This window comes from Lissotriton vulgaris, chromosome 6, assembly GCF_964263255.1.
Source record: "Lissotriton vulgaris chromosome 6, aLisVul1.2, whole genome shotgun sequence".
Classification (NCBI taxonomy): domain Eukaryota; kingdom Metazoa; phylum Chordata; class Amphibia; order Caudata; family Salamandridae; genus Lissotriton; species Lissotriton vulgaris.
In genome coordinates, this window is record NC_141694.1 from 1,803,659,030 (window position 1) to 1,803,803,208 (window position 144,179).

Here is a 144,179-nt window from a genome sequence, read left to right on the forward strand (position 1 = left end):
TTTGTTCTCTCATCAGCAAATTATACAATCCTTCATAGTCTGTAACCTTGCTTCCCAGCAACCATCCCTCCAGAGTCTTAGTGGCACACTCAACAAATTCAGGCCAGTCCTGAGTCTGTGTCTTCTGGGTATCTCTGAACATTAACCTGTACTGTTCAGTGGTTAAGCCTAACCCATCAATCTGAGCACTCTTCAGGACCAGGTAGTTTCTAGAATCCCCATCACTAACTGTGAGGAGTCTGTCTCGGCCTCTACCTTCAAAGGAGAGCCACAAGATTGCTGCCCACTGCTCCTGAGGGATCTGCTGTACTCTGCAGGCTCTCTCAAGTGCAGTCATCCATTTGTGGATATCATCCCCAGCTTTGTAGGGGGGCACAATCTTACTCAGGTTTCTGTTATCAAAAGACCTGTCTTTGTCCTTGTGGATATTGCTGCCACCAGTGGGTTCTATTACCCCACTCTCTCTAGGCTGTCTTGCTCTAGCAAGTTTCTCTTGGGCCAGGGCAACCTCTAACTCTTGTCTCTAGATCCTCAATTCAGCCTCTCTCATTTTGGCCTCATGTTCCCTTCTCTGAGGGCTAGTCATCTCCCTTTTGGAGTGACCATGAGAGCCTCTAGAAACATGGGAGGTATTGGATTCACCTGAGTGATTCCTCCTCCTCCTATGCCCCTGGTTAAGTCCACTTGGGTGCCTGGGCAACGTCAGCCTTGCTTCAGTCCCAAATACACTTAAGTTAGCCTGGCTGAGCCTGTTGGCTGGCACCTGACTAAGTCTACCATCATCAGAATCACTGCTCCCCCCTTCTGTCTCCTCTTCTTCCTCTTCTTCCTCCTCTGGATCTACCTGAGGAGCTCCAGTGATAGGAACTTCCTCATCTACTAGGATGATAGGGACAGGGGCATCAGTACTGTCATCTTCAGTGGGAGAGCCTCCTTCAGCATTCCCTGTGGGGTCTGCTTTAGAGGTCTTTAGAGTCTCAGACTGATCCAAGATCTCTCTAAGGTGGTCTGTAGTAGGGGATGGCCCTGTCTTCAGACCCCTTAAGACACAAAGCTGTCTTAATTCCTTAAAGGAAAATATAGCAAATGTGGATGGTGCCCTTGGAGGGTCACTCTCAACAGGAGTAAGTCCACTGGACCCCTCTGCTCCAGACATTGCTCTAGTGTGGGTGGATATGTTGCAATCTACCTCCACTGGTGTTTACCTACTAAACCTATCTAGTCGTTGTAGTCAGGGTGTGCTACTCCCTTTCCTCTACAACAATTAAGTTCAGTAGAACTTAAGTATACTAGTCTTGTTTTATATGTACCTAGCAGGTACCTGTGTGATCTTTCAAATGATAATCCCAAAGATTGCAATGGTAAAACAACAGCAAGCTCAGATCCCACCGCTGCTCACCAATGTGAGAAGTTGGCCTGGTATGTAATGCTCACTAATTCTAGTGATCACTCTGTACCATGCCAAACAACCCTTATGATGATTGGTTGTAAGTCAACCTTATAGACCAGTTATCCTAGTAGTAACGTGGACAAAGCAGTCTTAGGCTAAACTCTGAAAGGCATGTGAAGCCAGCTGTATTACCATACACAACCCCCTTGAATACCAAATGAAAGGACACCACACAGATATATATATTGGAAATATATATAGATTTATTAACTAAAAGTATCCCCTGGACTCTTTATGAGCACAGAAGCTCAAGCGTTAAACACAAGACAGTTTAAAATACACAAAAGTTGCACAATATGGATGAGCCCTAGGGGCCACCTAAACCATATACTAAGAAAGTGGTATAAGAGATACCAATCGGAAAGGAAACAGGCCTAGGGCCTTGGGAATCGCTGGAGCTGATCGGGACTAGCAGTGACTAAGTCGGGAAAGGCCCGCGGGACTCGGGTGCAGTGTTTAAAGTGCACGCACTCACCAATACAAAGTCTACGGTGCCTAAAAAGTACAAAGTTAGTTAGTTCGGAACCTTCCGGGTGACCTAGAAAGCTGAAACTTGAGACACAGGCCCTAGGGTTGTGTATCAGTGTAGGAACACCGGCGGAGCTGAGTTACCTCACCCACAGGAAGCGGGTGCACAGGGTCGAAGTAGTGTCGGCTTTCGTCACGCTGGTCGATGGTGCTTGGAGCTGAAGATGCTGCAGGCGGCTCGACGTGAAGAGTTCCGGTGGATCCAAGGGTGGATCTGTAGCTGTGAAGACCTGAAAGCAGAGGGGACAATGTTCAAAGTCACTAGCCAGTGACTACCGTGGAACCAGATTGGAACCAGGCGAAGTCGGGTGCAAACAGGCGTTGAGGTGTAGCTTCTCTCTGCAGCCACGTGGACACCGGGGGTTGAGGACATTCAGGAGTCGTTCACGAGCTGTCCCACGCAAGTTTCTCGCTGTTGGCGGTGTCGGCAACTTGATCGGAGAAAACAGGCCTTGGCTAATGCAAGCCACGCAGGAATCAAAAAATGCTTATCACTCGGACCAGCAAGGTCAGAGTGGGTGCTCCTTTTTACAGGAGCAAGGGCAAGTCTGGAGCAACCAGACCCGCAGTGTAGTTTGTCGGTTTCGTTGCCAAGATGGCCGCTGACCACGTGGCTAGTGGCCGGGACGGCGTGTCGAGTGGCGCAATGCAAAAGGGCCCCACGCAGATCGTGGAGATGCTGGGGGGCTGATCTTTGGTGCAAGGGCTGCTTTGTGGTGGGGGCTCTCAGTCCCCAAAGCACAACATCGAGGGTGCCTCGGTTGCTGCGCTGTCAGCTTTTCGGGTGTCTTCCAAGGGGTCCAGTCCCACGTCTCTCGGTGCCTCCACGGGTCCCTTCTTTGCAAGGACTGTGGATCGGGCTGTGAAAAGTCTGGGAGTTTGGGTCTTGTCAGGCTCTGGGCTCAGGCTCCGGCGGGAGGCGGCGGCAAAGCAGACGTCGAGTTGCTGGTTGGTGCCTGCTTTCACAGGGTGGCCACTCCTAGGCCACAAGGGAGATTCTCTTCAGTCTTCTGAGCAGCAGAATGTCGAAGTCCAGTCTTCTTCTTTGTTTCAAGTTGATTCAGGATGATCTGCTGTGCAATGGCACTACTCCCACTCTTATTCCCAATCTGAGGGGTGGATCACCTACTAGGTCCCTCCTCTGGGAGGAGCGAGGAAGGGGGGCGGTTACACCCCCTTTCCTTTGTCCAGCTCCTCGCCAGGCCTGGGTCTGGAAAGTCCCAGGACCGGTTTGGACTGGCTTATGCACGGGGACACCTTGTGTGCCCCGGGCATGTCTCAATCTATTCAGCCCTGTCCTACCCAATACACAAAACCCTGTCTGGGGTGGTGCTCGCACCTCCCAAGGCAGGAAACCCTTTGTCCAGACCTTCCTCGCTGGAAGGACTCCCAGCAGCAGGAGGCCAGACTCATGTCTGTGGTGGCAGCATCCATTTTGTGATGCTGAGGATCTGGTTAACTTTAACCGGGGTTAAGGCTACACACATGTCGTGTCCCTCTAGAAGGGTGGAATGCTATCCCCGTCGACAGAACTGTTGAGGGGATAGTATTCCAATTCGTATGACACCTTACTCGGCATGTTTTGATAAAGCCAAACCAAAGATAGCATATAACCGCGAGGATTATAATGCACTTAAGAGTATATGGTATGGCAATATCCCAGAACAGCTAAGGCAGTGGTTCCCGACAGCTGCAGGCAGGCTCAGCTCATGCTAGAGCACCATCTCACATGTAACCACGCACTCTGCCCCCAGGATTGCAGGGGCCTTCCATAGGAATGGCTTACAGGTTAACATGTGTCCAGTTTAGTGTTAGATATAGGGATACTATATCTAAGTAAGAGGGGATTACACCAACTTACCCCAGCTGAGTGATCAGCCAGTTGTGTCAAATATGGAGGCCAGGCCAGGGGTGGCACAATACATGCTGCAGCCCCTGGTAGGCCTTGGATGCACCTATGCCCTGGGTACCTATGGTACACTATTACAGGGGCCTATAAGGTGAACCAGTATCCAATTCGTAATGCACCTAGAGTGCATTGTCAGTAATTTAGAGAGAGAACAGCAGGCTGTGGGTCTGATTAGAAGGCCCACAGCCACATTAAGTCATAAAAAAGTGAAGCAAAAAGCAAAAAATTTGGGGTGACCATAGAATAGCAGACCCTACTCTCCTACACATATGGCTGTTTGTTTCGACTCAATTTCAATATTTTTTAGATTTTAGCTGTTACTTTCGATAGGAAAACCTTGAAGGATCTACACAAATGACCCCGTGCTGAATTCCACTTTCCAGAAATGTATAGCTTTCCAGGAGCGAATATTGGTTTAACACCCATTTCTACCACTAACCGGAAGGAGGCTAAAGCACAAAAATAGGAATAATGGTCAAAGTCCCAGTAAAATGCCAGAAATGTGTAGAAAATGTTTATTTTCTGACAAACGTCTACCCCTATTAGCCAAAAAAGGGTGTGGCACTGAGTAGGGTCTGGCAGCGAAAGAGTTACTCTCTAAGTATGTTAACTAGTGCTTTAGTAAAACTATTCTTCATGGTCTTAAAGGACTTTTTGAATTAGGTCTCTAGTTTTTAATAAAATAACATGATGATAATTACCATTTTACTTGCTACATAATTTATCTACTCTTGCTTCACAGTTTACACCTGGACTGTGCTAATTCTATGCTTTTTCTATTGGTTCATTTTGTTTCTTTTCACCTCATGAACTCGTGTGTCTGATATTCTTTTTTTCCTTTTTTAAGGACTTCCCACTCTGACTCCATCCTTATATTTGCTTAGCCTTATTTTCCCTGTCAGCTATATTTCTACCTGGTCCGCAGCAAACAGCTGTTTCTTTTGAGACTGTTTGCTCACAGGAACATTGTTTAGGTATTTAATTCATCAATGACTAATTGACAGGCCAAATCAAATATTGTATGTCAATGAGTCAGGCTAAACGAAGTTCCTCTAGTCAAATTATTTCCAAAGAAAGTACTCATTAATGCTTTACCTGTATTAACAGATAACAGATGGTACAATGGCAATGCAAATATAGCATCGCTCTGTGTAAGACATCACAGACTATATAAATGAGTGCTTCATGTGTTAGGATCTAAGGCAGAACAGAAACCAAAGACTTCTGCAGAAGATCCGTCGATCCCATCAATACAGGTAAAGACTCAATGTGTGTATTCGTTTATGGAGCTGAGGTAGCCATAAAAGCTAAGGAACATTGACATAGTTTTATCAGATATCCTGTAACCATCAGTATATGTGGGGGGTTCTAAGAGCAGAAATCTCTAGTATAAAAGCTAAATTGGTGTCACTAATGGAAAGAGAGTAACTCAGAATGAGAAATGACAATGTTTATTCAGAACAAGCCTGGTGCCCATGGACCCCTGAACTGCATTTACATTTAGGGTGGTAAAATGAAAATATAAACCTGGGTTGTATTATGGAAAAGGGCACTCTATCCATGTGTGGGTCATATCCATCTACTCTTTTCTACAGCCACTGCAGGCAGGAGCAGTGTGCCAAAGTGCATCAAAAATGGGCCATGCCCAGAGCAGGGGCAACTCCGCCTCCGCTGGGTCAAGCGCAGCATTGAAAGAGGGTTGAGACTGCCACTCTGACTTTCAATGCCGAGGGACTGGGAGCACGTTGAGGATGAGGCGGGGACCCTCTGCAAGGCAGTGCAGTGCGTCACTGGACCCAGCGCAAGGGTGACTGGGAAGATCCCTGGGACCCCATGAGGTCCTGCTAAGGGGCATCCTCAGTGGGATGCATGGACTGGGCACCACTTCATTTGTGGTACAAAATTGGTGAGCCACCAGATGGACTCTTGCTCTTGTGCCTGCATCTGTAATACCACTCATGGGGAGAGGTGTTCCCTCCTTGTCATGGGTCCATGCCCCCGTGCCCTTCAGGAGACACCTGCCTGGGATCCATGACACAGATGGTGGAGTCTGCAATCCCTTCAGTAAAAAACAGCACGAATACCAACTATGCCCCAGGGCATCTTCTGTAATATAACCCCCTGGATTTCTCAGTTTGCCAAACAATTACCACCACCCTATTGCTGGGAGTGATGGGAAATGTTTCCTTCACTACTTTCTGGTCTGTGATCGCACCATGTAGGCAGGAGCCTTGCTTTGACTTTTTTGATTCATCTGGGGCTAGGACTTGCTCAGCTGATTGGAGGGGAAATGTGTTTGTTGTAACCTGTATCTCAAGGTCCCAGAGTCAAGGCATGGCACCTATAAACCAGGGCAGACTCTAGATCCAGTGGACCCCCCTCAGGATTCCCTCTAGATTTCGGAGGCAAGTTTACTCTTACGCATTTGCTACTGCAGATTGTTTGCAGTGTGAATTGTCTGCAGGAGGTAGTATTGCAGAAACGTGCATGTGCACGCATTTTTCTCTTCACATGTAAAAACTATATCTAACACCTCAGAAAATACAGGGGTGTGTTGGTCTTTGTCACACCCTATTCACCCTCTAGGGCCTGTTGAGTAACATCATGGTTGCAAAGAAGTAGGTGCCGATTGGACGTCAGATAATGTGCCTTCCTTCCATCACCTTGTTTTGTGTGCAGTAGACCCCCAAAAGTAATTTACATATGTCAGGTCTTTCTGTCTAGAGTGGCACAGTGAGCGAAAAACAATGGACTGGAATGTGGCTCAACCGATCGTAATGTGTTGAGATTAACACAAGCCTTACGTTCATCACCCTTTTTTTTTATTTGTAAGCAGAGTTGCATTTTGCAAAGTCGCTAATGGACTAAATACATCATAAAATCAACATTTACAAAACTTCACAAAAGCACCTGCTGGAGGTATAATAAAATGACCTGACTGAAAATACATGGATGGAGGTCTGCTAAAAATGTTTTTTAAAGGAGCCTTTTTAAAGGATCCTTTAGAAGGATAGGTGCTGCATTTAAAGTAGAAATGTTAGGGCATTAGGAGACATCAGGGGGGCCATGCAATAGTCCACTGAAACACTGTCTGCTCCCCCAAAGCCACCCACAGTGTTTCCGTGTGCATGGTTTTGCAGCCACCTTTGAGTAGTTTTAAATCCCATTTAAATAGGGGTCATTGTTGCAGTTAATTTCAGGTATGTGGCATACTGCAAGCACCAGTAAGGACCTGGTAGCACTGTTTGGGGTGCCATGGCATCACATAATTATATATGAAACCCACAAAAAAATAAAAAGTATATATAATTATACTTTTTTTTAAACAAAGTGACCCATTGACTGACCAGTCCGTGGCACTTAACATGACTACTTTCTGTGTGTGTGTGGAGGGAGGGGGAGGACACTGTTCTTGTGCAGAACTCAAACATGAGGAAAGCAATAGCAGAAGTGGTCCATGCACTGACCCTAGCTATGTCCAATGGTGGGCAGCAGAAATGTTATTGGCAGTACAACTGAACAATGGATGAAAAGGGCTGCCTGAAGAAACCCCGTACATAACTATTTGAAGGTTTACATATTTCTATTACAATGAAAAGGTTGTGGATCACATCAGATCCAATGTTTTCTCTTACACCCAACACTGTTACCACTACATAACTTTACTATGGAAACTCTCTTGACTAAAGGCCAGGAGTGCAGGATATCAACCCAGACAATGAAGTCACATTAAAACATTCATGGCAAAAAAGATCTTGACAAAGTACTGCAAACTCTGGTGATCTCTCTTATTGACTGTAGACTTGTCCTCCTTCTGGCCTCCAAGAGTATTCTTTACTCCCTGAAGTTTGCATACACTGTGCAGCACACCTCATTTTAAACACAAACAAGCATTCGAAACGCCTCTGGTCTGGCACTGGAGGAAATCTTTTTTGGCTTTGTCAATGTATTTTTTTGTTTTGTCAGTTTCCGTAAAATATGATCTCTGTGAGAGCTGCTGGCCACTCACCAATATTTTTGAACCATTGTCTAAAAGCAAACATAGCTTTGGTTCTCCAACATTATACATTGTCAGAGGAGGCCCTGGCACTGAAGGGAACTACTTTTAAGGTGGATGTGCTTCATGTGAAAGAACCGAGGGCTTGTCACTCACAATGACGTAAGCCAGTGGAAATTATTCTAGTAAAATAAAAAGGTCTTTGCTAAACCAGAAGTCTGTCTTATGTAAAGGGCATACATCAGCAGGAAGTGCACCCTACATGAGCCTTCTATAAAGCACCCTTCAAGGACTACTTGATGACAAAGCATTGAGATACATAGTTAACATAGAAGCACCTTCCTTTACAAACTATGGGGGACTCCTACCTCTCTACCAATGACGATTTACAGGTAGAATTCTGCCATAGTTCATTTACATTAAATGTAAATAGTTTGTTGTTCTTATATGTCTGTGATATCTTGCAATAAGCTGTTCCTCAAACTCTGCAAAGCGTTCTGACTCCTGTGAGGCTTAAAAGTTGAAAACCGATATAGGAGAAAGTAAGTTTCAGTCAACTGTGGTTGTCATATTGTATGGTGCGCTAATCAAATGAGTCTCCTGTCTTCCCATTCCACCCTTTCTTCTGTTTCGCTAGCCTCGCCCATGATTATGGTAGACCTCTGTTTCCTATCCAATTTCAATCAAATCTAAATTGTTAAAACATTTGTTTTTCTATTCGCAGAATGAAAGCTGCACTTACAGCTGCGTTTGTCTGCACGCTGCTGCTTGTCGTGAATTCAGCACCGCGAGGTAATGTGAATATCCATGATCAGTCGTAATTGTGTTTCTTTGCAATGTACAAAGCGACATTTTCATTATCTTCACATTATATTTGCATTATCTTGAGCCCATTTTTTAAGCCATCGAGCACTGGCATATCTTGGAATATCCCTCCACAGTGCTCTCCTGGTAAGCACCTGGTTCTTCTCCTAGACACTGGAAAACCAGATGTATGTTGCTCTTCTGAAGGTGTTATATTATGGAACATTTAGGCTAGGAATATAAAGAAGCACTAATATCCCGGACAGCATGTTGAGGGAAAACATTAGGTAAGTGGTTATAGAGGAAGTGTAGAGTTACTAACTCCACTTCTATGGACCTTGAAGATATATCACCGAGGTACGAGTTAGATCTGTCAGCCTTACGGTGGTCTTCCCCAAAATGTTTTCCTGGCTTACCTCCTCTTTTTGCTGATTTTTCTTTTGGCCTAAGGACTCTGAGCACTTTACCACTGCTGACCAGTGATGGTGTGCATGTTCTTCTCCCTTAAACATGTTAACATTGGTGTATACAAAATTTTAATTTATTTTTAAGTCCCTTGTAAAGTGGTATACCATATACCCAGGGCATAGAAAATAAATACTACTAGTGGGCCTGTAGCACTGATTGTGTCACCTACACAAGTAGCCCTTTAAACCTGTCTCAGGCCTGCCCCTGCAGAGCCTGTGTTCACAGTTTTACTGCCACTTCGGCTTGGCATTTAAAACCCTGTGCCAAGCCTTAAATTCCCCTTAGACAAATGTCACCCCTAAGGTAGGCCCTAGGAACCCAATTTTAAGCTGAAATTCCTGATTAGAGAAGGTGTAGCCATGTCCTGTTTTATATCTTTGGAATGGTAATAATGAATGCACTTTGCTGATGAAATTGGATTTGACATTACAATGTGTTAAATGCCACTTTAAGAAGGTGGACATTTATCTGCTCTTACAGCACTGTGTGCCTGCAGTCTGTCTTAAATACAAGTCTGGGGAGGGCGACAGTTACTTATGCATTCCCTCTAGACAGCCCCAAACATAGGAAGATTAGGTGTGTCTGAGTACTGCACTGCATTCTGATGTCTCTTGCTTGCCAGGGAGGGCCTGACTCTTACAACTGAAGAGGCAGTGCCATGTCCCCACACAAAGGGCTGATTGCCCCCTTCTGATAGTCTGGAGCTAGGGATGGGAAGAAAGGACCTCTGTGCACTTCAAAGATCCTTCTTTGAATGCACACCCCCTTCAATTTCAGTACTACGTCTCCGACACCCACCCAACTGAGACACTTTTAGACCTACAACTGGACTCTTTACGAAGAACTTCTGTGCTGCATCAAGGACTGACACTCTGCTGGACTGCCGACCTAAAAGGTCTGCTTTTCTGCTGTGCCGCCCTGCTGCTGTCTGACCCTGCTGAGGGAGAGCTGGACTTTGCCTTGCACCCCAAAGTGTTCTTCATGGGCTTGTTGGCTTGCCTCCTGCTGTTGAGACTCCGGGAAATCAAAGTCTCTGCCCCTGCTCTTGTGCCTGGTTCACTGGAGTGGACCCAGATACGTGCTTCAGAGGCACTGATGCATCCGCTGACTGTGTGAGCAAGAATCAATGAATTGTCCCTGTGGCAGGAGCAGAACCTGGCACATTGCATCTGAACCGCCGCAGCGCCTGCCGAAACAGATCCACAGAACCACGCATCGACGCCACAGCAGTCTACAGAAATGGGCACATCCTTTGAATAGCACTCGGAACCAGCGCATCTCGGCCTCGGTGCTTCTTCAACGGAACTGCTGCAACGCCACCACAGCAAGTCTGACATCGACTCATTGATCGACTGCACCCCACCTGTTGCAACCAGGATAAGGTACTTTGCTCACTGGGGCCTGCGTCGGTCAGGTAGCTGGCCTGCTCTCCATGATGGTAGGTCCAAGCTCTTGACTTTTCCCTGGTCCAGTATGACCAGATAACCCCCATTAGCGCTTATTGCTTCTCAGCGCTAGAACTCTTTTTATTTTTTTTAAATTCATTACTCGACTTCTGCTCATTGGATTCTTATCATTTTGGGTTTAATTTATTTATAAAACCATTGCCTAATTTTCTAAACCAGTGTGGAGTCTTTTTGTGGTGATTTCATTGTTTTATTGTGTGTGTGTGTGTGTGTGTGTGTTGCACACATACTTTACACATTGCCTCTTTAGATAATTCTGGCTGCTCTGTGCCAAGCTACCAGAGGTTGGGCACAAGTTATCTATTAGTGTGTATCTGTATGCTCCCTGTGTGTTTCCTCTGTGTGTGTGTTCCCTGTGCATGTGTTTGTGTCTGTGTGTTTGTGTGTTTTTTCTGTACAGTGTGTACCCTGTATGAGCTGCCTACACCTGCTGATTGACATGTAGATAGAGTACCCACCAGGGAGGAGTTCTGTAGAGCAGATAGGGAGTGTCCACTCCTTGAAGGAGTAAGGCACAATGCCAAAGCACAAGCAGCATTTACAGTGAGCTTAAGGCTCCTTTGCATGGGATATCAAGGGTCCTGGTGGTCCCCCAATGCTAGAGAGTCTTCCTACTGGAGCTGGCTCACGAGAACAGGACACCTGGGCCAAGACAAGACCATTACAAGACTTGCCCCACATTGCTACTAACCCATGATCCAGGACATCCTCAGATATGTTCTGTAGGACCTGTGTGACCTGCAAGGCTAGTGGGACGGCAGAGTAAAAATTTAAAGCTCATCTGGAACCACTGGCTGCTGTTAGCACCCCCTTTGAAAGGATGGGCGTCAACATTGTAGGGCCTATGGACTGCTTCAGGTAACGGGTTCATCCTCTTCCTTGTGGATCATGCAATCCGGTACAGACAGACAATCCCTCTGAGGACCACTACCGCACCTGCGGTGGCAAAGGCTCTGATCGGGATTTTTATCCAAGTAGGTTTTCCCATGGAAATTGCATCTGACAGGGGCACAAACTTAATGTCTGCATATATGCAGTCACTGTGGAAAGAGTGTGGGGTTACTTACAAGTTTTTCATACCTTTGTACCAGCAAACCAATGAGCTTGTTGAGAGATTCCACAGGACCCCGAAAGTTATGATCAGAGGTCTGCCTGAGGAAACAGTGGGATATACTCTTGCTCTGCTGATGTTTTTCCTACAGGGAGGTACCACAGAAGGGAGTGGGCTTCAGCACCTTTGAGCTTCTGTATGGTCACCCTGTCAGAAGACCTCTCAGGTTGGTAAAGGAAGGGTGGGAGCAAGTTCCCAGGAAATTTCCCCAGGATGTAGTAAGCTACATGCTTGCCTTTCGTAGCCAAATGGCTACATTTTGGAAGCAAGATTCTGACAACGTGGAAGACAGCCAGGCTGTAATGAAGGAGTGGAATGACTAAAATTCTACTGCTGTGGAATTGCAGCCTGGGCAGAAAGTGAGGGTTGTCAAACCTGCGGAGCCGAGTGCTCTTCAGGACTGTTGGACTGGGCCTTATGAGGTAATTGTGAAGAAGGGTAAGGCCACTCATGTGGTGGACCTTAAGACCCCAGTGCAACCCCATAGGGTGTTTCACATCAATTGTCTCAAAACACAATTGGAGAAGTCTGAGCTCACCATGGTGACGGATGGAGCTGAGAAAAAAGAGAGGGAACCCTTCCCTGACCGCTTGGCTTCCAAGGAGAAGGATGGGTCTGTAGAAAGAGTAATTTTTCCCCCACTTTGACTTTTAAACAGCAGATGAACTGTCACAATGTGTTGGAACAGTACTCCTCTCTTTATTCCCTTACTCCTGGGATTACCCAGCTGTGTTCCCATGATGTTTTTATTGCTAAAAAGTTGAATAGTGTACCAGATGTTGCTGGAAATCCCATTTGGTTCTTCATAATGAGCTTGCTTATCTCCACCAATTGCTACAGGTCCTTCAGCAGTAGACTGGCAATTCATTTTGCTTTGTTGTCCAGAAGCGCAGTCTATATTTACTGGGATCTGATTTAGGGTCCCCTTTGTAAATGGGTGTTATGATATCCCCACACCATGGCTAAAGGATTGCCGAGCTCCTCGCACAGTGACCAAAAAGCAACGAGAGCTTGCCGGCCCAGAAAGAGATGTCCTGCTTGAAAAGGCCCTGAGGGCGGCCGTTAGGCCCAGGGTCTCCGTCTGACCTGGCCTTTGACACAACCTGTTGCAGCCAACTGAAATAAGATGGTGAATCCGTGTGGGCAAGGGACAGGCAGTCTTGGTTTTGGGGCATAGCTGAGGTGGTGGGTATATTTGGGCTAGGGAACCTCCCGCCCATTTAGGGATCTAAGTCACCCCTTGATGTGAAATGCCTGTGGAGGAAAGATGAACGTCTGATTCAGTGATGTTCGCACAGCCGGTCCTGCCAGACCCATCCACTTGCCTACTCACCAAGGCTCATAAGTTCCTTGAGTTGTACTTCTTGCTCATACATAGGAGAATCCCCAGGAAGTGGTTTGAGGGACTAGACATCTTTGCATGAACAGCATGCTTATATTTTTTCTGCACCAGCTTAAATACTTTGATTTGCTCTTCATTCTTGTTTTTTTTATTACCTCCTCTCGTGGCAGTGTTGTGAGCTTTCTTTAGGCGTTGAAAGGTTGTCAGAGGGGAAAATGAATTGGTGTGATTGTATGAATGAACAAATGTTGTAGCCGATAGTGGAAATTTTATGAGAACTTGGTTAATACAATGTGTCCATTCAACAATCGGCGAGATGTCACGTAAGTCTGACCCTGGGGGATCTTATACATTCAGCCATGATTTTACCGCTGATTGTCATCTCTCCATTTGAGGAGCGTGAGGTTGTTGGTGTAAATAACCTTGCTTGTGTCACAGGTTGAGGTGTGGTGGTACAGAAAGAATGTATTCTTGTGTACTGGAGGCCGTGGTCCCTCTGAGTGACCACGGCCTCCACGTAATTTTGCAGTAGCTATCCACTATGGTGTAGTTGAGATAGGAACAAGTTTTCCATCGGTTCTTGACCAAGTGGGGAGATGTCCTTTGACAACCGGCTATTTAGTACTTTAAAGTCCATGTTGCTGAGCTGCAGGATGAGGAATTCCCCTAGCGAGCTTCGTGAGCAGCCCTTCGGCCTGATTTGTTCAACAATGTTCCGGAAGCCCTCAGAGAGATCTCATCATTGACCTTGTGGGCATCTTGGAAGACATTCATGTTAAACTCACCTGTTATCATGCAATAAGCTGGTTAACAGAAGTTCCCTGGCCAGGTCACACAGGACCAATATTAGCCGGTTATGTTTTGACCTTTTCTCCCTTGTACTTAGATTGATTTAGAAGTTAATCAGCACAAGCGAGCGCTGTGGTTTCCAGTTGCAAATTTTTATTCTTGTAACCAATGTGTGGCTGATTTGCTAGGACGGCCGACTTTGAAGCTGGGGAATCCTGTTTGAGTTTGGCAGGAACCTCAAACATCCTGTAAATCTGGCAAATCACTTAATCTCCCCATGCCTAAAAATGTTTGTGCCCGTCTGTAATGCAACTGGTAACGCCTACCTGAGGCCACGCCCACTCCCCTCAGCATATATACGCGATTTACAGCGTTGAAACTGACAGAACCTGAAAACTCCTGAGGCGGAAGCCGGGAGAACGCCGAAATTCTTTTAAAAAACTAGCACCATTGTATTTTTGTGTCACCTTACTAAAATTGTATTTTAAAAAGCGCACTCACCCGGCAAACAGTCAGAGCGGGCTAGAGTCACGCTGAAACAGCGAATCCCTCGCTGCAACGAGCAAACCCTGGAATAACTATTTCCCGCCGCCATTTACGGCGAGCAAGCAAGGCCACGCCTACCTGAGGCCACGCCCACTCCCCTCAGCATATATACGCGATTTACAGCGTTGAAACTGACAGAACATGAAAACTCCTGAGGCGGAAGCCGGGAGAACGCCGAAATTCTTTTAAAAAACTAGCACCATTGTATTTTTGTGTCACCTTACTAAAATTGTATTTTAAAAAGCGCACTCACCCGGCAAACAGTCAGAGCGGGCTAGAGTCACGCTGAAACAGCGAATCCCTCGCTGCAACGAGCAAACCCTGGAATAACTATTTCCCGCCGCCATTTACGGCGAGCAAGCAAGGCCACGCCTACCTGAGGCCACGCCCACTCCCCTCCTTAACCCCATAAATTAATGTGCAATCACCGGACGCGCAGCGGACGGGCGCAGCGGGCGCGCCGTCAGCGCGCCGAAGGCGCGCCAAAGGCAAGCCCGTCTGGGCCCGTCCGGACCCGGACGGCCCTTGGCCCCGTTACTCTGCCAGGTGACCCTCAGGAGCAAGTGAGGTATTCAGCTGATACATTACGCGCCCTACGTCCGAAAACCACCCCGACCTGCCACTACACGGTTACGGAAGGTAAGGTCTTTTCGACCTGCTCATACTGCAATCCGACTCCCCCCCCTAAAATCAACAGACCGGCTCTGAAAGCTGGACTCCTCAACTGCCGCTCCCTCCCGAAACACGCCACCGAAGTAAATCTCCTAATCCAAAATCAGGATCTCGACCTATTGTTCCTAACAGAGACATGGCTTTCTGACTGCACCAATCCAGATATCGTCACAGCCCTCCCCACAGGTTATCTCTGCCAAACGCTAAATAGACCTAAAGGGAGAGGAGGCGGGGTAGCCATAATCCACAGGGAACGATACGTCTGTAGGATGACTAACGCCGATATCGAGGATTGTGAGTGCGGCCAGTTCTCCATCCAAATCTCTCCAGCCTTCACTGTGGCGGGGCTTCTGACCTATCGTCCTCCCGGGGCCCCAGGCAATTTTTCCAACTCCATAGTTGAATCCACTTCCCAACTAGCCTCCTCCACCTCCAACTTCCTGCTATTAGGTGATCTCAATCTCCACTTCCTTGACCCAACGGATCGTGTCGCCTCGGACATCAGACACGACCTTACAGCCCTAGAGGTATGTCTGGTGAACAACGAGCCCACCCACGAGAAGGGCCATCTATTGGATCCCATCTTTACCAATATTCCAACAACGACCACTAACCCTCCGGTGACCCTTCCATGGACTGACCATTTCCTGGTTCCGTTCTTCTGGGAAACTCCCATATCTAATCACCTAACTCCTAAAACCCAGGTCACCGACCGCCAATGGCATAAATTATCATCTGATATATGGGCCCGTTCTCTTACAGACTCCACTCCCGAGCTTTCCTCGGACCCGAATGTGGCCGATAAACAATTCAATGACTGGATTACGTCGTCTCTCGACGCTTTGCTTCCAAAAATCACTACTTTTAAACAGCTAAAAAAGATATCCCCTGCTCCATGGTATACTCCAGAGCTTAAAGCCCTACGGCAAGAATGTAAAAAAACTGAACGCTCATGGAGACGTGATAAAACAGGAGCAAATAAAAATATCTACTCCATCTCTCTTCTCAATTACAAATCTGCTATTCGGAAAACCAAAAGCCGTTTTTTTCAGGAGAGAATAGAGAGAGCGGGTGGCTCCGGGAAAGAAGCATTTGCTATCCTCAAAGAACTCTCAAAACCACCAGATCAAGGACGGGGATCCCCTTCCGATCCTAAAGCCGACCAGGAGAAATGCCAACAGTTGGCTAACTTTTTCCAGGACAAAATCCGATTAATTCTGGATTCAATTCCACCCCTGAGCCCGAGGGAAGAAATCGCTCTCCCATATCCGACTTCTTCTACTGGCCTGTCCACATGGGGCCAGGTCACTCTAGACGAAGTACGGACGACGCTCAACTCCATGAAGAGCGGCTCCCCCAGAGATCCTGCTCCTCTGCGGATCCTTAAGGAGGTAGCCCCTTCTATTATCCCCTCCCTCACTCAGTTGATTAATACGTCACTTCATCAGGGAGTTGTGCCCCTGAGCTGGAAGAAGGCGGTGGTAAAGGCCTTACTGAAGAAACCCACTCTTGACCCTGAAAACCTGGCGAATTACCGGCCCATTTCATTACTCCCAGGAGTAAGTAAAATCGCCGAAAAACTCATCAACAAAAAACTCTCGCAATACCTAGAGGCCAACAACAAACTGAAAAATTCCCAGACGGGCTTCCGACCAGGACAGGACACGGACATCGCCCTCCTGGCGGCGGTAGAGGAAGCCAGAACGCTGCTGGATGGAGGAGGATCAGTGGCAGTGATCCTCCTCGACCTTAGCGCAGCGTTCGATACCGTTGACCATCAACTCCTCATCGAAAGGCTGGCAAGAGTTGGCCTGGAAGGCACAGCCTTATCCTGGCTCGTATCCTTCCTGACACAACGATCTTATCAGATATGGGAGAAGAACGCCCGCTCCTCCGAAATGCCCCTCCAATGTGGCGTGCCTCAGGGCTCCTCCCTGAGCCCCACACTTTTTAATATCTATATGTCCACATTGGAGGAGGTTATCACCCCCTTCGGAGTGAGTGTCATCAGCTACGCTGATGACACACAATTAGTGGTGTCTCTGTCCCACCCTAAACAACAGAAAACTGATCTCCTCAACTGCCTCACGCAGGTCCATCACTGGATGAATAGATCAGCGCTAAAATTAAACGGGACAAAAACCGAGGTCCTTGTACTCGGCTCAAAAGAAACTTCACTTCCTCTGAACATGTGGCCAACATGTCTAGGTCCTCCCCCAGACCCAAAGTCAGAGGTGAAAAGTCTGGGTGTCTGGATTGACTCGGAACTTTCATTCGCCCCGCAAGCAAAGAAGGTCGTAGGGACCTGTTTCGGTCTTCTAAAATCTTTGAGGAAAGTCCTGCCCCTTCTTCCTCCGAAATCGCAAAAACTATTAGTCCAGGGTCTTATTATATCAAGACTGGACTATAGTAATGCGATTTATCTGGGTGCACCGGAAGCAACACTGAATAAACTGCAAAGGATTCAGAATACTGCTGCCCGGATCATTACCAACACCCCGGCCAGATCATCGGCCAAACCTGCCCTCAAACTTCTGCACTGGCTCCCTATAAGGGAGAGAATTAAATTTAAAGCCTTGTGTTTGGTGCATAAAACATTGAACAACCAAGGCCCCCCAGTTCTCCGCAATTTCATCACCCCTTACATAGCCACGAGATCCCTCCGCTCCAACGCTGAAAATCTCATCAACGCCCCAAGGTTTAGGAAAGCACGTTCAGGAGGAAGACGGTTCTCGGTCCATGCGGCCCGTCTTTGGAACTCCCTTCCTCTGGATCTTCGCCTGGAACCCCAATACCTTCGTTTTAGGAAACTACTAAAGACACATCTTTTCCCCTAGCTCCCTTGTCCCCCCTCGTGAACTCAGCCTCGGTCCTCAGTTTTTATTGTTTTAGGGTTCTTCAGCGCTGGGATACCTCCGGGTGACTATGCGCTTTATAAAAATAAATAATAATAATAATAATAATAACTGGTGCTCATGTAATGTGCTCTGATACATTTGGGCTGACTTCGCACTATATAAAACTGCAAAAAAAAATCTTTTGAAATACTATTGTTTCAATTTTCACCTGCAGTTTCAAAAAAATGTATAATGACAGACCACCCTCTGATCTACCATACTTGTGCTCTCTGGAAGCTGATTTACTGAGCTCGATAAAGCCAGTGATAGTATGCCTCCACACAGACCATGTTTAGTGTACAGAATTGATATCAAAGCCACTCAGAAAGGTGTGAGATTGGGGGATTGCTGCTAACACTTCCTGGTTTGGAGTGTTGGCAACCAATTAGAATGAAGTCGCAACTCCTCCTCGGTGCTCAGATATTAAATGTCTTCTTTTTTTAATATCTCAGAAACTACCAAACTGATTTACACCATTTAAGAAAAAGTCACTTTCTGAACTATGGCAGTTTGGGCTGGATTGTTCCCATGAGGCACAGGGTCAGACTGATTTGCATATAGCCATGTCTGAACTGGGGTGGCAGAGTGGGCTAAAGAACGGTGATGGATTAAACCCAGATCTTTTGACTGGGTGTGAGTGTTTGATTGATTCAGATGCTCAGTCCATCACCCCCCCCCCCTTTTGTACCGCTTTTGGCCGCCATAAGTGTGGCAGGGTATGCTCAGACGTGAGTCCCTTGCTCACTTTGCCACTGGACTCAAGCAAGCCGGGCTGAAGGCGGCTGGAATGCCAGAAACCGGTCCTCGGAAGCTTGTTTCCGGTCCAGGGAAGACATGGCTTGGCAGTTCGGGCTGGACTGTTCCCATGAGGTACAGGGTCAGACTGATTTGCATATAGCCATGTCTGAACTGGGGTGGCAGAGTGGGCTAAAGAACGGTGATGGATTAAACCCAGATTTTTTTGACTGGGTGTGAGTGTTTGATTGATTCAGATGCTCCGTCCATCACCACCCCCTTTTTTACCACTTTCTGAACTATGAGCTACCTTTTTGCCAAATTTGGTGTAATTCCGTTCAAATGTTTGGGCTGTAGCCTGTTCAATTTTTCCTAACGAAATTAACATGGGGAAAATGTGTTTTGGGACCCCCCTTTTTTCTTAGCCCCCGCTTGACGAATCACCCCGAAACTTTCAAGTCAGGAGCTGACCGGAGTGCCCCATTAGCTTTGAGAATTTCGCAAAGATTTGTCTAACGGCGCCAAAGATATTGGCAGATCAAAAAACATGTTTCCTATGGAAAATAGGTCCTAACCATAACTATCTACTGGAGATCCACTGTAGGTAATATATGTAGGGTTATGTATAGAAAATCTCTACTTACCTTACCTTGCGATATTTTGTCCTTCGATAGTGTGTGCACGATGTTTAGTGCCATCAATTCCGAAGACTAGAAAATGTTATCTGAAATAGAGATAATAAACAAGGCACTATTTGATGCATGGACGTGTGAGTAGTATCTCAGAGGTTTCAGAGAGTGAAGTAAAAGATTAAGGGCCTGATTAAGGGTTCGGCAGAGAGGGTACTCTATCGCATCGGCGATGGAGTATCCTCTCTGCTAAACTGAGCTCATTCAGAGTTGAGCAGAACTTAAGTATCTCAGCAACGGAGACTACACTGAATCTGTGGTTGACAATATCCTCTGATGACTGCTGGTGTAAGGGCCTTTGGAGTTTTGGCTGTTTCTCCACCTGCCCTATTCAATAATGGGCGGACAATTACCCAGTTTTTCCTTTCGCACAGCGCCATCCAAAATGTGGCATAAAGTAATAATAAAAACATTTTACAGCAGAAAGTCCCACTTTCAAGATTTTGTATTGAAAATATGCCAAATGGCACCATCATTTTTATTGTGCCGTATGGTACACTTTCAGAGCATTGACAAAAATGTCCCCTAAATTATAAAAATAAAACATACTGCATGGCCTTAAGAGAGAATTATGCCAAAGTGTATAAACCTTTGTCGCACTGTGGCCAAGACCAGGGTCCAGTGAGTGGCTCAGATGAGGGAGTCCATTAGTTCTGTAACATTACAAAGTATGTGTAAATAACCAGCATGCCCCAAGTATGTGCTACTGTAATAGCTGATCTGGGTATGTCCAAATATAAGAGAGGTTGATAAATGCGAGATCTTACCTTTAACCAAATACACCTTCAAAGATGACTTTAAATCCACTAATTTTACCTGGAAATCTTACTCTTTTTTAAATATTTGGGCTTACATTTTGCACCAACCATCAAAGGCACAGTTACTTTGTGTTTGAATAATTACCTTCAAAAACTCTCCGATCTCAGCGCCAAATGGCATCCTTTATTTTTGTCCTGGTGGGGTCAATTAGATACCATCAAAATGATGCTTTCACCCATTGTCTTATATACCATATCTAATATATCCCAGTACCTATATCCACTAAACTTTTCAAGGCTATCACTTCGTTTTATCATCCTTTCTATGGAATAAGATGACACTACATATCTCTACCCTCAAACCTGCCCGTCCCAAAGAAGAGGGAGGGGTTAACTTTCCTCTCTTTTCAGTTTATCATAGGGCCTTCCAACTACAGCAGGCTTCTTATTGGCTGCTTGACTCTATTGATAATTCCCCTTTATTGACCTCAGTTGAACTTTCCTTTCTCTCTCCTTTTTCGTTTCAGGAGTATCTTTCCTTTTCTCGTAAACTCTAAATTAATTCACCTCTAAACTCCTTAGACCTTTGTACCCTGTAACTCCCATTAATATAGCCTCCTTTCTCACTTCTCCAATTTGGCATAACACAGGTTTATTGATAAGGAACCAACCTTTTTACTGGAAAACATGGCGACAGCGAGGTTTAATGTGGATTTCCCAACTTTTTTCCAATGAAGAGTTTCTCTCTTTTTCCTCACTTAGTTAGCTGTATAATTTGCCCACCTCATTTCTAGACAAATACAATGCTCTTCGAACAGCCGTTTTAGACACATATTCACTCCTTTCTACTGCTGCTCAACCTTCTCAATCCATACATACAAACATGTCCTTGCTTTTGCGCCTTCTACCGAAAGCATCAACTTTATATACTTTTCTCCAATCCACTCCTACACCTAGAAACAAAACACTAGTTGAAGAACAATGGGAAAAGGATTTCGACGTTGATTGGTCTTTATCAGTTTGGAAGGCCATTTGGACAAAACTTCGGAAGACTTCGAGATCAGCTAGCCTTACACAAACACTATTTTATATTTATCATAGACTTTTTTGTCCCCACAGACCTTACATAAACGGTTTCCTGACACACCGAATATTTGTTGGTCTTGCGCCTCCCCTGATGCTGATTTATTTCATATGTTATTTCTTTGCCCCCTAGGGAGCAACTTTTGGTCACGTGTTTGGGCCCAAATCAATTTAATTTTTAACACACATATCCCATTTTCCACAACTAATATATTTTTAGGCAGCCTTTCATCAGCCTGGGTTGACGTAACCAATTTTAAAACTGTTGATTTGTTATTAGCAGTTGCCTTTCAACAAATAACGAGAAATTGGAAGAATTTTTCTAACATTTCATATAAAGCTTGGTGGTATGATGTTTGTCATAATCATAGATTGGATACATTTTCTAATCTGCCTTCACCTATAATTGCAAAGAGGATCCAACTTTGGTTACCTATTACAGTGTTTTTTGATAATTGTGCTAAATCGCATTCCCCATTGCAACCCTCCCAGCAAGAAGTCCTCAAACCTCCTTAAATCATATTTTCTTATGTGTATGTTTATTGTTCTATTTATAAAATGTCTACGGTTTTTATTCATGATATCAGTCACTGATCCCTACTGTTCTTTTCCTTTTTCGCTTTTTCATATTTATACTGATACAGATTGTTGATTTCACTGTATTTCTTTATTTTCCTTTTTCTTGTACTATTGTATTTCAAAATGACACCTAATTTCTCATAATAAAGTATTTCTCAAACCAAATATAAGAGAGGTAATACTTCTTTCCCAATGAAACTGCCAGACCTGAGGTGGTGCAGGTGGACCTACTCTACTTATTAGCACCCCATTGACCTTACTGCTGGCTTCAAATGCATTTGAAATCCATTAGGAATTAATAACTAAAAGAACCTAAAAGTGTCAAATCATACGGTCCATCCATAGACATATTCAACAGGCTATACATCATTAACCACGAAAAAGATGCCTTGAGAATCAGACATTTAAATATAATAACCTAGATATCTTAACAAACACAACAGGTCTAACAACTTCCGGGGTCAATAGCACACTAAAAATTGTTAATTTAATATTGCAACCTACATATACTAGAGAAAAACCAACAGGCTTTATAACAACACACAGGGACTGGAGGAAACTCAGACTCAGAAGTTTAACTAAAATAACCTAGAAATCCCAGCCAAGCACATCAAGGTTTACAACAACTCCTGGAGGCAATAGGCCACCCAGACTCTGTCATTTAAACGTAGTAACCTAGATATTCTAGACTAATACACCATGCGTAACAGAAACATTCATGAACCAGATGTCACTAAGAATCATAGAACTAACTAAAAGGACCAAACACTCCAACTCATACTTTCCAACTCCAGGCACACTCCAGAGGCATTTAATCACCCAGGAACTGAAGGTCACTCATATCATTTAAAGGCCTGGACTTGACTCTGCATAGCTGTATTTAATGCCCTGTAAATTTAGATAAAGAATCAAGCACAGATATATTTGTGCTTAAAGTGAATGTCAAAAGCAAAAATAATTGTTTCTAAACCTCTTTGCTATAGAAGTAGCTTAGAGCAAAAAACATTGAAAAAAAGTCCATAGGCCTCACCTTGAACAAGTGATGCCTAATAAGCTATTGACTATGATAGTAGTGTTTGTTCGTAAAACATAGTGAAAAACGTCAAATAGACACAACATTCACACATGGATGCATTCTCATCCATCTTGAAATATTTTGTCTTTATGAGAAAACCCAGAGAGAAGATGAATGCTGCTATGGCACAGCACATGCACACACATTGGCAGTCATTTTGAAATGCATTTCTGAAAGAAAAAGCATTCCAAACTGACCACCAGTGTTTTTGACTGTGCAAGGTATTCATTCATTTTGTAACGCAGCAGCAGACAATTTTTACTTTTGTCTGAGTTAAATGTACTCTTCAGACATAAGTGAAGGTCTAATATTCAATCTGTAAATTAGGTTAGAAAAAAGTAAATACAGGAGGGGAAAAATGAGTGAGCAATCATGTATCAGTGCAACGGTTGGGCACTCACGAAAAAGAAAATGCATTAAGGAGAGTGGTGGGAGACCAATGTTCAGGACTGAAGCAAGCAAAAAGCCGCAGATTGGAAGTCGATTGCAGGAGTATGCGCAGAGGGAAGCACTGTAAGGAATTAAGGTGTTGGGGTGACAAAAATCAATGGAGCAGCGGGATAGGGTGGAAATGTAATGGAGGAATACATGGAGGTTGAAATACAATGGGAGAGAGTGGAAAAGTGGCAGAGCAACAGAGGAAGTGGTGAGGGTAAAAAAGGAAAATAAGAGCGTGCAAGATGGTCGATGATGAGGGGAAAGCAACACAAACATTTCAAATCTGGGGTAATCACAGGAGACATGCTGTTACTTCAGGTAAACAGGTTAAAAGCGCTTTATTCAACTAGCATACACAATGAAGAACACTTCCGATATCTCAGACACCACTTGATAATGAGGAAACTCCCCATAGCCCATCTGTAACCCCTCAGCCAGCTAACTGCGAGTGTTCAAGAACCTATTCAGAGCTACCATCTGCCACCCCCAAGCCCTCACTGCAGGTTGTCTGAAATTCTCAACACACCTTCATACATCCTTCAATAGCTTCCATCTCAATACCTGAGTCTGTCAACTGTCCTCTACCATTTGCTCACTTCCCCTGAACCCGCTCACTTCCATCCAGTCTGTCTTTTCTCCGCTGAGCCTGCCACTTGCTCCAGAGCCTGCCCACTCTTCCCCTATTCAGTCCATTCTCCCCTCTCCAACACTGCCCACTTTTCCCTCTGTCTTCTAATTTGCCAGCAGTCTGCTCACTCTCCTCTGAGACTGCTTGTTTGCCTATCAGTCTGCCCCTCTTCACCTCTAGTCTGTACCCTTCCCCTCAGCCTGCACATTCCCCCCTATGTCTCTGTTGACCTCCCAGGTCCTCCCACTTTCTTTCCAGTTTGATAATGCTTTTCATCCAAGTCTCCCAGTTCTACCCTGAGCCTGCCTGCTTTCTCCCTATCTGTACCCTCTCATTCCTGATCCTGTCCTCTGTCACTATGTTCATCAATTCTACACTCAAGACTTTCTGTTTTCCCTGAGTTTGCCCACTTTCACCATAGTTTGCTTGTCCTCCTCTCAGTCTCCCCGCTTTCACGCAAGTCGTATCAGTCTTCCACAAATCACCCTCTAATTCTGTCTACTTTTCTTTCAGCCTACTTAATTTCCCCTAGTCTGCCCGTTCTCTAATCTGGCCATTTTCATCTAGTATACTTGTTGGAAAGTGGTTTATTAGTAGTGAACAGTAGTAACTTAGCACAAGTAATAAGGCCACATAAAAGGGTCTGATAGGGTCCCAATACGTGAATCCCTTGCTCAACCCTTGCTAGCTGGCAACAATCGGAAAGGCTTATCTTAGGATACAGTTGTGTAAACCATTTAAAAACATTAATACAATAAATAAGTAAGACACAACAAAAAATACGAATCCAACACCAGTTTATAAAAATAGATTATTTTATATGAACAAATAGACACCAAATCGACAAAATTCAAATGTAGGGAACCGGAGATATGATTTTTTTTGAATAAACACTTTCTAGTGCTTAAAAACCTATAGGCCCAAATCGGGACATCTGGTCACGCTTGATGGAGACAAAGTCAAAGTATGAGGTCAACCAAGATGGAACCCTGGTCGCATACACTAAGAAGGAGGCCACGGTCAAAATGTTACCTTTGCACATAGAAACCTTTCCGGGGGATTTTCTCTCGACGTTGAGAAGGCCTCTCCAGCAGGATGGATTTGAAGTGGATTGTTGGCTTAGTCTAGCGGAAACCCCAGGTCAACTCCTCGAAGTCTTGATCTCTGGAACTTTTCGGGTGGCACCTGAAATCCAGTCTGGGTTGGAGTTCACCATTGCCGGCTTGACTCGACATCAAGTCATCACTTTATAGGGCTTTTTACCCCAAAATTCCCAATCTTCACCAAACGTCTGGATCTTCTTCTTCTCCTTGAGGGTTCAAAGTGTCCACAAAAATCAATCCAGGTCCAGGGGTCTTCACTCTCTGAGATGGTCCTCAGGATGCTGGGATCACAGTTCCCAAAAATGCACCTGGCCAAATCCTCAAAAGTCCAGTAAACACACTCTTTGATGCTGACTTCTTGGTGGAGATGATGCAGGTGGGCCTGCCAGCTTGTTGCCAGATATCAAGGGGTTGAGCAAGGGATTAATTCGTTAAGACCCTTTCATTCTGCTTGTGGCCTTATTACTAGTGGTAAGTCACTACTTATCACTCCTAATAAACCACTTTCCAACAATAGTCATTTGTCCTTGGTCCAGTTTTTTCCCTTCATCTCCCTTCTTTCTCAGATTCTGTCCCACTCTCCATCCAAGTCTGCCCTTTTTACCTTCCATCTGATTTCTTTTCTCTAGTGTTTCAAGTCTCCCAGTCTGACCACTTTCTCTTCAGCCTGCCTGTGTTCTCTATTCTGGCACTACTCCTCAAAGCGTCCATTTTTCCTCTTAGGCTGTCCGCTTTGCCCAAGCTGCCCAATCTCGACACTAAGTCTGCCCACTTAACCCCAGCTTTTCCATTCTCTCCGAATAGGGATACTTTCTACAGGTCTTATCACTGTCCATCTTCCTGCTCTCTGTCTCAGTCTAACAACTTAACACAAGTCTGCCTGTTCTCCCCTTGAGCCTGCCCAGTTTTGCCCGGTCTCCCTATTGTCCACAGATTCTTGCTATTTTTTCCTGGGGCCACTCACTTGCTCCAAGCCTGTGTGCTCTCCCCTTGCATCTATCAGATTTTGACAAAACTCCCCTTCCATTTTTTTTGTCTGTCATCCACCCAGTCTGCCCATTTTCCCCTTAGTTTACTCTTTCTCCCCTCAAACTATTTCCACTTTCCCCTCAGCTGCCCACTACCCTTTTAGCCTTCTTGTTTTCCAACAGTCTCCCAGCTCTCCCTGAACCTGCCTATTTCCCTATTTGCCCTTAGCCTGCCTCATATCCCTTCTGTTTTCCATGCTCTCCCCCAATTTTGCCCATTTCTCCTCACATTATTCTACTTTTTCCTCAAATTGTTTGTTTTCTTGCCCATTGGTCTACCCACTTTCCCCCAGAGTCTTCAATTTCTTTTCCTAGAGTGCAATTTCCTTCCTCGTTCCCGCTTTCCTCTCAGCCTGCCAGGCCTGTTTCCTCTCTGTCTTCCCTTCCCTCCCCGAGTCTGCTGAATTTCCACTTAGGCTTCCGTCTCTCCTACTTTGCCTATTCTCCCTCGAGTAGACCCCTTCTCTTCTCAGCCTGCCCACGTCTCCCTCAACCTGTCTGATTTCACCCCAGTCTGAAACTTACCTGTTCTGCTCAGAGAATCACAGTCTCCTCTGTTCCTAGCTGCCCTCTTTCTGCAACATTATCTTTTTCCCCCAAGACTCCCAACTTTTCCTTCCACTTGCCCACTTCAAAGCAAGTCAACACTCTCTCCCCAATATGCCCAGGCTCAATTCATAAAAAAGTAAATGCCAGGTCCAAGGATATTTCTCAGGAGACCGCTGAATGTTGTAGCACATATGGCCCCAGGCAACACTGCCAAATACTAGTGCAGTTCAGCGCCAGGATACTCCTCGCGGAGTGACAATTGCTCTTTATAAGTACGGAATTACATTACAGAAGACACTTTCCTGAACCCTACAGTCCTTTATTTGTGATAATTTGAACTATACTAAGTGACCCAAGGCTGTAAGTTTGGTCTGGACTCCCTGGTATTAATACTTTTTTAACAATATATTGCAATGGTAAACACTTTGCTCATGTGTTAAAAAATGGACCGAAAGCGCTGCCATGTGGTGGACTGTCATCACTAAGTGCCAGGGTTATAATATAGTCGCTGGTATCCAGCGACAGCAGACACTGGCACAAATGAAGCACAGATACTCCTCCTTCTCCCTTCGTATGCCCTCCATTCACTCCTCTTCCCTCAGCTTGTCACAGTTAAGTTTCTGAATCAATGGCGAGTTAAGGAGAGAAACTGGCTGTCAGATGTATTCAAAGTCTGGTAAAGAGTGTGAAAAGTGTCTAACTCATCTGGTAACCTTTCATTAAAACAAATAACATTTAGGGTTGGACTAGGCTTAAGTCAAGATATAGTACATCTGGCCCTTAGTCCTAAGATAAAAATTTTGACCGGTGTGACCCACTTGGCTCATCCAAACGGATGGTCTGAAATCGCAGCTAGGTCTTGGTCAGACACAAACTGAATTTTTACATTGAGTTTATGGTTTCTCGGCAATTTTTGTCTAAAAACATTCCAGTTCTTATAGGATGTTGATTGTTTTGTATATATTCCCTATTAACCCCTTTGCTGCTGCATGAATTTCGCTGCGGCTCGCAGGGGGTGTCCGTGGAGCCCTGCTGCTCATGACGGCTTGCGGCCGTCATGAGTCACAGTAGGCGTGTGTTCATGACGGCCGGGAGCCGTCTGAATTCTTCCCACTAATTAATTTTCCCGCACAGGTGGGGAATTAATCGCGTGTGGACGGAGCGGCAACGTTCGGACGGCCGGGAGCCGTCATGAGCATGGAAGGAGTTAAATTTGTCTTTATTTTTCTTACTTGGTTTCTAAATTGTATCTTGTTGCTTTCTCGATTTCTAAATTGGTGGGTCTGCGTCAAGCATATTTCTCATGGGAATTGTCAGCTTCTTGTGCTACAGCTACAAGGGGTTGAGCAAGACCTCAGAGAACTATGTTGAGACATAACAGAGAGTTGTATATTAATAACCCTTGTTCTCAGAACCAGTCTTAAGGAAACCCAGTCACATTTCTGGCTTCTTACTGCACCTCCACTGGCTACCTAAACTGAAAAGGATTAACTTTAAGGTGGCCGGTATGATGCACAAAGCTTGTTATTGACAGACCCCCAGGTTTATGTCCAGACGATTAGTGCTGCGGCAACAACTGATGGACAGAATGCTTAATGAATCAAACATTCACCCTCAGTCAAGCGATGCAGGTTAAATCCATTGTTCTTTTGCTCACTTTGCCACCCCAGTCTGGACACAATTATATCCAAATCCATCTTGACCCCGCTCCTCATGGGAACAATCCAGTCAGAACTGCCAAGCCGGGTTCACCCTGGACGTAAACAAGCATACTGGGACCGGTTTTGCTGTAACACCCCTCATCAGCCAGGCTAACTGGAAATCCAGTGGTATAGCGACCAAGAAACCCACATCTAGGCATACCCATCCCACTTAGGGCGAAGAAAAGTGTGCAGCAACAAATGATGGACGGAATGCTGAATGAATTAAACATTCACCCCCCAGTCAAGAGATCTGGGTTAAATCCATCATTAACTTGCTCACTACGCCACCACACTTTGCACCCAACCATAGTAAAATCAGTCTTAACCCTACTCCTCATGGAACAGTACAGCCTGAACTGCCAAGCATGGTAATCCCGGACTTGAAACAAGCATCCTTCGACCACTTTCAGGGTAACACCCTCATCAGCCAGGCTAGCTTGAATCCAGTGGAACAGCGAGCAAGAGACCCACATCTAGGCACACCAATCCCACTTAGTGTGAAAATTGCTCGCATGGGGAGAAACAATACAATGGATTAAGGCCCAGAATTCTGTATTGGGGTGAAAGTTTGACATTGTTCAACATTCTGTCCATCAATTGTTTTTTTTGCAGAATGATTAGTAAGCATTGTCCATGTGCATCCCAGAAAGAGACTGCCAAATATCCTTCAGAGGAGCTCAGAAAAAGCGTACTAAATTGGGAGACATGGTTCAGCACTACACAATACTGTCCACAGTGAGTCCAAGCAATAAGCTAGCCAACTCAGTTATTGGAAGAAGGTAACCACCTGGTTATTTTCTTCCCAATATGCTAAGTTAGAGCAATTCAGTTATCCCGGATATGTGAAGTTCAGTTTTATTCAGTTTAGTTTCTAGTTAATAGCATCAATAGAACCAGTTCTTGGGTGAACGTAGCTCTATATAAATGTGATATAAAGCATTCTGCTAAAATAGTGGATGGATGTGGTATCTGGTTTTGGAGGAGGTGGTACACTATGACAAGAACATGCTTCTGATTCAGAGAGCCGTTCCCAATGATGCCTGGACTGATGACAACCCTGACGCCACAGGTTGTGATAGGGAAAGGGCAGGAATGCGCCATATTCTACATTTTACAGCGCATTCCTGTCTATTCCCTGTGCTAGCGAACAATGTGCTGCCCAGTGCCAATGCAGGCACCCTTGCACCATGGGGCAAGTGTGCCTACATTGTAAGAAAGATTGTTTTTGCACAGGAAACAACACCTTCCTGCACAAAAACAATCCCCTGAGACATTTTCTCTTTCTGCATGTGCTGCAGAAAGCAACATACATATAAAGAGGAAAAAACAAAGGAGAACCCAAGATATTTCTCCTTGTTTGCCTCCCTTGGTGATGTGTAGCATTTTGACCCATTCTTAGATCTACCAGTAATGGTAAATCTTCGAATGCACCAAAACCCATTGTTAATGCATGGGAAAACCCACGCTCCACCCAGGGGACACCTCCCTGGGACAGAGTAACGCAAGACAGCGGTTTACGCTGCGCTACTCAACATTTATCAAGTCATGCAGGGCCACAAAAGGTGACCTTGCATCGCTTGATAAATCTAACTTAAGAATTGCATCACTCTGGTGCCCCTTTGCATGGTGCAAAGGCGACGCAACTCTTCTACAAATTTGGCCCATAGTGCCTACCAAGCTCAACATACGTTTTTGAGCTACAAAATGTAAATAATTTAATGCATTTAGTTTAATGACAGGTTGAAGAATCTGGGGGTAGATGTACAAATGTAAAAATGGCAATTTCATAATTGCAAATCACTGGGAAGGGCAATGAGGAAATTGCAATTCTTCATGTACATATAATTCGAGGCTACAATTGCGAATGTAGTTGCCAATTGTGAAAGGAGTTGCAAATTGCAAACATAACTGCAAATGGAGAAAATATATTTCCTGATCATGACTAATCACCTCTGAAGCAGGAAATAACTCACAGCACCTGCCTGGATCCCAACCTAAGTGGATGTGGACTCAAGGTGGAGAGCAGCTGCCAGTTCCAGCACAGCTGTAGTAAGTCAAAGAAGGTCCGCCGCGCAGTGCCTCCCATGTTGTGCATGCAAATGTACAACAAGCCTTTTTTATATTGCGGCAGGTGCTGCCGAAAGGACCGCCCTCCGCAATGTAAAAAATGCGGCATGACTGGCAGGCGCATCCTAATCTGATTCGCTGGGCTGCCGCACATATGGCGGGGAGTCCCTTTTGCCGTTACAGTGGTGGGCAGACTTTGCCCGCCATCTCAATAGACCCCTTAGTGTGAATTCTTTACTATTGTCACATTTATGTCCAAGTCCACATATCAGCGAGTAAACAGATTTGCATTATTTCCCACAAATCTCCCTGGAGCATTGTGTATCTCACCAGGAATGGAATAGGTATACTTCTTTTTACATCCATGTAGTACAATCACCCAGAGGCAGGGCAGCGAGATTCTTTTCCTGATGCGGTGCAGTGCGACAACTACAGTGGCGACACCCTCCTTCGGACTTGCGACGGCAGCAGCAGCGACGATGACCATTGTGGAAGGCAGGCACAGCCCTATTCAAGGTTCAGGTGCAACTACTCCCTCCCATCTAGATGCAGATCTCTCTATTCACCACTGGGTGACTCAGCCTGTCTCTTTGAATCCCCTAGCCCTGTCACTCACAAAACCAGACAAAGGACACAACCTAGCTGATGCAGGTTTGAATGGTTAGACAAGCAAATACCTACTTTCTAAAAGTGGTATTTTCAAACACAGAATGTTAAAACCGACTTCACTAAAAGATGTATTTTATCATTCTGAGTTCAGGCATACTAAACTCGAATTTCTACCATGTTCTCTGAGACAGTTAGGAGTATAAAATGTAATAACTCTAACAGCCCATTCTGGCCTATGGAGAACAGGTGGTCTTGCAATAGTGAAAAACAAAAATGGCTGTAACTCACTATTAGGACATGCCACACACATCAGGGCTTGTCCTACCTTATACTTACAAAGCACCCTGCCCTTGGGCCTAACATAGGGGTGACTGATATGAAGAAAAGGGAAGGTTTAGGGACTGGCAAGTGGGTGCACTTGCCCAGTCAGCATGACAGTACCAGACTGCACGCAGGCTCTGCAATGGCAGACCTTAGACACATATTACAAGGCTGCTTCTGTGGGTGGCACAGCCAGCGCTGCAAGCCCACCAGCAGCATGTGGATTTACACGCCCTCTACACACTCAGTGCACTAGACTGGGGTGTGACAAGTAAACCAAATCGCCAAACATGGAACCACTGATTAATATATCCATTTACGATAGGGAGCACTTGCACTGTAGCACTGAATAGCAGTGGCACAGTGCCCAAAGCATCTAACACCAGCAAAAATACATGAGGCAACAGCAAAAAATGGAAGGGAGACCCACGCCAATGGTGTCAGGTCTAACAAGACCGCTGGGACAGCTCATGGATTAAACCATGGTTTTGGAATTGCAGTCGGTAGTATCACAGAGTTTAATACGTTCACCTGTTCTGGGGTGTAAGAGGGTATGGCTCTCAATAACATTATTGCAGTGAATGCAATTTAAGCACTTTCTCATGCCAGTAGTTATCCATGTGGTCTTCCTGGTTTTCACTGATGTAAATATTGCTTTACGGTTGCGTGATTGTGTGAGAGCAAATAAAGGTTAGTCTTTAAAAATCCCATGAAAATCTGGTTCTTCTGTTCAATAATTACCATCGATTTTAGATTATCTTCTTTATTTAGCAAGAAAGGGTTGAGTATCGAGATACAAAAATCACACGATTGGTTGTGTTCCTGGTTTTTTTTTTTTGTACAACTCTCTCTCTGTTGTGGAACATGGCACTCTCTGCATGTTTGGTCAACAAGATTGTGGGGAACCTCTTTACGTGTCCTGCTTTTTTGTTTCAGTTTCCTGTGTGATACGGCGTGTTTGTAAAAATTGTAAAGTTTTCACGAGCAATGGGGGGGTGAAAGCTTTCAAACATAAGTGCGTTAATGCGATCTATGGGTTTCTTGTAGATCTTTGTGGTGATCTTTTGTGCATCTATTTCCAGCCATACATCTAAGAAATCTATACCAGATTGGATGATGTTGTATGTGAACTGCATTCTATGATCTTTTGTGTTAAGTATCCTGATGTTCTCTACTAGTGCTTCCTTGGTGTTTTTCCAAATAAGAAACATTTCAACTATATAACAATTATTATTATTATTATTATTATTATTATATTCTTATATAGCGCCAGAATCGAACCCCGAAGGGGTATCTCCGCGCTTGCTTTGGGAACCCGTCCTGGTTTTTCCCTGTGGAGATAGCCCATACAGGGCATCCCCAAGGTGAAAGCCAGGCATCCCGCTGCGGGGGGGGCCGTTGTGGAGATTAAGCAAGCTTAATGCCCAGAGTTGCAGAGTGTGAACCCATGATTAGGGGAGGCACCGAAGCGAGAATTATCGAGTCCATGGACATTTTGAGCTCAAGATCCTGCCGCGTCGGGAATTGAACGCTGGTCCCGGGTCTGACCTCTGCTTCAGGGTCTGCCTGCTCTAACCAGTGAGCCACACTTCTCCACAATGCTAAAACACTAATCCAGTCTGCCTTGTGGTGTTAGTTAGAATATAGTCTTCCTCGATTTTCACCATTAAAGTATAGGCGTATGATAGTGCGCCGGGAAAACCCACTGAGGTTCTGTTCGATTGTAAGTAGAGTCAGTCATTCCATTCGAAATAGGTGTTTTGGAGGCACAATTGCAAAATATCAATGACTAAAGCATTCTGGTTGTAATCAACATGATAACTTGCCAAAAAATATAATTTTTATATGGTAACAATGATTGCCTTTCATTCAGTTTGGGCTTTATTTGGAGGACAATCCTAATAAAGGTAGCAAGGAAGCCGCCCCCACAAAAAAAATGCATATGTAAAGTTTCATAATTACTACATGCACAACTAAAATACACATTTATGGTCTCATGCTTATGAAAAAGAATAAACAAAATACATAATAAATACAATAGATAAAAAGAAAGAAATCAAATTAAATCTTATCGCTACTCTGAAGTTATAGTTGGTATTCTCAGATAGGAATTCCTTGGATAATAGCTCCCTAATACCTTTCCACCCACTTGATGAATCACCACAAAACTTTCCAAACCTACAGCGTTTTCTACATTTTTAGATGATGTAAATTTTTGTGGTGCTTTCTTTTTAGGATGCAAAGAAAAAAGGAGGTCCCAAAACACGTTTTTCCTCCAATGCATTTTCCATAGACTGTTGTATTTGATTTAGAGCGAAACAACAGCTGAATGGATTTACATGAAAGTTGGCAGAATTATACTATATGGTGCAGAGATGATGCTTTTTGGTGACAGTAGTTAAGTAGGGTAAGTATTTTTCTAAGCTATGAGGCATTTAAACTTAGTGATAGCTATCACTGCAGTACTTTTGCAGAATTTCACAAATGTTTGCAGTATGTGGACGTAAACTTATTTATAAATATTTTTAAAAATCTATAAATATATTTCCCTACATATTACCACTTTAATAAAGTGGTAGTAGGTAGGGACCTCCCACTTGCCTAGATCTAAGGCCCTAACACTGAACACAGTCAAATGGTAGTTAAAAAGAATATAGCCGCCTTTTCATTCTCAGAAAACAACCATTACCCAATTATATACTGGCTTGTCACTGCCATGTACTACGGTTTAATGAAAAGTATACCCACCCAAACTATAACTAAGGCCTAGGCTGTATTATTGGATTATGGTACCCTTGCATCACAAGGAGAGCAAGACAATAAAAAGTGTATGCACTTCAAAAGGGATGAACTTTCACCCCATAGACGGCGGGAGGGGGTGACAGCGTATTTGGCACATCGCCCACGACGCCAGGCACCCGAATGGCCACCTGATCAAACCTCCGAACCGGGTTTCGCCGATTACCCGGTTCGGAGGTTTGCATACAATTTTTATTTTCTCTGACCTTGAGACAAGGAGGGTGTGTGCCTCCCGCCTTTTTGTTCGGTGAAGCCCCCCTTTTATTTTGCACTTCTACAGACATTTTTTACTTTCACGTCCCTTGGTAGGGTGGGCCTTAGCGTGCCCATACCGCCGGGGTTTATTCACTCTAGGTCCTGACGAATGCCAGGTTAACTATACCAACATTGGCAGAAACATGTTGACCACTCACTATCACATAATGTTATTGGAAACAGACCATCCAAATTAGTTGGCCTTGTTTACCAACACATTTTTTAACTTTGCCCTTGATGATCAGCCATTAAATCAATTTTTGATACATACAAGGCATTTTTAACTCACCACTTCACTCTGTTAACGTAACTCACCACTTAGCCCTCACATCTTCACATTACCCGCTCCGCAGTAAATCTGGCGTTGTAGCACACTGGGGTGACATTCGGTCACAACCAGTGGGGCCCGATGATGAAGCATGTCACCGACCAGGTCGGTGAGTGAGGGCTTTCTAAATAAACCTAATGGGCTTTGTTGGTCTCTTGTGCTCTTTCACTTTTGTGTCTCCAAACCAAGGAACACTCTTTTGTTGTTTTCATTCTATGACATTCGACTCCACTCTATCCCTGTACTCGCCAATGTCTAATTCTTTAGTCCACTCTAGGCCCATACACTCCAATGTATAACACTCTGTTCCACTATACAACACTTTTCTATGCGACCCAGCTCTCCACTCTACTGTACAAGACCCCCCTCCAATTTATGACAGGTTACTACCTACACTATGCCAGTACACTCCACAGAATGCCACTATACCTTATGACACATTAATAAACTCTACGGTACTTTACTCCACACCATGTTACACCACTCCACTTTACTGTACTCCACTGTATTAGACTTTAACTCACTCTGTTTCACACACTACCTTAATGTATGCAACTCCACTCCACTCGACTACACTGTGCGCCATTCTCAGACACTTTACTCTATACCTCTTCACTTCACTGTACAACACTTTCGCACACTGTATGCCACTGTACAACATTCTATTCCATGATACTCTATTTAACTATAAGACAATGTAAGCAATTCTTCATATGGCACTGTACTCCACTTTACTCCATTCTATTCTGACACAGTACTCCTCTCTATTCCACTACTGCACTATACACCACTCCACTCTGTGCCACTCAATGACATTGTACTGTATGCCAATCCACCGTACCACTCTGTAACACTACTAGACACCACTTCACCCTACAAAAATCAACTAGACCGTATGCTACTTCACTCTACTGTAGTGTAAATTACTTTCCAATAGTGTGTGACACTCCACTACACTCTACTGTACAACACTGTACTCCAATACATGACACTTTACTCAGCTGTATACTGTGCCACTCAACTCTACTGCACTCCACGCCACTATAGTCTACATGTTACTCCACTCTATGACACTTTAATCTCTCTACCCTACTCCACTCCATTGTACCCCACTCCACTATACTCCACTGTACTACACTTTATCACACTCTAAGCCACTGTACTATACTCCACTCTGCACCACTTCACTGTGCAACACTCTGCTGCACTGTATGCAACTCCACTCTATGTTGTGTTAATAAACTTTAGTTTACACTTGTATACCCTGAGGTGTCTTGGCCCTGAGACTAGGAAGAAACACGACTGGATGAAGATATTAGTTATAAAACAGTCATGTTTTAAGCTCCTTCCTGAAGGAGAACAGTGAGGGCAGGGATCTAATATGAGGGGGGAAGTGTTCCACAGCTTAGCTGTTTCCGTGATCAGACTTCTTCCCACCCCAATTAAATTTTCAGAGTCTGGGTGTAACAATTAGTTTTGCCCCAGCAGAGTGCAGGAGTCTGGTGGGCTGGTACCATTTAAAAAGATGCCTAAGGAAGTCAGAGTCAGAATTATTCAAGGCTTTATAGGCAAAGCAGAGAGCCTGGAATTTGATAAGGTTTCTTACTGGGAGCCAGTGTAGTTAATGAATTTCTTTTGAGACGGATTGGAATTTGGGTAAACCTAGCAATATTCTGGCAGCTGCATTTGAATTTGGGTAAACCTAGTAATAATCTGGCAGCTGCATTTTTAACCATCTGCAGTTTGTTTAGATATTGAGCTTGGATTTTCATATAAATACTATTGCAAAAATCCAGCTTTGATAACACTAATACATATGATAATGGTCCTTTTAGTGTTAGTTGGAAGAAAAGGAAGATTTTTCTTCATTTTACGTCAGCTTATTGCCAATCAGGACACCTAAATTCCTAGCTTTGTTATGGGTTTAGATAAAGCACCTAATTCTTCAAGGCACCAGGGGGAGGCCCATGTTGGCAAAAGGCTAGCAAGCATTATGACCCACGTTTTATTCGGAGTTAAACTTCAAACAATGTTTGCTCATCCATGAACGTACCTCCTGCATACAGTCATGGAAGCGTAATGAAGTAGATGGCTCATTTGTGAAAGCCGACACAACTATTTGTATGCTCACTGTGTATGACATCATTGCCAAGCCAATGTTTTGAATCTGGGATGCTAACTAAGTCAGATAAATATTAAATAATGTTGGACTGAGTGAGGATCCCTGTGGATCCCCAGGGGAAAGCACTGTACATTCACTCTGAGACACTGCACTCCACTCTATGCCCATCCACTCTATGCCACTGTACTACAATATATGGCACCAGACAACATGCCACTCAACTTCCCTCTGTGATGTGCCACTCCATTATATGACACAGCACTCCACTCTATGACACTCTCCTCCCCTGTGTTCTACGGCACTCAACTTGAAGATACTCCACCATATGATGCTCTACTTACCCCTACTCCACTCTAAAACAAACACTTTACTCTGCTCTATGACAGCCTACACCACCCTACTCTACTGTTTGACATGCCATTCCTCTGTATAGCTCGTTGCTTCAGTCCACTATGTGAAACACCATGCCACAACACTATATAGCACTTTACTACACTGCACAATACTCTACCACACTCTATTCTGCTCCATTAAATTCCAACCTACAATATTCCAGTCTATGATAACAGCCTTTGTAACACTCTTTTCCACTGTACTATGATTTGAAACACATTGTCATTAAAACCCTTTAAAAAACAATGGCATTTAATGAAAAAAAAAACAAAGGTTACAGATTAGTTATAGTCAGGAAAACGTGTTTTCCTTATAAAACCAGGTTAAAACTACACAACCATGAACATTTTTAAAGGTATAGTTATAACTTTACTTTCCAATGTATCTACCACCTTCAAATTATTGTTAGTGGTGTACACTCTCTTTTTAGCTTGTTAAACAGACAACACTAACTATAACTCACTGCTATAATCATATGGCAAGACCATGCCGTTCCATATTAGTCCATTTGTTAAGTTTTGCGACCTCAAATGAGTTGCAGACTCGAACAGGTACCTTGCTGTCAATCCTTTATTTCTCATGCAACAGGAGTAAGTCATACCACATACCAAAAACCAAACCATAGAAATTCAGCAGTCTAGTAATCATTATCTCAAGTAACTATAACTTATATCCTAAGGTAACTATAATTCGTGACCATCATGGCACAACTTACTTGAGCCCGTAGGTGACGTAAAAGTATGAGAACCACACACTGCCTCACATGTTTGGAAACCACCTCATTGCTTTTTTCTGCAGAACCCCAGGGAAGATAGGAAGACTCTACTGGTGTGCTGCTAAGGAGTTTGGATGTGCCCCTGTTTCTATTTGAGATGTAAACAGCAGAACACGTACATCATTACCCAGAGAGTTAGAAAGCAATTATGGCCAAAATGAGGATTGGGATGCATGTAAAAGAGTATGACAAAAGACTCACCTCTTTAAAGAAGATTAAACACAGTTAATTATTGATCCGCAACCCATCTTGCTGGTTTGAAGCTTGTCTTTGACCATGTTCAGCATTTCACTGCCTTTTGGCTAAGTCCATGCTGTAAAAATCCTTTATAAATACATACATAAATATGTTCCATGAAAAGATTTGACCTAGCATATACATATGATACAGTTCTCTTGTGGGCACTGGCGTTTGAAAAGTACAATTAGATTAACTGCTCTGTAGTGAGCATGGAAGTCTTTGAAGGACCCTTCTGTATTGGCTAAACATTTTTCTGTGAATAAACCTGGATATTGCTTAATATTCTATTGGCATTGCATATGTTTTTAATGTTGGGTTCCTGAATCCCAGACATCAAGTGGAAACAGAAGTATATGAGAGGAATACTGAATGTGGTAATGGTTGAGGTGGCCTTTGTTACATCAAACATATGCGGATTCCTTACCACACAACAAATTGAGAAATTAGCCGACACCTGTACTAGTTAGTGGGCGTGAGACATTGAGTTGTTGGTTGACATTGGTGCGAGCCCTAGTTAAGCAACAGCTGCAAACCCTTGCAGAGTGAATCACAAAAGGGCATTAAATTAACATGTGCTTAACCCCGAGTAGCTTTTCACAGGCAGTCAGGCTTAATTTAGAGGCAATGTGATTTATGCAGCACACATCCTGTAATAAAGTGAAAACGAAATACAAGAAATATACAACACCAATTTAGAAACATAGGGGCTCATTACAAAGGCGGAAGGACTGCCACCTGTGCAGTAGTGGGCCTTCCGCCAATGGACCTTGATTTTCCCCCGCCACATTACGGTGGCGGGGAACAGTACTGCAACCATGGTGTATGCAAAGACGGTCCGCAACAGAACCGTTACAGGCAATTGTCACGTTGCCTGGGGGACGGTCCAGATAGGCAAAAATGGTGGCGGTGCCTAGCAAGCCCCGTCCTCCAAATTAGGGGGCCGTCTTCATCCAGCTTTTCCATGGCGTCAAAACCGCCATGGAAAGGCTGGTGGGGATTGGTTTTGGGGCCCATTGCAGGCCCCCCTTGTGTTGGGGGGAGGTGTGGGTGCACTGGAAGGGCACCCATAGTACGCCCTACATTTTACTGTACCAAGTGGCAGGCACCGTGTGGAATGCACTGACCCCTTTTGAATACCTTAAATGCCTCCCAGAGTGAGGCCTCAGTGTCTACCGAAACTGTATTCAAAGCAAAATAATCGGTGATATCCGTCCATATTTTTCTCCTTAAAGGCTTCATCGAGTAGGGCATATGGTGGAAGGCACCAGGCAAATGCACGAGGAGGTGAGCCCGGAAAAGATAGTTTTAGCAGGCATGGGGCATGGTCCGACAGGGAGCGTGGCAGGTGCAAGACTTCAGAGGCCCAAGTGGCTTTATCACGAGAAACCAACCAAAAGTCCAGTCGGGACCACGCACTACGGTGATATACATGTACCCTCCCTAAACAGGGGGTGTCTACTGCGCCAGATGTCGAGTAAGACTCCATCAGAGATTATAGCCTTCAGTGCAACACTGGCAAAGGTATGTAAGGACTGAACCATTCCCCGACTGTCCATGTTGTCATCTAGGATAGCATTAAAATCTCTTCCCCACAGTATTGTATTACAGCCTGTCGCTCGGACCCTTGTCCAAATATAACGAAAGGGCTCTGTTGAATCTGCATTAGGACCATACACTGCAACTATAACCAAGGATACGCCACTCAAAACTTTATGGATGAGAATAAACCTTCCCTCGGGATCGCGATGCACTAACCCCTCCCGCCAATCCACTCTCTGCCTGATCAACACGGCTAACCGGCGAGCATAGCTGAAATAAATAGAGGAGTAGACATTTCCCCATGTCGGAGCATCTGCGATGGCGTAACATTTAGATGTGTCTCCTACTATAAACAGATATCTATGGTATGTCTGGATAAATAAGCATTCACATGTCTGGATTTCCTACCGTCATTAAGCCTTCTAATGTTCCAAGTGAGACAATTTAGTGTATTAGCGTGAGAGCGTGTAGTGCACACTGACCAATGCCGTACGACAGTGAGAACAGGACCTCTTCCAATTATAGACCCGACAGTCTGACCAACGAGATGCATTCATACTGGCCGTGAACAATAAAACAATCCCTGCCCTCCACCCACCTCCCACTCCAACCCTCCAATCAGGTTGCAGAATACCCACCCGTAACAAAAAGGAATACAATAAAATACACAGCAATAAAAGGAACCTTCCCATGGGGGTGCAGTAAGGCCGGCAACCTTCCCTGTTTGCTCAAGGTGGCCGGGAGTACCTCGGAGAATGCTAGAGGCCCAAGTCCACGGCACCCAATAACAGAGGAAAACTACGCATTATATAACACCAGGACCCATATCAACAGGGTAAGCAAAACCACCCCTGGCCTGCACCATAACATCTCAGTCTAGCAGGCTGATGTGCAATACTATACCTATATTAGTCATTGTCACTGAGGTGGCCGACTGTAGACTTCTCAGCTTCCCCGGTGCCTTGGTTGTTCTTACCCCCGACATGTTTGGCAAACTTTAATGCCGACTTTGCATCTTCGAAAAAGTGGGCTGTACCGTCAAATGAGACTTTCAGCTTGGCTGGATACAACAGGGAACATGGAATCTGTGCTAGCAAAAGGATACGTTTGGCCGGGAGGAATTCACAGTGAGGCTTCATTGACTTCAAATGCCAAGGTTGGTGAAGGAAAATTTGTATGCATCATTGCCAGCCAATCTCATGTGTTGTAAAAGAAAAGTTCCTGAATAGCTCCTAAACATATCTTTGCTTACCAAGTGGCAAGCACTCTAACATGGAACATGTTGCAGTTCCAAAGTCACTAAAATTGTTGCCCAGCCTACTCTCAAGGAGATGTTTCACATCTACACTAACTATGGTGGACACTTGGTAGACAAGGGTGTTATCAGACTCTAGTTTTTTTTTATTATGTCCACTACAGTAGTCATGTTTTCCTATAAAAATCTAAGAATGCAGTAGTGTACTGTTTTCCACATCACTATCAATATGCGACCAAAGATCTTCACATGTCTTGCCTTTGACATCATCACTCAGCAAACATTCTGTGAACGGTTGCAACATAGATAAAACAGAGAACCACCAGCTAATTGACACAGTTTGGATGATTCTTTCTTTTTTCTTTAATGCCACACAAAGCACAAAATGAGAAATATTTGCATTTTAGTTCCCACGCATAACAAAACAGTGCACCAGAATAGACTAAAAAGTCAGTAGCATTCTTCATTCACTTTGAAGATTGTAAAGATGCATTCAGCATACCATCTAACAAGTTATAGGCAAGCCCTTCAGCTCAGGTTTCGATTTTGACAGGTCATCACACTTTTTTTCATATACGTAGCTGAATCACTGCAAATACAAACAATATCACTCCAATCTTTGTTGAACTTGGTAAGATCTTTTTGTACCAGCATTTTCTGTGACAAAGCTTGGGGTGTTTGTCAATTCACCTACTATCAATACTGACTCACTAGAAAAGGGGGCTGATGTATGAAGGGTTTCTACCCATTCTCTGTGGATAAATGTGATGGTACATATTGAGAAAGCAGCCATTTTACCTATCAGTGAAAGAATCAAACATAAACAAAATATCAAATATGATTTTGATATTTCCTGATCCTCTACAGTTTATAAAATATTTAACCCCTTCGCTGTGGGGCTAATTCCCCCGCAGTGCTGGGGGAGGGAGGGCCGCGCGCAGCACCGCGGTGCTCGTTACGAGCTCGGCTCGTCACTCAGCACGGTGGTGCTGTGCTCATGATGAGCTGAGCTCCTCATGACCACGCCTGTTTAATGAAACGGCCAGCACAGCAGGGGAATTATGCCCACGTGGGGGTTCCGCGTCGGTCATGACGAGCTCAGCTCGTCATGAGCACAGCATCACTGTGCCTCATGACGAGCTAAACTCGCCATGAGCACCCAAGGGGTTAAACAAGACCTAAACCTTGCTTCTAAACCCTGCTTCTTTAGACCAAAGACCACAAAGTTGTAAAAGGAAGAAGAAACACAATGTAAGTGACATCCCTGAACAACAAAACTCAAGCAGAATAATGTTAGCCCAGTCTTCATTGCAGCTACCTTGCTTGTATAACAAAATTACATTGTATTGACCCCGTCAGAAAGAAATCAAAATGACTCTTTCACTGTCTTTTACCCTTCATTGAATGACATTTATTTTGTGGTTATGCAGGTGTTTTTTTTCAGTGTTTATCTGTTTTCACTGGTGAGGGTTATTTCCCTTTCGCTAGGATTTTATCAGTTATTATAGGTTTAAACCTAAAACATGACAGCTTAATTATGAGTGAACGACATTCGTCTATGCTTGGTCATCCAGTACCGGTTCTAGACCCCTCATGTGACACAGGGTAAGGTATTCCTTTTCAGCATGATGATGCACAGCAACAATCTCCTTCTTGGCTCAGTTCATGCAAGCAGACTCAACCTCAATAGTTGGTAACAGGATTGGTGTATATTTAGTTCAGTGTGGATGATGTGTGCCAGTCCGGGCTGGCGCTGCCCATGCACAGTTGCCAGGGCCTCACAAATGCTAATCACTACAGGGCCTTGCAACAGAGCACTGCCTTTAGTGGGCTGTAAGTGTTATGAGCTACAGATGGTCAGCCCCCTCCCCAAGTTTTTTTAGCTATAGTTCAGCAGGGTGATGCACAATAAATGTACAACACCCCTCACGTAGGTCCCTTAGAAATGAGCTGAGATGTCAATATGTTTGCAAAAAGAACAATTGATGGACAGAATGCTGATCAATGTCAAACATTCAACCCAGTACAGAGATCTGGTCCTAAATCCATTGTGTTTTTGCTCCCCATGCCATTCGAGTTTAAACCAAGCCATATGTAAATCATTCTTATTGCTGTCCCCCATGGGAACAGTACACCCGGAACTGCCAGGCAAGGTCCTCCCTGTACCGGAAACAAGCATCCTGGGATCGGTTTCGGGGCATTAAACTTCATCAGCAAGGTTAGCTTGAATCCAGTGGCATGGAGAGCACGGGACCCACGTCTGGGCATGCCCATCCCACTCGAGGTGACAAATGCAAAAAGAACAACTGATGGACAGAATGCTGATCAGTGTCAAACATTCCCCCAGTACAGAGTTCTGGGCCTAAATCAATAGTTTTTTTCTCCCCATTTCATTCCAGTTTAAACCCAGCCATATACAAATCAGTCTGGACCCTGTACCCCATGGTAACCTTCCAGCCCGAACTGTCAGGATAGGGCCTTTCTGGACCTGAAACAAGCATCCTGGGACCAGTTTCGGGGCATTACCCCTCATCATCCAGGCTAGCTTGAATCGAGTGGCATGGAGAGCACTAGACCCACGTCTGGGCATACCCGCCCCACTCGGGGTGACAAATGCATAACAAACAATTGATGGACAGAATGCTTATCAGTGTCAAGCATTCACCCCTAGACAGGGATCTGGGCCTAAATTCATCATTTGTTGGCTCCCCATGACTTACCAGTTTAAACCCAGCCAGAAGGAAATCAGTCTTGCACCTGTTGCCCATGGGAATAGTATAGTCTGAGCTGCCAGGCCAGGTCCTCCCTGGTTCAGAAACAAGCATCATGGGACTGGTTACAGGGCAACACCTCTCACCAGCCTGACTAGCTTGAATCCAGTGGCATGGAGTTCACAGGACCGATGTCTGTGCATACCCGTCCCACTTGGGGTGACAAATGTAAAAAGAACAATTGATGGACAGAATGCTGACCAATGTCAAACATTGGTCATCTGAACCCAGATCTGTGACTGGGAATGTCTGAAAAGTTTCAGCACTCCGTCCTTCATCTCCTTGTGTTTCCTTTGTTTGCCCTAACTCGGCAGGGTTTGTCCAGAAATGAGTCCCTTGCTCACTTTGCCACTGGATTCAAGCAAGCCTGGCTGGTGAGGGGTGTTACCCCGAAACCAGTACCAGGATGCTTGTTTCCGGTCCAGGGAAGACATGGCTTTGCAGTTTGGGCTGGACTGTTCCTACGAGGCACAGTATCAAGATTTCCATATAGCTGAGTCTCAACTGGTTGTGGCAAAGTGAGCTAAAGATCGATGATGGGTTCAACACAGATCAGTGACTGGGGTGAATGTATTAAAATATTTTAAGTCTGTCCATCATCTCCTTGTCTTTGCTTTGTTTGCCCTAAGTTGTCAGGGTATGGCCAGACGTGAGTCCATTGCTCACTTTGCCACTGGATTCAAGCTGGCCGAGCTGATGTGGGGTGTTACCCCGAAACCAATCCCAGGTTGCTTGTTTCCAGTCCAGGAAAAACATTGCTTCGCTGTTTGGGCTGGACTGTTCCTAAGAGGCACAGGGGCAAACTGATTTGCATATAGTTGTGTTCGAACTGGGGTTGCGAAGTGAACTAAAGAACAATGATGGATTCAACCCAGATCTGTGACGGTGGGTGAGTGTCTGAAAAGTTTCAGCACTCTGTCCATCATCTCCTTGTCTTTGATATGTTTGGCACACACTTCCTTTCAGTTTAGAAACTTCAATGAGAATGTTCAATTTGAGTTTCTTCTCCTGCCAGGCTCTCCTTGTTTTCACCCCTCACTTGGCATAAACAATGGAATGGCATCATGACAGCAAATAGCCACATCACTTGAGGATGCTATGGATGTGACTGGCACCTGCCCCTTCCTAAAGAACATCAGGGAATCCTAGGGGATGCCCACAAAACTTAAGTCTGACAGCCATTATGCCATTGTAGCCCAATGGGCACTGCTCACCAAGGATGGGGGCGTAGGAAGAAGAGTGAAGAAGGGATGCGATTTGGGTTTTATTCATACTTTTTACTAACAAATCTTTTGTTTGTAAAAGATATGACTATACTATTTTACCCACACATCATTTGGAGTTGAGCATATGATAGGTGTGTATGTAGTCATTTGTGTATTGAAAATAATGAAGGAGTTTTGAGAAGTGCTTGATGCTAGCCCAGATCACACAGAGATGAACTTGGAGGGTTGTTAAGGCTAGTGGATTGCCCTGTGCTACATGTGGGCCGTTGAGTGGACTGTGAGTCCCCAGAAGTGTTGTGGGCCCGTCTGCTGTTAAGGTACTGCAGAAGCCTGTGTTTCACCCATGCACTATATTGACAGACAAAGGCGGAGGAGGGTGTTGAAATGTGAAGCATAGCTGCACATGTTGTTGGAGAAGTTAATGTTGGAGGGGCTGAGTTCGATAAAGAAGGGGTGAGGTGAGAATGAGTTGTGTTGACCTTTTGTGAATGGAGGGGGGACTCAGACGCAATAGGGCCAGAACAAGTAACAATTTAGATAAGAGTGAAAGGAAGTAGTTATGGTCAAAGGACGTTCTTGGATGGGATATGTAGAGTATCCTCATAATTACAATGGGAATTGTTGGAAATGCTGGGGTGTGGATATCAGAGTGTAGGACCTTGAAAAACTGGTTAAAGCTAAGTCTGGGTGGTGAACTCCACTCGCAGACTTTTTCCGCACTCTGCGTTACACGGCGCACGCAGAGTTCTGAAAAACTCCACTTTGCGGAGTTTTTTCCCTCGCTCGCATTTGTCAACGTCAAGTTGGCGAGTACAAGTGTGGAAAATCCACCTCCTCGCAAGATTTTTCCTTGTTCACGATCATCAACATCAAGTTGGCGAGTGCGAGCATGGAAAATCAACCTTTTTTGCTATATTTCTCAACCCAGGTGTTCAGATTTCTCATTGCAAGTGGTAGCGTATGCTCCCAACCCTAGCATTGAGAAACCTTCTGTTGGCGTTGAGAAAGGTGCTGCTTGAGTAAAAATCTACTCGAGTGGCAGAAAGGAAGCAGTGCCCACTTGTGCTGCACATGGGGCCATTCACAATGATGGCACAGTGCGGACAAGCATCTGGCACTGAAAATCACAGTGAACTGCATTTATCAAACGCACTTTGCTGCTCCCTGAGCTTTGCGTAGTACGGCAGAGATTTTTTGCACTCTGCCGAGGCTTTGTTAAAGCCTGGGTGCCTGGGCGAGGTATGCAAGGAATAGATAGATGCGAAAGAGGTCGAACCAGCTAGACAAGGTTAGAAGCTGGCAGGAGATGAATGCTGAAGTATGTGGCAGTATGATGAAAGGTGGCTGTGATAAAGGCCGATTCACTGAGAAAGGTAGTTGTTAATATGCAGAAGTTAATAGAGGTATCGAGCATGGAACTAAGATATGGATGAACGAGAAACATATTGAGACAAGGTAAAAGGTTTTTCGGGAAACAGAGTTAATATGAGGAGGTCAAGGGTATTCACAAGTTGTGTAAGTTAGGATGCAGGATGTAGAGATGCGAGGTGTTGGCCAGTAGATGGGTGATGTGTTTGAATAGGTGGACACTCCAGTTTGTCAGATGATGATTAGTAACCCTTAAGTAGAGTAGAGTGAGTGAATGGTGAAAGGCTGATGAATAAGGCTAGATTCATTGAGCAATGTAAGTGTGAGGGTGAGAGATGTGGTTAGGTGTTAAGTGTGAACGTAAGAGGTGGATATAATGGTGCAATGTGGCAGGAATGAGTGTCTCCAAGCCAGTGTAAAGGGAAGAGATGGGAATAAGAGGGGTACATTTGAAGTGATACGGTTATCGTCTGCTGAGGAGGTGATGAGTACAGTACATTGTGTGTATAGTAACCCTGGGTGTAGTTCGCTTAGTAGTGCTACGCGTAGCTATGCGAATTGCACTTCGCACTACGTGAGCTACGCGAACTGCGTAGTGCACTGTGCAAAACGCTGTTCGCACTGATTGCACAGTGCTGGATGCTTGTCCGCACTGTGCAATCAGTGCAAACCGCATCTTGCACAGTGCAAGTGGTTGGTTTCTGCCGCTCGAGTAGATTTCTACTCTAGTAGCAGCTTTCTCAAAGTGGACTGGTAGTTTCTCATCACGAGCGGTCGCAAACGCGACAACTCGCAATGAGAAACCTGACTTCCCCGCGTTGAGAATCTCGCCAGAGGTATATTTTCAACGCTCGCGATCGCCAACGAGGAAAACGTTTCGCCGGGATGTCATTTTGACGTTGAGGACTGCGAGTAAGCAAATAATGACCACTACGCTACTCGTTTTTGCACTGTGCTACGTGCAATTCGCATTGTGTGACGTAGCGCAAACATCGCAAACTACGCCAGCATAGTGTAGTACTTCGCCCAGGGTTAGTGTATAGCATAAATGGAAGAGCTGTTGTGTACATATAGGTGAATAGTGGTGCAGGGAATGTAGGTGTGGATGTAAAGGTGCAGCACAAGAAGGATATTGTGAGAGTCTGGGTGGAATAGTAAATGCTCAAGTGTAGAACCTAGAGGCAAGAAATGGTTTTAAGAATGGCAGTAACAGAGGATTATTGTAAGGAGCTTGTGGATAAAGGATAGATTGAGAGATGAGCATGTACTTTGAGGTGGATGTAAGAGGGGGCAGAACAGCGCCAGTAGAAAAATATGCTGGCCAAGAGGTAATGTGGGAAGGTACCCATGGAGAGGATATGTAGATGTAAGTATGCAAAAACAGTTGCCAGATGAAAGTTAGGGAGGTGGTGTGTGTTAGCTCCTGCTTGCTGTCTGCCACTGATTGTTCATTACAGATTTTTTAAATGGACGCTAAGAGTCCACTAGCAAATGTGAAACCTATTGGCATCACAGGACATCCCCCACTTTGCATGCCTTGGATGAGTTGTGTGTGGGCATGGCTGCTAGGTTTTACTTTGTAGATTGATGTTGTTACTGGTTTCCCAGTCTTCCTCTTGGATACTGATCTGGCATGAAGATATTTAGGGTTTATGTTTTCTTTCCTGAAGCATATCCATTGAGGGGCAGACCACTGATTAAGGCCCATGCCCCCCAAGTAAAAATTCCAGGATGTGTGTTAGTATCCCACCTGGGGCAGACTACTCCAGAAACCCCTCCCCACACTTCCCAGTACACTACACATGCAAGGGTACTCATGGCATTATGACTTTGAATGTCAGATGTATGGGGACAACAAGGAAATGAGACAAGCATTGTGATGATATATCAGGATGCAATGGCAAAACAACTGCACTCTTACGAGAGACTCATGTGACAAGGGAGCTTGAGACCCAGTTCCAGTAGTTCCAGAAGTTCTTGCAGAGCCAATCTTTTTGCATCCACTACTCTTGTTTGACAAGGAGAACCCTTGTTTGCTCTGTACAGGGGTCCAATTTTGTCCATTAGACACTGCCATGGAACCTGAGGGCAATATGTCCTTGTAGAGGGTCTCCTTGATGTTTACCAATATTATTGGGCAATATTTATGTGCCGAATGCGGGCATACCGAACTTTATTCTGCACCTATCTCACATGCTCACGAGGTGTACCCATATCCCTTGACTTGAGGATGGCAATTTCAATTGTGTCCAAGAGCCACAGATTAACCTTGCTCCATCCCCCCTGCCATCCTCTCCAGTGATGGAAGTGTGCCTTACACAAGTGATTGCGCACTGGTCCCTCTGACATTGTTGGTGGATCCTACATCCTGAGACCCTCTGCAGTACAATTTGCACATTCTGAATAGGAATCTTTGTTAACACCACACACTACAGACTGAGTTGCTAGATGCTGAATACCTGTGAAGGATATTCTCAGAACATAACCCTAGACACATACACATTGGGTGTAGTGTGCAACGGCCCCCATACCACAATACTGCTTTGCTGTTGCCCCATGCATTTTGTGAATTATTGAGGGAATCCATCTCCAATTACTTCACTGACAACTGGGACACAGCCACTTTTAGTTTGTTTGAGTGGGAAGCACTGAAAGCAGCAATGTGTGGCGTGTGCTTTGGGATTTGGTGGGGGCTGGGTCAATATTAACAGGTCGTTGATGGAAACAGAGGCACCACTAGGCCGGCTAGAGACTACGGTCCAGTTGCAGCCTGGAATGGTAACCACACTGACAGATGCTCAAGTACACCACACCCATCTCATCGAGCGACTGCGTTGCGTTTACTTTGAAACATGACAAACTGAGATGCACGCGAGGGAAATCAGTCAGGGAAACTCCTGACCTGCTTCCTCCATGGCATAACTACAACCCATCACATGAAGATAATTGGGTATCACCTGCACCCTATGCGCACTATTCATACAGCCATCCATGAATCCTTCACGGTGTATTGTTGTGGCCAGTACATTCCCTCCATAGTTTGTGCATAAAGTAGATCTATATCTATACTACTATTATAAAGAGAGAACTGGGAACCTTTGAGGCGGGTAAACTCGGGAACCACAGCGCCAAACCAAACACCCGATACATCTTTGTAATTGTCAGCGTCTGCAGATGGACATAGGCTATATAAAATAAAAAAATATACGTTCTTTAAAACATTTACGATAAAAAAAAAGTAGTCCCTTGGAAGTAGGCGCCGAGCGCGACGTGCGTGCTGACATCAGGAGCACGGGGAGGAGCGGCAGACAGGTGTGGAGGAGTGGTGAGGAGCGGTAGACAGGCGGGGAGGAAGGGTGAGGAGCGGCGAACAGGCGAGGAGGAGTGGTGAGGAGCGGCGATGAGCGGCGGACAGGCGGGGAGGAGCGATGAACTCAGGAGCGCGGGGAGGAGCGGCGGCTGAGTTAGGTGAAGCAGCCAGGGGTGCGCTCCTGGGGAGCCACGGACAACGTCGGGGCGGGCGGGGGCCCTGTAGCCTGATTGCTCCCACAGACAACGTCGGGCGGGCGGGGGCCCTGAAGTCTAATTGCTCCCGGACAACGTCTGGACGGGCTGATAGTATTTCCTAATTGGATTTAATCTGCCTGTACTTGAGACTCTGTCCCTCACCACCCCTTGTTGTAAATATTTTTGTCCACCCTAAGCGTGGAAGGGTATTCTCAGATGTGAGACCCTTGCTCATTGCACCATCAGGATTCAAGCAAACCGGGCCGAAGACGGCTGTAATGCCAGAAACCGGTCCCCGGGAGCTTGTTTCCTTCCCAGTGTAAGAATTGGCTTTTGTAGTTTGGTTTGCCCTGTTCCCATCATGCACTGGGACAGGAACAGACTAATTTGCATACAGCCAGGTTCTGAAACTGGGATGGTGCAGTGAGCTAAAAAACGGTGTTGGATCTAGCCCTGATCTCTTGACTGGGTGAGAGCTTTCTGCTTAATTCAGAGACTCTGTCCCTCACCACCCCTTGTTGTAAATATGTACCTGATCCTGCAGCACGTGCGGGGATCAACAACCCATTAGCTTTACCGAAGATACACAGAGTGATTATGCACACTGCTAGGTTGACCTCTTTGGGGTTGGACTGCCTTCCATCCAAGATCTACAAGGCCAATGAGCTTTTACTTGCCCTCAGGTGACTGTGGCTTTCTCATGCCACCTTGAGTGATTGGAGACAACCACAACCCATGGGGAAGTACTTTTTGGGATCATTGGTAAAACCTAACAGTGACCCTACCAAACGGATGTCCTACCATCCATTGTCCATGCTAGCAATGGATTTTGAAACCTTAGTACGGTAGTGGCACCTCGCCTGCTGGTACACAGGCAGCATCTAGTGCATAGGGTTTATGTCCCTGATAGATCCACAACGCTTAATATTCAGAGGCAAAATAGGGTGCTGCAGCTGGTACAGGGGAGGTGGCACTATGCAGCCTGCTTAGTGCTCGACTTAGTGAAGGCATTCCCTACCATTGATTGTGAATACCTGTTTACCACGATTTCAAAATTGCCCATTGCGTGGCAGCTGCTACAAGATATTTGTCTTTTTCCTACCTAGCCAACTGTCTAAGTCAGGTTTTGAAAAGACATGTCACCCTCTTTATATTGGTCAGGGTAAATTATCAAGGCTGTGCCCTTTTCCACTGCACATTGCACTGGCAATTAAGCCGTTAGCCTAGCAACTTTGTCAGGGGTGGTAAGCATGGGGAGTTCTACTAGGCGATGAGGTACATGTAGCATCCATTGATGTAGACGACATGCTGCTCTACATTCAGTATATCTGCAGGGAAATTCCAGATATTTTTCTGAGACTATCAGATATCCAAAGTGTGTTGAGTCTGGGTGTTAACTGGCCCAAATATTCTGTTTTTCCCCTTCTTTGTGGAATATCCTCCACAAGCGCTAATTGGGCTGAGCAGAGGGTGATGTTGGATCTTCGAATGTTTAGGTACTTAGCGTTCTGTAACTGTCATGATGCAAACAATCTCATTCTGTAAATCTGACCAGGGCCATATCCTCCTTACGTCCACAGATGGATTTTTGTAGCACTCTCCCAGTTACAGCCCAAGTATGTATATCACTTTCCAAGATGGTAATGCTCCCCTGCATCTTTTATTTTTCAAATCGCCTAGCGATGGTTGTGCCTCGTGCCACCTCCAGGGAGTTGGACACCATGCTTCGAGGGTTGATCTGCATTAGGGGCAGGATAAGTGTGGCTCTGCAGAGGCTGCAGCTGCCACTGTGAAAGGGTGTCCAGGGTGTGCAGTTTCTATGAAATGTTATGTGGCAGCACCACTGCAATGTATAGTGTGATGCTTGGTTGGGAGTCAGTTGTATGAAGTGGTCATGCTCCCAACATGCAGGGCACAAGAGATTGAAATCAATGTTGATTTTTGGAGTCAGATCCCCTGTGGAGCTCACAGCCTGGTGAAAGTTGCTTATTTTAACTATCAGGTCTAAGGGTACTGACAGACATGATCTCTGATTCTCTGTTGGTCTGAACTTTCTACTACTGTTCCATACAAGCATGGTTCAGGAAGGACTGACAGCATGACCTCAGTGGGGGGCCTTTTCAGGGTTCAAAAGCACATTACCTATGGCCCATTGCAGGAAGATCCCAACATTCTGGGGGCCATTTCTTGGCATATGACACAATGATAGCTGAGATGGGATACCGGTCGAGAATCAGAGACACTGAATCATAGCATCACACCGTAACTCACGGCCTGCATGTCATGGGTGGAGGTCGCAGACTGGTCACCTTGTTTGTTAATGGCTTTGCACACATGATGACTGTCACCTGTTTGCTAGCTATGAGACACTGATATAGTACGAGCACTCACAGCCTTGGAGCAAGGATGCACTAAGCACTACCGATGTACAGGATCTCATGATGCCAAACTCCAGAACATTCAATTCGACATCCAGTACAGGGCATATCTCACCCCCGCTATCCTACCCCTTAAGTTTGTGTCCTGCTCTCCGTGCCCACGATGTCATGCACCTAATTTGGATGTGATACATGTTTTCTGGGCATGGCTGTGTGATGTGAACCTGAGGTCCAGAGTCACAGATGTACTTGACGCAGTGACGAGTCGGGTCAACCTCTTTCCATTGGAGGGGATGTTGGTAGAAATATTCATCCAGATGAGGTTTTAAAGGTATCCAATGAAAGAATTTATTTGTAAATACTCATACCATGCCAAGCCATTTGCAAGCATTGTTAGTCCACTGCACTTCCAATACTGCAACACTTGGTAGCAGCAACTCTCTAATGGGGTTGGCCCAAGGCAACTGCACTACAGAGGGAGTAAGTTGTGTGCCTGCACAGGTTGAAATAGGTAGGCTGTAGGACAACTTGTTACAGGACTTACAGGAGACACTGGATGGGTGAAGGACTTTGAAGGGCCAAGCTCATGTACACATGGTCACGACCTATCTTGGTGGTACTGACATGGCTTGATGAAGCAGCTGCTCAGTCATGTGAGGCAGACTGGGTGCCTGACATCTCCTCCTTCTATCATGTGGAGGGGAGGTCTCCTCGAATCCACATATGCAAAAATGTCAACTGTTAACAATGGCTTTTGTACTAGAGGCCATGGTCTCATCCCCCATGTCTGGACTGTGAAGTCTGTGGGATGCTGACCTTCTAAATACCCAGGATTGATTTGATTTGATTGATTTGATTTATCCATTTTTCAAAGCGCGCGAATGCCCGGAGGCGTCTTGGCGCTATGACAGACTACAAACTTCTGAGACGGGCAAACTAGATAACCGCAGTGAATAGCCAAGTTTTGACTGCTTTTCTAAAGGACCCCAGAGATGGGCTATTTTTTATAGATAGAGGCAGCCGGTTCCAGGCCCGTGCTGTGTGCACTAAGAAACTTCTTCCGCCCCACCTGGCCCGTCTAAATTGCGGGACTCTGATAAGTTTCAGTTGGCTGGATCTAAGAAGTCTGGCCGATTGGTACAGTTTCAAGTGGGTCTTCAGGAATTGTGAGCCTGATCCCTGAAGCACCTTATAGGCCAGGCACAACGATTTGAACTGCACCCTTTTTACTATTGGGAGCCAGTGTATGGTTTTTAGTTTGTGGGCAATTGGCTCATATATAGGGATGCAAGCACCAGCCTTGCGGCTGCATTCTGCAGACGTTGTAGTTTGGCTAGGATCTGTACTCTAGCCCCGGCGTACAGACCATTCCCATAATCCAACCTTGACAAGGCTAGAGCTGTCACCATTGTCTTTCGTGAATCCTCTGGTAAGTATGGCAGTATTTTTTTAATCATCTTTAAGATGCACCAGACTGTTGAGGCCAGTTTCCTGGCTTGGGCATCAAATGAAAGTTTGGTGTCAAGAGTAATGCCCAGATTTTTCACTTTTTCTGACGGATCTGGACAGATGCCCAGGTTATCAGGCCACCAGGCCGGGGACCAGATGTTTGCGTCAACCCCCAGTAGCATCACCTCGCTCTTGTCCTCATTAAGCTTTAGGCAATTATTCAGCATCCACTGGCTAACCTGTGACATACACAATTTAAATTTTTCTGCCGTCTCATTCACATCCTTGCTGATAGACACCACTATCTGGGTGTCGTCTGCGTAGGATACTGGAGTAAAGCCACAACCCCTTATAATTTCTGCCAGAGGTGCAACATATTAATTAAAAAGGGTAGGGCTCAAAGAGGACCCCTGAGGAACCCCACATGGTGAAATAAATAATTTGGATTTTGCCTCTCCTAGTTCTACCGAGAAAGTTCTGTTCCCTAAATAGAATGCGAGGATCCCTTTGTGCTCATCTATTTTGTTATCCCTTTGTGCTCATCTATTTTGTTATGGTTATCATGTTTTTGAATTTGTTCAATATTGTACCATATACTCTTGTTGTGGTATACTTGACTCAGTGATAAATGTTTGTTATGCACAGGAGATGGGATCTGCATAGCCTGCTGAATGAAAGATGATTTACATTCATACCAATTTGTTACCAAGAAATAATCATGTGATGAAAGTAAGTGATGTTGCAATGTCTTGTGACTTGTGTGCAGCTACATGCATTGACCCATATGCCACCAAACGCAATTCCCTGTCTCTTTCTTTTGTATGTGAGACATTGTCTTAGTTTTGAGATGTGTCGTCCTTTCCCAAGGTTTTGGATCATGAACCGTCCTTCATGTGCATGTAGAATTGAAGCATGCTCAGTGTGTACTCTTATTCTCCAGACCTTTTTTGACAACTGTAACTCCAAGTAGGACATTTTGAGACCATGCGCTGACTGTACAGGTTGGGATCCTACCTCTTGCCCTGCTGGCTGGCCTCAGTAAACAGTGGTGGGGGAATGCCACAGGTCCACCTGGGACATGTAAACAGGCCCTAACAAAGCATGCGGGGCCCCAAGATAGTCGTAGTCCAATGTATTGAAGTGAGGTGTGTGTGCAAGCAGACTTTGGTGCATGATAGGGACAGTATGGAAGGAATTCATTTGTCTGTGTCCTGCTCTGGATATGAGCTGGATCCTTCAAATATTGTCATAACTGACATGTACATCATCCCTTGCTGGTTGTGACTCCCTATAGTGACCTGGCTACCTGCCCTGCAGTGAGGATGGGATAATTTAGAGCTGATGCTCTGGTGGATGCCTGCTCCAACACTGCTGTACTCATCAGGACACCCAATGTGGAGCTGCGCAATTTGGCTGATGGGGGAGTGGCAGGCCAGGTTGTACTATATTAGTCAATTTAGTGTTTAGAATCATGTATAGATCTGTCAACAATTAGTGCATTAGGTTAAGAAAGATGTGAGATTGGAAACGAGCTAGGCCTACCTTTTCCATCAATTAGGTGGATGTATTGTATTGATATTCATACATATTTTCCAGCTATCCACACTAGATAAAGTGCTTCTTGTAAAGTTGGTTGTACAATGGCAGGGTAATTATGGTAACTCGATGTCCCTTCCTGCAATGTGACTTTCTACGACATGACATCATAACGTATGTATACGCGTTTTATATATATTCAGGTTCTGCTCTGGGAAATATTATATCTAGGAGCGGACCTGGTGCCAGTGCATATGTTGGTGTGGACATACTTTTGTGAGTGCATAGATGGTCTGTTGCCATGTAATGTTTTTTTTCTGCGGTGTACTCATCCATACATTTAGCTAAGCATACATATATGTAGCTATAGCCATTCCTGTTCAAACCTTAAGTGTATGTTTCTCCCAGTATTTCCCAGTCAGACTGCAGATATCTGATGATAACATTCCTTGATTTGCCATGCTCAATATGATACAGCACACTTTAAACTCTATTCACTTTTGCTTGGTAGTTACGATAATGTGTAGGGGAAGGTGTCTTACTTAACTGGCTACGATGTCAGCATCGGTTCAGATTCTCATAATAACCGAGGATGTATAGTAGAGGGATGACATGCGTGATGAGCTCCATAGCTGCACAGCAGAGGTTGTGCGAAGCATGTTGTGCCAATTTTTGGACTTGAAATACTCAGCCTGCTCTGATGAGTGGGTTGGACCAAAAGAGAAGGCACGTCAGAAATACGCATCGTAATAGGGCGGGCGGCTCCAGGGTTTAAACTGGCTCCGATCGGCTCTATTCAGCCTTTCCGAGAGCTTTGTGGTGGGAATTTCTAGTCGGAGTTATCATAACTGCATAGGTTGGTAAGCAATGGGTATTTGGGAATCATAATACTGTGGTCAGAGCAACCGCATCTGATGCGGGATCGGTCGATCCGACAACCCCGACAAGGCCTTGGAGGCACTTCCATCTGACATCTTAATCGGCCCCTTAGTGTGAAAGTGGTGGGCAATGGTGTTGCGGTGGGTGTTCCACAGCAACACCCATTGATTTTGACAATGCCCAATATTAACAAGGGTGGCATAAATATGGCACAGTGTTAAAATTGATACCAGGGAAAACCTAGACTTAACAGGGCGCCATGAGGAGAAATGCATTATTGCTCCTCGTTTTTGTTGTTTGCATGTGCACTGCATTGTGCAGCACACATAGAAACAGCAAAACACCATGCATTAGTGTTTATGTGCAGAAAGGTTTTCCTTCCTGCACTTAAACAATCATTTTAAAAATGGCGAGTTATATCTTCTATGTGTGCTGCTCAAAGCAGCACACATAGATGTTACAAATCGCCATCTATAATTGTTCATGTGCAGAAAGGGACACCTTCCTGCACATACACAATTATTCCCCACAAAGCAGGCACCCTTGCACTATGGTGCAAAGGTGCCTGTTTTGGCGCTAGGCAGCTACATTTAGTGCCAATGCAGTGGGAAATGCAGGGGTGCGCCGTATTGTTGTAAATATGGTGCAGCCCTGCATTTCAGGAGTGGCAGAGTGCAGTGTTAAGCCAAAAAGGCTAATGCAACGCTCCGTCACTTTTTCGTAAAAATGCCCTATGTTCCTTTTGTAGCACGGGCTGAACACTAAATGGACTTACAGAAGCGCTGCCTCCCAAAACCGTTGTGCCTATCTGCACAAACAAGTCATATGAGTAAAATCACCATCCTCTGTTTCACATTTAGGACATTGATTCAATCTGTCCAGGTTAATTTTGTGTAGTATTTTAGGAGTTGAATAAATCCAAAATAGGTATTCAAGTAGGATAATTTTAAAGATAGTGTTACACAAAACTATCCAGATTTGACTGAAAACATGTTCCCACTCCGGATCCGATAACAGCATCTTCTTTTCTCTTCCTATTTCTGTTTCACAGGGATCGGGGATGTATGCAGTCTGCAACCTGCACCATATATATGGCAGAGTTTGCATGCTTGCCATCAGTCAAATGCAGAAATGTTCCCTGAATTTTTAGGTTCATCACCACCATGATGAACTGTAGTTAATTCAACTTTTGTGGAGACATCCAACCCGATGTCTCCACAGCACTTGCTGTATGACAATTACTATCACGATCAAAAACAGAAAGAACTTGAAACTTCAAAAATCAGCAAACATTTTATGTAAAACAATAATACAACTATTCTTCTTTTCTTCTTTTTTTCCAGGTAATGATTAAAATTAAAAAATCAAAAAAACTTTTAAAAAGTTGTTTTAATCAGCTCTTTTGGATCACTTTACACAGTTCATAGCCTAAAACTCATTTCTTTAGCTGGATTCTTTTGCAAAGTCCAGACTAATATCACCACTGTCAAACGTTTTCAAAAGCTCAAGATGGTTCTTCTTATTTTAGTTAATTTTCAAAAATGAATTGGCAACAGTGTATTTGACTTCAATTCACTGTATCTGTCTCTTCTTCTTCTTCCTCATACACAGATGCTAAGCACACCCATACTCTCCGAAATTCTTTCTCACTGGTCTTTTCTCAGCTTGAGACAAACTTTCATTACTCTGAATCAGTTTTGATCACTTCAAAATCTCCTTTAATTGACTTTAGACTTCTATTCAGTCAATATTTTCCTTTGCAGGTTTTCTTTAATGAATTTAGTGCCTCAACTGCTGTACCTTTACTTATGACTACTGCTGAATCTTCTCTACTCACTGATGGACTTGTAATTTGATCTTAAGACTCAAATTTTCACCTGGAGCCATTCACTGGTCAGATCAAAGACTATTCCTTCTTTCTACCACTCATGACTTTGCAACAACTGTTCATTTTGACCTTCAGTTTGAAACTGGCCTCCACTACTGGTACCTTCACCAGGTCCTTACTTTCATCAGCAACAACATTTTCTTCACACCCCTCTGGATCATCACTGTGAATTTGATCTTGACTCTATGATTCAGTGGTTGTTGTCTCCACTTCTTGTGGGAGTGGCGTGCATCCATTGCAGGACTCCAGCATACTTCACAGCAATGTTAATCACAAGTATGACTTGAAATGTGCCACAGATTTCATCAGATCATCAAGACCTGTGCAGTAATCTAGAACAAAGTCATCAGCCATTGAACCAAGTGTAGCTGCGGGAGTATAGGCCAGTCTCATTGCACGGTAATTAACACTTTATGGGGCAAGAGTAATCACATCTGGCCTTTTCAAACTAGTTGATGCTTGCACTTTGGACAGCCTATTTTTGATGGTCCTATTGATCCACTTCCCAATAGCAGATGATTGGTGATGAGAACTACAATGGAACCATTGATCAATCTCGGGAGCTATACAAATCAATTTGAAAGTTTGATTTTTATAATGGGAGCCACGATTTGTCTCCATTGAAGTCGGAGGGGAAAAATGAATTCCCTTAACAAAAGCTTAGCAAACATAACAAGATTATGGATAGAGAGCTGTTACATTGCAAACACTGACTCCCAGTGAAGAGATCTGGGCTAAATACATTGTTCAGCATTCTGTCTATCATTTTCTTGCACAGCATTTTTCACCCTAAGTGGGATGCGTATGCCCAAGTGTGGGTTCCATGCCTTCTATGCCACAGGATTCAAGCTAGCTTGGCTGATGTGGGGTGATATCGGTCCCAGGAAGCTTGTTTCCGCTCAAGGCAGTACCTGGCTTGGCAGGTTTAGCTAGACTGTTCCAATGAGGAGCAGGGCCAAGACTGATTTGCATATGGCTGGGTCCAAACTGGTTGGCATGGTGAGCAAAAGAATGATGGAGTTAACCCAGAGCTCGTGACTGGGGGTGAATGCTTGATTTGTTCAGCTTTCCGTCCATCAATCGTTTGCACAGCACTCAAGAAAAGCTTGGCAGCTGTCATGCTATCTGATCCCGGGGTGGGTTAGGCCTCAACCCATTTAGAGAATAGGCATATAAATCTTCTGCAATACTTCTGAATTTTAAATGTGATCAACACTTATTGAATGTTTTACAGTCCTGGCGTTTCTCCCTGGATGTGAAGGATTACATCAATACCTAGCCATGTATTTTAACATTGAATCAGGTAAAAAATATTTATACTCAAGAGTAATTTAAACATCTTGATAATTCTTTTTGTAATCCAATATTTCTCGCCTTATTTTTACCATTCTCCGGGACTTCCTCTTGGAGGTCCCTCAATTCACTCAAGGAAGTCTGTGTTGGATTTCAAGAAGAAATTACGTCTTTCCGCCCTCTGACCATCCGCCCACCATCCTAATGTGGCAGGAGGATGGTCAGGGGCTGAAAGACGTTCAACACTAATCTGATGGGCTCAAAGAGCCCTTCGGATTGTGGGAAAGTCTGTAATGCCTACAATGGAGGCAGTGCGTGCTCAGGCACCACCGTAGGTACTACAATGCCAGTTTCCGCTGGCCCTTTCAAGGCGGTGTACTCACCATGAAATGGCTGGTGTAAAGGAACATTGGGGGACGCTAGTGGGTCCCCTTACTTCCTGGCCTACAGACATTGGACCTGGGGGGCACCTATGTTGCCTGCTACATATCCCTGTACCATGTGGGAGACAATGCATGTTGCCTACCACATAGTTCCAGGTATATGCAAAATATGCGTTTTTTGGACTGCAGCATTTGCTGCAGCCTGCAGCAGATGCCACAATACAAAAATACACTTTGCGACCACCTTGAAGGCAGTGGCATCGTAATACAGGGTGCGGACCGCTGACAACTTGTCAGGCGGTCCTATCCCCGGTACAATGGTGGTCGGACATGAATCCGGCCCGCCACCATAATCAGTCCCTATGATCCAGAGATAAGAAGTAATTACACGCCCATCTCTTTCCTACCTGGGGTTATCAAAATTTAGGCAAAAATAATCAATAAAAATGTTTCAGATTATTTGGAAATGTATAACATTCTTCATCCTACCCAGACAGGTTTTCGTGCAGTGTATAGTACTGAAACAGCTCTTTTGAGGGCCACAGACGCTGTAGAAATTATCATCTAAAAATTATCATAGTGTATCAACAGCACTGATCGTTCTGGATTTGAGGACTGTTTTTGATACAGTCTCCTACCCTATTCTTCTCCATCGACGTGAAGAAGCGGGTATCACAGGAACAGCCCTTAGGTGGCTTGCCTCATTCTTGGACAAGTGCAATTTTCAGATAGGTGAGGGCCCATTCATGTCAGCTAGCCATCAGTTGCTTTGAGTTCGAGTTCTGCAGGGCTCAAAGCCTTTTAACATTTATAACTGCCCATTGGTAGATGTTATTTGTTACTACAGCCTGAAGATGGTATCCTACGCAGACTATACCCAGTTTATTTTCACATTGGCTCCAGACATGGACATCATTGCCGCTGGGCATAATAGCTGTCGGGAAAAAGTGTATAAATGGATGGCAGGCAGTTGCCTAAAGATGAATGAGTTCTTGATACTAGGGAACAAACTAACGCTCTGATATCATATTGTTTGGTCATCTTCCCTAAGTGAATGCCCAGTTCCCAAGTAAGAAGTAAAAAGTCAACAGATGGTTCCTGACAATCAGCTAATCATGGCCTCCCAGGCAAAAATAAGGTGGCTGGGAGCTGCTTTTGGTCTTTTAAAAACCCTGAAAAAGGTGTTGAAATGGCTCCCAATAGAGGCTTGTAGAACCGTGATTCAAGGCCTGATTCAGCTGCCCCATGATGAAGGAAATTCGCTTTCGTTAGGTAGTACAAATCAGTGATTAACAAAATTCAGATTATTCAGAATACCGCTACTCGAGTATCCCGAACATACGTTCATCAGATGCTGTGTGAAGACTCTTCAATGGGTGCCTATACTCTGCAGGATACGATTTAAGGCTTTATGCATTATTTATTGTGCAAAGCATAATACAGGTCCTCAGGTCCTTTGGTAATTGGCCACTATTTATCAGGCCAAAAGGGACTTGATGGCAGATTATCTTGAGTTGCTCCTTGTCCCAAGGATTGAGAGAACCAGGAGTGGGGGTTGGTCTTTAACCTATCTTGCGCCCAAGCTTTGGAATGCTCTGCCCACTAGCCTCTCATGACAGTAAAATTAAAGAGAATCCATATTGTAATCAGGCATTCCAAGGGTGTGTGCATGGCACAATTTTTCCCTCAAAACTTGGATGATCTCTAAGCAATCATCAATGAATGGTACCAGGTCCCTGACATCAATGTGGGTTAGCCTTACTAAAGGCTCTGCAATCAAGGAAAAGTTTGTTTTGAAAGTTTGTACTGACTAATTCTAGGGAAAACTAGTTTTACATCTATCTTAACAGTGTTTGCACTTTTTATCATCACTATCTCTTTCCCAGTGAAGTCCAATACCTCTTCTTTAAAAGTATGTCGTACTTTTAGAGGCAAATCATCTTTAGTAAGGACTGAAAACAACTAAACTCTAGAAATATTTGATTTGCATTTAAACACTGAATCTTCATCTTGGATTTCAATTGCGACACACACCAGTGTACAGTAAGTCACACAGTTCATCTTGCAAAGTAAGTCTCTAGCCACAAAATTAGCAGAACTTAAAACACAGATTGTGAACTGATGATTATTCTCTGTTGACCCTATTATAACAGGGATATATATGCCATCACCTGGCTAACAATCTGTTGATTGCTAATGTCTACAACTTGTACTTCTTTTCCGAAATAAGTAGGTTTTAGAACCTCCAAAGAATGTACTGTAGCACAAGTCGATCAAGAAGGACAAAATGTTACCATTCACCTCTCCACCTACATAAGAGGCACATTAGTGTACCAGCAGGACTGCTCAAAATAAATAATCCTCCTCCCCCCATGGCAGGGTCATTGGGATTAATTCTCTAGGGAAAACGGAGAAAAATCCTTATTCAGAATCAATTGATTTTGCTGGAACCCTGGACTATATGGAATTTTGTGTCTCATGTTTTGCTGCACCATTGGAGCTATAGGCATATTCATATGGAACAGACCATCATTTTGCATATTCTGCAGAAAAGTAGGTTGGACTGGTGCTACAGACTGTGACTCCACCAGATTTGAAATGGATTCTGTCTACGTGCCCACTTCCAGTGGTCAATTTTACTGCAGAAATAACAAATGTGCTGTTGTTCAGAAAATCAATATTAACATTCACTCCCAAATTATTCATTACTCCCTTTCCGCGACCTCGCACATGCACTATCTCATTTTCCATTCTCACTCCTTGCATCAGATGCACTCCTGTCATTCCAGAATTGGTAGATCTGCAGGATACGATTTAAGGCTTTATGCATTATTTATTGTGCAAAGCATAATACAGGTCCTCAGGTCCTTTGGTAATTGGCCACTATTTATCAGGCCAAAAGGGACTTGATGGCAGATTATCTTGAGTTGCTCCTTGTCCCAAGGATTGAGAGAACCAGGAGTGGCGGTTGGTCTTTAACCTATCTTGCGCCCAAGCTTTGGAATGCTCTGCCCACTAGCCTCTCATGACAGTAAAATTAAAGAGAATCCATATTGTAATCAGGCATTCCAAGGGTGTGTGCATTGCACAATTTTTCCCTCAAAACTTGGATGATCTCTAAGCAATCATCAATGAATGGTATCAGGTCCCTGACATCAATGTGGGTTAGCCTTACTAAAGGCTCTGCAATCAAGGAAAAGTTTGGTTTGAAAGGTTGTACTGTCTAATTCTAGGGAAAACTAGTTTTACATCTATCTTAACAGTGTTTGCACTTTTTATCATCACTATCTCTTTCCCAGTGAAGTCCAATACCTCTTCTTTAAAAGTATGTCGTACTTTTAGAGGAAAATCATCTTTAGTAAGGACTGAAAACAACTAAACTCTAGAAATATTTGATTTGCATTTAAACACTGAATCTTCCTCTTGGATTTCAATTGCGACACACACCAGTTTACAGTAAGTCACACAGTTCATCTTGCAAAGTAAGTCTCTAGCCACACAATTGGCAGAACTTAAATCACACATTATGAACTGATTATTCTCTGTTGACCCTATTATAACAGGGATATATATGCCATCACCTGGCTAACAATCTGTTCATTGCTAATGTCTGCAACTTGTACTTCTTTTCCAAAATGAGTAGGTTTTAGAACCTCCAAAGAATGTACTGTAGCACAAGTCGATCAAGAAGGACACAATGTTACCATTCACCTCTCCACCTACATAAGAGGCACATTAGTCTACCAGCAGGACTGCTCCAAATATATAATCCTCCTCCCCCCATGGCAGGGTCATTGGGATTAATTCTCTAGGGAAAACAGAGAAAAATCCTTATTCAGAATCAATTGATTTTGCTGGAACCCTGGACTATATGGAATTTTGTGTCTCATGTTTTGCTGCACCACTGGAGCTATGGGCATATTCATATGGAACAGACCATCATTTTGCATATTCTGCAGAAAAGTTGGTTGGACTGGTGCTACAGACTGTGACTCCTCCAGATTTGAAATGGATTCTGTCTACGTGCCCACTTCCAGTGGTCAATTTTACTGCAGAAATAACAAATGTGCTGTTGTTCAGAAAATCAATATTGACATTCACTCCCAAATTATTCATTACTCCCTTTCCGCGACCTTGCACATGCACTATCTCATTTTCCATTCTCACTCCTTGCATCAGATGCACTCCTGTCATTCCAGAATTGGTAGACAACATAAAACCCATATCAGAACCTATCATCTGATTACTGAAATGTCTGTGAAACTGATTGGTCTGGGCAGCCATCAGCTTCTTCTTGATCTTTTTCTGCTTCACATCAAACTAATCACTACTGTACTCAGCATATGCAGTATCTCATCAATACGCAAAGTCTCCTTGCACTTTGCACTCTGCTGAATATGCAAACTAAGCTCAGAACCCAACCCCATAACAAAGGCAGATACGAAACAACTAGCCTCTCATATTTAGCATGCACTACATGCAGTACTCTCAAAATTTTTGCATGAATAATTTTGTTCTCTGGGACTTTCTTTTTCAAATGCTCCATCACTTCACTGTACTTGTCAGCAATCAACGCAGATGGAGCATTATCAGCCACAGACCTAGCTGGTTCTTCAGTTGGGTAAGCAACAGCAACCTTACATTCAGTCCATAAATCACTAGGAAAAGCAATCTCAAACACTGCATCCAAATCAGTCTGAAGCATTTACCAGTGTTTTGTTCATCTATGAACTTCCTCACACTATTTCTCTCGTTCCTCTTGCAATTCTGGAAAATATGTTATAAAAGTACAAAGAACACTTCTCTTTCAAGGCACATGTACATAATTCTCTCCATGTGCTTCCCTTAGTGGAAATTCTGGAACTGCCACTAACTCTGAATCACTAACTGACCCCTTTGAGTTCTTTCCTGCTTCTGAAGCTTTCTTTTTAGTAACAATCTTCTTCTTCCACCTTCCCTCCAGTCCATTATCAACCAGATCCTTAATGTGGGCTTTGTTAAATTATTAAGCTTAGTTGTTCTATGTTATCATCGGTCAAATCCATTTTGCGATGTCTCTGCACATTTAAAATTTTACTGATATCAACCTCCCCCTCATTTGCTAGTTACTCAAGCCTATCATATGCTTCTTTCATGCACATTGCTGCTCTTTGTTTAAGTACCTCTTTTCATCCATAATTTATTTCATTGTCATCAACCTGTTTGTGTCAATTGATCCCTGCAATATTTTTCCCAAATCATTCTATAATTAAATACAATATTAATATATACAATATTAATATCTCTTTTTCGGAGTCTAAGCAGTAACATCAATAGACCTGTCACTTGAAAATGGAGAGAAAAGATACGCTTCTCTGCCAGTACTCAATAAAAATGCCAATGCATTTTCTGGTGAGGCCCTCAGTGATTCACATGAAACTGCACAGTGATTGCTGTCAATCACTGTGCTTGTACACTCAGACCCTCTTCAGTTGCACCCATATTAAGTGCCACAGAACTCAGCTCCTGTCTTTGGATCCCATCAGTGTATGGAGGAGGTCTAGAACCTATATCTCCCTCAATGGTTTTCTATTTGTCTGCTGTCTCTTTGACTATTGTGGGAAAAACTCTCACTCCCTATATCATATCCTCTGTCCAGCATCTCTCATGATGATCCAACCAGCTTCCCAGCTACTGTCTAAATAAACCCTTCCCCTGCTCCTTCATTTTCTTTCTTTCCTTCTTTTTAGCCATTGTCTCCCTGCATAAAACTGTGTGGGTCTAGGTAACAACTTTCTATCAATCATGGGTTTCCTCAAGAAACGTTATAATGTTAAAGGTACCTCCTAAAGAAAACTATAAGTCATTTTCATGCCTCTCACAAATCCTGGTAATCACATAAACACCAATACTCATCATCATTTCATAAGAAGGCAGACCCTCAGCAGCAATATTCTGTCCCTCGCTAGGAGATTAGGCTTTTTCAACATAGCATCCATTATTCTCACTCAACATAATTCAGAAACTACATTAGACAAGGTAGGATACAACAGCAAATCGCAGCATAGCTATGCCAAAGTTCAGCCAATCGCAGAGCGACTCTGACAGCAACCAAGCAACAACAGCATGTTTCTGTGGTGACATCTCAGAAATCCCAGCACGACTCCTCGGCTGACTAACTGTGAATTAGAAAACAATTGCACAGGCCATGTCAAGGAACACAAATAAACAAAATAAAAATGTATATAAGAAAACATAATTAAGTTAAAAGATAACAATAAAAATAAAACCAGTACCTCTGTGGCACTTGTCAAATTTAAGTCACACTAAAACAGACTCCTGTCCAGCAGCAATCCACTTGTGGCTAGTGTATTTACTCTTGTACACTGAAGAGCAAATTTCCCCGACTTAACTTAGGCACACAATGCCTTAAAAAGGAAAACTTGTTAATTCAGAAAAAGGCTCTATCTGTATGCATGTGGTGTCTTGAAAGTCACAGTATCTTTTTGTTGATAAGTTCAACAATAGTATCTTGAGATTTTGAATTTCGGCGAATTCGATAATCGAACCAACACATAATTAACCAAACCTCTCTGACGCAAATCACAAATAAGAATAGCACATCAAAATCACAGTAATCAAACCACCGATTGAACCCAGAATCAACATTGCATGATCAAATACCTCACTCACAGCATAACAATCCATCACTCCGCACAGACCTCAATATTCAGTACCACACTGGAACACTTTCAGTCACCAAAATGCCACCAGAATCATGTGACTCTATACATACTTACAATACGACCTTTACAGACCACCAACAATTTGACGAATTGGAGACACTGTTAAACCTCAATTTTAAGAGTTAATGTGTCCCAGAGGTAAGGCTCCTCCCAAGACAGCACAAATATCTGAATTACAGTCAATAAATGAAAACAGCCTGCTCAACAACTTCTAATTCTACATCAGCAGAATAGTTTAAATGAATTATTACAAAAATTCTAAAATGCAGAACAGAATAATCACCATGAAGGCTCTCACAAAATATGGCATTACAGAGAAGTGTGCAAATTCAGAAATATTCTGATTTCCAAGTGGACAGCAAAATCAAGAGAGAAATAGACAGCATCCCTTGTAGCATTAAGGAAAGCTCTCTCAGCCCCCCAAAACTGAGGGTTTTTATATATTATCTTCAAATTGGAAATCACTAAAACTGCTGAATCATCATGGTACGATCAAATGTGTTGCTTTCTCTGCAAATCAGAGCACAACTTTTCTAAGTGTCACATTGTCATAGAACCTAAGCACTATGCTGCTACATGAGTATTTATTCTGAAAACTCTATACTAATGTTTATTTATTTATTTATTTTTAGCATTTATTAAGCGCGAACAATTGCCCGCAGGCGTCTCGGCGCTGTACTGTGTTACCCTCCTATATGATCTTTACAATTTTTCAAAGGTTAAATAGCCAGGTTTTCAATTTCTTCCTAAAGGACATTAGATTTGGGCTTGATCTTATAGTTTGTGGAAGCATATTCCATAGTCTTGGGGCGGCAGCTAGGAAACGTCTGTCTCCCCAATTGACCAGCCTAGTCCGTGGCACTACCAGGTCATTCTGTCCTGCTGATCGTAACATTCGGGTGGGAATGTATGGGACAAGATGGTCGCACAGGAATTGAGGCGCTTGATGGTGTAGTGCCTTGTAGACGATACATAACGTCTTAAATTTAATTCGGTTCCTAACAGGAAGCCAGTGGAGACTCCTCAAAGATTCAGATATTGGCTTGAATTTGGGAATGTTAAGGAGAGGTCTGGCTGCTGCATTTTGGATTGTCTGCATTTTCTTGATTATCCTAACTTGGACATTTGCAAACAAGCCATTGCAGTAATCCAGTGCTGATAGGACAATAGCACTAACCAATGTCTTTCCCACATTGGTAGGAAGAAAAGGAAGAATCTTCCTTACCAATCGTAGCTTATAGAAGGCATTGGAGGCCGTCTGATTGGCGTGAGCCATGAAATTTAGGTTATCATCAAAGATGACACCCAAGTTTCTCACTTTCGTGACTGGTTTGGGTACAGCTCCGAATGATGATGGCCACCAAATAGGGGACCAAGTAGGGCTGAGGTGGCCAAAGGTGACCACCTCGGTTTTGTCGGAATTTAATTTCAGACAGTTTGCTGACATCCATTTTCCAATGGCCAGCATACCTGTCTTGAAATTTTCCGCCACTGTTTCCCCATCATTTCTGACAGCCAGTATCAGCTGTGTATCATCCGCATATGAGGTAAGGTTCATCCCGTGCGCTTTGATGGTATTAGCGAGGTCCGACACATAGATATTAAATAGTGTCGGACTAAGGGATGAACCTTGAGGTACCCCACATGGCAGTGATAACTCAGCGGATTCAAATTGGCCCAATATGACTGCCTGGGATCTCTCTGCTAGAAAAGACGCTATTAGATCTTTTGCTAGGCCTTGCACGCCTATCTTTTCGACACGATTGACTAAGATCTTGTGGTCAACCGTGTCGAAAGCAGCTGATAAATCTAAGAGCACCAATAATGCTGTGCCACCTTGGTCTCTGATTAATCGGATGTCATCCGCTGCCTTGATGAGCGCTGTTTCCGTTCCATGAAACTTACGGAATCCAAATTGTGTTTCATCGAGCAGATGGTATTGCTCGATGAATTCCGCGAGTTGGATATTCATGGCTTTTTCAACTATCTTAGCAATAAAGGGTAGGTTCGCTATAGGCCTATAATTTTTAAGTTCTGCTTTGTCCAAGCCGGGTTTTTTCAGGAGGGGTTTGAGTAGAGTTTTTTTTAACTGGTTTGGAAAGATGCCTGTGCGGAACATAAGATTAGTTATTTGAGTAATAGCTGGAATTACAGAGTCCATTAATGAACGAAGAGTGTTTAAAGGGCAGGGATCCAGGGCTGATCCAGATTTAATTGTTTTAACAATGTCCTGAATATTGTCTTCTGTAACCTCTGCGAAGCAAGAAAAATTGTTGCTTGAAGGTAGGGTATTTAGTTTTCTAAGGCATTGGTCGTCACCCTGATTGAATGCTGAAAATATGTCGTTCACTTTGGTGAAAAAGAAGGATGCCAATGAATCTCAGAAATCTTGTGAGCAAGGAGGATTAAGGTCTGGGGCACATCCCGCGAGATGTTTAGTTATTTCGAAGAGCTTTTTATTCAAATTTTTTGCGCTTTCGATTTGCTCAGTGTAAAACTTCTTTTTTGTCTCTGTGATTAGAAGTTTATATTGAGTTAACAGTTCCTTGTACACTATCCTATCTTCGTTATCATACTTTTTCCTCCAGATTCTCTCTTTGTTTCTGCATTGCTGTTTTAGTTTTTTAAGCTCCTCGGTATACCAAGGGGCTGAAGGGGAGCTTCTATTCCTGGACATTCTTTTTTCTGGTACCAGTTTATTAGCCGCCTGGCCCACCCATGTGTGATATTGTTCAATAACGGTTTCTGGATCAGTGGCCCATACGGGTGTAGAGTTCTGTAACGCCTCCTTAAAACAGGGGATATTGATGTCTTTCCAGACCTTGAACACTTCTCGTTTGGGGGGGGGATATAGTGGCGGTAGATGTTTTATTAATTTGTATGGTTGCCAGTACCAGGTAATGGTCGGACCAAATCATAGGCAAGACATCGGTCACTAATATATTTTCCAAGTTAGTGAAAATACCATCTAAGGTATGGCCTGCATTATGAGTGGGTCCTTTCACCAACTGAGATAGACTAAAAACCTCCATTTCGGATTGCAACGATGTAGTGTCCTTGTCTTCACTACATTCCAAATGGAAATTAAAATCACCTAGCAGAGTTACCGAATTGTCAGTAGCTGAAGTTTCTAGGATGGTGAGTATTTCTGTCAGGAAGTCCGCCCGAGTTTCTGGTCTTCTATATAGTAATATGCCTTTAAAATTATATGAATGTGCCGGCAAAATGAAGCAATCCCACAGCATGGCCAGTTTGGATGGAGTTCAATGCACTGTTACTTGAGACCACTAGAGTTGGTGCAGGTATCTGTGGCAAGTGTTGTGGGCAAATCCTTTGAAATGTTTCAAGTCTTTCAAGTAAATATTTCCTTGTGAATGGTCATGTTGGTCAATTATGCATACATTGCATGCCTTTAATTGTTTGCAGTATTTATGATGCAAAAACCTCTAGCCTAGGGGCACTGATTTCTAAACACCCTTGTGTACCTGGTAGATGTATTAATGAATAACTATGCTATGAGAAAAACATGTTGTAGTGCTGAGTATTATACTAGTGACGTAGCCCCTACAGGCCTCTTCTAACCTAATGCGCGTGTCTACTTTCAGGTCAGAATGTGGCCCTGAGTGGTCGAGCCACCCAGTCAACTATTCTTGCTGGAGAATGGAGTAAATACGGTTACACGGCACATGCAATTAATGCCATAGATGGAAATCAGGATCCCAATGCTTTCCATGGATCCTGCTCCCATACAGATTATGAATATGGTCCCTGGTGGAGGGTGGATTTACTGAAACCACGGAAGATTTATGCCATTTACATCACCAACAGGGATTCTTTTGCCGAGAGGCTGAATGGAGCAGACATTCTTGTTGGGAATTCATTGACGAACTATGGAAATAACAATGAAAGGTAAAGTTAAAGTTTGTTCACTTTTAGTTACAGTTTATAAATAACAGATGCTTGTTAGTTAGATCTGTGTCGTGATATTTGTATTCCAACGTTTGCAGCTTCAGTCCTCCTTTTGATGAGAGTAATGTGTGCAGTCTCTAACTTGAAATTAAGTATTTACTGTCCCAGTTACATAATTTAAATGAATATTATGTGAAAAAGCAGATCTCATATATTAGACACACTTCAGGCCATCTGTACTGGTTTATGAGCTGTACCCTACTTTTCAAGAGTTCAACTTATTATTTCCTTTATTGCATTAATTTTGTTCCATTGAGATCTAGGTATTCTCACTAGATATGAAGTACACTACTTTATGCCACTCCACTCACAGAGTTTATCTTTAGCACTTATGACTGCTGCACTTCTAGATCCGATGCAATTCAGGGAACTGGGCCATATTTTGACAGTTCGATTTCTGCCCAAACATACTTATAAGAATTAGTCACCTACTAAGTGATGCTGTGACACTTTTACCTGCGCTAAGAGTAAAACTGACTGATTCTGGCCCCCTTTAAACCTATTGATTTTTTTTTTTACACAAACTTTATTGATTGCCATAAAGCGATATTTAGTAGTTACAAAAGTTTTTGTTTGGCATTTTTAGCTTTATACAGCTGATCCACTGTATCAAAGTCAGTACAGTATATATATATATATATATATACGCACATCAACAGTACACACTGACACATTGTCGTACTGCGAAATATGACAATAGAGAAAACATGTCCTAAGCAAGATAAGGCTATCAATAGAACTACTAATTAATACCCTCCCCACTGCCTCCCTCCACCTGTGTTCTGGCAGGGGCGGCTCTAGGCTCATTGTGGCCCTGGGCAGGGAGTGTAGGTAGGGGGCCCCAGAAGAGGGGGTTCGGGCGTGGCAGAGTGCGGAGGCCAGTGAAGAGGGGAAGGTGAGGGTGTTTGGCAGAGGAACAGAGCCGGAGGCCGCCAAATCCCTGCCAGGGGCCACCACGCAAATATGTATTCATCCTCGGAGGATTATTATATTAAGGATATATATTGGCGTGGTGACCCCTGGGGTTTGGTGGCCCTGTGCGGGTGCACAGCTTGCACATGCCTAAGGCCAGCCCTGGTTCTGGTCCACCAAATCTAGATAGTAAACCAACTATGGCGCATACGGGTAGTGCACAGTGCTCCCTTTCATTTTATCTTACTCTGCTTTGCCCTGCGCTGGGATATGCTCCCGCCTGTGGTCCTCTGGTTGCAGTGCCGTGGTAGGGGCAGTATCGTGCTGCATGTTGAGGTCTATCGCCCTAAAAGACTAGCACGACGTCCTATTCCATGTAGATTGGGTGTTTATGCAGCCCTCGGGCTTCTTCTTGCCCCCCTTATTACCACACTTTTGGTGCTACTCCATCGAATAACCTCATCATGCCTTGTGGACAGTGCAGGGGGTCTCACCGATTTCCACCTCATTGTTATGGCTCTTATCACTATTATAAGGGCGAGATCAAGAGAGCGAAGCTGCACTTTCTGGGCGCTCGAGCGCTTGCGGAGTCCAAACAAGCATTCTTCTACATTGTCTGCGATCTGCAGGTGTGTGACCTCTGTCACAGTGCCACCTACCCCCTCCCAATAATCTCTAAGGTGACGACATGCCCATAACATATGCGTGAAACCTCCTCTTCAGACTTACAGCGTGGGCAATGATGTGGAGTATCCGGGAACATCCGTTGTAGGCGGCGTGGGGTTAAGTAGGGCCTCTGAAATATCCTACACTGTATGAATTTAAATTTTGCATTTCGAGACATTCTTTTGTGATGCCCTAATATGCATGCCTAAGCCTTATCAGCGATATCTCATTCAAAAGCGTCTGCCCACTTTGCTATCAGATCCGTGAGGGGGGTTGCTGCCTGAGGGCGGATACCTAAATATAGCCATTTTATGAGGTGTCGTCCCACTCCCATATAGTATAGTGTATGAACTAATTTGTGCGGTGGTTGCTCCGTCCATTGAGGGGCCCAGGTCTTCTTCACATAACGTATTACCATAGCATGCATTAGGTATAGGCGTCCGGGCGCCCGTGTAATGGACATGAAGTTCCCATGATCTAGAAGTGTACTGTCAATAAATAGGACACTCACAGTGTCCACACCCACTTCTGTCCAGGCCTGTAAGCTCTGCTTTGTGAGTCTTCCTCCCGGAATTGGAATCCCCAGCAACGGGATGTTCACAGCATAGGGAATAGAGCGGGGCATGTACGTCAATGCTTTCTTCCAACACTGAAGCACGGTTTTAAGTAGTGGTGGTGTACAGGGGGAAGTTTGCTTTTCAGCAGGAACAGTGTATGAAGTATCCCTCATTCGATGTCCTGGGAATTGTATCCTATTTCTTGTAGGTTCCTACCCACAGTCCAATGGGACAGCCATTGCAACTGACTGGCGTAATAATACGCTCTGAATTCCGGCACCCCCAGCCCTCCCTGGTGCGCCTCTAGTTGTAGTTTTGTAAGGCTTACCCTCATAGCAGATCTAACAGCATTGTGTCTAAGGTACGGCATACAGAAGGGAGACTAGTATTGACAAGTTAGTAAAGTAGTATAATAGTCGGGGAAGGACCACCATCTTGGATATGGCAACCAGTCCCATTACTGATAGCGGCAATGAGGACCAAAATACGACCCTCGACCGCCCTGCACGTATTGCTTTCATCAGGTTGCCATCCAGTTTATCTTCTTGTGATCTATAGTACCTAGGTATTTAAATGTGCTATGTGCCACCGGTATAAGGTATCGTCCAAGGCCTATGCCATCTTGGCGGTCGCCTTCATGCAAGACAAAGGCACTTGTTTTTCCTTCATTGATGGCTAGTCCATAAAGCTGTTCTAAACTGGAAAAGATACTGGGAAGGGGTTCCAAGGAACCTAAAAGGTCCCGTAAATATATAATAATGTCGTTAGCATAGGCTGATATCAAGTGTGTTGTGCCCTTTATCGGAATCCTCAACAGACCGGCTTCCTGACACAATTTAAGTGCCAGTGGCTGTATGACCAGCACAAATAGCAAAGGGGACAGGGGGCATCCGTGTCTCGTGCCCCTATGCACCGTGTTCTCCTGTGAGCTGTGATTGCCAGTGCGTGCTCTCGCAGTAGGGCCAGTGTATAACCGTTGCACGCATCCAAGGTACTCAGGAGGCAATCCAAATTTCTCCAGGGCCTTGAACATGTAGCCCCACGTGAGAGTATCAAAAGCCTGGCGCAAGTCTAGTGCTATGCAGCCAGCATCTCCAAACTCTGCAGGAGCAGTGGCTATGACATGATGTAGCCATCTGATATTTAACAACGTGCTGCGCGCCGGCAAAAAACGGCATTGATCCATATGTATTAATGTGTGTAGGTGGGGTAGAAGTCGGTTGGCTAGGATCTTACTCAAGATCTTGTACTCTGTCACTAGAAGCGAGAGTGGGTGATAGCCCAAAAGATCTGAGCTGGCACAGCTTGGGGAGCGATACCACCAACGCCTGCATTGTGGTATGTGGGAGTTGTCCTAGTTCTAGCTCTTTATTATATAATTCCTCCATTTTAGGGACTAAAGCCTCAGAATAGGAGTTACAAAATTCCATCGGCAGGTCGTCTAGGCCTGGGGCCTTATTTCGAGGAAGCCCTTTGATGGCTGCTTTTATTTCCATTTCTGTAATTGGTCTTGTTAAACTATTCTGCGTCTCCACAGTTAACTTCAGATAAGGGAGCCCTCTAGAAATGTGTCGATGAGCGAAGCGTCAATGTGTCTGGGTGCGCTGTATAGAGCACCATAGTAGTTTCAGAATGCGTCATTTATATCCTGCTGCGAGCAAGCCGTACCCATCCCTGGAACGTTAATGTTATAAATCACTGAAGGTGTCGGGTCATCCCGCAATATTTTATCCAATACTGCCCCAGATTTGTCAGCCTCAGTGTGTTTCAGCTGTGTGGACCTTCTATGGTCTATGACCCGGAGGGTTTGTAACAGTTTGGCATGTTGTATGTGCAGTTCCTGTAATGGGGCATGTTTGGTCGAGTCGTTTGCTGCCGCCTGATCCAGCACATTCATTGCGTTTTTGACCCTGACAAGGGTTTTATGTGTTTTCTGCCTGGACCCTACAGTAGCACCTATTGCAGCACCCCTGATAACCACTTTGAGCGCATCCCACTCTATCACGTTAGAGGAGGCAGTGTTCCAGTTTTCTAAAAAATAGTTAGTAATAGTCATGGACATGCTGCAGAAGGGGGGGATCCTCTAGCATCTGGGGCCATAGCTTCCATGTGGGGACTGGGATAGGTATTCTGCCCAATATAATGCAGATTTCCAGGGGATTATCATCAGAAAAGGTCTTCCCTAGATATGTGGCATGAGTCATTTGTGCTGCAATGTTAAGGGAACAAAAAAGTCTGTCAATGCTTGTATGTAATTGGTGGACACGCTAGAAAAGGTGTATTCCTTGTATGTTGGGCAAAATATTCTCCATATGTTCCCCAGTGCCCACCCAAAAGGCCAGCTGCTAAGCTGCTAAGGGCCTCAGCTTGCTTTACAGTACCTGCTCCGTTCAGGGGAGGGTGTGCACATGTCTAGTGATACATCTGGCACCGAATTGCAGTCACCTCCCAAAATCCACGATTACATGTCTCACCCAGTCAGCACTGCGCTCAACCTGTTGAAAAATTTGTCTTGCTCAAAGTTTGGGGCATAGATGCTACCCAATACCACTGGCAAACCGTCTAGTGTCCCGCCCAATAGTATGTATCTGCCTTGGTCATCGGTACGTCGCTCCAACTCTATAAAGGGGACCCCATGCCTAATCCATATGGTTGCCCCTCTCGCAAAGACGAGTACTTTTTAGAGAAGACCTGTCCCCTCCATTTCTTGCAAACTGTGCTGGCTTCTGACTCAGTGAGGTGTGGTTCCTGGAAGAACACTATCTGCGCCATGCGTCTAAGTAGCTGGGCATGCACTCTTTGCTGTTTGTGCACAGAGCCTAGCCCCGCACATTCCTGGTGATGAAACTATTAGAGCCTAGCATGGTGTTGTTGTGCCACGCTCTCTGACTTAGAGCCAATCACTAATCGTGGACCAGACTCACCAACCCTCTTTGAATGAACAATACACGACTCAGCCATTGAACTATGCTGAGCCAAACAAAGAACTTAAACAAGCAAAGAACAATGCATGTATATGGCACATTTGCTTTGTGCGGGTGGTCGCTAATGCCCATCATGGTTCTTTCAGACAAGTAATGACTTGAGAGCTCTACAGAGCCTGGGGCGATGCCTCACTACTTTTAGAAAAGGGGGTGGTGATGAACAGAGTGTCTGAATTAAGCAGACCACTCTTACCCAGTCCAAAGATCAGGGCTTGATCCATCACCGTTATTTATCTCACTGCACCATCCCAGCTCAGAACCTGGCTATATGCAAATCAGTCTGTCCCTGGCCCAGTGCATCATGGGAACAGGGAAGACTAAACTACCAAGCCAATTCTTCACCAGAAAGGAGACAAGCTACCGGGGACCGGTTTCTGGCATTTCAGCCTTCTTCGGCCCGGCTTGCTTGAATCCTGATGGTGCAGTGAGAAAGGGACTCATGTCTGAGTATACCCTGCCACACCTATAGTGGCCAAAAACGATTCAGAAAAGGGTGTGGTGATGAACAGAGTGTCTGAATTAAGCAGACCACTCTTACCCAGTCCAAAGATCAGGGCTTGATCCATCACCGTTATTTATCTCACTGCACCATCCCAGCTCAGAACCTGGCTATATGCAAATCAGTCTGTCCCTGGCCCAGTGCATCATGGGAACAGGGCAGACTAAACTACCAAGCCAATTCTTCACCAGTAAGGAGACAAGCTACCGGGGACCAGTTTCTGGCATTTCAGCCTTCTTCGGCCCGGCTTGCTTGAATCCTGATGGTGCAGTGAGAAAGGGACTCATGTCTGAGTATACCCTGCCACACCTATAGTGGCCAAAAACGATTCAGAAAAGGGGGTGGTGATGAACAGAGTGTCTGAATTAAGCAGACCACTCTTACCCAGTCCAAAGATCAGGGCTTGATCCATCACCGTTATTTATCTCACTGCACCATCCCAGCTCAGAACCTGGCTATATGCAAATCAGTCTGTCCCTGGCCCAGTGCATCATGGGAACAGGGCAGACTAAACTACCAAGCCAATTCTTCACTTTTCTAAATCACTACTTTTAAATCGCTTAACGCCGTTAGTGTAACTTGAATAGAAAATGATACATTAGTCAATCTAACCTCATACCGGGTGACAGCCCCTGCAGTGCCACAAACAGGATCCTCTAACACACTCTACAGTTGCAGGTGCTAGCGTCAAATAGTCTGCAAACCCCCAGCAAGACCCTACTTTAAGTCAATATCAGTCAGCATCATGCAAAGTACATAAAAGAAAGGATACATGCAGTTGAAAAAGTGCCAATCAGACATTAACTGCGTATGTGTCCCAGTGGCAGGCCCAGTGAGACCACACCATCTGGCTCATACCAGCAGATCGTCCGCTGTCTGAGTTGTCACTGACAGGTACAGTGTAATACTATGGTCAGAGTCAGAATAGATGGTACTGTCTTCTGATGAATCAGTTGCAATCTGAAGGTTGCCTTCTCTGATGGAGGCTGCAGCTGCAAGAGCCTCTTCCCTACCAGATTGAGCCTGTTAATACGTGGGGTTGGGGATTTGTCATTGTTTCATTCCCTTGGTGTTACGGTGGAACCTGCGACCTGGATTGCGTTTAGGACTGTTGGGCACGGCACAGATAGTGGCCCCAGAGCTTGACACTGGATCCATCACCTCAATTCACTCCTCTGCATCGTCTGGGCTGTCAAAGAAGTTTGTTTTTTGTTCATGAATTAGTTTTAAGCGGGCAGGAAACAACAGTGCATATTTTACTTGCAAGGCACGTAACGTCTTTTTTACTGTTTGGAAGAAAGACCTTTGGCTTGCAGCATTAGTGTATAGTCAAGGTATTGTGACACCCGGTGATTTTCAAATTGGATTTGTGTCCGTTCATGTGCCTTCTGTGGAAGTATGTCCCGGTCTCTAATGTAGTATCTTGACTATCAAGGGTCTCACCGGAGGTACAGCTTTTCGCTTGGCTGTAGGGATTCGGTGGGCTCTCTCAGCACAGAAGAAGGGCGAAAGACCCTTTGGGGCCCCATATCCGCGAAACCATTGCTCCATAAAAACTGCAGCGTTGGGGCCCTCACTGCGTTCCGGAAGACCTACGACATGCACATTGTTTCTACGGTTCCTACCCTCTGCATCTTCAATCCTGTCTTGTACGCCATTACCTGCTATTTGAACAGTTGGATCTGTGTTGTATGTTCCTTTACTTAGGGTTTGACCTCCGTCAGAGTGCACCCATGTGATTTCACCATGTCAGCGAGCTTGATGTGGTCAGCTTTGAGCAGAGTGTAGCCCATTGTGAGCTACACTATCTGCTGCTCGATGGCCTTTCGTGAGTCTCTGACCTCCTGTAAAATGAAGTCCAGCATATCCTGAGGCCTCTCTACATTGAGGGAGGAACTGAATTTGGCGAGGATGGCTGTGTAGAGTTGTCTGGGTCCTCCCCAGTGTGATTAGTGGCTGTGACTGTTTCCAGCACCTTCCCCTTGGTCCGCCACATTGTGTGTGCCTGCACTCACGTCTCACCAGAGGTGTGTGAGGGTGGCGACAGGCACCACAGTTCCGGGCTCGCATTTTTCTCCCCTGGAGAAGGTATATTTAGGTCAGGGGGATGTAGAAAAGTCCTGGCAAAAAACTGCACAACTTACATTCCGGTCAGAGCGCCCTGTGTGAATTTAGGCCTGCAGTGTTGCACTACTATCAGTTCTGTACAGGTGAGTACACTATACATTTAGCCCTGTGCAAGCCACAGTGCAGTCACCACACTGAACAGACAGATCCCCGGTGGCAGTGCCCCATTCTCCTCCACCGTACAAACAATAATATTGGGTGAGGTACGCTTCACCACCAGACCTGCCCGGAAAGTGTCGGTGGGCAGGTGAAGGCGGGCGTAGGGACAGGTGCAGCACTATTGTTAGCCTCCCCTGCATCCTCTGCTGGAGTCATTGCGGGAGCTAATGAGAAAGGTCCTGTGTACTTGCCCCTCATCAGGACCAGCGCTATTTCAGGCAGAGGCATAACACAGTCAAAATGCTCCTGAAGATATGTTCTGTAGGACCTGTGTGACCTGCAAGGCTAGTGGGACGGCAGAGTAAAAATTAAAAGCTCATCTGGAACCACTGACTGCTGTTAGCACCCCCTTTGAAAGGACATACTGCGAATACGTCCTATAAATGTCGACCAGTAGTATGCTTTGAAATCAGGAAAGTCAAGGCCGCATTTTCCATAAGGTAATTTAATTAAATCAATTGCCCGGCGTGCTTTTTTATAGCCCCATATGAAGCTGCTTAATATGCCATCTAGGCGTTTAAAAAAACCATTAATAATACGAAATGGAATAGTTCTAAATAAGTAGATGAATTTAGGAAGAATCTTCATTTTGATTAAATAAATCCTACCAATTAAACTTAGTAGAACCTTATGCCATTTTTTCAAAACAGTAGCTATGTCTTTTAGCAGTAGTTCATAAATCAGCATAGCTATCTCTTCTGGACAAGCAGAAATTTTCACGCCAAGATAAGTAGCAGTTTTGTACACTCCTTGAATTTGATCCTTTGTTTTATGATTCATAATAATTTGCATCTTATTAGTATCCAGTTTATATCCAGATACTGAACCAAACATCCTGGCCTTCGTAATAATCCCTATCATTGCCTCATCCATATTTATCGAGTAAACCGCAATATCATCTGCGCATACCGTCATTTTGAGGGTATTTAAACCAGATGAAAATGGTACTATACCAGGATTCTTTTGGATTGCTACTAAAAATGGTTTGATGGATAAAGCGAATAATAAAGGTGACAATGGGCACCCTTGATGGGTACCCCGCAGAATCGGAAAAGTATCCGACTGCATACCTGCATAGCAAACCTTTGCTCTTGAATTATCATATAGAGCCTTTATCCATTTCATAAATGAGCCCTTGATGCCGAATCTATCCAGCACAGCCCAGAGGTAATCCCAAAAGCAGTAAAAGCCATGTTAATATGAGTCGTGGTATCCCTACTTGGTACAAATCTGTGTTGCTGTGGAGAAACCAGGGCGGATATTTTTGGGGCAAGTCGATTAGCCAATTTTTTTTGAGAATATCTTCGCATCAGTATTTATTAACAAAATCGGTCGATAAGACCCACAGTCATCTGATGCTTTACCCTTCTTAAGAAAAAAAATGATTTGCGTCATATTCCATGACTCCGTAGCTGTCCCCTCTTGTCCAATAAATCCAATCACTTGACTAAGTATAGGAGCTAGTTCTTCTATACAGTGTTTGTAAAGCTCAGCCGGAATCGAATCTTCCCCTGATGATTTGCACGAAAGTGAAGCAGAGATTGCCAACCTAATTTCTGCTAGAGTAACTTCTTTATTCAGCATATCTGCATTCTCCATATCAATATGATTTACTTCATTAGTCTGGAGATATATATTAATATCATCAGGAGCCGGTCGTTGTTCAGGGGTATATAATTCCTTGTAGTATCTAGCAAACAGTTCTAATATTTTGAGGGGATTATTGTAAGTCACATTGTATGGGCCTTTAATAGCCCTAACTAGTGTTTTAGCCTTATTTTCTGCTACCTTATAGGCTAATATCTTTCCTATTGTTTCACCACATTCATATTGAGAAAGACAATATTTATTTATTTTGATAAGACTCTTTTCTCACAGCGTCTGTTTTAAATCAGACTTAAGGTCATTTAAGACATAGGTTAGTTCTTCTTCTGAATTAGACCCTTGTAGCAGTGCTGTTGCTAATTGTTTTTCTACATGTAATATTTTCGCTATGGTATCATCTGTATCCATTTTATTTACAAAATTCTGCCTAAATATGTGCTGTTGAGTAAAACTCCTAATGCTGGCCTTGCAGGAATCCCAAGCAATATTATAAGATGCTGAACCAATATTAATTTCCCAAAAATCTTTTATGTGAGCCTTAAGTTTAATGATAAAGTCTGTATTAAGCAGCAAATGTCGTGGGAAAGAGAAACAACGCCATATCAATGCGTGAGCATAATTTATGCACCGCAGAGTAATAAGTATAACCAGCAAAATCAGGGTGTAATAACCTCCAAGCGTCTTTAATATTGTAGATGCGCCCTATTTCTAAAATTGCTGCCCTAGTTTTACGCATCCGCCTAAATGCCCCCGTCTGGTAGTGTCAATATCATAATTCATAATACAGTTAAAATCACCAAATATCAAATGCTCCCCCTCCCATTCAAGAAGTTCAATATTTAGCTTATCCATAACAATGGGAATGTCTGTATTTGAGCCGTAGACCACACAAAAAGTGTACTTCTTATTTTCTATAATTAATTGGGCAATAGCCCATCTACCATTTTTATCTATCAAGGTTTTAGCTGTCTCGGCTTTGAAAGATTTATTTTGTAAAATAGCGACTCCTCTAATTGGCACATTTAAGTCAGAACTAACAACAACATTGTACCCTAATTCCTTAAGTACATTGCAGTCCTTATAGCATATGTGTGTCTCAGACAGTAAAGCTATATGCGGGCTATACATCCTTAGCTCCTCAAAAAGTAATGGCCGTTTGTTCTTACTATTTAGCCCTGCCACATTCCAAGCAAGACACCCTACTTTATCCATAACAGTGACTTTCTCACCTTCCCTTGCCCCGTGCACATTAGAGAGAAAGAAAAAAAAAGAAAAAACATAAGCAAAAATGTTGCCACCTATTGTCTTTTTAAAAACTCGCCTCATGTCAATTTTACTAATTTTACCCCTCCAAGACCCGCCCAACCCATCCCTACCCCGCGCACCCACCCCGTACATCTTTGTAGAGGAGGAATCCTCTCTCTAACCAGCTGCCCTTGGTTTAGGCAGCCATAAGAGCGACAGCAGTTCCCACCCCTCTCTCCCAAAAAAATCACAAATATCTCCAGTACAGCCATATATAACACAAAAAAACCCACAGAAAAATACTTCATTATCTCATACTCCTAAAGCCATTATTTAACACCATGAAGAGAACAAGGAAAAGTGAGAGAGATAATCTACTATCTGCAATTTTTAAACTGTTACCTTCATCATTTTTAACTCTTTAGCATTTTAAAACATTATATATAGTCAGACATTGCTTTACTACTCTGCTGATTTCTCAGTAGATTGACTCCACCATTTTTCCACCAAGATGGCGGACTGAGGCCACCGCAGAGCTGCAGCAGAGATTCTCTTGCCTCTCTGCAGAGTATAAGAGCGTGAAATGTAGAGAAACTTTTTGAGGTTACTTGCCCTTGATGCTTGCGGGCGATTCGCTTGAGGCATTCCTGGCCTGACCTGGTCTGCGCTGCGGCCACTGGAGGAGGTGCACGCTGGGAGCTGGTTGCAGATGGGAGCTGCTGCCCGGGATGTGGACGCAGGAGCAGGAGCAGCAGAGCTGCTGTGGGTGACCGCCGCACTTGCCTCGGGATAACTTTGGCAGGTGTGTAGAGCGCAGCGGAGCGGCAGAATATTGTGGCGTGTCGGGGTGCCGCAGTGTGATTCGTAGGTCAGACCCGTAGGATTGAGACCGGATTGAGACCGGCAACCTACGAAGGTGAGAGACGCTGGGACACTGAAGCAGGAAAGCTGAAGCGGAAAAAAAAGAACCTGCTAAAAACCTCCTTGGGGGGGCCTTTACAGCTGGAAGACAGACGGAAAGGTAAAAACCAGAGACTAAGTTTGCATGAAGTTAATCTGCATAGTTCTACTGCAGCTGTACTGTAAGGCCATATTTTACCGAGGGGGAAACACGGTGGTGAAGCGAAGAGCAGACACCCCCCCCCCTTTTTTTTTTTTTCTTTTCTTGTTTATCTTGATTTTCTTGGACATTTTTGGACACTTTTGGCCGTCTCCTACTACTTACCTGCTTTTCATTGGCTATTTTCCGGTTATCAACTGGGGTTTGCGACTATATCGACTGTATAGAGGTATAGAGAAGGTCTGAAGGATAAAAAGACGCAGCTAAAAGAGGGGGGAAAGAAACCCTGCTCTTTTTTTTTTGCGAAACCGAGCATCTGGATATCTGGGCTACTCTGCAGCCACACCTTTGCCACACCTTTGCCACACCTTTGCTATACCTCAGCCATACATTTGCACCTTTACATTTCTATATTGCTATACTGCTATACTATTACTGCTACACAGCTATACAGCTATACTGCCACTGCTAGGTAATATTGTAAGGTGGTTAAATAATTAACTACGACTAACTTCCGCTGAAGTGAAGTGGAGGGGAAAAAGCCTAGGCGCTGTGTAAGACACTGAGATATAAAGATAAGAGGTGAAACCTTCGGATGCTGCGATTGAACGGGACTCGTGCATGGCTGCTGCTTCGGGCGAAATATCCGTCTTTTTTGAAAACTCCAGGTCACTCGGAGCCACTTCTGTTTGCTTCTACTATCATCTATCCAGTCTCCTGCCCTGCAAAATTTAGTGTGGAGCAAATTGTGCAGACAAGGATATCACACTTTCAATATAGGGAGATGGCGCCCAAAAATCCGACGCAATCCATAAGAGTTGGTAAGAATGTGGCAGCCGAAGAAGCTAACAACTTGGTAAATGAAACAACTGAAAGAGCAGGCTTGCCTCTGATTAAACCTCCAACACTACCACCTCTAAAAATAGTTGCAGATGTGGGCAGCAAGGGTGGAAAGAGAATGCACAAATGCCTAGTAGCAACAATACTGCTACCTCGATTGGGCAATAATTTGACCTCTAAAGACTTGCCTTGTAGTGCAACCGCTGTTTCACTCTTAACTCAAATTCCTGTTAAAGAGTCAGCTGAAACCACAGTGGAACTGACTAATATTTTGATAAGGGGTGTTGGGGTAGAGACAGAACTCAATAAAGATAAAGATAAAGATAAAGATACAGATGGCGTTACGGATAACAAAGCACTGCTAACAATTGCCAAAAATAAAACCAAAACCTCATCTATAGCTAAAGGGCTTACAGAACTACCCGAGACTCTATGTAGGGATGATTTACTTAATTGTCCGGACATATCAATACCAATATCATCCACTTGTACCAACCATGAACAACTCTACCCTAATAACTCGGGGCCAAGCATGACACAAAAGTTGGGGGAGGAGCTATGCATAGCTATAGATAGAGTTACTGTAGGGGATGACTCACAAATTGACTCTGAATTCAACGATGATTTCGAAGAGGCTGAGGAAGTCATTCCCGGGAAAATCCAGAATATGAAAGGCTCTGCTGCAAAAAAATTCAAAGATAAATCGAGGAAAAAAAATTTAAAAACCACACAAATGCAAAGCGGAGCAAAAGCTAAAACTATCGCCGATAACAGCCCTATAAGAGAATGAGTGCAAACTAAAGGTGTGGTAAATACGATGGTACTACGGCTATCAGGGGACAGTTCGTGAGGAAGGAGCGCCTAAAGAAACCCAGCTCAAGAGTGCAGATACAGATACACTTGACAGCTGTATATCAAATATGTCTGATCAAAACCCCCCTGGCTATACATGATACTAATGGTTCTATAGGTAATATAGATAGCCTGAATACGGGTCTGAATGAAACAGACTTTCAACCGCAGACTATAACTGAGACAGGGGCCACTAAGGAAGATGCATCCCTTAATATGATTGTCCAACTCCTCAATGAACAGAGACATGAATCTCAGCAACACTACATGCAAATGCGTGCACATAATGATACAATGCAGCAGTCTTTAAACACTTTGGAAAACAAACTAGGGGGTCTCACACAAGAGGTGACAGAGCTACAACAAAGGCTTGTAGATACTGAGGAACTCTCTAGTCATACACAGACATGTGTGAACAAACACAAGATTCAGATAGCAAATTTGCAAAATTAAATTGAGGACATGGAAAACCGACAAAGAAGACAAAATCTCCGAGTCTTTGGCATACCAGAAGGGGCTGAGGGTGGAGATCTGACAGCGTTTATGGTGCAGTTTTTCCAAAAAGCATTTCCGGATTTATCAGACTGGGATTGAGACTTGCAGCTGCAAACGGTTCACAGATTACCCTTTGTCCAACGCAACAAAAATAATCAATACCCCCGGCTTGTTTTGATTTATATGGGTACATTTCTGTTAAGGCAGGCGGTGTTGCTGAAAGCCCGATCCAATAAGCCAGTCACTACAGAGTCGATAACTTTTTTTGTCAGATCAAAATTACCATGGAGAAGGGCTGGAAGTTAAGACAATTTATTGATCCAATAAAGGCCATGGGTGGTCACGCTTTTTTGCAAGAACTAGCGTGCCTAAAAGTATTAAAAAATGGTCATACATTTTTTTTTCTGATGACCTAGAAGCGGAAAAAAATTACACTCACTTTCACTCTCGTTCACACACATTTGTTCATTCTTACTCGTAAGCACTCTTTCTATGATCTATTCCAACTCACTTGATTCATTCCTTCACTGATTCCCTCACCTTCACTTACACACACCAACATGCTCACATATACACATTTTCTCTCTCACAGAAACACATTCTCACAAATACGCACACAATATTTAAAAGCTTTTTTACTTACCATGCGTAAGTGCTTATTGTTCTACAAATTTGGGGCCTGATTTAGATCTTAGTGGACGTGCTACTTTGTCACAACAGTGGCGGATGACCCGTCAGCTGAGATATAAATCCCATAGGATATAATGGGATTTAGATTTTGGTGAATGGGCTACCCTTCACCACTGTGACTGAGTAACCCATCCGCCGACACCAAATTAGGCCCTAGTCAATGAATCCGTCATATAAGTAGCCCCAAAAAAAGCTTCAGGCCCAGGACCTCAAACATTCTTAAGATGGCTCTTTAGATGTAGCACACCAGCATTACATTCCTGGAGTTAACTGAAGACATCTGTACAAATGTAAGAGTTAAGGAATTTGTTAGCTAGAATTAAGACTTCCTGAGAATTTATACATCGCGGCAGGTATTGCATCTAAATGTTAGATTGTGGCCTTTTAAATTATTATCCTCATGCAATAGCCAACTTGTGCATAACCTCTGTAAATCAAGCACGTACATCTGTTTCCAAAAATATTTGGATTTCCCAAAGTTAATTTTCTATAATGTGGTATGTAATTGGGCACAAATATTAAATATATCAACCGATTTGTACAGTGCAGCTTGTCACCCATGAGGGTATCCAGGCACTGGCACGGACCAAGAGGTCAGTTGGACAGCCAGGTGGAGGAGTGTGGCTCAATGGTTAGAGCGGCAGACCCTGATGCAGAGTTCTGGCCAGGGACCAGGGTTCGATTCCCACCTCGGCGGGGTCTCGGGCTCAATTTCCTAGGACCTGTTAATTCTCGCCTCGGTGCCTATTCTAATCACGGGCCCCACGCTGTAACTCTGGGCAATACCTTGCTTATTCTCCACACCGGCCCCAATAGCACTAAGGATGCCTGGCTTCACCCTGGGGGTGCCCAGGAGTGGACACTTCACAGGGAAAGCCAGGAGGGGTTCCACAGCGGTATGAGTATCAGCTCCAGGAAGCCGAATAGGCGACACCGGAAGATGACCGTCTGGTGACAGTGCGCTCTATAAGTACCATGACATTTACATTTACGGACCAAGAGGTCAGTTGGACAGCCAGGTCTCCAGCATTCTTCAGATATCCAGAAAGGTTAGGGAGGTCCTTAGGTGCAGGGAGAGGTAATTCTTTTCCAGTTCTTGGCTGAGGGGGATGTGGTAGTTTCCTCCCTTTATGCTGAGGGGGATGTGGTGGGTGTCGGTCAGTGTGAGTGTGGAGAAGCAGAGTTCTCTGGTGGTATTCAGGCAGTGGTTGATGTAGGTGGAATCGAAGTCATGTGGGGCCTTGAATGCCAGTGGAGTTCTCTGAGGTGGGGGTGTTGTGTGATGCAGGAGGTCTAAGATGAATTTTGCAGTGGCGTTCTGGATGGTCTTGAGTCTTCCATGAGGTGTGCGTCTATTTCCTAATTAGAGTGCATTTCCGTAGTATAGAAAGCTGGTGATGAGGACCTGGGAGATGGTGCATCTGGTGCTTTGGGGAGACACTTGAAGCAGGCAGAGGCTACGGCTCTGACTTGAGATTTCATGGTGAGTTAGTTGTCCAAGATGATGCAGAGGTTCCTACTGTGTTTGTTGGGGTTGGGGCGGGTCGGAGTTTGTTAGGCCACCATGAGGCGTTCCACTGGGATTATTTGGTGCTGAAGATGAGGACTTCAGTCGTGTCCATGTCCATGGGGGCAGAGGTATAAAGGGGGCCCTGAGAAAACTGATACTCATCATAGTGATGGTTTCCTGAGTGGAGACTTGACTCCAGGTAGTCATTTGAGGGTAGGTTGGAGGGGGCTTGTTTGTGTGTGTGCAGTTCTTTTCATCAAGGAAGTCCTTGAGATTGGGTTGGATGTCAAATTTCCTGTAGATCTTGGCAATCTTGTCATGGAAGAAGTTTGCGTGGTCATCACAGAAGTTCTGAAATGGGGTTATGTTGTGGGTTTGGCTGCAGTGTTGCTGAATTCCTTGACGATGCGAAACAGTTCTTTATGGTTGTTGACCTATCTTCTAAGCGTGACATCAGGGCTATCTTTTAGGTCTTACGTATTTGTAGATGGTCAAGTTTGTGTGCTGAATAGTGTCTTTAGTAGTACAGCATCTTCTTTCGAGGAGTTTGCAGTGGTGCTTGGTGGTTCTGATGTCCTCAGTGTACCAGCTAGCCTGTTGAGGGAATCTTCGTGTGGTTTTCTTGATGGGGTGATGATATTTGTGCAGTATGTGATCCAGAAGTTGAAGCTTTTGATGTCTTGGTTCACATTGTGGTGGTGCTTAGGCGGGTAGAGTGCAAGGGCATTAGTCAAATCACTTTTGGATGTTTAGTCTAACTGCGGCTTGCAAAGTTGGGTCGGGTGGCAGGTAGAGGCTTGAGGTGGTGTTGATGAGAGAGTAGGCTGTAGTGCACTTTGTCACTGGAAGTGAAGATGGGGTTGAGAGTGTGTCCTACACTGTGGGTGGGGTCCTTGACAATCTGGGTGACCCCAATGCTGTTGATACTGTTTATGAGTTTGATGGAGTTTGGGTAATTTTCAGCATCGAGGTGGAAGTTGTGGTCACCTAGGAGGATGTAGTCCTTGGAGCCAATAGTGAGAGGGGCGATAAAGTTGGTGATGAAATCGCAGAAGATGTTGCGGGGCCCTGGCGGGCATTAGGGTAGGGTGCTCTTGATGGTGATTTTATTGTCTGTTTTGATTCCGAATATGAGGAGTTTAATGGAAGGTATGGTGTGGTCATTTGTTTTGGGGCATATGAGGGAATCCCTTTGAATGATGGCGATTCCACCGCTGGAGTCTTGACAAGATTTTGATGGGTGAGCTTGCATCCTTCTGGTATGGTGGTGGCATTGTTGGGCGGCTGTTGGGTTGAGCCAGGTTTTGTGAGGAAAATGATGTCAGGTGCGAGAGAGCTGATCGAGTCCCAGCCTTCAGTGGCATGTTTGCACAGCAAGCGCGTGTGAGGAGAGTGCATGCAAATTGATTGTGTGAGAGGTATGTGGTAGTTGTGCGAGTGGGTGTGGTGTCACAGGTGAGGCAGCAGCTAGTGCTGGTGAAGGGGGGTGGTGTGGCATCAACGCATGCTGGTGGATGTGTAACTGCGGGGAGAGGTGAAAGGACTAGGATTCCCGACTTTGGGTGCTGTCCATGTGAGGACGTGCATAGATGGGTTTGCCTTTAGTGCGGCAACTGCATGCCTGCTATGAATGTCCTCTGTGAGCTGCACTACGCAGATGTCTGTGACTGACCTCTGACTTTGTGTTTCTGTGGTGCCTGAAGTGGGACCACAACTCCATGACCAGCGCTGAGTGCAAGGCAATGGACCCCAAAGCCATCCCCGAGTGGGCCATGAAGCTATTGGCCGCTCATCACATGACTCTGCATGACTCTCGGTCCTGTTCATTTGGGAAGTCTTGGGACTGCTCTGGGAGTTACTCACATCAATCTTCGACACAAACCCGGAATTCTTCAGGTGAGTCCCACAACAAGAAGTCAAAAAAGTCAAAGAGCTCTTCAACTTCTCCGTATCGCTCCCATTCTTCAAGTAACTCAAAGGAATGATGACACAGATCATAGCCCTGCTCCCGGTTGTTCCTGTGGCGCAGGCATCTGGCAATGGGTCTGGGCCATTTTTTATGGGTTTCCAAGAGGTGGAGCGACTTCCATTCATCTAATAGAATTTTAAGAGGCCATGAGCATAATTTTGGGCAGTTGAATCCTTTTGGAGTGCCTTTGGGCCCCAAGGGTTTAGTAGGGTCTCCGAATAAGCTCACCTGGCGAGTCCTCCCTTAGCGCTAGTCAGACCCTCAAGATCCATTGGTGGGTCTGAATCAGCCCAAGGTGCGACTTTGGGAACACCTCTTGGGACCATTCCAGTAGCATTGTGATACCTGACTGATACAGAGCCAGACTGGTGCCCTCCGACAATAACTCCAGGACAGATCAGGTCAGCCAACCTGAATTGAAGATGGAGCCCATGTTCCTTAAGGTCCCTTTGAGGAACATGGATATAGGGTAGCTGAGGATCCCGAAACTAGACACCTAGCAGAGTCCATGTTCTATGACACCGAGGGGTCGATTCCGATCCGGTAAAAAAGACGTCCGTACGAATCGTATCCGGAGCCCTCTCCATACGACTCGTACACACGGCGTACGACCCGACGAGTATGATCCGGACCGGGGCATCAGGGCGCGATCCGTACGGTCCACGTCAGGTAAGGGCGATTCGTACGGAAAAGCGCACAATCACATACACACGTATGGTGCGTACCCCCATGATTGCAGGGGTACGCCCCATATACCCAGCGTACATGGGGTATGGTGTGTACCCCCCATGATCGCAGGGGTACGCCCCGTACATCCAGCGTACATGGGGTACGGTGTGTACCCCTGCGATCATGGGCGGTACGCACCATGCCCCGTGTACGCTGGGTATACAGGGCGTACCCCAGCGATCATGGGGGGTATGCACCGTACCCGGGGGGGGGGGGCGTTCTGTAACTGTTTCTGCGCAAACTCTGCTTTTACAGTGTTTACAGCTCCGGTAAAAAAATCGTATCTGGAGCCCTCTCCGTACGACTCGTACACACGCCATACAACCCGACGAGTACGATCCGGACCGTGGCACCAGGACGCGATCCGTATGGTCCACGTCAGGTAAGGGCGATTCGTATGGAAAAGCTCACAATCACATACACACCGTACGGTGTGTACCCCCCCTGATCGCAGGGGTATGCCTGGGGGTCCGTTCCGTAACTGTTTCGGCGTGAACTCTGCTTTTATGGCTGTTTTCAGCTCCCGTAAAAAAAGGGTCGTATCGTACTTGCTGGGTCGTATAAACCAGCCGCGAGCCGTACAGATGTCGCGTACAGCGTGTTCCGACGGAGACTCTTATGGGGATTCAAATCGTACGGTCTCTGTACGATTCGTCCGGAGTCTGGCTCCTGGATCGAATCATACTTTGAGGTATGGGACGTTGCAGGGTACGATTCATACGGTAAAAACGCTCCGAATGGCTATTCGGAGCGGTTTTTCCCAAATCGGAATCGATCCCCTAGTATGAGGACCTGGCTGATGCCATTAGTCTGGACACCTCATCTATATGCTGAACTTAACTCTCCTTCCACAGTGGCTATGGAGAAAGAGTCTCCTTTTGAAATGGTGGTCCATATGGTGGATGAGGTCCTGGAGTTAAAGCTCTCCATGGTCAAGGTCAAGACCACTGTCTTGATAGAGGTGCGTCTGCCTGGAATATCCTCCTCAGAACCCTCGCTCTCCCTTAGTGAACCTCTCACAGGTTTTCTGCTCAGAGCCTGGGCCAAGCCCTGCACAGGCAATCCTATGCAGAGGATCATCTCCCACCCCTATCAAACTGCCCCAGGGATCCAGCCTTTCTCTGCCTGCAGGCCGCCTCTGTGGGCCTGGTGGTCCAGGCCTTAACCTTCAGGATAAATCCTGAAGCATTTCCTACCACAAGAATGGATATAAAATCCAAGAGGCTGGATACGTTCGTAAAGAGAATTGTCTCTTCCACCAGCCTGGCTGCTATCTGTGAACACTGCCTGCTTAGTGAGCCATTATTTCCACATTGTGTTGGATACAGTTGTGCAAGTGCTGTCCATCGTCCCGGAGGCGGCGTAGGTCATACTCTCCTAAACTATTTCTGATGGGAGGGATGCAAAAAATTTCACCATCAGATGTGGATTGGATACAACAAACTCATTGGATAGAGTTGTTGCTTCCATGGTGGTGCTTCAATGTCATGCCTGCTGAACACAACTGGCTTCTAGGAGGATGTCTAGGTATCCCTTATGGACATGCCCTTGGATGGGACTTGCCTTTTCGGTGCCAAGGCGGATTTGGCTCTTGACGATTTAAGGATAGTAAGTGCCACCTCCTAAACGCCAGAGGAGACAAACTCAGCTGTTGATGCCTGATGGATAATAAATGACCTCTTCATCCTGAGGTGGTGCAAGGACTTTTTGAAGATTAGAGAGTACTTTAGTTGGATCTGTTTGTTACCACTGAGAAAGTGCAATGTTAGTACTTCTACGCGCTGGAGTTTCCAAGGTGGCTCTTGCTCAGAGATGCATTTTGTCTTGAGTTGACCTCAGGACTCCTATTTCCGCCGATACCACTACTATCCAGAGTTCTCAAGTAGATCAAGGACGACCGGGCCTAAGTCATCTTACTGGCCCTGGATCGGGCAAGCATAGTCTGGTATCCCGAAATCCAGAGCATGAATATCTATCCTCTAATCAAGCTAGCCTTTTGGGAGGATCTACTTTCGCAGGGGTTCAGTGACAGAATATTGACCTAATAAATATCGATGTAAAAATAGAGGACAAAATAAAGGATACAAAAATATCCACTGTCTATACTTAAAAGGGTAAGTACAAAAGATAAAAAAAAATATTGTTTACAAAAATATAGTTGTTTTAAATATCGATTTTTAAATATATATAATTTAAAATATTAAAATAAACAAATATTAAATACTAAAATGAATTTATCAGAATCAAATATATTTAAAAGTATATTTTAATGCATACAACAAATAAAATTACTTTTAAAAATGTAAATGCATATACATATATATGAACATACATAGAAAAATATAAATAAACAAATATGTTAAATAATAATATAATTTAAAAAATCATAAATCACTTAATTTTATCAGAAACATATGTATACATATTTAAATATACCACAAACATTATATATTAAAAAAGGAAACCAATTTAATTTACAATGAAAAGTAAACACATTTTTTTACAATTTAATTCCAAATAATTTACAAATGAAAAATATAGAATGTTTTTTATATTATTATAATAAATCACTTATATAAATTACAACACAAAATAAATAAATTACTAAAACCAAATAAATAAATATACATTTTGCACTACATTAAAAAAAACATTTTTGTACTAAATAAATATAGAAATTAGTACTCCCACTGAACACAATACAAAAGTAAAAAAATGCACATCACACACAAATAAGGTTTACTATTCTAACTAGAATAAATATAAAATTAATTAAAATATAACATTAGAAAATACTACAATTTACTTAGCACACCAATAAATATTATAACTAACACAAAATAAAAATTATAGTCCCACTCTAGTCAGTGCAACAGTAGGTAAAGTGTTGGAAATGCGGAGGGAAAAAAATTTATATTCTCATTCCAGTCAGTGCTACAGTAGGGGACTGTTGGATTATGAAGGGGTAAAATTTACAAATCCAGCTCCAGTCAGTACAACATTAAAAACAAATAAAATATTTTAAATAAAATAAAAATATTAAAAATATATATATATATATATATATATATATATATATATATATATATATATATATTTTTTTTTTTCAAACAAAAATACAGATTTATTAATATAAAAATGTAAAATCAATTTACTTTCCACAACATCCCCCTACAAAACTTACAACCCCAATCAAAATGAAAAAAGACTTACTTGCACAATTAACATAATTATTTATCAATAAAACAAATATAATTTATGAAAAACTAAATATAAATTCATTGAAATTAATTAACTTCCCACCCTTTACCCCTATTTTACCCACATACCCCACCTAAAATGTTACTAAAAATGAATGTACACAATTAAATTAATCAATTAACAATTAAATAATTATATGCATTTAACGAGTAATTAAAAATAAAATAATATACTTTATTCCCCACCCTATAAAACCCACAACCCAAACTTACAAAGCATATAAAACTAACAAAATTATCAATTATTATTAACTAACAATTAATTAAATATTAAAACATAAATTACTTACTACCCTTTATTCCTATAAACCCCACACCTAAACAAATTAATTACACAATTAGCATAATAAATTGTCAATTAATCAATTCATGTTAACAACTAATTATTAATTAATGAAAAATAAATTACTTCTAACCCTTTAACCCTCTAAGCACACAGCCCACACCTAAACAATAAACAGAATTACTCAATTAACAATAAATTATCAGTTAAATATTAATTATTAATTTATAATTAATTATTAATTAATTTCAAAAAATACTTTCCACATTTTACCCCTATAAACACCACAACCCTTCAAAAAACATTTACATAAACAAATAACACAATTAACAAAATTAAATATCAACTAAATAATATTAATTAAAAAATAATCATGACTATATTATAATTAAATTACTTTCTCCCTATACACATATAACACCCACAACAAGCTACAGAACTAAAAAACACATCATTTTAAATAAATAAAATGTCATACCTACTAATAATTCAACTATTATAGTAAGAAACAAACAATAATTAACAAAAATATTGTGTCATATACATTTAAAATATATACTAAAAAACAATAATTAAAAAACGGTATTTTAAACAACTATATTTTGACAAACGATATTAATGACTTTTATATTTTAATAATAACTATTACTTACCTTAAAATCAATATACATGACAACAATATTCTTGCACTCGATATTTCCATTCCACAATATTTTTCACTGGGACAGGGCACGGCCTTGCACCTGAAGCTGCACACTCTTCACCTACATGCCTGAAGACTGAGCAGCAACAGCTGAGGGTGTTTGATCACTCTCCTGAAGTGTGTGATATTATCTTGGCAGCCTTCCCTTTCCCCATGGTAAATGATTTACACCTGCTGATGAGACAGATTTGTAGCTTGTGGTGTGGTATAAAACCTGTTGATCCTCTGCAGGCTTGTTCAGTACATCCGGTACACAACCGTTCTCTCAGACAATTTGGTCCTTAGGACCCGTACCACTTGTTTATCTAAGGTGATTACCCCTTTCCATGTCGGACAGACATTCACATTGCCTACCTTTTTTGCTCCCCCTCATCCCACCATGGAAGAGAAGGGATTCCACCTTTTGGACCCAACAAGGGTGCTATCATTTTCATTGAATATATCAAGGACTCCCAGGTGGCCGATCAATTATTTGTGGGCTATCATGTATGAAGAAAGGCAAGGCAGCTCACAAAGGAACCATCTCTAGATGGATCATCTTTTCTACACCATGGCCAAGAAGAAACACCATGAGGGCATGCAGGTTCATTCCACAAGATCTTAGGTTGCAATCACTACGTTAGCAAGATGAGTCCCTCTTCTGGATGCCTGTCAAGCAGCCATGTAGGCATCAATGCACACGTTTGTCAAAGATTACAGCTTAGACAGTCAGGTCCAGGGAGATGAGTCTTTTGCCCGTTTGGCCCTCCAGGACTTGTTGATATAACAGTCAGCAGACCCACCTCTGGGGAGAGAATGCTTTGGTATCTATTCTATGGTAAGGAATCTGAGGCTAGAAGTCTTCATCAGATGAACTAGGGGCATATGTATCAAGCAAGTGTTTTGAGAGTCCTTAATAGCAAACTTTAGCGATTCCCTATTAAGGACTCTCAATACATACATATGAATCGCAATATTAATTGTGATTCCTAAGTATCTCTTAATTGCGAATGACAAATTGCGATTTGCAATGAAGGAATACCTTACCATGCATTCCCATGGGCCAATTTGCGAGTACCCATTAGGTCCCCGCAAATTGCGAATGCAATGTCATGAGTGCAAGGGTGTCAAAAGGACACCCTGTTGCACCCCTGAAATGGGCATGTGTGGACATGTGGTGCACATACATGCTCCAGGTGCCTTTTTAAAAGAAATCGCAAATTACCACCAACTTGAAGGCAAAATCGCACAACTTGGGTGCTTTCAAGAATTGCATTTAAGGAATCGCAATTTGTGATTCCTTAATTGAATCACTGAATAGGGAATCACAAATGTTGTGATTCTCTATTGTACAAGGGCCTTTTGGGATGATACATCCCAAAAGGTTTTTTTCCAGTCGGTTGTGAATGTGAATTAGGCTTCATACATATGCCCCCAAGTCACTTGCCTTTCTGGTAGAGACTATTGAAGTAACACCAAATACACATCAATAGGTAGGTCAGATGTAGTTTAATGACCATTAGTCCCAACAGCTCCCAGGAAACTGCCAAACCAGAATACACAAGGAATGTTCCAACATAAACATTCTGTAACCATAGGAGAGGAATGACAATATGGGAGCATGCACAGTAATAGACATAAAAGATAGATTACTACAATATCTCCCTTCTTTACTAAACTAAATAAAAACAGATATGCAATATAAACTTAATAACTTTAACCTAAAACGTAATAAACAGGAAAATGATGAGTTAGAAAGAGAAGAAAAGGGAGAAAAATGAGAATATAATAAAACAAGAAAATCACAAGAAATTCCCACAGATCCTACTATTCCTTCCATAAGTATAAATACAGGAGAACATCATAAATCCATCCGTCTAGGTTGAATCCGAATCCTATTACTCCTCCTCGGTGGAATATACTCAAGCTTGCAATTGCTGTTAGGATTTTCTTTCTCATCCCTTCCATCAAAACACATTTGTGAAATAACCTTCTCAGGCAATTTATAAATGCGTGAAAGATTCCACCAATTTTTTCCATTGACTCTAACGGCACACTTGGCAACAGCATCAAATTCATAGGAAAGTATCCAGTGGTAGGTGAAGCTGCAACACACGTGGGTATATGGTACTACTGGTCAGTCCTCGTCGCCAATTTGAAGTAACACCAAATATACATCAATAGGGAGGTCAGATGTAGTTTAATGACCACTAGTCCCAACAGCTCCCAGGAAACTGCCAAACCAGAATACACAAGGAATGTTCCAACATAAACATTCTGTAACCATAGGAGAGGAATGACAATATGGGAGCATGCACAGTAATAGACATAAAAGATAGATTACTACAACTATCTAGCCGCAGATTCCCTACCGGTTCCCCCATCCTCCCTGTTCTGTTAACTGTGTATCTAACACTTAAGAGATCCTTCTGGACTTCATACTGGCACACTACTAATTTCTTTTCTTTTGACACGCTCGAGGGAGCCCAGAGACACGCCCACCTCTGCTGGCCACGCCCCCCCTCACAGATAAATAGAGCGCGCTGATCACTAGCGCCGCTCTACCTACAGAGATACTCCTGAGGCGAAAAGCCGGGAGCCTGACATTGCAACTGATCGTTTTTAACCCATTATTTCTTGCTTGTGATTTTAAAACTTGCACGCTGCACTTTGCACTTACCCTGTTACTCAGCCTAACAGCTGATACATTAGCTGTCCTTGGCAACAAAACGCTTGTTTGCTCAGCCGCCATTGACACGCTCGAGAGAGCCCAGAGACACGCCCACCTCTGCTGGCCACGCCCCCCCTCACAGATAAATAGAGCGCGCTGATCACTAGCGCCGCTCTACCTACAGAGATACTCCTGAGGCGAAAAGCCGGGAGCCTGACATTGCAACTGATCGTTTTTAACCCATTATTTCTTGCTTGTGATTTTAAAACTTGCACGCTGCACTTTGCACTTACCCTGTTACTTAGCTTAACAGCTGATACATTAGCTGTCCTTGGCAACAAAACGCTCGTTTGCTCGGCCGCCATTGACACGCTCGAGGGAGCCCAGAGACACGCCTACCTCTGCTGGCCACGCCCCCCCCCCTCCGACGCCCAAGTATCCACTATAAAGTATGGATCACTGCCGGAGGCGCGCTTAAGGCAAGCTCGTCTGCGCTCGTCCGCGACGAGGACGCGACCAGCGCAGACAACTCTGCTCAAAATTGCTCGCAGCCTCCACGGTACACTCGGGAAACCCTGATCAACCTGCGAGAAGTCGCCCATGAAGGAAAGCTCATCTTTGACGACACCGCCTTTCCTCTACATGACTTCACTCACAAGGGTATGCTCATGGGAGGCCTTTTGAATGTCAGATCACTACCAAAACATGCCAACGAAATCCATCTCCTCATAGAATCCCACCATTTGGACGTCCTTTTCCTAACCAAAACGTGGACGCACGCTGACTGCGACATTGAATTAGCATGGGCTTGCCCTCAAGATTTTAAAATACTGCACCTTCCCAGGCCCAAAGGCCATGGTGGCGGAGTAGGCATTATCTACAGAGCCTCCTGGCATATTAACACCTTAGACTTGGACTCAGTTGCCGGAACTGAGCTCCTCGGCCTCTCCATAAACTGCCAATCCGGTGGTATTTTCACTGCAATTATCTGCTACCGACCTCCAGGGCCTTTCACCTCCCAACAACAGCAAGCGCTACTCACCACCTTTACGAACATGGTTACTTCCCACAACAAATTAACCATTTTAGGAGATTTCAACCTTTGGCCAAACGGTAGTCTCGATACTGGTCTAGAAAACCTCCTGCTCTCTTGCGAAAGCGTAGGACTCCACCAACTGGTTAAGCAACCCACCCACGCAGCAGGCAACCGACTCAACCTCATCTTTTCTAGTCCTGGTTTAATACAGTTGAATGATACTCTGCCCATGAGCTGGACAGATCATGCTCTTATCAAATTTTATATCACCTGTACAAAAACGAGTAAACTGAATAAAAACACTCCACAAGAATTTTTGTACAGAAACTGGAAAGCTCTGGAAAAATTCAGTTCCACCACCACTGTCTTCAACGTGGAAGACAGCTTCTCCCTATCCAACTCGGTTGAAGACAACTACAGAGCCTTTACTACGAGGATAGTATCCACCACGGACTCTATTGCCCCACTAAAAAGATGTAAACCGAAAGGCAGAGTACCAGCCCCATGGTACAACGACTCCCTAAAAACTCTCAAACTATCCAGTAAACAGGCCGAGAGGAAGTGGAGACAAGGCTACTGTGAAACAAACAAAATCATCTGGAAAAACAAGCTCTTAGAATACAAATCTGCCATCACGAAGAGCAAATCCTCCTACTACTGCTCCACCATAATCAACGCGGCAAATAGCTCCAAAAGCATCTTCCAGATCCTTGATAACATTATCCACCCCGATTGTGCCAAGAAAACTATCCCACCCTCACAGATCCTTTGTGATAATCTCGCACAGTTCTTTACCGATAAAATTGAGACCATCATTCACAACCTTGCTACTCCCCCATCGCAAGACAATCTAAACTCTCCCGGAGCCACTAACACCAACTGCGATCCGCCGAGCCTAGTACACTTATCTAGTGACTGTCTTCAGGCCCTCCCCCCTATCCCCGAAGCAGATTTCGAGAGACTGGCACACGGAATCACCTCTGGGTCTCCCCTCGACCCACTGCCCCCTAAAACCTGGAAAGCATGCGGAACTGAACTATTCCACATCCTCCGTAGGATCTGTAATCAGTCTCTTTGCTGCGGACTCGTCCCCTCCCCCTGGAAGCAAGCACTTATCACCCCGTTGCTAAAAAAACCCTCCTTGAGTGCCTGTCCAATTTTCGACCCATATCGCTTCTACCCTTTCCAGCGAAAGTGGTGGAACGCTGGGTTAGCTCCTGCCTATCGACACATCTTGAGCAGAGTCACTTTCTGGACGACTTCCAATTCTGATTTCGACCAGCCCATGGCACAGAAACAGCTGTGCTTATAGCCATGGAAGAACTTTGTATGCGTGCAGACAGGGGCCACGCTGTGGCCTTGATCTTATTGGACCTGTCTGCCGCATTCGATACGGTCAACCATAGGATTCTGCTAAAGAGGCTCCAAGAGGCAGGAGTCGAGGGTACCGCCCTGCTCTGGTTCCACTCATACCTGAGAGATAGTTAGCAGGCTGTGTCCCTCCCCCCTTTTCAATCCGCAGTCTCCCCAGTACCTCACGGTGTACCCCAGGGCTCGTCCATCAGCCCGATCCTTTTTAATGTTTATCTAAAACCTTTGGTCACCCTAATCAAATCCCACAGACTGAAAACTGTAAACTACGCGGATGACACCCAGCTCATCCTTTCATGGGAGGGGGAAGATTCTATCCCCATGGAATCATTCCATGACTGCTTAAGAGACACAGCTGGTTGGCTACACCTGAATTCCCTGCAATTCAATTCCGCCAAGACCGAGGTCCTGTTCTGTCCTGGGAGCCGAATCCCTCGCTTACTTCCTGCGGAATTCCGGCCCCCGGAAAACCCAGAAAAACCACAGCCGATTTCCAGTGTTCGCAATCTGGGTGTTATGCTAAACACCAACCTCAGCATGGAAACACGGATAACCAAAGTAGTTTCCACCTGCTCGGCCCTACTGCGCTCTTTACGCAAAATCATGCCACTCCTCCCTGCCCAGGCCCGAGCACTGATAGTCAGGTGCACTATTCTTAGTCGCCTTGACTATTGTAATGCTCTTCTGCTCAAGCCCCCTGCTGTTCTACTGGACAGACTCCAAAGAGTCCAGTCGGCTGCAGCCAAACTGGCCCTTGGTTGGACCAGGAGATCCTCGGCCACTGCAGCCTTAGCCGAGCTACATTGGCTCCCTTTAAAGCAACGAATAGCATTTAAAGCACTGTGCCTGGTCTTTAAGGCACTTCACGGAATGGGCCCCAGACCCCTACAAAAAATGTTCTCTTGGTACACCCCCACCAGAACACTACGATCCGCCACAGCCTGCCTTGTGTCGGTACCTAGATTTAACAAGGTAAGGACCGGGGGAAGATCCTTCTGAGTGGCCGCCGCCAAGCTTTGGAACAGTTTGCCGGTCGATATTTGCCAAACTTCACAACTCCTGCCATTCAGGAAGCGAATCAAAACTTGGCTCTTCCCTTAAATCCAGTCTACGTCCAATCCCGAAAAAGCCTCCCATCTCCTCCTTCTCAGGAGTAAGCTCTCAGCGCCAGGATACCTGCCAGGTGACAGCTGCGCTCTACAAGTATTTTAAATAAATAAATAAATAAATAAATTTTCAGTTTGGTCTGTGTTTGTGGTAAGGAAAAAAAGGCAAGAACTGAGGCCAGCATGCTGGAGTGACAATTATATAGTCACTGCACATGTCACTTCCCTCATGGATGATGATGATGATGACAATTCCACGCAGAGCCGAACGACACCACCAACAGGGGCGCATGGACACTGCTAATGTTTTTTCGGATTCAGTCTGACACCTGGGTAATATTTTAAGGTAAGGAATCTGCGGCTAGATAAAGTATCTACTAGGTAAGGCATTACTGAAGGTAAGTAACTTGTTCATCAGTTTGTATCTACATTTTACATCACAATTCAACACCAATACACATTCACCTCGAGCTTCTACAGCACATTGCATCACATTATTTAGTGCTACTCTGATGCACAAAACCCAGTGATCCCTATATGAAGTCTTTGATGCACAGCACCTGACATGCTCATGTGGTACAAAATAGTTGCAATGCTCCCCTGATGCATATCGCTGTGTGCTACTCTAGATCACACCACCTAGTTCTCCTCTCAGATCCTCTCCAGCAAAGCTTTGCTGAACATCCCCTTCTGCTCTCCTGCTTTGACCGTATGCTGCACTGCTGCACATCCCACTACTCCCCTGATGTATCTTACTTTGTCTCCACTGCCCATCATGCAATGCTTTGCTGATGCACTTCTTTAGCTGCATAGTTATGTAGGTTTATAGGGTTACTTACGGCTATTGGTCTCTGTGCATTGACACCTGTAAATGTACTTGTGTGTGTGTAATTTCGAATGTATGTCAGTCAGGGTTGTATTGGCCTACAGGGCAATCAGGGAATGCCCAATGGGTTGGTCTGACATGTCAGTGTGTGGGCTGGTTTTTATGGTCTGGCGTGAAAACGCTGCTGTCAACAGACAATTATATGAGAATTACTAGAGAGGGACTTTGGCTCCTCTCAGGTGCTGGGAGCCAGGAGTGCATGTTTTGGTTGGACAGAGTTGTGCGCTTCAACAAAAAAGTGCTTGCCCTCAAGATAGCTGTGATCATTTTGTTGATTTATCCAGAAGCCTCAGTTGGACTTTCAGTGGCCCACGCAACATTGTAATGCTATTAAAGTGTCTTAGATATCTAGATAATTGATGTTGTGGTACTCTGGCAGCACCACAGATGGGAGGAGAGCAGTCTTTAGCTGACATGGATTTTTAGGTCTGGCTTGACAATGCAACTTTCACATGACCTTTTAACCAAACCTGTTAATTATTTCACCGTCCTTTGCTTCTACACAAACACATATTAATTGCCATGCTATTTACTTGTAATGCTTCACATTACCATGCACAATTCTTTCAATAAAGACAGTTTGACCTTGCCAATGCTTGTTTTTCTGATTTTGGACCTGTTTTGTGGTCTGCTGGGCCGATTTTTACTGTTGATTTCCCTGATGATAAATGAAACATTGCCTGTAGTAAGCTCAAATTCATGCAATCTTGCACACCTTGCGAAACACTTACACAGCGTGTCTTTAAAAGTTCAAAACTGTCCCAATTTACAAACATGGGCCTTATTCTTTACCTATCTAATTCATTAACGGGGGATCAATTTTATTTTAGTGCCTGTGCCTATATATTGTCGCAGTTTGACCCTGATGTCACTTGAAGAAGAAAATGATTTACATATGACTATTTTCGTGTGCCTGCTCTATGTGTGCATGAATGTCATGATTCTCTCTGTAGGAACAATTCAAGAATCAAACCTAATCTCTTTGTCAGTGTTGGCCTGAAACAGCTTTTGGATAAATTAATGAAACACAGGAAGGCAGGTTGTTTCAAAAATGAGTTAATTCAGATTTGCCTTTTTATTGCTTCCCCAGGTGCGGCCACATTTCCAGTATCGCAGCTGGTACTACCGAGACCTTTGATTGCAATGGAATGGTGGGCCGTTATGTGAACATCGTTATACGAGGCCGAAAGGAGTGGCTCACGCTTTGTGAAGTACAGGTCTTTGCTGAACCGGAATGACAAAATCTTGGCAAATAAAAAGAGATTTCATCAAATCCCCATTAGCTATATTCAATTAAACTTACACAGAAATTTGCATATTAGTGAGCTATTGTATCAATGCATTGAACACACATGAGTTGTTCTGAAATTGCTTAAACAAACTGCTAATTCAAATTACTGCACTAAAATTTTTGTTATTTATTTCTATATTCTTCATTTTTCCTAATTTGATTAAAAAATATGTTGAAGTGTTTCTTTCAGTTTAATTCAATTAATATATAGCTGTAAAGGGTTTTCTATTGTATTAAATGTATTCTGTAATGCATGTATTCGTAATGTAACCACAAACTGAATAAGGAATTTGTTAGAAAACTGAGACACCAAAACGCAAAATTTCCAGTGGCTATACTAGATGGTAATAAATGTTAACACAATCCAACCTATTTGTCTTGTCCTGTGTATGAGAAACAACCCCTTTTAGTGTGCCAATCCCATTTCTAGTGTTTTATTTTATTGTTTGTTTTTAGACTCTGCACACTGGGATACAGCTGTCCAGAGCTTATGTTCTGACCCACAAAAAATGTCAAATTGGCTAAGCCCTCATTGGCATATTTAACTCTCCTGAAAGACAATAGTTTGTGTAGCCCACAATTTTCCCATGGCATGGAAAGTAAAATGGAATGCAGAACTACTTTACCATCCAATAGTGTGATCATGCAAACATGACGTCAGGCTTACCACTGTAGCCTGGCTACCTAAGTTTTAAAAACTGCAGCCTATCCTGTCAAAATAGTCCTTTTTGAAAGGAGAACCCCTTCTTTTTTAGTATTAATATGTCACCTTTATGTAAGCCTCGTAGCCCACAAGGCAGGTTACATGGTAGTTAAATGAAGGACATGTAGAAATGTAACATTATCATGGCCGTACTGCAATTAGCACCAACAAGCTATTTTCACCGTTTGGAAGCTGGCAGCCACATAGGGAAACACTGAGGAAATAATATTAAATATTCATTCTCCTCAATCCAGTTAGGGACCAGCTGAATAAATGATTGAATAACTATTTTTAATATTTATTAGAACATTGGAATGTTGGGAGCTCCATTGAAAACAATGGAGTGCTCTGGGCTTATAATGGCTGGTATAAGCCGGGAGCTCCAACATTCTGTTTCTTTGATCACAGCTCTGGCTGTGAACAAAGGCTTCAGGGAGCCTGAGAGGATTCCAATCCTCTCACGCTTCCTAAAGGCTTTGTTTTTTATGTTAGAGCATTCTGTCCTCTAGTGACAGAATGTTCTAATAGCCTTATAGCCCTTCGTACATGGGGTATACCGCTATTAAAGTCCCTCTCCCTTGTTAAAGGCCCTCGCTTTCGGCTCGGGGCCTTTAACGCTGGAGAGGGCCTTTAATAGCCGGTATAGCCCTCTACGGCGGGCTATTAGGCTATATTAAATGTCCACTTAATGGTGATGTCAGACTTTTAATAAATATTTTGGAAATGTCTTTTTCCCCCATTGCGACATTTCAGAGATTAAATCCAAAGGAAAAACAAAGGTCCCAGTCTACAGCGACCACAGATCACTGGTAGTTTGTGCCTCTTGGCACTATTTTTACTTAAATCTTCTACAATTCATATCTCTGGTTCACCTGATTGGATTTTTGTCATTTTGGTCATCAAACTACTATTTTTAACATGTTGTGTTTTTTACTTTTTAACTGTTTTGGTATTCCTAAATGCTTTACATATTTTATCTAAGTAGAGCATGTCTGCTCTGTGTTATTGCCACCATGGATTGAGTTCAGGTTTAAACTACTGAATGCTTCAACTTGACAAGATTGAGATAATATTACTTGTGGTGTACTACCATCAGCCTCAATTAATAAGTCCATTTCTTACTGCTTACACTTTCTTACACTTTATATGTATGATTTTGTGTGGGTCTGTGTATAACATATACTGACTTCAAACAAATATCCTGCCAAAGAGACATCAACATATAATGCAACTTATATTTTCCAAGCTCTAGTAGCAATCCAGAGGGATTGGCCTGACATGAGTAATCCTGCACAGAGCCTTATATTGTCTTCATACCCGACTTAGGACCTGCTCAGGGTGACTAATATTAGGGAAAAGTAACTTTTAGAGAGATAATCTGTCCTGATACTCATGGAGGCTAATTTTCAGTAGCAATCCAGCTTTAGCCCAGTGGGAAAACTACTCCCAGAACAGAGACAAAGGCTTGGGTGGTGAGAGGTGTTGTGTGCCTCTGGCAGGAATACCAGTTGGGGCAGCTAGCAGAAATCTAGAGGGATTGGCCTGACATGGGTAATCCTGCACCAACTCGCCCTCTGGTTCCACATATATTGTCTTCATACCTGGCTAAGTCCACCTCCCTCATGGTACCTCTGCCCCAGCCCCACAGGACAGCTTGGAACATTTACTCAACATATGCATGACGCACCATTTGTATAGGGGCTCTTTCTCTTTGCTTACATGCCTCTCACAAATGCGTATGTGACTCTGTCCAAGACCTACTGGTTGAAGGGGAGTAGGCTCTGCTTCTTATGCTTAACCCCACTTTTTGATGATGTTTAACAGTTTTGTGACATTATTTTGGCTGGGGCCATGCTATTCAGATCCCCAGCTTAGCTGCTTCCTCTATAAAATGATTCCATGTACATTAGGTACACTCCAGATTTGATTATGGGGTACCCTTGTGAGTCCCTAGTATATGGTATGCTATGTACCCAGGGCATAGGTACCACAGAGGCCTGCCAGGAGCTGCAACATGTATTGTGCCACCCCGTGGAAGCCTTCTAAAATGACCCACAGGACTGCTACAGCAGCCAGAGTGAGGGGTGCATGCACCCCTTACAGAGATATAGGTTCACTATATCTCACCTATCACTGCACATTGAAACCTATCAGTCAGCCCTATGGCAGGTCTTATCAACCCTGAAGGCAGGGTGCTTGGTTATATGTGAGAGGGTGCCCAGGCAGGAACTGAGCACCCTTGCAGCCATCAGAATCTATCCTCCGAGGTTGAAAGTTGTGCAGCCTGACCATATACTCTTAAGTACATTATAACCTTGTGGTAAATGCTAACTTTGGGATGGCTGCACGGAAACATGTTGTGTTTGGTGTCAAACACATTAGAATCATACTCCCACAGGAGTATTATCCCACCCTTCTAGAGGGAGAGACATGACAGCACCGGTATACCCGGTACCAGCTTAACAGAGCCCTGGCATCACAAAATGGATGCTGCAGCCACAGACACAAGTCTGGCCTCCTGCTGCTGACCGAAACTCCGTCAGGGGAGGCCTGGATAATAGGTTTCCTGTCACAGGGAGATGTAACCACCTCCCAGACAGGCTGATGTGTATTGGGGTTGGGTGGGAGCACTCCAAGAGTGCTTTGAAGTCCTGCACTTGGGGCACATTTGATGTCCCTGTGCACTGCCCAGTTCAAACCGGTTGCAGGGGCTACCAGCCCCTGCTCTGGTGTGAAACTGGACAAAGGAAATGGGTGTTGCCAGCGCTCTTTTCAAACCTTCCCATAAGTGGGTCCCCTAAGTTAGTCCAACCCCTTCCTTGAGTATAAAGAAGGACTGTAACCAGAACTTTAGATATCCCTAGACAAAACTCTGAAAGTGAATTCTGGACCTTCAACCATCTGTTCAATGCCAGATGACTGAAGAATCCCCCTTGGAGTAAAGGAGTTATTCCCCTGCTTGGCTGGCACCAACAATGCATCTGTCTGGTCTGCATCTCTGAAGCTCCGGCCAGACGCCGAAGACTTTGCAACACCAGAGGGGGATTTCCAGACTTCGCCAAGGCCAACCCAAGTCCCCAGCAAAGCTGAGACCTGTAGCAATCGTCGGTGGCGTGTAACCGGAACCCCATGACATCGTGTACATTTGCAAGTGCATCAGCTTCTTGACGTTTTCTGAGGCTGTGCTTTGGGTTACTTGTAGCCTTGACCACAAGCAAAGAATTCACTGAAGATTGCTGGCCTACCCACTCTGAGTGACCTGTGGGCTGTCATTTTGTGATTCAGCTTGAGGTACCTTTGAGATCCCTTGACTGTCGACTTGTAGGTCCCTGCGAAAGCAAATCTGACTTTCTTTGGTCTTTCCTGGTTGCTTTAGAAGTGCCCTCACTCACCCTTGCTGGCTGAGTTTCTTTGACCTTGCTGGTCCGCACCGAAGCCATTGTTCTCTTCCTGCATGGGTTGCTGTTGCCAAGGCTTGTTGTGTCCAATCGGGGCACCAATACTGTAGCACTCGCCACCCTTTGTAGGAAAGCTCGAATCTAGATCCTGGTTGTCCTCAATGCCTCCTGGTCCTCGTGGGTGAAGAGTCAAGCTTCTCCTCATCTCACCTGAAGCACCCGACATCAGTGGGCATTCAACTATCGCGCCCCTGGTCACTGGCTAGTGACCCAGACTCTGTCCCCTGTGCTTTCCGGTTCTTCTCAACTCCAATCCAGTCTTGGATCACTTTGGACACTTTGCATCTTCCCGGCAGCAGCACTTCTTCGCCAGCTCCCATTGAAAGTGACAAAGCGACCCAACTCCATTTGACACCTATGCACCCGGCTCCCCTGGGTTAGGCTAGGGTACTCCGGTGCTCCCGTGGGTGTTGGCCCTAGGCATCTCTAAGTCCAAAAGGTTTCGTCCTAGCTACCTTCTAAGTGTCCTTAAACTTTAAAATTCCAACCGCGAATTTCCCCATAGAAGCTAACGGTGCGTGCGGCTGTGTTCCCACACTCCGCACGTCCACTATTTTAGTATATGGTTTGGTCCTCCCTTGGGGCCTGTCGTACACTGTAATATTTACTGTTGATATTTGCATTGTAACTTGTATGCCTTCACTTGCTATGGCAATGCACGGTGTGGTTCGGTGCAGTTCGACTACCTACTTGCACGACACAGCTCGCTACAGCAAGTGCCGAAGGAAGCCAACTCCCCAGCTGACGCACTAACCAGAAGCTGTCATCCTTCTGACAAGAATCCAGCTTCAGTGTTTCTGACTCCCCTTGCGGGGTGTTGGGAAATCTAGTCCCGTGAAAGAGATACCGTCCTCTCTCATTCTAAGGTATGGAGCTGATTGGAACCTAGAGAAATCTTTGGCAATTTTTGGCAGAACTAAACTATAGCAAAAGACAGCACCTACTTCTTCCCTGGTACTAGACCTAGGTTAGGTACATTGGGGTAGGCATATTTTAGAAGCACCAGTTGAGTATTTTAGCCTGTGTTATTTATGTATGTATTTTTATATATGGCATAGCAACAGACCATGCTATTACAGTATTATTTTATATTACTGTTCACGGTGTACGCATTATACTTCGCATTCTGTCTAATGATTGTAGCAGTTCACCTCTCTTGTATGAGAAAGAAGACTGTTTAATAATCCCTTTTATTGAAACACACTTCTCTCTATTTCTGTGCAAAACTCTGTAGAAATGAAGCATGCATGATTGACTGAGTGAAATAGTTATCTATTGTTTCAACGACACTGAAGATGTAGTTCCGGCTCTAGGGGAACAAAGTTGTCATGTTTATGGGGGATCACTGACATAATATCGACAGTCAAAATATCGACTTACCAAAATATCGAGGTAAAAATATAGAATGCCAAAATATTAACTTCCTATCTACAAACAGGTAAGTACGAAAATATCGACTCCAAAATATTGATAGGAAAAAATATAGACAGTCAAAATATAATTTTTTTTAAATATCTTAAAAGTAATTTTAAACTAATATAATAATAAATATAATTAATTTAAACATACTTAAAATACTTAAATAAACTTAAAATTAATAAATAATGATTTTAACTTTAAAAAATAATATTAATTTAATGTTATAACATATATATATATATATATATATATATATATATATATATATATATATATATATATATATATATATATATATATATATATATATATATATATATATATATATTCCTCGCAATTGTTCCCGTCGCAGAGGGAACGCTTCCTGTTGGTGCCCGCGTTCGAGACCGGGAACGTGTCTCCTTTCAATTCGGAAACAAAAACTTATGCGGCACACTTCTTGGCAGTAGATATTTTCTTTTATTTCAGGTCAAATCGCAAAAACTCCTACGCGTTTCGAACAAACGTTCTTGGTCACGGCAGTGTTCTATGTTAGTCCCTTTTCAATTTCCACATTTTATACTCGATCTCATTACATTTGTAGAACAATGCATTATGGGTCATGTAGTTGTCATATATTTTACATGTCATTTCATTTCATTTGTCAGGGTAATGGTGGGGTCGCATATCATTAAGTGGTGCACTGGTACACGTTTACTCTTAAGTAGAATATATTACGTGTTTAACTGAATAACAACATTTATTCGTGTATTTTAACATACTAGTGCCTTCCACTAAACGATGTCACTTTTGACTTGAAGAGTGGGGCAATAATAATATGGACTGTTCTAAACGCATCATGAAAATAATCATAAAATATGCAAGAAAAGAAGTGGAAGAACTACTTCAAAAAATAACTGAAACGGAAGCAGAAATAACAGCATTAACAGAAGACAGTGCAACAATAAAAAAACACAGAATGGAATTGGATAAAAATTTGGACAAACATGATGACGAAGTTCAAAAAAGAAAGGAACGAAAGTTTCATAGAGATGAAGATGACTATAAATTTGGAACAATATTGACCTTTGCAGGCAAATTTGACTTAGTGAAAAAACAATGGGACACCACGAAAAAAGGTACCAATCCACCAACTAGTGTATCTGAGTCTGATTTCAGCGAGGGTGAACAAAGAGCGGCTGGTATGCATAGGTTTTTTTTTTTAGAGGAGATGGAGCTGCTCTATCACGAGCAGCAGACACCACGTTACAATCCGAGTGGACGAGGATATCGGAGACAAAGAGCAAGAGGAAGAGGCTCCCAATACTCAGGAAAACAAAACGCAAAACAAGACGAGGGAATCGACAAAGGAGGGCGATACAATTTGAGATCCAGACCAAGGAAAAGTTAATCACAAAACAAAAAGGAACACAAAACCTGGTGATAAACTAGTCAAGATATAATCTTTCCAAAGAAGAAATCAAACTATTAAATAAAGGTCTCTCATTTTGTCCGGAAATCCACCATGAGCAAGTCAATACAAAGATAGACCTCTACAAATATATAAGAAAACTTAAGTTAAAAAAGTTCTTTGCCAAAAAAAAAAACTCTGAATCAGTGGAAAACCGAGAAATATCTCGAGGGAATCAGACAAATTTAGGTACAGGAGAGATGGAACAACCAATATCACAACTTATCCAAGATCAAGCCAGTGAATCAGGCTGTGATATATACAACATTGAAGATGTACCACATATACGCATCGCCTATGAACTTGCAAATGAAGTGACAGGTTCTCAAATAAGAGACACCCAAATTTTGAATCAAATGGAAATTACAACTGATAAACACATAAAAACTACCTTTAAAGCAAAGTCGAAATTCAATCCAATTCTACATCCTGGCAACAAAATTGACCAATTTTATGATTTGGTAATGAGTGACATAGAGGAAATGAAAAACAACATTCACTCAAACATGAAAGAAAATCTAACAAAAAAAAACGAGCATCAATCCAATCTTTAAAAAACAACACCATGATCGAAATTAAACCTGCGGATAAGGGTGGAAACATCATTGTAATGGACAAACAGCATTATTGATGAAGCCCTTTGCCAATTAAATGAAAAAAAGAACTATGAATTACTAACAAAGAATACTATTCCTGAATTCATAACGGAGCTGGAAATAATTAAATCATTGGCTACAGAAAGGTTTAATCACGGAAAATGAAAAGAAATATCTAATGGTGGAAAATCCGGTCACACCGACTATGTACTTTTTGCCAAAAGTGCATAAAACACTCAACAGACCCCCCCGGTAGGCCTATATTTTCAAGTTGTGGCGAATTATATGAAAACGTTGCAAATTATGTAGACCATTTTATTGCCCCCATAGTGCCAACATTAACATCCTACATCAAGGACACCGGGGATTTTTTGAAATTGCTAATGAACACAGATTGGCATCCATCCTATCTCTTAGTAACGATAGATGTGGTGTCTCTCTACACCTCCGTAAGCCATGAAAAGGGAATCAGCGCCATCGAATTCTTCCTAAAACAAAGGCCAATCACAGAGCGAGAACATTCAAAAATGATAATTGATATGATTAGGATGTGTCTATATAACATTGTATTCCTTTTCAATCAAAAAATGTACCAGCAAAAGTGTGGACCTGCCATGGGAGTTTCCTTCTCTCCAAGCTATGCTAACCTCATGATGGGGTGGTGGGAGAGGAGCATAGCTTGGAGAGAGGAAAACGACCAACATATGGCCAAGGTAGCACTATGGGTGCGCTTCATGGATGATCTGTTTCTTCTATGGAAAGGAACATCAACAGAATTTGAGACCTTCTTCAAAATCCTTAACAACAATGAAGATGGATTACAATTTACATACAACATCAGTCCCAAAGAAATGGAATTTTTGGACATAAAGGTCTTTATACAGAACAATAAAATAGAGACAACCACACACAGGAAACAGACCGCAACAAACAGCATCCTCCATGGATCAAGCTTTCATCCCCATAAACTAAAAAAGAGCATACCATACGGAGAATTTCTCCATATGAGAAGAAACTGCTCAACAAATGAAGAAATGGAAAAGAAATTCAAAGATACAAAAGATCGTTTCACAGAACGTGGATACAAACACATTGATATCATTCAGGGGGAACAAAAAGCAAGATTGAAATCAAGAATAGAAACATTGAATAATGAAATCCAAGATGACAGTACAATAGACAATGAAAAGCACATGCAAAATAAGCATGGAAAAGAAGAACAACCACAAATGATTGTAACCTACACAAAAGAAAGTTACAAAATTCAGAAAATATTATCGAAGTACTGGCATGTACTTAAAAAAGACCCAGACATAGGAAGTGAAATTGGAACTGGACCACTAATCTCATACCGAAGAGCGCCAAATCTCTCAGACCATCTGGTGCGAAGTCATGTTTCAACAACAAAGAAATCTGCAGATTGGCTTCAAAAAAGAAGTTATGGATTCACAAAATGCATTACATGCAAAGCATGTAAAATTGGACAAAATACAACTACCTTAAAAGATCCCTCAGGCAAGGACTTTGTGATCAAGACCAAAATAACGTGTGAGACAACATTTGTAGTCTATATGTTGAAATGTTACTGTGGGAAGGAATACATAGGCAGCACAAAGTGTCCATTAAAAAAGAAGATACTAGAACATATCCGGGTGATTCAAAATCTGGACAATGCATACGCCATGGCCAAACATATTAGAACTCATGCTGGACAAACTTGGCAAGATATAAAGTATCTAGGCCTTGCAACAATCCCCAAACAAGAACGAGGGGGAGATAGACTTCTCAAACTAAGAAGACTGGAGTCTAAACTGATAATTAAGTTTAAAACAAAACATCCTTTGGGATTGAATGCAGATGAGGAGATGCATGTCCATTTGTAGAAATGACAATGAAAAACTTTATAAATATTATATTATGTACAGTTTGGTTCAGAAAGCAATTCTAGCAACAATTGCAGTAAGAAGTAGAACAAGGTCGATTACACATAACAACTTAAGGGTAAAAAAGTGGGGGAAAAGGGCACTCAGCCCGAGGAACAAAAGTGACATTGTTTAGTGGAAGGCACTAGTATGTTAAAATACACGAATACATTTTGTTATTCAGTTAAACACGTAATATATTCTACTTAAGAGTAAACGTGTAACAGTACACCACTTAATGATATGCGACTCCACCATTACCCTGACAAATGAAATGAAATGACATGTAAAATATATGACAACTACATGACCCATAATGCATTGTTCTACAAATGTTATGAGATCGAGTATAAAATGTGGAAATTGAAAAGGGACTAACGTAGAACACTGCCGTGACCAAGAACGTTTGTTCGAAACGCGTAGGAGTTTTTGCGATTTGACCTGAAATAAAAGAAAATATCTACTGCCAAGAAGTGTGCCGCTTAAGTTTTTGTTTCCGAATGTATATATATATATATATATATTATAACAATAAATTAATATTATTTTTTAAAGTTAAAATCATTATTTATCAATTTTAAGTTTATTTAAGTATTTTAAGTATGTTTAAAATATATATATATATATATATATTCACTGAAAAAACCATAGGTTTCACACCAGTTATAGTTAGGAATTAGCATTTAAAAAACCTATTAAATTCACTGAAAAAACCATAGGTTTGACCCCAGTTATAGTTAGCTGGAAATTTTACTGATATAAAACCATTGAAATTCACACGTTATAGTTAGTCGGACTCACTATAACTTGCGCGTGCAATGCACTGCTGATGACATCACATATTACATCACTCATGACATGGTCAGTGACATCACTCATGACACCATCCTTGTGACATAGTGACAGACCTCCTTTCACTATAATGTAACCCTTGAGACACATATTCAAAAATAGAAACTGAAATTTTTAAAAAAATGGAGATACCTATATCAGTTACAACAAGCAATTCAGTAATTCCACTATCTATATACACATCCACTCATTCACCAATAGTTTTATATAGTCACTCATACATATACTCACTCATCATATGAAGTGATACACCTATACATCCTGTTACACACCGACATTCATCCAAAAGTTACTCACACACATATTCACACGTGCAAATAAACTATTGGACATCCATTTATTTGAATATAGAGTTATACACACACTTCCACCTTACTTCTATTTAAAATTACACATATTTATTCTCTTAAACAATCACTTATAGAAACACATACTTATTTAAACAGGAACTCTTACAATCTCTTACTCTCACATATACTCACTTATATACATCAATATTCATATATACTAGATTAAAACATATGTAGTTACTGATAAAGACACTAGTGAGACAGTCATTCACTCACTAACAAACACATATAGACACTCATCCACCCATACAGTCCTGTACATATGCTGTCTTCAAAACACATAGAAACAGAGAGTCAGTCACTCATGCATCTATGTGCTAAGTAATACCCCCACCAAACCATATAGACACTCATACTGATACTAAGAGAAACATCTAATAACCCATATACATACGCATGTAGCTACTTACCAACACATGTAGCCACTTATACACAAAGTAAAACACTAATATATATATTTAAATATTTAAACATTACTCACTAATATTTACTTTTTCAGAAAGGCACATATTCACTGGATGGTGTCATCAGTGATGTCATGAGTGATGTCACTGACCATGTCATGAGTGATGTAATATGTGATGTCATCAGCAGTGCATTGCACGCGCAAGTTATAGTGAGTCCGACTAACTATAACGTGTGAATTTCAATGGTTTTATATCAGTAAAATTTCCAGCTAACTATAACTGGGGTCAAACCTATGGTTTTTTCAGTGAATTTAATAGGTTTTTTAAATGCTAATTCCTAACTATAACTGGTGTGAAACCTATGGTTTTTTCAGTGAATTTCATAGGTTTTTTAAATGCTAATTCCTTTCTATATCGAGTTTGTATCCTTTTTTTTTTTACAATTTGCTGTTTTTTTGTAAGTATTCTTTTTTTTATATATTTTTTTTTTTTTGCGCTCTTGGTGCGCGCTCCGAGAAGCTTTCAGCTAAGCGCTCCCGTAAGCTTTCCGGTGAGCTTAGCAGAAAGCGCACCCGGAGCGCTATTGTCGTTCGTGAAAAAAAATATGAATGAAAAGTTAATAATAATGCAAAACTTTTCGTACTATACAAATAAAATCAGTTTTTTTTAATAAGGAAAATGATTATGCATTTCTGTAAAAGTTTGATGACATCACTTCGGCGCGCAACGTAAGTGCCCTCGGAAGCGCCTACGCTCGCGCCTCGTAAACGCACGCAGAAGCGCCTACGGTCGCGTCATATGTGCGCCCCGGAAGCGCCTCAAATCGCGCCGCGTAAACGCACCCGGAAGCGCCTACGATCGCGCCACGTTTGCGCCCCGGAAGCGCCTCCGCTCGCGCCGCGTAAACGCACCGGAAGTGCTCCGAAGCGCGCAGCGTAAGCGCGTCGGGTCATGTGACCCTAAAATAACACTTTTCATTGGTTGCTAACAGTTTTTTTTACAAAGAATGAAATCCCCACCCATTTCCTTCACTATTGCTTTGTACTTGGAGAGAGCAAGAGCTGTTCTGTGTACTATCTTCATCTCCTACTTTCCTGATCTACAGCAATGGCTGCAAGAGAGTCATCCAGCAGTGATTCAGATGCATTTGTAGATGAGGACCCTCCTACGGAGAAGAAAAAAATCCATTTCATCTGGAAATTTTATAACATCCCTGAAGGTGAAAAAAAAGTCAACGCTCCAAAAGTAACCTGCAAAATATGTGGGAGTACTTTATCCAGAGGCAATCCTCTGAAAAAATATAGTTTTGGTAATGCCAATTTAATCAGGCATGTCAAAAGAAGACACCCAAACAACTTTGCGAGGGAGAGTGTCAGAGACCTGGCACGGAAATTACCCACAGATGGCGGCAGCACCTCCACTGGTGGAGCAACACCTTCGGGACCATCCCGTAGAAGAATGGTCCCTAACATACAGCCAGAGTTTGCAGGCATCAAATTTCTGTGCACGGAGTGTAACGAACTGCTCTGCTATGGGGAGCAGAGTGTTGAACTTATTGCCCTAAAGAAACAGCAACACCGCTGCCCTGACAGTCCCTAAATTTTCACATTTTTTTGCTCCTGTTGAGCCGTTTTTGAATTCCTGTTTTTTGTTTTTCCCTTGACAAAAATCCAAAAAAATTATAAAATTGTTTTAAAAAGCCAAAAAAAGTTCAAAAAGTTCAAAAAACACAAAAAAATATAAAACAACAAAAAGAAGAAAAAAAAAAGTTCTTTTCAGAACTACCTCTAATTTATAAAAAAATGCATTTTTTTGTGAAAAAAATCTGTCATTTTTTTTCTCCTTAGTACGCTCCTCAGTAAGCTCCCCGGTACGCGTACCGGGTGCGCCCCCCGCGGAAATCGAAAAAAAATAATTTTTTTTTGAGGCCCCGCGGGGCCCTTTAATGGCCCCCACATCAAAACTAGGGGGTCAGAGGGGGTGTACTCTTCCCCCTTATTGTCATTTCCCCCTTTCTTTTAGCCACCTCTTGTGTCTCGATTTTACCGAGACACAAGATGGCGGCCGCTCCAGACTGTTTAGAATGTTTACAGACAACTGAGATCCAATCAGCTTCCTGCGCGCAAGTCGCGTGTCGCGCCTCGAGCGCTCTCCGGTGCGCGCACCGGAGCGCGGCTATAGATATATATATTTTTTTGAACCTAAATTACTCAAAATCCACTGGAGCACATATCTTGAGACATAGCAAAGGCACATCGGGCTACCAGTCCCTACAATTTTGCCAAGTTTGGTGGAAATCCATTCAGCCGTTCGAGCTAAAAGTGAAATCGACCGCCCTATGGAAATTAACATGGGGAAAACGCGTTTTGGGACCCCCCTTTTATCTCGGCCCCCGCTTGACGAATCCCCCCCAAACTTTCAGGGAAGGACCGGACCGCCATGAGACCATTTTCCTGAAAATTTCAGGCAGATTCGTCAACCGGCGCCAAAGTTATTCAAAATAGAATGTTGAGATTTAACATTGAAAATTATCCTAACTATAACTACCTACTGGCGACCGCCAGTAGGTAATATATATATATATATATATATATATATATATATATATATATATATATATATATATATATATATATATATATATATATATATATTACCTACTGGCGGTCGCCAGTAGGTATATATAGTTAGGATTTTTTCTCTATGGGACTTTTGAAAATTCTATGTCTAATAACTTTGGCGTTTGAGGACGGAATCGGCAGGAAAATGGCACATTTCGTTTATGATCAGCCCCTGAAAATTTGGGGGGGTTTCGTCAAGGGGGGGCCGAGAAAAAAGGGGGGTCCCAAAACGCGTTTTTCCCATTCATTTTTCCATAGGGCGTTTGGCCTCACTTTTAGCTCGAACGGCTGAATGGATTTACACAAAACTTGGCAAAATTGTAGGGACTGTTAGCCCGATGTGCCTTTGCTGGGTCTCAATATATGTGCTCCAGTGGATTTTGAGAAATGAACGTTTAATAAAACAGATATATCTGTGACAGCGTCCCGGATAGCGCTCCAGATCGTGTACTTTTTGCGTAACGGAGCTTTGCGAAGCGAAGCTGATTGGCTCTCCGGCGTCTGTCAACATTCTAAACAGTCCGGTGCGGCCGCCATCTTGTCTCTCGGTAGGATCGAGAGACAAGAGGAGGAGAAAAACGAAGGGGGAATTTAATGAAAGGGGGCAAGGTAGACCCCTCTTGACCCCCTAGGAATGATGTTGGGGTTATTAAAGGGTCCCGTGGGGCAAATAAAAAAAATTGATTTTTCGCGGTAGAAGCGCTTCCCGGTTCGCGAACCGGGTCGCGATCTGGTAGCGAAACGGGAATTCGCCATTTTGTGTTTCGATTTAATTAAATTACAAGATGGAGGAAAAATAATGTGAGAAATGGGTATAAGGGGGTACGGGAGACGTATCCTGACCCCCTATGTTTTCTGAGGGTGGTTGAGGAGGCTCATATATGTTGAGACTTGTCTTCCAGCGGCTGCCCGTGAGCGTTTTTTTTTTTTTTTTGCTGCGTGACGTCTGTTAACGTTCGATTCGAAGGAAATCACGAAGTGTTGACCGCCATTTTGACACTGCGAGTAAATATATTGTTAAAAATAATTGTTATAAATTAATTCGTATTGATAAACAGAAAGGAGAGGTAGTAATATGGCAAGGTACAATCGTTTTAGTTCCAGTCAATTTTGACGAACACCTTTGTGTTCGAAGAGACCCAATTAGGTTTGTGCCGGTGGGGCACAACGTTACCACACAAGGGAAGAGGGAACAGGGGGACCCTCGGAGAGAGAGTCGTCCACACTCTAAACGAACCATTCGGTACACGTACGACATGGAGAGAGAGAGAGAGAGAGAGAGAGAGAGAGAGAGGGAGAGAGAGAGAGAGAGAGAGAGAGAGACGTGTACAATAATAGGCCATTTAGTGCGCACACAACACAGAACAGCAGGGGTCAAGTAATATGGAAACACAGGCAGAGGGACGACGTAGATCCATACATTACGTACACACAAACTCGGGCGGGGGGAGACAGTACATGTATTATATACAAAAATCCAAGACAAAACATAGAACAGTTGCTGGCCAAAAAGATCTCTTCCTGCATGCTGCGCATCCTTAGCATCCTACTTAATTCATCTGGGGGCTGAGCTCTTTTTACCTTTTTCTTCTCTCTTATCGTCGGCTGCCTTCGCTGGTGGCTTTGGTTGCAAATACTTACACCTTTGCCAATTGGTCGGGAACTAACCTGGTAGGGCTAATACTCAGGGGGGATCTTCGAATCATTTTTAGCGAATGGGTTTCCAGGCTGAGGCAACGGTAGGTGTCAGTCGGGAGAACAATGGGGCAGCTTTGAGTTTCATGTCTATGAGGGTGCGAGAAGGAGGTGGTAAATCTTAAACATTGGCAACATTCCTAGTCCTCCAGACGGAGGGTACTTGGGTAAACCTCACCTCGGAATATTCCTTAAACGGTCCGTATTTAGTTAAACGTAGGAATTTATTCATTGGTGCACGTCATTCTTGGTTGTATTATTCGGGGTGCCAAGCGAAGTCATATTTTGTCATCCTGTTATAACCCGTCAAGTTTCTGCTTCAGGCTGCCCTCCCAAGCGCTGGGTTCAGAGAGAGACATAGTCATTGTTTGCTCGTCGTGTATAGGCACCATATTCAAACCCTTTTTCCTATCCCATCGGCAGTTAAGTCACCATTTTTCCGTACTCTAATCGACGTTCCGAAGTGACCTGCAGAAAAGAGGGAAAAAGAAGGGGCGTGGGCAGCGTTTAAAACACATCAGCGCGCATAAACCCGAAAAGGCTTTTACTTACTACATACTCGGCCTATCTCCATGGGATGCAGTCCCTACCATCTCGGCGTTTAAGCCCAGTGGGGACCGGTAATGTGGGAGAGATAATTATCAGAGGCCTGTGGATAGCATAGGTCGCCCAAGTGTGGCATTACGGATCGTGTGCAGGGGAGGGTCAAAACAAAGGGCAGTCGGTGTAAAGTGGGGGTGAGCTCGTGCTCTCCTTTGAGGAAGAGAGATAACCTACAGTGGTACGGGGTCATTTTCGTTCGTACTAGGGGGGCCAGGTGACATTCCTTCGGGGTGGCTTAGGGGCATTTAAAACAACTTCCCTGATACAGGTAGCATATAAAGTAGAGGCTAAATACCAGGATCTTTATCGATTGCTTTATGCTGTACAAAAATGAAAAACACATACAACAAACCTGGACCATTCATATTTGCAATGTTTCTGCGTACTATACTTTTTAACCCTTAACTAATCGAGCTGCTTCATTTCACCTGCTTTTTTTTTTTTTTTTTTTTTATATCGGAAACAGTGGCCATTTATTCGAAACTTACCAATCTACGCGTTACAACTACGTTTGCTTTTTCAAAAACCTTTAATAAAAATGTTGGTGCACAAATACGGGCCTACAACCCCGTGGGCCGGCCACGGAGCAGGCTGGAACTGTAAATGTGGGGGGGGGGTATTTATTTGAGTAACAGAGTAAGTGGTCGTTGATTTCATAGTAAAAAGTGCGACAAGTGCAACAAAATCATCTCGATAATTCATTGTGAGCAAGTACCAAAAGTGTTGACAATTCGAACCTTCAATAAATACAGTAATCAATGATGCATTAGAACTTAATATCAATTCATTGTCCCAACGTGTAATCAGTACCCGTCCCATGTCAATTCATTGTTCGAACGTATAATCAATACCCATCCCGGATCAATTCATTGTCCGAACATATAATCAGTCTTATCCCATATCAATTCATGTGCTAAAAACTGCATACATATCTGCATACATATCTCATGATATCAAGGCTGAGCAATCGGGGCACAACAAGGAGTTGAGAGTTTCATTTGTACCGGCGCCATTTTGGGTGAGGTCAGGAAGGTCCAAGTATAGTCAAAATGTCTCCACCAACTCGTGGTTGGACCGGGACCTCTTTCGGCAGTCCAAAAGTTTTCGTTGAAGGGTAGCATAGGGGACTGGCGACATGAACCATCAGTCAAAGTGGGGTGGGAGACAACAATCTCTCCTACCGAGTCATACTGGTGTCCCTCCGGAACTGATCAAGTTGGTAGTCTTGCAGGATTTTGGTCATTTCAAGACTGAGACCGGCGCCGGCATGAGCACGCCGACGTCCCGCGGCTACGTCGTGGTCGTTCCGTGGGTGATCATGGCAGTCATTCCCCATCGGGGGTTTCTGCGGGGGTCGGGGGCCCCCGTGGCTCTTATAGAATCTTCAAAGTCGAGGAGAACGTTTTTGGACGCAGGACTCATTTTCTAGCTGAACTCAGAAGCCCCGTGCACCGCAACAGTGGACAATACCCCCGCTGGGTGAGCGGAGCATCATTGCCTCACAATAGTGGACGAGACCTTTTGTTGGGTGAGTGGAGTGTTGGGGGTGCAGGTGAGGGGCCCCCACCTGGGGGGGTGGGAGAGGCTCGTTAGCGCCGCCTCTCCCTCCCAGCGCACCCCACGCCGACACCTGGCGTTGATATCCGTGATGTCCGGACCAGGCGATAAGAGGAGGGGGGGTCGGAGGCAGAGGCAAGACATCCCCCCCGTGGCCTGCAGGGCGCCGCTTCAGGGCCGAACGGGGAGCTCATACCAAGCCGGGGCCGGACCAGGAGATACGAGGGGAGGGGGGGGGTCGGTGGCATGTGCAAGACATCCCACCCCCGTTGTCGCAGCCATTATTGAAGAAAGAAGAGGGGGGGTCAGAGGCAGAGGCAAGACATCCCCCCCGTGGCCTGCAGGGCGCCGCTTCAGGGCCGAACGGGGAGCTCATACCAAGCCGGGGCCAGACCAGGAGATACGAGGGGAGGGGGGGTCGGTGGCATGTGCAAGACATCCCCCCCCTCTGTTGTCGCAGCCATTATTGAAGAAAGAAGAGGATGGGACAAGGGATCCCGTCGGCCTCAGCTCCTCTCCTGGCCCACCTTACGCGACGACCTCCCCGGCCGACGGCTGCCAGCAGGACCCGCCCTACACGTGCCGAAAGCCTCGTCTTCCGGATGGGCGTAGCCGCGAACCTGTTGCACTTCGGGAGTTTCCGGAATGGGGGTAGGTATCTGCTGATTTGTATCTATTTCATGTGACCGTTATTGGGCGTGACGGGCGGTGGGACAGACATGCTTGGAGCAGTGGGGGGGTGGCGAAGCCTAGCTACCTCATGGCTGTCGTAACGTCAAGCTTGGCTTCTCTCACCACTTTCATGTTTCTTATTTCTAGCGAAGTCAAAAACTCATCAGTGGCCTACTGATTTTGTTCGATTTCTTTCCCTTCCTTTTCAAGTGTGTTTCATGCTAAAGTTTCTGTTTAACAGGATACAGTGATTACTTCGTATTTTACATATGTCTTCTTTATTAGGGGTACCCTCCGGTTGAGCCAGATGATGTACCTCTAATAAATGGTCCGGGTGGAACTAGTTTATCAATCAGTGGGGAGTAGATGGGCATGACAGATTACAACGGGGGACAAAGGTCCGCATTACCCACCCTTCACTACTTGCAAAGACTAGACAGAATATTTCTATTCCACGTTATTTGCAAACAGAGAATACCTCGAAAGAACTATTCCTTGAACAATAAATGTCCAACCAATCAATCAATCAGTGGGGAGAAAAACAGGCATGATGGATTACAACGGGGGACAAAAGTCCGCATTACCTATCCTTCACTATCTGCAAAGGGAGATAGAATATTCCTATTCTTCTCTGTTTGTAGACAGGGAATATCTCAAAGAGCAATAATCGATAAAAAATTAGTAGGATTATAACACTTTAATAACTTATAAATATATACATCGCAACAAAAACAGTAAACACCTTAAAACATTTTTTATTAAAACAGAAGCAACAATGACAACTAACAGTAGTGATATCCTGGGCGGGTGATGGAACTGGGATTGTTAATGGAAAAACATATACAGAGAAAGCTATTGGTGAATTATACTTCTCCGGAAATTTAAAACTCACAAATGTTTCATTTGTGTAATCGTTTCATAAACATGTACATTAAAAAACTAAATACGCTCCACTGTTTTAGAAAATCTTTACAGCTTGCTAGATCACCCTTTAAAGTTACAACTACGAAAACCTACTTACTTAAGCTGTTGAATTCGGCTTCAAATGTAAAGCATAAGTTCAAGCTAGCATATCATATGTCTAAAAGGTTTAACATAATTGATATGCAAATTTAAATACTACCCTTTCTTAATGGTGACACCTTATCTCTCCTATATCCCACAATTTCCATGAGCAAAGCAAAAGAAATTCTGAGGCCCTGAAGAAATAAGGCTTACTGTGGGGTTCAACTCAATCTGGTGTTTGGGAGATTCCATGTTTTAGGGTGATATTCTGTGACAGGGTGCAGGCACCAGAAGAATTTTAGCCTAGTTCATCACATTGGAGAATGAGGGTCTGGGTAAATATCTAATCTGGTGAAGAACCATCCCTTCTTTAAACCCCATGGTGACCAACTATAGTTTATTCTCTATTTCGTTCCCTTGCCATAACAAAATAAAAGTCTTGGGTTATTTATGGAAGGGAATACTTTTTGTTTCTTCCAATTTTTAAAAGAAAAGAGGAGGGGGGCAGCGTTCAAAGCACATCAGCGTGCATAAATACGAAAATGTTTTTACCTACCACGTACTTGACATTTTACAGCTTTTCATATTTGCTATTAAAAAACCATTGAAATTCACTGAAAAAACCATAGGTTATAGACCATATATAGTTAGGAATTAGCATTTACAAAACCTTAATTTACTCGCACAAAACCATAGAAATTCGCATATATAGTTAGTTGCACTAACTATATATTTCGTGCATCCGCAATCCAATGCTGATGATGTCAGATATTACATCATTCATGACATGGTCAGTGACATCACTGATGACATCACTGATGACAACTCAAATGACATCACTGATGACATCACTGATGACATCTCAAATGACATCACTGATGACATCACTGATGACATGTCAAATGACATTACTGATGACATCACTGATGACATCTTAAATGACATCACTGATGACATCACTGATGACATCATTCATGTGATAATACGATGAAGCTCTTCAGACTCTAATATAACCTTAGATCCACTCAGTGTAAACAGACACTCACAGACTGTCACTCATCCATGGAGTTACTCACACACCTAGTCAGTCATGCAAAGAATCAATCACATCTCCATTTCCTCAACTATACAGTTATACACACCTTACTTATTCAAACATATACTAACACATATTTACTCTCTTATACAAGTTCACAATGATCCACACAGCCACTCACACATTCATTGGCTCTTATGCACAGTTATTTATATATGTCAACTCCCACATGTACTGTGTTTTACATATGTACTTACTTTGACATGGTAGCACTGAGATATCCATTCACTCACCAATACACTCATGCACACAGTTAACCGCCCATACAGCTGTTTCCACATGCACTTTTGAACGCATACATCTAGTGAATCAACTGCTCACACATCTATGCACAGAGTCATACACCTCCCAGCCACCCACACACACACTCAGTCTCCCATACAAATACTTGGGCAACCAATCAATAACCCATATAGTTACTCATATAGCTACTGATCAACACATGCAGCAGTTTACAGAACAACAGACATAATGATGCACAAATTAAGACAGTTTAGTCACCAACTCATGCTCTCAGTGAGACACATTTAATCACTCACTCATACAGTCAGTCATGCATCTACTAAATCCTTCATCCAGACACTTATACATCCACTTATTCTTCAATATGTAAGACATATTTTAACTTTACAGAAACATACAGTCACTGGATGTTGTCATCAGTGATGTCATCAGTGATGTCACTGACCATGTCATGAATGATGTAATATGTGACATCATCAGCAGTGGATTGCGGGTGCGCGATATATAGTTATTGCAACTAACTATATATGCGAATTTCTATGGTTTTGTGCGAGTAAATTAAGGTTTTGTAAATGCTAATTCCCAACTATATATGGTCTATAACCTATGGTTTTTTCAGTGAATATATATATATATATATTTATACATATTGTTAACAAAACATATACAATATTTTTTCCATAGGATAGCGAGAGGGTTGAATTTACTATTCCCACTCCAGAGTGTGCAACAGTAGGGAAAGCGTTGAATAGCGTAGGGGTAAAAATTACAATTCCCACTCCGGAGAACGAAACAGTAGGCAAAGCGTTGGACAGCGTAGAGTAAAAATGACTATTCCCACTCGAGTGAGCGCAACAGTAAGGAAAGCGTTGGATAGTGTAGGGATAAAAATTACTATTCCAACTCCATAGAGCGCAACAATAGGGCAACCGTTGGATAGTGGGAGGGTAAAAATTACTATTCCGAATCCAGAGAGTGCAACAGTAGGGAAAGGATTGGATAGCGTAGGGGTAAAAATTACTATTCCCACTCCAGAGAGCGCAACAGTAGGGAAAGCGTTGGATAGCGTTGGGTAAAAATTACTATTCCCACTCCAGTGAGTGCAACAGTAGGGAAAGCATTGGATAGCGTAGGGGTATAAATTACTATTCCTACTCCAGAGAGTGCAACAGTAGGGAAAGCGTTGGATAGCGTAAGGTTACAAATTAATATTCCCACTCCAGTGAGTGCAATAGTAGAGAAAGTAAATACTTCATTTATAATTATAAATAACATAAATATTAATACCAATTACAAATTAATAAAAATATGTTTCTATTTTATAAAATATATTAATTGATCAATTAAAACTAATTACCAATTATATTTTAATTAATTACCAATTATTTATTAATTAACAATTAATTCTAAATAAATACCAATACATAAAATAACATATTTAATTTTTTTATAATTAAATTACTTCCCACCCTATTCCCCTATAAATCCACAACCCGCTACAGAAAATAAATTAGTAAAATTAACATATTCATTAAGTAATCAATTAAAATTAATTACCAATTATATTTTAAATTCATTACCAATTAATCATTAATTAATAATTAATTCTAAATAAATACCAATAAATAAAATAACATATTTAATTAATTATAATTAAATTACTTCCCACCCTATTCCCCTAAAAACCTACAACCCGCTACAAAATTATATTACACAAAAATAAACATTAATATTAACTTACCTTAAATTCGATATTTTTGTTGTCTATATTCTGTCTAGTCGATATTATGTCCATTCTATATTTTTGATTCGATATTATGTCCATTCTATTCGATATTAAAATTTTCTAGGTGATATTTTGGTAGTCTATATTCTGTCTAGTCGATATTATGTCTATTCTATATTTTTTACTCGATATTATGTCTAGTCGATAAAAAAAAACTCGATATTTTTTCTCTACACCATTTAGGAGGTTGTCAGAGTCTAGTCCCTTCTTGTTTATTCGAGAAAGTTTCTAGTGACCTCCGAGTTGGCTGGCACACACACAATTAAGTTTAATGTACTCGATAGAGACATACTGACCTCAGTCCTATGTCAAATCTATAGTGTATATTATTCCAATGCGCAGAGTATATTGGGAATATAGGAACTACACTACAGCTGAGGATCAGAAAAGAGCAGTTGGCTATAGATAAGGAGGCCCTAGAGATTCAGAAATCTAGAAAAAAGGTGGGACTGGAGTCCCATGATGGCAGCATAATCCCTAGTGTTAGGGAAAGGTCTTATGACCATAGAAACCTGAATACGACTGTCCCTCCCTGCCAGAGTGGAGATGACATCCACAAATGGATTACTGCACTGAAAGGGCTTGTAAAGTTCAGAGGGCCCCCCAGGAGCAGTGGGCAGCAATCTTATGGCTCTCCTTTGCAGACACAGGTAGAGAGAAGCTCATCACTGTTAGAGACGAGGATGCTAATGATTACCAGGTCTTAAAAAGTGCATTAATTGAAGGGTTTGGCCTAACCACTGAACAATACAGGTTAACATTCAGAGATACCTAAAAGGCACAGAATCAAGACTGGTTGGACTTTGTAGATTGTGCTACTAAGACTCTGGAAGGCTTGTTACTTGGCAGTAATGTGTGTAACTTCAAAGGATTGTATAATTTTATCATGAGGGAGCAGATTCTTAATAGCTGTCAAAATCAGTTGCTACATCAGTACCTGGCGGACTCTGATCTGACCTCTCCCCAATAATTGGGAAAGAAGGCAGACAAATGGGTCAGAACCAGGGTGAGACAGAAGGTACATAACCAAGGTGGTGACCCAAAGAAGCACTATTCTAAGAACTCTGACAAGGGTGGGGAAAAGGGTAAAGACCAGAAGTCTTCACAAGGCCCCCGAAAATCTTCTTCAGATTAGGATTCACAGTCTAACAAGGGAAAGGGCCAAAAAAAACCATGGTGCAAGATTTGCAAGTAGAACACTCACTGGACCAGTGATTGCACCAAGCCAAAAGACTCTAATCCAGCCACCATTGCCCCTAAGGCAAGTGTTCCCCCTAGTGCAGCTACAAATGGTGGTGGTAGTACTCAGACTAAGGGTGTAGTGGTGTTAACCCTGGGTACTGAGATGGACTCTGGCCTAGTCAGAATTCCAAGTTAGGCTGTTGTAGTCTGTAACGGAGGCATGGGCATGTCCTCCTTTGTGAGTCCCAGTAACCTGGGCAAATACAGACAACAGCCCTTGATTAATGGAAAAGAGTCTTTGGCGTTCAGGAACACAGGAGCAAGTGTCACAATGGTGACAAAAGATCTTCTGGATCCTGGGCAGATTATACTTTGTGAAATGTACCAAGCGACCAATGCTAGCAATATCAGAACAGACCATTGTCTGTCAGTTGTTAACTTCTCCTGTGGAGGGGTAACTGGCCTTAAGAAGGTTGTAGTAAGTGCAGACCTACCAGTAGAATGCTTGCTTGGCATTGATCTTGAAACTTCAGCTTGGGCAGAAGTGGAGTTTAGGACCCAAACAGAGATGCTAGGCATCCCTGCACATGTCTTTGCTGTGACTAGGTCACAGGCCAAAATGGAAAACACTTAACAGGCCCTGGATTCTGGAACAATGGACCAGGTGCCACTCAAGAGGAGGAGTAGTAGGGTTAAGGCAGTGCCTTCCCCCGTGGCTCAGAACACAGATCAGCCTCCAGAGAGAGATGATCTCCAGCCTGAAGAAGGAGCTTTAACCTGCTCAGGTTGAGTTCTTGGGGGCAGTGGGGCCCTTCCAGGGCAGAGCTGAGTCAGGAGCAACTGAACTGTTCCTCTCTCGAACACCTCAGACAGCAAGGTGCTGCTGAGGCTGCAGGGAATGCTAGTGGTACCCTTAAAATGTATTGGGATGATTGACTCCTATAATCAGAGTGTAGAGACCCCAAGCCTGATGCCACCAGGAGGTTGGTTATACCTTTGAAGTTTAGGGGCTTCCTACTTACCCTAGTCCATGATATTCCCCTAGCAGGACACCTGGGCAAGAACAAGTCTTGGGACAGAATTGCCCCACATTTCCACTGGCCCTACATGTCTGAAGACACCAAGGAGTTTTGTTGCTCCTGTGTAACATGTCAAGCCAGTGGGAAGGCAGGTGGCACCACAAAAGCTCCCCTGATACTAGAACATGTGGTGGGGATTCCCTTTGAGAGGGTGGGGATTGACATAGTTTGCCCTATGGACACTCAAACAGCATCTGAGCACAGATTTATCCTGGTGGTGGTGGACCATGCTACCAGGTACACAGAGGCAATTCCACTTAGGTCCACTACAGCACCTGTGGTGGCAAGGGCCCTCCTGGGAATTTACTCAAGAGTGGGCTTCCCTAAGGAGGTAGTATCTGGCAGAGGTGCAAATGTTATGTCCAGTTACTTGATGGCAATGTGGAAGGAGTGTGGAGTGAATTATAAATTCACCATACCCTATCACCCACAATGCAGTGGTTTTGTTGAAAGGTTCAACAAAACCTTAAAGCTCTCATAGAACCCTGATGATGGGTCAGTTGATGGTGTAGCCTTGGCAGGCGGCCTCACGGCTCAGCAGCAAACTTATTGTATATAGGTGCTCAATCAGTTCAGACACATGTTCTCTCTGACTCCAAGTCAGACCACCTGACTTGGAGTCAGCCTGTTAAAAGTAGGGTTTACAGGCAACCTGTCCATGTCATGGACTGTATCAGGAGAGAAGTCCAGAAAATGTTGGAATTGGGAGTCATTGAACCCCCAGATAGCCCTTGGCGATATTCCAGTAGTCCTTGTGCCTAAACCTCACACCAGTGGTGCCAAGAGAGAAATAAGGTAGACTACAGGGGTCTCAAGGCAGTCACTAGGACTGGTGCCCATCCAATCCCCAGGGCAGATGAGCTAATAGACACTTTGGCCTCAGCCAAGTATCTAAGCACATTCGATCTGACAGCTGGCTACTGGCAGATCAGACTAGCTGATGATGCAAAACCAAAAACTACATTTTCTACCCCTAGTGGGCATTATCAATTTGTGATGATGCCCTTTGGTTTGAAGAATGACCCTGCCACCGTCCAAAGGTTGGTGAATACAGTCCTTACAGGTCTGGAAGCCTATAGTGCAGCATATCTAGATGATATTGCTGTCTTAAGCTCCACCTGGGAGGATCACCTGGCCCACCTGAGGAATGTTTTAGAGGCCCTGCAAAAGGCAGGCCTCACTATCAAGGCCACCAGTGCCAGATAGGGTAGAGTCAGGTTGGGTGCCTGGGCCACCTTGTAGGTAAAGGCCAGGTTAAACCATCTCAGAGCAAAATCTGGACCATCATGGACGAGGTTGCTCCAACTACCCAGACTCAGGTGAGAGCCTTCTTAGGGCTCACTGGGTACTACAGAAGATTTGTCAAGGGATATGGATCAATAGTGACACCCCTGAATGACTTAACCTCTAAGAAAACTCCCAAAAAGGTTCAGTGGACAGTTAGCTATCAAAAGGCATTTGCTGACCTGAAGCAGGGCATGTGCACTGCTCCCATTCTGCAGAGTCCTGATTACTCCAAGAAGTTCATTGTCCAAACAGCTGCATCTGAACTGGCGGTAGGGGTAGTACTGGTTACCCCAGCCTTTTGTTGATGTTTCACTGTTTTTCTACTATAGTCCAGCTGGGACCCCTGCTATTCAGGATCCCCGCCTAGCTGCTTCCTCTCAAAAATGATTCGATGTACATTAGGTACACTCCAGATTGGATTCTGGGGTACCCTTTTGAGTCTCTAGTTTATGGTATACTATGTACCCAGGGCATAGGTACCAGGGACTGAAGCATGTATTGTGCCACCCCGGAAAAGCCTTGCAAAATAACACCACAGGACTGCTACAGCAGCCTGAGTGAGGTGGTGTATGCACCCCTTACTGAGATATAGGTTCACTATATCGCACCCATCACTGCACATAGACACCTATCAGTCACCCCTATGGCACGCCTTAATAATTCTGAACATGAAACAACAAAAGGTTTGGCTAAAGCGCAGTAAGACCACGCCGTGTATGATTCTCAACAAAACAAGATGCCAGTACTGCTATCTGATTTGACACATTTCAATGCACAATGACTTAAACAATTGTAGCATTACCACAAAACAAATTGTGACTGTAATAATCTTTTTATTTTTTGAAAATTCTCAATTATTCCAAAACAGCATTATTTCAAAAATTCTAAAGAGATTTCATAAAGGAGAGGAAATATTTAAAATCTATAGTCCATTTGGGTGTGAAAAAGTGGGTGTTTTTTAAACACATAAAGAGAAGAAATGTATTTAGAAGTGTTAGGGCTACAATCACACATCACATTCACCATCTGTCATTGAGTCAATACAACCGTCCTATGCATTCATCTCATAATCAAGGAAGTGTGCTTCAAGAAATGAAAAAGAAAAAAGAAAAAAGGAAAAATGTGAATAGCCTCACCAAGGTTCAAACGAACCGCTTATTAAAGAATGCGGTGGGGTGCTATTTTAATTTTGTATTTCTAACGATAACATCATATATCAGGCCATCACAACTTTTTACAATCTCAATATTTCACAATAATATTGTCACAAGATTAGCCTGAAAAAAGAAAGAAGGTCGACGCGTTTCAAAACTCCTAAATCATAGGGGTTCTCTTCAGGACCTTGAGGGATCAGTCCTGCAAAAGAATAAAACAACAGTTCTTACTAACCTAACTCCTGAGTAAAACCTTCAACTTTAAAACAGACAAGCGTCCTCAGCTGAATTACCTTGTCTTCTTTACAATCCTGCGTGACTCTTAGTTCGAATGCACTATGTCACTTGTCCAAATTTATTATCGTGGCCAAATTCGACACGCACAATCAATTGTCTAAAGGTTACCGTCGTGGTCTACGAAGCAAGGCGAAAACCATGTGATGTTGTATGATACACAAACAATATGAAGAACAATATATGACTCGCAACTCGCAGATAATTACCTTCCCAAAGGGGGAGAGTCTTCCTGAAGTGAAACAGGCGCTGACTCATGCAGTTCTTATTTCATCACCCAATTCCTATATGGGATTTAGAAAAATGAAATGGAGTCAGTTTAATATTGAAGATTAAACTGCGTTACATCTTCCTTCAAGAATTTCATCTTAAATAATTAAATCCTGGACTCAATGGGCATCCGTACTTGTCCCGTTCCCATGGAGCCCTGATGCCATGTCTCTGAGTTAAATCATTGCACGAGATTTAAAACGTTCCTGCTCACAATGTCACTTGTCTAAGATTACACCAAGTGGAGGCAGTTTCCTAGCTCATGCAGTTTAAAGAAGCGACAGGCCCAGAGTGCAACAGCAGACTGTGAGACGCTGTGCCGGTCAAGAGGAGATCCGTTCCAAAAAACAAGGTATGTCTCAGAAATCTGAATGAGGAACACCACTCGAGAGTGAACGCATTGTGCAAAAAGGCATTCTTTAAACTGCATGAGCTAGGAAACTGCCTCCGCTTGGTGAAATCTTAGACAAGTGGCGTTGCGAGCGGGAACTTTTTTAATCTCGTGCAATGATTTAACTCAGAGACATGGCATCAGGTCTCCATGGGAACGGGACAAGTACGGATGTCCATTGAGTCCAGGATTTAATTATTTAAGATGAAATTCTTGAAGGAAGATGTAACGCGGTTTAATCTTCAATATTAAACTGACTCCATTTCATTTTCCTACATCCCATATAGGAATTGGGTGATGAAATAAGAACTGCATGAGTCAGCGCCTGTTTCACTTCAGGAAGGCTCTCCCCCTTTAGGAAGGTAATTATCTGCGAGTTGCGAGTCATATGTTGTTCTTCATATTGTTTGTGTATCATACAACATCACATGGTTTTCGCCTTGCTTCGTAGACCACGACGGTAACCTTTAGACAATTGATTGTGCGTGTCGAATTTGGCCACGATAATAAATTTGGACAAGTGACGTAGTGCATTGGAACTAAGAGTCACGCAGGATTGTTAAGAAGACAAGGTAATTCAGCAAAGGACGCTTGTCTGTTTTAAAGTTGAAGGTTTTACTCAGGAGTTAGGTTAGTAAGTACTGTTGTTTTATTCTTTTGCAGGACTGATCCCTCAAGGTCCTGAAGAGAACCCCCATGATTTAGGAGTTTCAAAACGCGTCGACCTTCTTTCTTTTTTCAGGCTAATCTTGTGACAATATTATTGTGAAATATTGAGATTGTAAAAAGTTGTGATGGCCTGATATATGATGTTATCGTTAGAAATATAAAATTAAAAATAGCACCCCACCGGATTCATTAATAAGCGGTTCGTTTGAACCCTGGTGAGGCTATTCACGTTTTTCTTTTTTTCTTTTTTCTTTTTCATTTCTTGAAGCACACTTCCTTGATTATGAGATGAATGCATAGGACGGTTGTATTGACTCAATGACAGATGATGAATGTGATGTGGGATTGTAGCCCCAACACTTCTAAATACATTTCTTCTCTTTATGTGTTAAAAAAAACACCCACTTTTTCACACCCAAATGGACTATAGATTTTAAATATTTCCTCTCCTTTATGAAATCTATTTAGAATTTTTGAAATAATGCTGTTTTGGAATATTTGAGAATATAAAAAAAAAATAGAAAAGATTAATACAGTCACAATTTGTTTTGTGGTAATGCTACAATTGTTTAAGTCGTTGTGCTTTGAAATGTGTCAAATCAGATAGCAGTACTGGTATCTTGTTTTGTTGAGAATTAATAATTCTGAAGGCAGGGTGCTTGGTTATATGTGAGAGGGTGCCCAGGAATGAGCTGAGTACCCCTGCAGTCTTCGGAATCTATCCTCCAGGGTTGTCAGTGGTGCAGCCTAACCATATACTCTCAAGAGCATTATAACCTTGCGGTAAATATTAACTTTGGGATGGCTGCACTGAAACATGTCGTGTTTGGTGTCAAACACCTTGGACTCATAACCCCACACTAGTAACTGGTGTGGGAGTATGATCCCACCCTTCTCGAGGGAAAGATATGACAGCACGGGTATACCCGGTACAAGCCTAACAGCGCCCTGGCATAACAAAATGGATGCTGCAGCCACAGACACAAGTCTGGCCTCCTGCTGCTGATCAAAACTCCAGCAGGGGAGGCCTGGACAATAGGTTTCCTGCCACAGGGAGGTGTAACCACCTCCCAGACAGGCTGATGTGTATTGGGCTGTGTGGGAGCACTCCAAGAGTGCTTTGAAGTCCTGCACTGGGGGCACATTTGGTGTCCCTGTGCTTAGCTTAGTTCAAACCGGTATCAGGGGCTACCAACCCCTGCTCTGGTGTGAAACTGGACAAAGGGAATGGGTGTAGCCACCCCTCTTTTAAAACCCTCCCAAAGGTGGGTCCCCTTAGTTAGTCCAACCCCTTCCTTGGGTATAAAGAAGGAACCTCTGTAACCAGAACTTTAGATATCCCTGGACAGACTCTGAAAGTGAATACTGGACCTTCAACGATCTGTGCAATGCCAGATGACTGAAGAATCTCCCTTGGAGTAAAGGAGTTACTCCCCGGCTTGGCAGGCACCTACAATGCATCTGACCGGTCTGCATCTATGAAGCTCTCGCCGGATGCCAAAGACTTTGCAACACCAGAGGTAGATTTCCAGACTTCACTGAGGCCGACCTGAGTCCCCTGCAAAGCTAAGACCTGTAGCCATAGTGGATGATGCAGAACCGGATCCCCTGGACACAGTGCACAGTAGCAAGTGCATCAGCTTCTCAATGTCTCCTGAGGCTGTGCTTTAGGTTGCTTGTAGCCCTGCCCCCGAGCAGAGAATCCACAGAAGATTGCTGGCCTACCCACTTTGAGTGACCTTTGGGCTGCCATTTTGTGCTTCAGCTTGAGGTACATGAGAAGGGAAAATTGGCAAAAGGAGGAACGAATATAAGCACATTTTCACAATAGATGACAATAAATTCTCCTATTGTTCTTGTGGCAAAAAGTCCACTGTACAATTATTCAAACGTTTTCAAATATCATCACACACACAGGAGGATAAGATTACACATTTCTATTTATTGTAATCCAGTCAAAGTATATTTATCTCATTTCTTGTATATATATATCACAAAACACAAGCGGAAAATCCTCTCAAAGCAAATCTATACACTATACACAGCAAATAAACATACCTATGTACATACCTATATACATACCTATATACAACAAATATACACAGTGAGACAACATATACACTTTATACAGCAAAACATACAACAAAAGAAGTGGCCATATTATATATATAAATATATATATATATATATATATATATATATATATATATATATATATATATATATATATATATATATATATATATATATCTTTGTTGAGTACTTCCTATCTTTCACCCTATAGAACAGTACTACAAGAGTGTCCTCCTATTAAATCTAGGCGGTACACTAGGAGGTAGTCGGACACAACGGTTCCAAGCCAACGGTTCCAAGCCAAATCCTCAAGGAACCTAAGTCTTCACATGTGTCCAGTGGTGTATCTTTCACAAACTAATTGAAAATAAAAAGACTCCTCCAATTAGAAAATGTTGATGCGGTCGCGTTTCGGCCTTCCAACAACTCAGGCCAGGGCGACAGAAGAAGGGGGAACCTAAGAATATATATAATACAATATATTAACTTGCAGGGAGATGATCAAACACTCTGTGTGCCACCACGTCCCGCTCCGTGTCTGTCACCATGCTATTAGAACTGTAAATAACGTGCTTCTACCGGCCAGGAGTAAACCCAAGTACGCATCCCAAACTGAAGGGACGGAGGAGAAACACCATGACTAACCTATATTACCGATCAGTCTCAGGGGGTGATGAGAATCAGGTACAACAGCGTACGTGCCCTTAGTACACATAGTGGAAAACTATCAAGGGGGTTGCGTGCCGAGATAAGTGCTCTAAGGGGAAGATGGTGCGCAAGGCCAGTGACCAAATCATGCACCCAGCTTCAAGCAATAAATACCAACACAGCAATACTAGACCACACTACTTACTTCAAATCCACGGCGGCTAAGCCGTCCGTAATGTACCACAACGCCAACTGTTTCTACAAGATAATAATAATGATGGCACACTTTAGTGAGGCACATCTAAGGGACCTTACAGGGGCTAATAACAAAAAAGGAGACACCTACTGTGCACAAAAATACACACACACCCCGTGCCCAGGCATCCTACCTTGTATATATCTGCTCTGTTACTCTTAAGACAAATCTTGAGGTCGTAAATGATCCTATGTTCTCTGAAAATGAACAAGGAAAAAGGCGAGTTAGTGTGGAAGCCAGCTAGATAAGTTCCACACCTGCGCTATATCTATATCCTGTTTCCTTCATCTAAATGCGCTGCAGCACTCACCAAATGTTCGAGTATCGGCAGTCCTTAGTTCTGCTACAACGAGTCGCCATAAAGGTCAGGTCTTTCACTAACACAACTGTGGCGGCATATACCCACAAAGCGCCGTCCTCAACGTGGCCTCCCACGTGACCGGGACGCGCCGTATGCATGCTGTGGGCATAGAAAGGGGACTATGTTCTGTCCCTACTTTTCTCCCTTCTCCCTCTCCACTCGGGGACACCTCTACTAAAGCACATAACTACACAAAAATAGAAACCAGCAATAGGTTCTAAAAGAGCAGGGGATACCTCCTGAAGATTAAAACAAGGGGCATCTTCACTAAACAATGGACAACCCTCATACCTTTAACACAGTATATACCAACTTGTAATGGTGACCGGTGAAAAATCACAGGGAACAGGTGCCCGATGGGCACAGTGTGAGTGACCATCTCCAAAATTACATTAAAGTACATACATGGTAACATAATCACACAACATTCAATATATTCAAACAATGTACAATGACATTGGCATTGGCAGAACCAATACAAACATACAAACATTTTATATACATTATATACACAATAACCTCTAGTATATATGCGGAACAGAAAAGTGCTCAAGTCTCCAAAGACACCTCAACAGGAGCCTAAGGTCTTATCAATGCCCAAATTTCAACACGGTCATTAAGTCCTCCCCTGGCAGTTTCATATTTCTCAATCATCCTTGCCTCTAATTTATTGAGGGTCGTTTGTACCATTATTTTATTCTGCGCTTTCACTGCCATCAGTACAGACCAGCTGATATTGTTCTCATCATGTCCTGACTCAACATAATGTTGTACTAGCGGAGCTCCCATAGTTCGACATCTAATTCTTGACTGATGTTGAACCACTCTCGTCTTTACACTCTGAGTTGTTTGCCCTATGTATGTTTTACCACACGGGCACGTGATGCAATACACCACGTTTTTGGTGTTGCAGTTTGAGAAGCCTAATTGTACATGCCTCTTGTTGTTAATTATCACTTGCTTGGTATTGGCAGTGTATGGGCAAATTACACATCCATTGCACTTGTAGTGTCCTACTACAGGGGGGAGACTCAACATGCTCCTAAGGTTACCTTTCTCTGGTGGAGTTCTTGTTGCCTTGACTAGATGTTGCCGGATGTTCTTAGCCTTTCGGAATGCAAAGAGTGGTTTAGGGATATCAAACTGTTCTATTAATCGCCAGTTCCTCAAAATAATTTGCTTGATTTTGTTAGCCTTCGGATTGTAAGTGAGAACACAGGTCATGTTATCAGTGTTTTGTTTTTCCTTAGGTGTGAGTAGGGACTCACGCGACGTGAACCACGCCCGCTTCACAACGGTCCTAACCAGTTTTTTGGGGTACCCTCTATTAACAAGCTTCATTTGTAGCTTTTCAGCATTCGCAAAATAATCACCTTTGTTACTACAATTTCGCCGGATCCTTAGAAATTGCCCATAGGGCAAATTTTCTTTCAGGGTCCTGGGTTGTCCACTATTAAAATGGAGTAGTGTATTTCGATCTGTGGGTTTACAGTAGAGGCTCACTTCTAGTCTCCCCTCTTTGTGTATTACGTTCAAATCCAAGAAATTAATTTTGGAATTACTGTAAGTGATGGTAAATTTCAGATCCACTGATAGATTATTCAACCATACATGAAAAGCCGTTAGTTGTTCCGTGCTTCCTCCCCAAATCATAAAGATGTCGTCGATAAATCGACTCCACTTTTTGATATGGGCTCTAAAGGGTGTTGTCTCTTTAAAGATGTAATTTCTTTCAAACATATCCATCACTAGGTTCGCAATCTCTGGCGCAAAACAACAGCCCATGGCTACTCCCTTTATCTGCAAAAATAAGTCATTTTTAAATTAAAAAAAGCTATTTTTTAAACAGATTTTCGCCAAAGCTGAAATAAAACTGGTTGGGACAGTGTGTGGCCGTGTCCTCGTCTCTAACACTAAGTCCAGTACAAGTAGAGCCTCTTCTTGGGGGATATTGGTGTAGAGACTTTCAACATCGAAAGTGACCAACAACTGCTGGTCACTTTCGAATGTTGAACCCTCCACTTTGGAAATAAAATCCATGGAATCCCTAATATAAGCCTCTGTTAATGGGACGAATGGTTTCAAAAAAACGTCAATGTACTTTGCAAGTGGTTCCAACAAGGAGCCACATGGTGCAATGATGGGGCGGCCAGGCGGGTGAATAATGTCCTTGTGGACTTTTGGCAGGATATAGATATTTGGGATCTTTTGTGTTGTTGGGTTAAGGAAGTCATACTCCTTTATACATAGGTACCCTTCATCTAGTGCTTGTGCAGTAATCTGTTGAATCTGTGCCTTCAGTCTATCCGTAGGGTCTTCCCTAATGGGGCGATAATGATTGATATTATGTAGTTATCTCAGAATTTCATTATCGTACTCATCAACGACCCAGAGAACGATCCCTCCCCCTTTATCTGCAGGCTTTATAACAGTAATAGGGTTATTCGATAGGTCTTTCAATGCTACCATTTCCTGTTTGGAGAAATTGGGTTTAAAGAATACTTCGTTACGATTGAGTACATCAATTTCTTTCAAGACCTGTTCTTCAAAGAAGATAATTTCGTCCAGCATAGCCGTACTTTCGGGGCAAAAGATAGATTTCTTATGTAGCCCACTATTGTTTATTTCCGATGTCTCTTCCTTATCTGAAAAAAATACATTAAGTCTGATTTAACGGAGAAATTGTAACACTTCAGTCTTAATATTCACAGGGTCTTGTAGGGTCAATGGAACGAATGATAACCCCTTATGTAACACTTTTTCCTCTATCTTAGTTAAAGTGTGTTTAGAGAGGTTATAAATAGGAATCAAATTGTTTCCATTGATCACCATCTCATTTTGTGTAGCATTCACAATCCCTTGTCCGTCAACTTGTGGGTCCCCGAGAAGGCAACTCTGATTTTCCTTGGACTTTCCTGGTTGTTCCAGATGTGTCCTCACTTGCCCTTGCTGGGTGAGTTCCTCTGACCTTCCTGGTCCGAACCGAAGCCATTGTTCTCTTACTGCGTGGGTTGCTGTTGCCAAGGCTTTTTGTGTCCAATCGGGGCACCACCACTGTAACACTCCACATCCTTTGTGGGAAAGCTTGAATCTAGCTATTGGTTGCCCTCAATGCCTTCTGGTCCTCGTGGCTGAAGAGTCAATCTTCCCCTCATCTCACCTGAAGCACCCGACATCAGTGGGCATTCGACTATTGTGTCCCTGGTCACTGGCTAGTGACCCTGACTCTGTCCCCTCTGCTTTCAGGTTCTTCTCAACTCCGATCCAGGCTTGGATCTCTTTGGACTCTTTGCATCTTCCCGGCAGCAGCACTTCTTCTCCAGCTCCCATTGAAAGTGACAAAGCGACCCGACACAATTTCACACCCATGCACCCGGCTCCCCTGGGTTAGGCAACTAGAGTACTCTGGTGCTCCCGTGGGTGTTGGCACTAGGCATCTCTAAGTCCAAAAGGGTTGTGTCCTAGCTAACTTCTAAGTGTCCTTAAACTTTAAAATTCCAACCGTGAATTTCCCCATAGAAGCTAACAGCGCTTGCAGCTGTGTTCCCACACTGCACGCGTCCCCCGTGGGTCCTCTGTGTGCTACCTTGGCTGGTTCTGAAGGGACCCATCGATTCTACAGGCTCTAGGCCTTGTGTCTAGTCAAGTCACGGTTCTTATACCACTATTTTAGCATATGGTTTGTTCCTCCATGGGGTCTATCGTAAGCTGTGCAATTTACTGTTGAAATTTGCCTTGTATCGTGTACTTCGACTTCTAGCCTTATAAAGAGACTAGGGGTGTGTGTTTTAAAATAAATACATATATTTTATATATATACCTTGTGAGGATCTCTTTTCATTTGGTCATTCAAGAGATTATAGACTGATAAAAACAAGCTGTTTTGCATTACTTCAAGACTTAGCCTGAAGGCTGCTCTCAATAAAGGTTGTTTTTAACCTATCATCAATAAGGGTTGTTTGGACTGGTACAAGGTGCCCACTATAACTAGTGGACAGCATATTCCAGGCAAACTTCTCACACTGGTTTGCAGAGACACTCATCTTAAATGACTGATTGCACCCTAGCCAGCAAGTATTCGAAAAGGAAGAGAAGAGACCAAGGTCTCTTTCTCCAACCCTCCCTCCCATCACATGGCCTAATATTTTCGTCAAAGATGGATCATGCAGAATACCCAACTATTCAAGAGGGATGCTGTCAATTGCACATGGGGATTACATACATCGCATACTTTATTGGGACTTGCACAACATGCGTAAACCAATAAACCTTCCTACGGGTATTTTACATAGAAACAAGTTCACAACTTTGCATGAGCTAGTGATCGGAGACCCATGTTTCAATACTCATTTTAATTTTAATATTTGCTAATAATAATATCACTGTTTTAAACAGGTGGCATACTCTCAAAAATGGCCATTTTACATGACAGGTTCATCATGGAGCTGTAATGAACCTACATAATGGCATTCTTCATCTGGTCAGGTCTTCCTACAGCCTGTAGCTGAGGTGATGGGATATAAATATGATAAACACATGATATTGGCCTAATATATTCAATATAACTTTGTAACTGCATGTTAGACTTGCATTATTCACACTGTGTTATTATAGTTAGGAACGATTCACTTCAGTATTGTCTAAACCTATTGGTGTGACCGGAGCCATGTTGTTTCATTTCTCTGTCTCAAGCACCGTTTCCCTGAAATCACATGACTAAGCTTTCTGCATGAAACCACGATGGCAGACTTAACTATCTGCTTCACTCGCTAGTTTGTAGCTCAAGGAAATCCAAGGTCGCACCTGTCCTTCTTGTGGGATGCGCACATTCTAGCAGATCCCGTTCCTGTACTCCCCGAGCTACAGATAGAAAGGGAGGCACCTTACTGACCTGCCCCGGAATAGCTTAGGCCTAGCTACTAGCAATCAATTGTGCCTTATATGGGTTTTCCTGCTGGCTCACTGACAAGTTGTATCTTTCCTAGTAAGGTGACATCGTGATATGTGTGAAACGTATATATGCTTTGTATCACTTGCATGTAGTCAGTCTCCTCTGCGCACCTCTGAGGGTCGTGTAGACTGAGGCTCCCCTGTCAGGGTCTGTATCTGCAGAATAAACGATTGAAACTTCTCCATTGCCGACTGAACTTATTATTGGTATGTGAGATATTTGGGCTATTGGTGAGTATAGTCCATTAGTAAGATTTTGGTTCCTTCAGTTGGCGACTCCGCCGGGACTCTGCGATAGGGTCGTCCCCTCCTGTAAACAGGAGTAGAAGGGACAGGGAGGAGTTCTGGCTGAGTGGGTGGACGGAAAAAGAATCCTAATTTGAAACACCAGTTTTTGGTCCAAAAACAAGGAAATTCCACTCTTCAGCCCAGTATCCCTCCCAGCTGCTGAATACCCTACGCCGGAGTCCTACGGGCTTAACCCGAGAGAAGAACAGACTGTGCCGGTCTGTCTAGGAGTCGGCAGTGGAGAATTCGCAATCAACCTGAGTGCACCAGGTGAGTGAATTTCTGATTGTATTCGGATAAGAAACGCTTGGAGGAAGTGTTTTCTCTCGGTAGCGGTTAACTGCATTCTGAAGGTGGTCGGAAGCCGGACCACAAGGGAATCTGAGGGTCTGACGTTGCGGGGCAGTGCCTGTACGGGTAGATACCTCATGGACTTGTTTGGTGAAAACTTGAGACAAGTCCTGGGGCCTTAGCGGGGTACTGAGTTACTCGCTCGGCCGAATCCTCTTCTGGAAAACCCTGGGAGCAACTGGGTAAGCTAGGGTTCTGGAGCTACACGCCCAGATGCCCGGCCCAACCAGAAGAGGACCATGGGATGGCCTGTAAGAGGGTTTGTGGTTCGCCTACCAGGTAATCTCAGAACAGTCTAACGACTGCTCTTTTGTTGTTGAATTTTGTTGGTCTGGAATTCTGTTGAATCGATTCCCTGAACAGGAGTAGACGGGCTCTGTTCGTTCTGAAGGACATGTCATCTGCATAGAATACGTATTCAGTACTGGAAAAGTTATTGACTTGCGACGCTTTACAGCACTTTACTTCGAGGGAATATAAGAATATGAGAGTGTGAGTGGTGGAGAGGACGCGTCCAACTCTGAATGGTGCGTGGATTATATGAGTAAAATTGTGTGAACATTGTAATAACGTCTCCTTTTAGTAAATTATCTTTTGGGTGCTGCTGTCGGCGAAATAAACACGGTCTTACACCGATTTTGGAAATAAACACGGTCTTACACCGATTTTGTTTAATACGTTTTGGAATAAATATACCAGGGATAATTCAGAGTTGCAATGGCCATTAACAGGGTCATTTGATGAGAAAAAGATTAATTATATTCAAAATAAATTGTTTATGAAGAAAAGCTGCCAGTCAATGTTTGACTCCTTGAACCTCTGGTTGAAGGAGGCAAAACGACGACTGATACGAGAAGAGAAATTGGGAAAGCTTAAATCAGGACAGACAGTCACCCAGAAAGCTATATCTTATGATAAAGGAAAAGTTGAGGAAAATATCACACAAATGGATAGACAGTTCTGTTTAGAGACGGACAAAAGCTACGTGACTCGACCAGAAGTTGGAGATGAAATAGAGGATTTATTTGAAGCCTGACCCCCCCCTCCTTATGCTCCGCAGGGATTATACCCAGCCGTGCCTTTGGTACGGGCGGACCAAGTGGGAGCAGTATCGGCTGTTGGAGCGCCGATAGTAACAGCCGCCACGGCCCCTGTTTACGGATCAGTACGAAGGGTATTACTTCCCCCTCCTACTCTCCGACCAACTACCTCACCCTTGATATCCTTACAGTTGGACGCGGCTGTCCCTTCCCCTTTGCACCCCGTATTCCTCTCCCCTCCGGTTCAGACTGCCATGGATCCCCGATATATGGCTTGCCCGGATACCACGCCTAAGCGCTCTAGACCTGACTTGAGTGATCAACGAGTCTATACTAGGTCGTTATTGGGTACAGAAGAAAGGAAAGCTATAGTGATCCAAGCATCCCAGTGGATGCGAAATACTATTTACACCTTGGAAGACCTCTGGAGCACTATGAAAGACTTTGAACCAGTCGCTCAGCAACTGGCTCTAGAAAATATGGCGATCCGATTAATCGATCTATGGGAGCAGTGTTTCGAAGAAGGACTGCCTCCGCAAATATTGTGTGATATAAGAGATCGAGCTTTTAAATTTGAATTGCAAGTCGATGAAGTGTATCAGAATGTAGCTACCCTGGTGAAATATCGAGAACGAATGCACCGGAAATGTGCCGATTGGGGAGCACAGCACCCCATGAGAGAAGTGCACCCCCTCTTTTATCCAGAATTACCTGAATTGAAAGATGCTAATACTGTCGTGACTAAGGCTCGTGTGGACGCTCGGCTCCAGGAACAATGGGTTTATACCCCTTGGAAACGAAGCAAGGTCCTCACTTTAAAGGCTCAGCTTCCCGACCCCTGGAAAAATCCCACTGCTTATTATAAGGAATTGACTGAGGCCGCCAATACCGCTATTATGACAATACCCGATATCGAGCTGTTCTTTGGCCTCTTGATCCCTGTAGACATTTGGAGACAAATACATGACACGGATCATGTTCCCGAATTAGGAGGGACATGGGATCAATTGAAAGATTGGGATAAAGAACGAAAACCAGGAGAGAAACCTAGAGATGAGGTTTTAGCGGTACCAGCCAAAATCATTACTTATATGCAGACACTCCTCCCTCCTAGAAAGGTTGATTGGGACAAATTAACAGCCTGCAAACAGAAGAAGGATGAAAGTGTGTCTGATTTTTTTACTAGGTTTGAGAAAGTATTCATAGACTTTAGTGGGCAAGATTTATCCACGGAAGGTGGGACACGGTTGTTTGTAAACAGGTTTGTTACAAATTTGCTCCCCGAAGTTATGTCCCGTCTCCATGCAGCCGAGAGTACGTGGACCACGGCTGCCCCGTCAGTGATTCTCAGTATGGCCCAATATTATGAACATCGGGAGAATGAAAGTAAAGAAAAGTCAGAAAAGAAGACCAAGGACTTGAAGACTAGGGTTCTATTGCAACAGGTTAGCAGAGGACAGAGCTCAGGAAGGGGAGGACGTGACTCATTCCAGAGGGGTGCAATCGCAGGAAGAGGTGAAGGAGGTCCCCCGAACATAGGTATAAATCAATGTTCCTATTATAAACAGGAAGGGCACTAGAGGACAGAGTGCCCTCTGTGGCTGTCAAAGTACGGGGGTAATAGAGGACGAGGAAGGGGTCGAGGGAATATAGACCGAAATAGTATGAGACGAGAAGAGATGCACTGTGAGGATTCTCGGAAAAATGACTTCGATAATCCCCAAAACAGACAGTACTATAATGAGAATTATAGGGATGATGGGTATGACAAGCAGGATTATGCATGAGACAGCCGAGGACAGAGTGGGGGCCATTTTACAGTACCAATAGACCAGGAGGGACCCTATGTACAAGGAGAACTGTTGGGAGTGTCGGGAAAATTTCTAGTGGATACTGGGGCAATGAATAGTTCGGTTGCCAACGCATTGGTCCCGGGGGCTGCTCTGTCTGGCCAGAATAATGTATCAGTAGGATTCTCTGGAATACCTGTGGTTAGCCCCGTGCCTAAACCATTACCTCTTACTTTAGGTCCCATTTCTATGCATTCACCTTTTCTCTTGACTCAGAATTGTGGAGAGAATCTCTAAGGTCTAGATATTAAAAAAAATGGAATGCACGTATTTATTGTTCCCGTGATGGTGTCTATCTGACGATACAGAAACCACCTTTAAATGCGGCCCAATATTTTGCTAAAAATGAAAGCCTTTCTCCTGAGTTTTCCACGATCCCTCAGACACTTTGGGCAACAGGAGATACTGATGTTGGTCTGTTATGAATAGCCCCTGTGTCAATAACCTTGAAACCTAATACGCAGCTGCCTCGCACTCCGCAGTATAAGATATCACCAGAAGGTGAACAGGCTATCCTGAACATTATTTGAGACCTTGTTCGAAAAGGAGTGGTAGAAGAGACAGCTGCTAATGTATGTAACAGCCCGATTTTGCCGATCTTGAAGAAAACCCCAATTGATGGTGACCCTGATTATAAAAATACATATCGTTTTGTAATTGACCTCCAGGAGGTCAACAAAATTGTATTCCCACAATACCCAGTGGTACCTGATATTACTGCGATACTGACTATGATTCCCCCTACTGCACAGTATTTTTCAGTAATTGATCTGAAAAATGCTTTCTTTAGCATCCCGATCCATCCAGATAGTAGACATGTCTTCGGATTCTCATTAGCTGGCCAAAGCTTCAGATTTACACGCGCACCTCAAGGCTATACAGAAAGCCCTAGCATGTAGAGTGGTGTGGCTCACTGGTTAGAGGCGGCAGACCCGGAAGCAGAGAACGGCCCGGGACCAGGGTTCAATTCCCGACGCGGCAGGGTCGTGGACCAGGGTCAACGGACTTGATAATTCTCGCTTCGGTGCCTACTCTAACCAGGGATCACACTCGGCAACTCTGGGCATTAAGCTTGCCTCATCTCTACAACGGCCCCCCACAGACGCTGGGGATGCCTGGTTTCACTTTGGAGATACCCAGAAGGGACCATCTCACAGGGAAAGCCAGGACGGGTTCACCAGCGGTCTTCAGCGCCAGGACACCCCGAGATGGGGTAACAGTGCGCTTTACAAGTATCATCATTACATTACATTTATAGTCAAGCCTTGACAGCAGTCCTTGATGAATTGACTTTACAAGCGGGGAATACGATCATTCAGTATGTGGATGACATTTTGGTGGCTTCCGACATGAAAGAAGGTTGTAAGAACGCCACGGATAAATTACTATAACATCTGGCTGAAAAAGGGAATAAAGTGTCTCTTTCTAAATTCCAATATTGTTGACAGGAAGTAACCTACCTTGTCCACTTACTGTCAAAGGGGGGGAGAAGATTGACCCCGGAACGAATATCTGTGATTACTAACATGTCTGTACCTCGTACTCAACTTGATGTTCGTGCTTTTCTTGGCATAACCTCTTACTGTCGCCAGTGGATTCCTAACTATTCACTCCTCTCTAAACTCTTGTTGCATTTGACAACCAAAGATGTGCATGAACCCTTACCCTGGACGGATGAATGTCAAGAAGCCTTT

General features: G+C 43.5%; 1 protein-coding gene across 1 annotated transcript; it reads left to right on the plus strand.

Moving 5' to 3' along the window:
• Positions 1-5,086: 5,086 nt before the first annotated feature.
• LOC147709539 (fucolectin-4-like) lies at positions 5,087-102,275 on the plus strand. Its single transcript, XM_086928078.1, has 4 exons — positions 5,087-5,143; positions 8,609-8,676; positions 70,059-70,362; positions 101,707-102,275. The coding sequence occupies exons 2-4, from the start codon at positions 8,610-8,612 to the stop codon at positions 101,852-101,854; spliced, it is 519 nt and encodes a 172-aa protein (XP_086784204.1). The 5' UTR covers positions 5,087-5,143; position 8,609; the 3' UTR covers positions 101,855-102,275.
• Positions 102,276-144,179: the final 41,904 nt, after the last annotated feature.

Coding starts and splice junctions, on each gene's coding strand:
- LOC147709539 (XM_086928078.1), top strand. CDS start 8,610: ATGAAAGCTGCACTTACAGCTGCGTTTGTCTGCACGCTGCTGCTTGTC. Junction 8,677..70,058: donor CGTGAATTCAGCACCGCGAG/GTAATGTGAATA, acceptor GTCTACTTTCAG/GTCAGAATGTGGCCCTGAGT. Junction 70,363..101,706: donor TATGGAAATAACAATGAAAG/GTAAAGTTAAAG, acceptor TTGCTTCCCCAG/GTGCGGCCACATTTCCAGTA.